Source organism: Oryctolagus cuniculus, chromosome 18 (assembly GCF_964237555.1).
Source record: "Oryctolagus cuniculus chromosome 18, mOryCun1.1, whole genome shotgun sequence".
Classification (NCBI taxonomy): domain Eukaryota; kingdom Metazoa; phylum Chordata; class Mammalia; order Lagomorpha; family Leporidae; genus Oryctolagus; species Oryctolagus cuniculus.
In genome coordinates, this window is record NC_091449.1 from 13,178,220 (window position 1) to 13,297,466 (window position 119,247).

The 119,247-nt window shown below is 57.1% G+C and overlaps 7 protein-coding genes across 13 annotated transcripts; 3 read left to right on the forward strand and 4 right to left on the reverse strand.

Moving 5' to 3' along the window:
• Nucleotides 1–3,310: 3,310 nt before the first annotated feature.
• Nucleotides 3,311–12,319, reverse strand: LOC138846441 (transforming growth factor beta-1 proprotein-like). Of its 2 annotated transcripts, none has more exons than XM_070062155.1 (6): nt 11,515–12,319; nt 9,994–10,154; nt 7,921–8,035; nt 5,603–5,680; nt 5,279–5,425; nt 3,311–3,435 (listed from the first exon to the last, which is right to left on the reverse strand). In XM_070062155.1, the coding sequence occupies exons 1-5, from the start codon at nt 11,855–11,857 to the stop codon at nt 5,304–5,306; spliced, it is 819 nt and encodes a 272-aa protein (XP_069918256.1). In that variant the 5' UTR covers nt 11,858–12,319; the 3' UTR covers nt 3,311–3,435; nt 5,279–5,303. The 2 variants fall into 2 exon arrangements, with proteins under 2 accessions (XP_069918256.1, XP_069918255.1); XM_070062154.1 differs by lacking the exon at nt 3,311–3,435 and adding an exon at nt 3,708–3,932 and having other exon boundaries at nt 11,515–12,318.
• A 6,832-nt stretch (nt 12,320–19,151) lies between these two features.
• LOC138843186 (transforming growth factor beta-1 proprotein-like) lies at nt 19,152–52,814 on the forward strand. Of its 4 annotated transcripts, XM_070062153.1 has the most exons (7): nt 19,155–19,335; nt 19,695–20,762; nt 22,746–22,906; nt 24,100–24,217; nt 26,855–26,932; nt 27,071–27,218; nt 28,552–28,779. In XM_070062153.1, the coding sequence occupies exons 2-6, from the start codon at nt 20,450–20,452 to the stop codon at nt 27,190–27,192; spliced, it is 792 nt and encodes a 263-aa protein (XP_069918254.1). In that variant the 5' UTR covers nt 19,155–19,335; nt 19,695–20,449; the 3' UTR covers nt 27,193–27,218; nt 28,552–28,779. The 4 variants fall into 4 exon arrangements, with proteins under 4 accessions (XP_069918252.1, XP_069918251.1, XP_069918254.1 ...); XM_070062152.1 differs by having other exon boundaries at nt 19,164–20,762; XM_070062151.1 differs by lacking the exons at nt 26,855–26,932; nt 27,071–27,218; nt 28,552–28,779 and adding an exon at nt 52,480–52,814 and having other exon boundaries at nt 19,152–19,335.
• Nucleotides 34,632–43,289, reverse strand: LOC103345448 (transforming growth factor beta-1 proprotein). 2 transcript variants are annotated; one of them, XM_017338255.3, is made up of 7 exons: nt 43,202–43,289; nt 42,430–42,770; nt 40,719–40,879; nt 37,119–37,236; nt 35,530–35,607; nt 35,225–35,372; nt 34,632–34,845 (listed from the first exon to the last, which is right to left on the reverse strand). In XM_017338255.3, exons 2-6 carry the CDS (start codon nt 42,743–42,745, stop codon nt 35,251–35,253), a joined length of 795 nt encoding a protein of 264 aa, XP_017193744.2. In that variant the 5' UTR covers nt 42,746–42,770; nt 43,202–43,289; the 3' UTR covers nt 34,632–34,845; nt 35,225–35,250. The 2 variants fall into 2 exon arrangements, with proteins under 2 accessions (XP_017193744.2, XP_017193743.2); XM_017338254.3 differs by having other exon boundaries at nt 37,110–37,236.
• A 4,334-nt stretch (nt 52,815–57,148) lies between the features above and the next one.
• Nucleotides 57,149–75,047, reverse strand: LOC138843154 (transforming growth factor beta-1 proprotein-like). Its single transcript, XM_070062165.1, has 6 exons — nt 64,152–75,047; nt 63,025–63,185; nt 60,870–60,987; nt 58,939–59,016; nt 58,649–58,795; nt 57,149–57,352 (listed from the first exon to the last, which is right to left on the reverse strand). Exons 1-5 carry the CDS (start codon nt 64,495–64,497, stop codon nt 58,674–58,676), a joined length of 825 nt encoding a protein of 274 aa, XP_069918266.1. The 5' UTR covers nt 64,498–75,047; the 3' UTR covers nt 57,149–57,352; nt 58,649–58,673.
• A 492-nt stretch (nt 75,048–75,539) lies between these two features.
• LOC138846445 (transforming growth factor beta-1 proprotein-like) lies at nt 75,540–82,635 on the reverse strand. The gene is made up of 7 exons (XM_070062178.1): nt 82,427–82,635; nt 81,645–82,014; nt 80,546–80,706; nt 78,894–79,011; nt 77,343–77,420; nt 77,053–77,199; nt 75,540–75,750 (listed from the first exon to the last, which is right to left on the reverse strand). Exons 2-6 carry the CDS (start codon nt 81,988–81,990, stop codon nt 77,078–77,080), a joined length of 825 nt encoding a protein of 274 aa, XP_069918279.1. The 5' UTR covers nt 81,991–82,014; nt 82,427–82,635; the 3' UTR covers nt 75,540–75,750; nt 77,053–77,077.
• Nucleotides 82,636–91,903: 9,268 nt separating this feature from the next.
• On the forward strand, nt 91,904–100,143 carry B9D2 (B9 domain containing 2). Of its 2 annotated transcripts, none has more exons than XM_008249703.4 (4): nt 91,904–92,131; nt 92,501–92,592; nt 95,553–95,678; nt 99,548–100,143. In XM_008249703.4, the coding sequence occupies exons 2-4, from the start codon at nt 92,505–92,507 to the stop codon at nt 99,859–99,861; spliced, it is 528 nt and encodes a 175-aa protein (XP_008247925.1). In that variant the 5' UTR covers nt 91,904–92,131; nt 92,501–92,504; the 3' UTR covers nt 99,862–100,143. The 2 variants fall into 2 exon arrangements, with proteins under 2 accessions (XP_008247925.1, XP_002722357.1); XM_002722311.5 differs by lacking the exon at nt 91,904–92,131 and adding an exon at nt 92,206–92,427.
• A 387-nt stretch (nt 100,144–100,530) lies between these two features.
• Nucleotides 100,531–118,694, forward strand: TGFB1 (transforming growth factor beta-1 proprotein). Its single transcript, XM_070062176.1, has 7 exons — nt 100,531–101,818; nt 104,901–105,061; nt 107,817–107,934; nt 110,256–110,333; nt 110,467–110,614; nt 117,821–117,974; nt 118,388–118,694. Exons 1-7 carry the CDS (start codon nt 101,458–101,460, stop codon nt 118,544–118,546), a joined length of 1,179 nt encoding a protein of 392 aa, XP_069918277.1. The 5' UTR covers nt 100,531–101,457; the 3' UTR covers nt 118,547–118,694.
• Nucleotides 118,695–119,247: the final 553 nt, after the last annotated feature.

Genomic DNA, 119,247 nt, shown 5'->3' on the forward strand with positions numbered 1-119,247 from the left:
TGTAAACATTAACTTTAGATTATACATTAAACACACAGATGTTATATGTAGTTATACATACACACACGTTACATAGAAACATACATACCACATACACAGATGCTATATAGAAACATACGCACACACTACACACACACGTCACAAACACACACACTACATACACGTTACATAGGAACACGCACATACCACACACGTTACATAGAACACACGTACATACTACACACGTTACATAGAACACACGTACATACTACACACGTTACATAGAACACACGCACACTACACACGCGTTACATAGAAACGCACACACTACACACACGTTACATAGAAACATACTACATACACACATGTTACATAGAAACACACGCACACACTACACACATGTTACATAGAACACACACACACACTACACACACACATGTTACCCGTGAGCGGGTGTCTCACAGACGGAGAAGCGGCGGCTCCGGGAACTCTAGGAGGAGCCCAGGAGAGGCACCGCCCCTCTCAAGGCCTAGCCCGCGGCCGGCTCTTTCTCCGTCCAAACGTCCAAGCAGAGGACGGAGGAGCCCGCCGGGGACGCCTGGACGCCGACGGGACCCCGCAGAGCCCCTCTCGCGGCTCCGGCCGGGCTCCGCAGCCCCCGCTCCCCCAGCCCAGCCCGCGCGGGCGCCCCGGGCTCTGGAACCTTCCGCGGGGCAGGAAGTGGGCGGGCACAGGGTCACGTGGGCGGCGGCGCCTGCGCAGAGCGCCCGCACCCCAGCGTCGCCAAGCGAAGCTCTGGGAGGCCTGCGGGGAGCTCCAGGACTCCCGGGTGTCGGAGGTTGGCTTGGGCCAGACTGGGAGCGTCTGTGCCAGCGTCCGCACCCGAAACCCGGCGTTCAGCTCAGAGCTGCTGTCGGCCTGTGTGTCGTGAGCCTGCGTGGGCTGAGGTTTTCACGCTCGCTCAGCTGCCCACGGGCTCCGCGGGTCTGTTGACCCTGTCTGCTAGTGGAGTGACTCAGGGGCCCTGGAGGCCACAGGCCTGGCCTCGTCCTGGACGGGTTCCGGGAGCACTTCCGGGTCAGCTGGGGCGGGGTCACGGTGGCCGCTGCTGAGGGTCTCCCGCCAGCTGTCCGCGCCTGGCTGCTGCTGCCCAGGGACCCCGTGGAGGACCCCGGACGTGGAGAGGGGTCACGGACGGTCCAGGGCTCAGGCCGTCAGAGCCGTGGTCGCCCCGCCCTGGACAGGAAAACCGTCTAAAGAAATGGCCGTCTGTTTATGTGAGAGGCAGAGTGAGAGACGGGGAGACTCAGAGATGATCCGTCCTCTGGTTCACTCCCCCAAGTGCGGCGATGGCCAGACCTGAGGCAGGCTGAAGCCCCGGCGAGAGCCCCTTCTGTCTCCCAACTGCTTTCGCCGTGGGCCGCTGCCTCCCAGGATGCGCATTAGCAGGACGCTGAATCAGAACTTGAACCTCAGCCCACTGAAACGGGAGCGGACGTGCCACACATGCCTGAACCACCTGCCCAGTGCCCTCCCCTGGAGAATTCTTGCTCTGTGGTTGGTTGAGGCCACGGGTGCAGACCCCGTGAATGGGAGTGGGGGAGGGGTCGCACCATCCCTGCACATGGACCAGGGCCAGTGAGGCCACTCAGAGGCCGTCTTCACTTGGGTCCGGGCTGTGTCCTCTTTCACAGCGTCGCAGGACACTCATGCCTGTCACCGTGTTTTTCTGTTTTGCTCACATGTAGCCTTTTGTTTGTTTGTTTTGACCAGTGGGAAAGTCTGCATTTTCTTTTTAAGTTTTATTCATTCATTTGAAAATCAGAGTTAGAAATATCTTCCACCAGCTGGTTCACTCCCCCAGATGGCCACACCATTAATGGCAGGAGCTGGGCCCATCAGAAGGGAGGAGCCAGGAGCTTCATCCCAGTCTCCCACATGAGTGGAGGGGCCCAAGCACCTGGGCCATACTCTGCTGCCTCCCCAGGCACATCAACAGGGAGCTGGATGGGAAATGGAGCAGCCAGGACACGAACTGGCACCCATATGGGATGCCGGCACTGCAGGCAGAGGCTTAACCTACTATACCACAGTGCTGGCCCCATAGTCACCCTGTCACCCAGGCGCTCTGGCCCCTTCAGCTCTGAATGCCTGTGCTGGCACATAAAGCAGCCGGTGGCTCTGGGCAGTGAGAGCTGGCCCTGGGCGGAGCCTGGCACAAAAACCTCTGAGTGCTTAAGGGTAGGCTCTGTTCTTTTATTCTTTTAAGATTGATTGATTGGTGCAGGCACTGAGGCCCAGGAGGTTAAGCTGCTGACTTCGGTGTAGGCCTCCGAAATGGGTGCTGGGTGGAGTCCTGGCTGCTCCACTTCAGATCCAGCTGCCTCCTTGTGAGCCTGGGAGGGCAGCAGAGAACTGTCCCTGGGAGCCCCGGATGAAGCTCCTGGCTCCTGGCTTGGACCTGGACCAGTGCCGGCTGTTGCACCGTTTTGGGATCTCTCCCTCTCCTCTCTTTCAAATAAATAAATAAATACAAGCTTTTTTTTTTTTTTTTTTTTTTTTGATAGGCTAGTGGACAGTGAGAGAGAGAGACAGAGAAAAGGTCTTCCTTTGCCGTTGGTTCACCCTCCAATGGCCGCCGCGGCCAGCGCGCTGCGGCCGGCGCACCGTGCTATTCCAATGGCAGGAGCCAGGTACTTATCCTGGTCTCCCATGCGGTGCAGGGCCCTAGCACTTGGGCCATCCTCCACTGCACTCCCTGGCCACAGCAGAGAGCTGGCCTGGAAGAGGGGCAACCGGGACAGAATCCGGCGCCCCAACCGGGACTAGAACCCGGTGTGCCGGCGCCACTAGGTGGAGGATTAGCCTAGTGAGCCGCGGCTCCGGCTCATAAATACAAGCTTTTTTAAAAAAATTTATTCATTTATTTGAGAGGTACAGTTACAGAAAGAGAGAAAGAGAGAGGTCTTCCTTTGCCGTTGGTTCACTCCCCAAATGGCTGCACGGCCAGGCCTGGTAAGGCTGAAGCCAGGAGCCAGGAGCTTTTTCCAAGTCTCCTACATGGGTGCAGGGGCCCAAGAACTTGGGCTATCCTCTGCCGCTTTCTCTGGCCATTAGCAGGAAGCTGGATCAGAAGTATAGCAGCCAGGACTTGAAGTGGCACTCATATGGGATTTCAGCATCCCAGGTGGCTTAACCGGCTATGCCACAGTGCAGGGACCCATTTTTATGGTTTAATTTTTTTTTTATTTTGAAGGTTAGAGTTACACAGAGCGAGGAGAGGCAGAGAGAGGGAGAGTTCTTCCATCTGCTTGTTCACTCCTCAATTGCCTGCAACAGTTGGAGATGTGCCGATACAAGTCCAGGAGGCAGGAGCTTCTCCCAGGTCTCCCATGTGGGTGCAGGGCCCCAAGCACTTGGCCATCTTTTACTGCTTTCCCAGGCCATAGCAGAGAGCTGGGTTGGAAGAGGAGCAGCGGGGAATAGAACCAGTACCCATATGGGATGCCGGCGCTTCAGGTCAGGGCCTTAACCTGCTGCGCCACAGTGCCGGCCCCCCATCCATTTTTATATACTCAATGTTTATATAAAGTCTAAATACATACATAAACATTACTTATATGTATTATAATCTATAATATATATTACCCATTTATATGATATACAAATATCTATTTGTATATTTATATATGATTTATATAAATAAATGCATATTTATAACTACTGTATAACAGATTATTTGCTTATTTATTTCTTTATTTTATTTGAAAAGCAGAGTTACAGAGATACAGGAAGACTGAGAAAGCTCATCCATCCGTTTCATTGACCAAAAGAGGGCAACGGCTGGAGCTGGGCCAGGCCTGAGCCAGGTGCTTCATCTGGGACTCCACGTGGGTGCTGGGGACCAGGCATTGAGCCCTCTTCTCTTGCTTTCCTAGGCCCATTAGCAGGAGCTGGATCAGAAGTGGAGCAGCCAGGAATCAGACTGGAGCCCATAGGGGATGCCGGAGGTGCAGGCAGCAGGTTTACCTGCTATACCACAACGCCCACCCAGGGGTACTTACTTATGTATACTTACGATTGGGCAAAGTAATTTTTGATGGAAAATTATTTTCAAAACAAGTGAAAAATACACATTACAAAAAAACAAAACTCTGCAGAGATATCATAAATCTTTTTGCACCAAAATAATTACAGGTTTTTAATTCCAATTCCAAATTAACTTTCTGGATTCCCTGGTACGTGTGTGTGTGTGGGGGGGTGTCCCCTGGATCGGGCTCCCAGGTCTAGATTCCGCAGCCTGCGTCCCCGTGGCCCAGAGCCCTGAGCAGGGCCAGGTCTGACTCCGGGCAGCGCCCTCGCCGCTGAGCTCCTGTTTTGCCTCCCAGAGTCCAGGGCGCTCAGGACCGCAGCCCCTCACTCCCTGGGGGTCCTAGCCCAGGTGTGATTTCTGGTGCTGGAAGAGCCCTGGAGAAGGGGCGAGGTCCAGCCGGGGATGCCATGATAGAAAGCCCGGACAGCACCACAGATTCTCCCGGGGGAGGGGTGGGCTGCGACTCCCCGCTCGGCCCTCACATTCTAAGTGAACTCCAGGGACCTGGGCCCCAGCTGACTGGGCTGTGAGGTCCCCGCGCTCCAGCTCCAAGACGCCCTTCCCGTGTCCCAGCTCGCCAGGCGCCAGGCCTTCCAGGACCCCACGTTCCACCCTCCCATGCAGCCTCCCGCCACACGCAGCCAGCACACGAGGCCCAGCCTGCCGCCTGCCAGGCCCTGCACTCCCTGGCTGAGCCCGCACCCTGTCCTGGGCAGTCAGCATCCCCACTTCCTCCACACCCAGCCAGGGCTCCCATTTCAGCCCAGGTCCCAGCCCTGGGAGCCTAATGTCCCAACGGGGCCAGCACTGGGGGCCAGCACTGGGGGCTCCGATCTGCCCGGGGTGTGGGAACCCAAAACGCACAGTCTCCTCCCTCTAGGCTCCCAGCAGGCAGCCTCCTCGACTCCAGCGGCCTTGCTCCCAGTCACAGACGCTCACCCAGCATTCTAGAACTCCAGCCCCAGACACTCAGAAGCCCCCAGCAAGGCAGCCTTGCCACACCCAATTCCAGTTCCTGTGCCCACATCCTGACAGCCTCCGACTGCTGCACTGCACCAGGAAGGGGCCCGGGCCCCACGTTCTAGGCCTCCCAGGTCCCAACCCAGCTGCCAGGTCCCTACCCTCAGGCTAAAGAGAATCCCAGCTGAGTGTGGCTCAGCCAGGGGCACAGCCCAGAGGGCCACAGTCAGAGATTGCCATATTCACCTGAAGCAGTAGTTGGTGTCCAGGCTCAGCTGTGCTGGGCGCTGTGGAGCTGCTGGGCCTCCTCCGGCAAAGTGGCGATGAAATACAAGTAGGGCCGGTGCATGTTCTCAATGGTGATTTGCTCACCTTGGCGGCTGGAAGTGATCCCTGTTTGGGTAGGGACTCTCAGATGGATGGAACATGGCATGACGTAGTTTGAGGGGTTGGGGGTACACACACACGAGCACACGCAGGCACACACACGAGCACACGCAGGCACACACACGAGCACACTCAGGCACACAATCACAGCCGGGGATGGGCTGGGCCAGGCTGGGGACTCACCGTTGATGTCCACTTGGAGGACATTATTTTTGTTGTCACAGGAGCAGTGGGTGCTGAGGCGGAAACCCACTATTTCCTCTGTGGGAGTGGGGAGAGGGAAGGCAGTCTGAGTGGGAGGCTCAGCCAGACCCTGGAGGAAGGGGAAGGAAGGAGCAAACTCCAGGGGCTCCTCCTGCCTGGGACAGCCCTCTTGTACCCTTGCCCCCACCACCACCTTGGGCATCTTCCACTGCTTTCCCAGGGTGGGAGGGGTTCAGTTGCTTTCTCAGGAATATGAGCAGGGAGCTGGATTGGAAGTGGAGCAGCCAGGATTAAACTTGTTACCATGTGGGATGGTGGCTTTGCAGGTGGAAGGTTCACCCCCTATACCATAATACTGACCCACCATGTACTCCACTTCAGATGTGGCTCCCTGTTACTGTGCCTAGGAAAGCAGCAGACATGGCCCATGTACCTGGAGCGCTGTCACCCATGTAGACTCTGCTGGGGTTCAGACACCTGGCTCAGCCTGGCAAGCCCAAGCCGCTGCAGCCATTGGAGTAAAAAGCCAATGGAAGTTCTCTTTTTCTCTCCCCCACCCTCACCCCCTTCTTTCTTTCTGTGTCTCTCCCCTTCCCTCTCTCCATCTCTGTCTGTCTGTCTCTCTAACTCGACTTTTTTTTTTTTTTTTTTGACAGGTAGAGATATATAGAAAGAAAGAGAGAAAGGTCTTCCTTCCGTTTGTTCACCCCCAAATGGCTGCTACGACCGGCACTGTGCCAAACTGAGCATGGAGCCAGGTGTTTATTCCTACTCTCCCATGTGGGTGCAGGGGCCCAAGCACCTGGGCCATCCTCCACTGCCCTCCCAGGCCACAGCAGAGAGCTGGACTGGAAGAGAAGAAACCAGGACTAGATCCCGGTACCCATATGGGATGCCGGCACCACAGTCGGAGGATTAACCTAATGAGCCACGGCGCTGGCCCCTCTAACTCGACTTTCAAATAAATTTTTAAACAAACACATGTCTGGAGGAAGCATTTAGAGACCCAGCAGACAGACCGTCTTCCATCCCCACCAGCTGCCTTAAAAATCAAGGTCCACGTGTACTGGTGTACCGCTCTGCCTTCCAAGTAATAAATAGTGTCCTAAACACCTCCCTGTGTGCTGTCCCTGTAATCCCCCCACTATCCATATGACAGGCCTAGCAGCTGACATACAAAAAGGAAGTGACCTGTCCTTGGTCACACAGGGGGTCAAGGCTGGGAGCCAAAGCTCAGCCTGGGGCTTTCCCGAGGGCACATGTGGGATAAAGGCAACTGGAATGAGTGAGTGATGGTTTCTAAGCTCCTCCTGCCTGCGGGCCCTGGGCTGTGTGCTTGGACAGAGAGCGACACAGACACGGGAGATCCTGTCAGGCACAGTCTCTGGCCCAGGGCGCCCTCGCTGCACCTGGCCTAAGGAATTCTCCTGTGAGTCTCCACACAATCGCCCTCCTCCAGGGAGCCCTCCTGGCCCCCAGATGAGTTTGGGTGCCTGCTCTGGGCCCACACAGCAATGGGGGCTTCCCCACCCTCATCCCAACCCCTCTGCCTTTGCTTCCCCATTCACAGCCTTGGTCCTTCCAGGTCACTGCTGCCTGCCAGAGCTTTGGCAGGAACTGCTAAGTGCAGAGGGAAGTGGACCCCAGGAGGGCAGGACCCAGGGCTGTCCTGCTCCCCACTGTGTCCCCCACGCCTCCCACACAGGGCGGGGCCCAGGACAGGAGCCTGAGGGGAGTCCTGGGATGCGTGCATGACTAGGAGGGACCCCTGGGCACTGTGGACTCAGCGAGGGAGAGGAATGGCCCAGTCCTTTCCTGGGCAGATGCACTGTGCCCGGCTCTGCCTGCTCTCAGGGCCTTTGCACAGGCTGCTCCCTGCCCAGAACACGCGGCCCCTCACTGCTTCCTTCCAGATTTTACTCAGCCCTCCAACATCAGCTCAGAAACGTCCTCCTCCAGGAAGCCCTCCCCGAACCTAGGCTGGGCCAGGCACTCCCTTTGGGCTCCTCATCCCAGCATGGCCACTCTGGGTCATCACTGCACAGCTAACCACCCACCCACCCACCCACCCAGATGATGATGAGCTCAGTGCAGGCCAGGACTGGGCTGTCCTGGTCAGGCTGTGTCTGTCCCCTGCATCACCTGTCACAGGGCAGGGCAGAAGGCAGGTGCTCAGGAAATGGATGAACCATGAACAGATCCCTCACTCATCTCCCAGCTCTGAGTGCCTCTGACAGCAAAAGGGGGTGGGGGCAGAACCCAGGAGAAGCAGGGGTGGGGCAGACCTGGGTCCTTACCTCCACCTCTCAGCCACTGCCGCACAATCCTGGTGACTTCGAAGGACAACCACTCATCTGTGTCACTGGGTGTCAGCTTCCGGCTCCTGAGGTAGCGCCAGGAATTGTTGTCTTTCTGGAAGACAGAGCATGGAGAAGTGAGAAGGCAGGAGATGCTGCCAGTGCCTCCCACACAAGGACCACACCCTACACTCCACATGCTGCCTGGGGAGATTCTAGACCCCGCCCACAGTACCACATGTGGGCCTGTGGGTTCCACCTCCAACAGCACCCCAGAGAGGAGAGGCCAGTGTCCCTTGGGGCTGCTTGTACCGAGCCGACTCCCTGAGGGGCTGGGAGAGTGCACTTCCCTTTGGAGGCCTGGGGCACTGACCAAAGGCTGGGCCCCTCTCCACCTGCACAGCCCACAAGGCCAAGACTGTGGTGCCAGCACCTGGGCTGTGCTGAGCGTTCAGTTGGCAGATGTGACAGCCTGTTCTGAGCTGAAGGCTTAGGTAGAAGTCATTCTGTACTCCAGTGTTTGCTAAAGTCCAGGAAGGCCAGCTGTGGGCCTGAGCAGTCCCAGGAGATCATGTCTACAAATCCAGGAGTTCAGGGCTGGCTACGGCACAGCCTTGGACACCTGCATCCCAGATGAGCATCAGTTGGAGTCCAGGCTGCTCCACTTCTAAACCAGCTCCCTCTCTGCGGCTGGGAAGGCAGCCTTGGACGGTCCTAGTGGGGCCCCTGCCACGGCCGTGGGAGACTTGGATGCAGTTCCAGGCTCCTGGTTTCTGCTTGGCCCAGCCCTTGCCACTGTGTCCATTTGTGGAGTGAACCAGCACAGGGAGGATCTATCAGTCTGCTTTCTAATGAGTAAATCTCTTTTTGAAAAATAGTTTAACAAAAGAAAATGGGCATGTGACCTTCAGCACAGTGGGAAGCAACCTCCCGGGGTGGACAGCACCCTCCAGCAGCCACGGCAAGAAGCTGAGGTCTTCAGACTCAAAGAAATGAGCGCTCAGCCAAGTTCTCTCATGTGAGGCTCTAAGCTTGATGGTCCTGCGAGTCTAACATTCCCAATGACAGGGATTCTAGATCAGTGACTTCTAGGAACTCCAGCCCTTCTAGAGGGCAAAGAACTCTCCCGAGGCTCCACCTTGTAGAGCAGTGCTGTCCAAAGAATTTTCTGGAAATCTTCACAATTGTTGTGCAGACAGCAGCTGCTGGGGCAGTTACTTAGCTTCTAGAGGTTAAGGGGCCTGCTTTCCCATAGCGGGGTGCCTGGGTTGGATACCTAGCTCTATGTCCTGACTCCAGCTTCCTGCTCATGCTGACCTGGGGAGGTGGAGGGTGATGGCTCAAGTACCTGGGCCCCTGCCTCCCACGTGGGAGACCTGGACTGAGTTTTCTGCTGCCTGCTTTGTCCTGGCACAGCCCTGGCCATGGTAGGCATTTGGGGCGTGAACCAGCAGGTGGGAACGCTAAACATATACCTGTGTCTCTGTCTCTGAAAATTAAATAATGAATACAAAAGAAACTTGGGGGCTGGAATTGTAGTGCAGTGGATTAATCCATGGCCTGTGATGCCGGCATCCCATCTGAGCACTGGTCAAGGTCTGGCACTTCCACTTCTGATTCAGCTTCCTGCTAAAATGTCTGGGAAATCAGCGGAAGATGGCCCAACGCCAGGGCCTCTGCCTCCCACATGTGAAACCAGGATGGAGTTCATGCTGCTTGTTGGGCCTGCATAGCCCTGGTAATTTTGGACATGTAGGGTATGAAATCTCTCTCTGTCTGTACCTGGATCTCTCGCACTATTTCTGTAACTGTTCCTGTAAAATAAATAAAATTAAAAAAAAAAACTCTCAAACAAAACTTCTAACTTTTCCAGAAATTTCAGCTTTCAACAGTCCCACCTTCTTCAGGTGTCCAACTCCTAAGACCCCAGTCTTCCAAGCATTTAAAAGTCCGAGTTCCCCAGAGCCCCAGGAGTCCCCGGTCTGTGCTCCTCCCCCTCCCAGGGCCGTCTATGAGGACCTGCGGCCAGCAGCCTTCCACCCCACCTGGCCACAGCTCAGGCTCCCTCCTCACCTGGTACAGCTCCACGTGCTGCTCCTGCTGTAACTTGAGCACTTGCAGGCGCAGCTCTGCCCGGTACAGCATCACGGGCTCGGGCACTGCTTGCCGGAGCTCTGATGTGTTGAAGAACATATAGACGCTGTGCCGGCTTTCTTTGTATTTTTTGTAGATTTCTAGTTGGGAGGAGCAGACAGAGGAGTTGGGGTTTGGCAGTGGTAGAAGGAGCAGGGTCACCCCCAGTCTAAGGGCGAGGGCCCAGAGCTGGCAGCCCAGGTTGGAGTTGGACTCTGATACGTTTTTTTCCTTTTCCTTTTTTTTTTTTTTTTTTTTGACAGGCAGAGTTAGACAGTGAGAGAGAGACAGAAAGAAAGGTCTTATTTTCTGATGGTTCACCCTCAAAATGGCTGCTCAGGCCCGCGTGCTGCACCAATCCAAAGCCAGAAGCCAGGAGCCAGGTGCTTCCTCCTGGTCTCCCATGCGGGTGCATGGCCCAAGCACTTAGGCCATCCTTCACAGCAGAGGATGCTGGACTGGAAGAGAGCCTTCCTGTTCCACAGCAGAGAGCTTGACTGGAAGTGGAACAACTGGGACAGAACTGGCGCCCCAACCGGGACTAGAACCCGGAGTACCAGCACTACAGGCAGAGGATTATACTAGCGAGCCTGGAGCCAGACTGGACTCTGACACTTTTCAGCTGTGTGACCTTGGGGCCCAGGGTCCCTTTGGGTGGGCTTCCTGCCCTGCACCATGGGTCCTGACCACTCTGTCTACCTGAGGCCTCCATCTGCCCACCCAGGGAGTGGCTGTGTGGCTCCCTTGTCCCAGGCCCCCAGCTCAGATGTGGATTGCACTGCAAGAGGAGGGGTCATGGGGAGAGCCTGGGGTCAGGAAGAGCCCCTGCTGCCTCTGCGCTGTGTGACCTGGGGCACTCACTCCCCTCTGTGAGGAGGCTGGCTGCCCCTTCCCACCCCCTGTCTCATCCCATGCCCACACCCATCACACAGACCTCCGCCTCTCTCACCACGACCCCTGCAGTCCCGCATGTTCTGTGCGCCCTGGAATCAGGTCCACGCTCCTGGCACTTTGCTGCGGTTTGCCTCACCTCGCTTTTGCCTCTTTCTGACTTTCGGTTTCATGACCCCCAACTCTGCCCAGCTTTCTCATTGGCTCCCTTACCCACAAACTAGGGGCTCAGCCTCTACCCACAGAGCACCCTCTCTGCAGCTCCCACCCCGCGACCCCCGCATTCCATGTGCCCTGCGGAGGGAACGGCCTTCTACCCCATAGCCTTTCCCCCCGGGACCTCCCTCGACCCCGCGGGTCCCGTGCACTTGGCGCACTGTTCCAGGACCAGTCCCTGAGGGTCGGAGAGCTCAGCGCCCCCGTCTTTAGGACACGCCCTCCCCCATGTTCCCTGTGCACCCAGGGGTCCCCTTCCTCCTGCTGTGTCCTCTGCAGGTAATTTCCTCCCTGACCCCTGCCCTCTGGCGCCCCCTGCAGCCCCTTCCCGGGTCCCTGCCCCTCGGAGCTCACCGTGGTTGCTGTCCACCATTAGCATGTGGAAGAACTTAGCTAAGAAGTCCAATACCGGCTGGGGCTGGGGCTTCTGCTCGGTGCTCTTCCTGCCCACCTGGTCGCGTCTTCTGTTGTACTGGACGAGCGTGTCCTCTGGCACTGGACCGGGTGGCACCTCCCTCTTATTCAGGGTGCGGGACAGCCCCACCTTGGGCAGGACTGGGGCACGGACCGCCTCGATTTGCTGTTTGGGCAGCTCCATGTCGGTGGCGCTGCAGCTGGGCATTCCCGCGGCCAGCCGGCCGGGCATCAACACTGCGAGCCACAGCAGCAGCAGCCATTGCATGGGGGAGGGCGACATGGGGGAGGCGATGCACCCCAGCACTGCCGAGAACGTCAACAGGGCTAGGGCAGGATGGGGAGGCCTCGACCAGGCAGGGGCTGAGGGTCTCAGGAAGACAGAAGCGGGGTGGAGGGGAGGCTGTGGCTGAGGGTTCTCAGTAGCCCACGGAAGAAAAGGAAATGGGCGAGCTTGCCACCGGAAGGCGGGTGGTCTTCAGCAGGAGAGCTGGAGCAGGGCTGAGACCCGTCCCGGGAGGAGGGAAAGTCCTGGATGAGCCGGGGCTCCGGAGACGGCAGGGGGCAACCGAGTCCGAGCAAAGCTTCTGCAGGAGACAGGGTCTGGGGCTCGGAGGACTGGCCCAGAACTGGGTCGCCGGGGTCGCCGAGGTCGCCGTGGAGGTGGTAGCCTGGAGTCCCCAAGTCCTGCCTCGGACTGGGCCACCGCCTGGCCAAGTGGTCCCTGCACCTGTAGCTCCCAGCTGTGGTGGAAAAGCCTCAGAAAGCCTCTCCTTTTATGCCAACAGCTCCTCCCTCCTCCAGCTCCTCCCCAGTTGGGGGGGGGGGAGAGGCTCTGCTCAGACTCTGTGGCCTCAGGCAGCTCCTTCCTCTACTTCCTGTCCAGGCTCTGCCTGCAGGTGCCTCCTAGCTGGGGCTGTCCCAGAAGGGGCGTCCTCCCTGCACTGCTGGCCAGAGGATCCACCTGGGATCCCTCATCCCGTATCAGAGTACCAGCTGGGGTTCTGTCTGCTCTGCTTCTGGTCCAGTGGCCTGCTGGTGGAGAAGGCAGATGGCAGTAGCTCAGGAGCTAGGCTTCTTGCCATTGCTGGGAGGCCAGGCTGCAGTTCCAGGTTTCTGTGATCACAGTCATCTGGGAGGCAACAAGTGGGTGGCCGCTCACGCCCATTTCCTGCACCCCCACCAGACACTCTGCCTTTTAAACAAATAAATAAATCTTTAAAAAAAAAAAAACACAACAAAATGTACCCTAGAATCTTGGGGAGCCACCTTTTAGGAGGTGGATCCTAAGGCCTCCCCTTGAGAGAGGCTGGTCTTGCACTTGCAGGGCTGCAGGGCTGAGATGTGACTCCCAAGGCTGGGTGCTCGGAGGTGCTGAGGCCCCCTCCCTGCTCCCTCTGGGGGTGCCTCACTCTGAGGGGGTCAGTGTGAGGACAGAGAAGCAGCCAACAGAGGGGCACAAGCAGTGCAGAGCTGAGGTCTGTGGCCAGCACCAGCGCCATGTGAGCGCCCATGCAGGGGGCAGGCAGGTCTCTCAGCCCTAAGCAAGTCTCCTGTGACTGCAGCGGGGCCAACACCCTCACTGCTAATTCAGGAGAGACCTGGGCCACAGGCACAGAGCTCAGCTATTGCTAGATTCCAGACTTACAGAAACTAAGTAATGAAACAAATCTGGGACTGGTGCTGTAGCACAGGAGGGGAAACCTCCCGTTTGTGGTACTGATATCCCATATGGGGTCTGGTTCGAGTCCCGGCTGCTCCACTTCCAATCCAGCTCCTTGCTGATGCTTTCTGAAAGATGCAGACAGGCCGAGGGCTTGGGCTCCTGCACCCATGTGGGCGACCTCAAAGAACCTCCTGGCTTCTGGCTTCAGGCTTCAGATCGGCCCAGTTCTATCTGTTGTGGCCATCTGGGCAGTGAACCAGAAGATGGAAGGTCTTCTCTCTGTCTCTCTCTAACTCTGCCTTTCAGATAAATAATCTTTGTAAATAAATAAATAAAAAGAAGATACATGTTTGTTGTTGCTTTTTAAAATATTAATTTATTTAAAAGGCAGAGCAACCAATATAGATGGAGGGACAGAGACACAGAGAGATCCATTCACCGGTTCACACCCCAAATGCCTGGGAACTGGGAACTCAACCCGGGTCTCCCACTCAGTGGCACATTCCCAATTATTGAATGCTAACATCCCACCCAACATCTATTTTTACAAATAATTTCTATTTTTTCCTTTCCAGAGGTAGAGAGAAAGAGATGCATAGTTTTCTCTGACACTTATGGCAATAATTTGAATACATGAGTTTCAAATACTTTTGCATCAAAACTAATACCATTATATTTTGCTATTATTCTTATGATTGATTGATTCATTTATTTGAAAGACTAAGGGAGAGACAGACACACAGGGATCTTCCAGGTGCTGGTTTACTCCCCAAATGACCACCACAGCTGGGCTGGGCCAGGCCAAAGCCAGAAGCCAAGAACTCCATCCTGGCCTACTCCATGGGGGCAGGGGCCCACTGGAGCCATCAATGCTGCCTTCCAGTGCATTAGCAGGAAGTTGTAAAGGAAGGTGAGTGGCTGAGGTCTGAGTCAGGCACTCAAATGTGGGATACAGTGTCTAAATATTGGTGGACCCCTCCTCCATCCGGGTATTGGGGAGCACGTGGGGGTTGCAGAGGCCGTGGCCCCTTCTCCCAAATCCAAGGCCCTGCTGCTTCAGCTAGAGTAGCCCTGCCAGTCTCCTAGGCCTGCTCCATGTAATCTCGCCACCCAATAATAAGTAGTAACAGTATCAGCCATGTAGCTGTGTGCCGGTGGCTCTGCATGGACTTGTGTGTTTTTCCTACTCATGCCTTAGAGCAACCCTAAGGCGCACCATCACTCACATCCTATGATGGGAAACAGGACATGAGGGAGAGATAACTTTGCTAAGAGCCCACTGCCAGCTCACCAGTGCCCCAGGCCCTGTCGAGAGCACGTTCCAGCCTTCCTAGCATTCCTGCCTGTTTACGGCTCTCCTTTTATCCCTATTTTGCACAAGAAACTGAGGTGCTTCCTTGGGGACAGGGAACAACATGTCCTAGGCCAGCAGAGGTAACCCAGGCCTGTGTTCCTTGAGACACAAGGAGGGCAGGAAGCAGAGGCAGGAGGTGGGCTGGGGGCATCCAGGCAAGGAGGCTGAGAGAGGGTGTGTGTGTGTGTGTGGGGGGGGGTGATGTGCTGATTCTCAAGTGTCCTGGGTCAGTCTGGATCCGCACAGCCCTGGGTTCCTCAAGGCCCTTGCTGTGTGGGCCCTGGACAACGGCTTCAGCTCCCTGAACCCCCATCTTTATCTGCAAAAGGGAGCAATGCTGCCCGCCTCCCAGGTGTGACAGCACACATGAAGCCTGGATCCGGCGCAGTGACCATCCCAGCGTCTCCCCAGCCTGCAGAGTAAGCGTCTGAGTGGTTGTCGACGTTATCATCCAGACCCTTCCCCAGCAGTCTGATGACAGGACTCTCTACCCTGCACGCCTCTGCCTCTCTCAGGGAGCCCACCCAGCTTGCACTGGCCTTGCTTCCCAGAAGCCCCCCACCCTGCCAGACCAGAGGACTCCCAGCCTATGTGGGGCCCGGCTGGCGTTCCCTCCCTCCAGGCTCCGGGGCCCCATGCCAAGAGTGCAGAGCTGGAGCTGGCACGGGCCCACTCCTGGGGAGAGGAGAAGGGAAGGCATCTGGGAGTGCGCTGGGCGCAGCCTGAGTTTCTGACTGATGAGGAGACAGGGAGACCCATGGAGGGGAGAGGAGAGGGACAGGGGCAGGATGTGTCACCCCGAGGATGCCCTGTTACCATCTCCTTAACCTCGCTCTGGTGTCTTAATGAAACCGTGTCAGCTCCACAAGGGCCGGGCTTTGACCTCTTTTGCACCTGCCATGCCTCTGGGGCTCTAACGGAATGCACTGCAAACCAGGGTGACCGTGGGATTTAGGAAGCAGTCATTAGGCCTGGGTTGAGAAAGCCGTGTCCCACACCGCAGCACCTGGGTTTCATTCCTGGGTGAATCCCCTGACTCCGGTCCTCCCAGTGCAGAGCTGGGAGACTGAGGGGATGGCGCAAGTAATGGGGGTCTCGCCTCCCTCGGGGGAGACCTGGATTGACTTCCTGGCTCCTGGTTTCCTCTCCCACCCAGTACTGGTTGGTGCAGGCACTGGGGAGGGAAGAGAGGATGAGAGTTCTTTCTCTGTCTCTCAAATAATAAATAATAATTTTTATGGATCGTTAGGGGAGGGGATTGTGGTCAGCTGGGTTAAGCCACCATTGGAGACTTCTGCATCCCATATTAAGTGCCTGCTTTGACTCGGCTTCCCATCAGCTTCCTGCTCACGCACCTGGGAGGCAGCAGGTGATGGCTCATGCACTGAGCCCCATGCCTTCTTGTCATAGACCAGGATGGAGTTCCTGGCTTCTGGCTTTGGCTTCTTGTCCAGTTCATCTTGTGGGCATTTGGGGAGTGAATCAGCAGATGGAAGATCTCTCTCTTTGTCTCTCTCTGTGTCTCTGTCTCTCCCTTTGTCACTCTGATATTCAAGTAAATAACTAAATCATTAAAAATAATAATCATAAAATAACACCATGTTAATTTTGATGGAAAAATGTAGAACTCATGCATACAAATAACTTCCAAACATTTCTTGGAAGGGTCTATGTGGGCTGAACAGGTGTCAGCAACAGGGCACTTGTGCTTGGGCTACACCTGAGAACAGGTAATGGCATGAGCTTGGGGCAAGAGCACTGCCTCTGCTTCCAGCCCTCCTTGGGTCAGCAAGGAACACAGGCCTGGGTTAGCTCTGCTGCTGCAAGGACCTATTGTTTACTGTCACCAAGGGATTGCCTTGGTTTCTTTATCTGCAAAATGCGGATAAAAACAAAGCCATGGAAATGCTAGGAGAGATAGCACATGCTTTCGACAGGGCCTGGGGCACTCAGTGAGCTGCTGGTGTGCTCACCTCCCTGTCCTGTGTCCCATCATGGGACTGTGAGTGATGGTGTGCCTTAGGGTCGCTCTAGGGCATGAGCAGGAAGCGCACAAGTCCATGCAGAGCCACTGCATGCAACTGCCATGACTGTTATTGTTATTGTCATTGTTGGGCTGTGAGATTAAGTGGAGAAAGTCTAGGAGACTGGGGGGAGGGGAGGCCCTCGACCTGCAGCAGTAGGGCCAGGGATTTGGGAGAAGCAGCCACAGCCTCTGGCCATTGCAGCCATTTGGGGAGTGAACTAGCAAATGGAAGACCTTTCTCTGTCTCTCCCTCTCACTGCCTGTAACTCTACCTCGCAAATAAAAATAAAATAGATGCTAGTTGGGATATTGGCATCCCATAGTTGGGAACCTGACACTTAAGTGGGAGACATGAATGCGGCCTCAGTACTCAGGCATTGGGGAGTGAACCAGTGAATGAGATTTCTCTGTCTCTCTGTCCCTCCATCCCTCAGGTACCCTGCCTTTAAATACATAAATTATTTAATACATATCGTAAAGCCACAACAAACACTGATCTTTTGACACATTTCTGTAAGTCTGGAATCTGACAACAGCTGAGCTGTGGGGCTGTGTCCCAGTTCTCTCCTGAGTTAGCAGTGAGGGTGTTCGCTTGCTTAGGGCTGGGAGACCTGCCTGCCCCCTGCATGAAGGCTCACATGGTGCTGGTGCTGGCCACAGACCTCAGCTCTGCCCTGCTTTTGCCCCTCTGTTGGCTGCTTCTCTGTCCTCACACTGACCCCCTTAGAGTGAGGTACCCCCAGAGGGAGCAGGGAGGGGTTTCAGTGCCTTCGAGGACTCTGCCTCGGGAGTCACATCACAGCCCTGCAGCCCGGAAAGTGCAAGATCAAGGGGAGGCCTTAGGCTTCAGCTCCTGAAACCAGGGGTCCCCACACTCTATGGTTGTATTTTGTTTGATTTTTTTGGAAAAGTTTATTTTTATTTATTTGAAAGAGTTACAGAGAGAGGTAGAGACAGAGAGGTAGGTCTTCCATCTGCTGGTTCACTCCCCAAGTGGCTGCAATGCCTGGATCCTGGTGGATCTAAAGCAAGCCAGGAACTTCTTCAGAGTCTCCCACATAGGGGCAGGGGCCCAAGCACTTGGGCCATCTTCTACTGCTTTCCTAGGCCATAGCAGAGAGCTAGATGGGAAGAGGAACAGCCAGGACACAAACCGGCGCCTATATGGGATGCCGGTGCTGCAGGCCGTGGCTTAGCCTACCACGCCACAGCACTGGCCCCTGATGCATGGGCTCAGCTATGGACGTTGCGGCCATGTAGGGAATGAACCAGCAGATGGAAGACTTCTCTCTCTCTCTGCTTCTGCTTCTCTGTAACTCTGACTTTCAAATAAATAAATACATCTTTTTTCTCAAAGATTTATTTAAAAGGCTGAGTGCCACACTGAGCAAGCAAAGAGAATGGACATCTGCCATCTGCTGGTCATCTCCCCAAACGAGGGCAGCAATTCAAAGCCAGGAGCACGTGCTCCATTCCGCCCTCCAGGCTCCTGAGTCCACTGCCTGCTGCCTGCTCAGGCGCACCCCAGGAATCTGGGACTTGGCGGGCGCTCTGAGGTGCAGGCGCCACCAAGCCGGCCCCTGCGGGCCTATTGAAGACATCCATAGACGGTGACTCCTTCAGTCTGGAACAATCCCACAAGCTGGACGCTGTCATTCACCTTGATCGGGGAGAAACAGGAATAGATGCAAATGACGCTGGCCTCAAGTCTTCATGAAGCAGAAGCCCTGTGTACCCCACCCTGGGGTGTCCGCGAGGACCAGGACTGACGCCCTGCAGTCCTCGTTACCAGGGCTGCACGGAGCAGGCACGCACGACCGTGGCGTTCCCAGCTGTCTGTCAGGAACCTTCTCTCTGGGATGTGTGCATGCTGTCCTGTGCACCTTGCTGCCTCCCTGGTCCTCCACGTGTGCAGCCCCCGCGGTAGGGGAGGCGCGGCTGGGCGGGACTCCCGGTCCTGAGGACCAGGCTGCCCTGGACGCGGAGGCGGGGAGAGGCGCTCAGGACCTCAGGCGCCCGCGTGCACCCGCCCCACAGCCCGGACCGCTGGGCCCGGGGACGCCGCTCGCTCACAGCACTGGCGGCGAACGTGCAGTCGCTGGGAGGGCCCGGACCGCTGGGCCTTGAGCAGCCTGGGGAACTCCGCAGAGGGAAGGGAAGCCCCGCCCCAGCCTCTGAGTGTCTGAGGAGAGGTTGTTCCGATGCCGAGGCCGGGGGATGCACAGAATGACCCGAGGGAATTCCCCCGTGCTCAGGCTCAAGTCTCGCATGTGGGGTTCAGGACGGGAGACAGGTGTTCTTTGGGGGGAGGAGGCGGGCCGCGAAGCTTAGTTTGGCACATTTTCTCGAGAGGCTCTGCGGCACAAACAGATTGCAACTGCCCGACCATGCTCTCAACGGCGGATCCCTGGGCCGGGGCTTGGGAGACGCTACGGAGAGATGTCCATCACGGCATCGCCCCGCCCCCGAGGACAGCGAGCACCAATCGGCCGCGTGCAGGGCGGGGGCAAGGCCAGGGGAGGAGCCTGCTGTTGTCCCAGCAACGGCCAGGGAGCCCGAGGCGAGGGCGGCTGCGGAGGGGTCAGAGGGGTCGCGCTGTCAGGGAGGTCCCACGGGAGGCGCCAGGCCGGCGTCGCTGGCGCCCGCGAAGAGGACGGAGTCGGCCCAGAACCAGCATCCGGCTGCCGCATTCGCTCCCACTAGCCGTTAAGCGCTGTAGGTAGAGAGACGCAAGCGCTCCGGGTAGGGGCGGGGCCGAGGAGGCCCTGGACTCAAGACGCATGCGCGCTGGAGCTGGGCGGGCGCCGATCGACGGGAGGCGGGGTTTCCATCCCTGTGGGTGGAGCTATCGGCCCCTGGGGCGGGACTGTCTGCGGGTGTTACCTGGATCAGGAAGAGAGTTGTTATCACCTGTTCCCCATCTTCTGGGGACACTGAGTCTGCGGACTCAGGGGGTTGACCAAACTAGGTTGGCGACCTACTTCTGCCCCTTAACCTGGATCACTTTTGGTTTATATTTTAAGGATTTATTTATTTATTTAAAAGGCAGAGAGAGAGAGATCTTTCATCCGCAGGTTCACTACTCAAATGGTCGCATGAAAGGGGCCCGGGCCAGGCTGAAGCCAGGAGACGGACTCCATCCTGGTCTTCCCTGTGAATGGTTTCAAGCTCAAGTGCTTGAAACACCTGCCGTTCGTTATCAGGAAGCTGGATCCGAAGCAGAGCAGATGCACCGCAATGGCACACTGCTGTGGGATGCGGGAGTCCCAGGGGGATCCCTTGGACAGCGAGGCTCTGGCTGGTACAGAGTGGGAGGGCACCTGCGGACAGCCCTGGGGTAGGAGCCTCAGGCTGTTGGGCCTGGGCGTGATCAGAGGATGCAGCTCCAGGAGCAGCCAAGTGATGCCAGCACTGGGGGCGGAACGGGAGGAGGAGCTGGAGGAGGGATAAAAAGCAAGGGTTTCTGAGACTTTTCCAGCATACCTGGGAGGGCTTGGCGCTGCGCTGGTCTGAGAGGACGCCACCCTCCTCACGGCCTCTGCGGCTTGCTCCATCCCCGCCTGCCTCCTGCACAGCGACCCCGGTGCTGACCAGCCGTCCGAGCCACAGACCCTGCCTCCCGGCTCCGGACCCCGCGCAGCCTAGCACCTTCCCTCCTCTGGGGAACGGGTCTCCCAGCCCTGCTGCGGCCCCCTATTCAAGACCGCCCACTCTTCCGTCGCATACCGAGACAGCCCTGCTTCTGCCTTCCTGAGGGCCGCGGCTTTCCCCTGAGACCCTCAGCCTCCCTATCCCACCCTAGCCCTGTACGGAGTGCGTCGCCTCCCCCATGGCGCCCTCCGGGATGCGACTGCTGCTGCCGCTGCTGTGGCTCTCAGTGTTGGGGCCCGGCCGCCCGGCCGCGGAAATGCCCGACCGCAACGCCACCGACCTGGAGCTGCAGCAAAGGCAGCACCTGGAGGCCTTCCGTGCCCTGCTCCTGTCCAAGCTGAAGACCCCCAGCCCGGAGGAGGAACCAACCATTCCGGAGCCTGACGACGTGGACCACAGCACCCGCGAACAGAACGAGGAGGGCCTTGAGCTGTTGCCCCGCTACTTCCGCAAGGAGGTCACCCGCGTGCCAATGCTGGACAGCAACCACGGTGAGCTCCGAGGGACAGGGACCCGGGAAGGAGCCGCCAGGGGGCGCCGGAGGGCTGGGGTCGGGGAGGAAATTACCTGCAGAGGACACAGCGGGAGGAAGGGGACCCCTGGGTCACAGGAAACGTGGGGGAGGGCGTGTCCTAAAGACGGGGGCGCTGAGCTCCCCGACCCTCAGGGACTGGTCCTGGAACAGTGCGCCAGCTGCACGGGACCCGCGGGGTCGAGGGAGGTCCCGGGGGACACAGGCAATGGGGTAGAAGCCGTTCCCTCCGCAGGGCACGTGGAATGCGGGGGTCGCGGGGTGGGAGCTGCAGAGAGGGGTGCTCTGTGGGGAGAGGCTGAGCCCCTAGTCTGTGGGAAAGGGAGCCAGTGAGAAAGCTGGGCAGAGTTTGGGGGTCACGAAACGGAAAGACAGAAGGAGCAAAAGGTGAGGCGAACCGCCGCAAAGTGCCAGGAGCGTGGATCCGCTTCCAGGGCGCACGGGACAGGCAGGACTGCAGCGGTCGTGGCAAAGAGGCGGAGGTCTGCGTGATGGGTGCGGGCATGGGACGCGAGGCCGGCGGTGGGATGAGGAGGCTGGCAGGAGAGAAGCAGAGACCTGGAGCGCGTGCCCAGGGTGCATGCAGAGGGTCGCGCGTGCTTGCAGCCGGAGTGAAGGCACAGAGCAGGGAATCCCAGGAACCAGGACTCCTGGGTCGGGGAAGGGGCTTCCGGAGAGGGGAGGGGCGTGGGAAAGGTGTGTTGGGATGGGGCAGGGGGGGCAGTGGTGCCAGGGCGCTGATTGGAAAGACCCTACTCACCGCGGGACGGGAGGGGCCGGACCTGGTGTGGAGCATTGGGGAGAGGTCTGGGCGGGGGCTCCTGTGCGAGTCCCAGGTGAGAAAAGTGTGCAGGTAGGGGTGAGGTCCCCCCCTGGGTGCCACGCGCAGCAGGAGGAACACGAACATCCCGAAGAGGCAGGAGGACCCCGCAGGGCTGAAGGCCGGCAGTGTGGACCCCAGAGTGGCAGTGGCTCCCGCGGAGCCCCGCCTTCACGTTCGCCTGTGGTGTAGACGGTTGTGTCACTGTGCGCCTCCTCTGCAGCTGTGTCCACTTCTCCCCCAAACACGCGTGTCTCTGCGCGGGTCCATCGTGCCATCTCCTGGCACCGCGCTGGTCTCCCTGCTCACCCGAGAGCCCCCGCCCCATTTCCTGCCGGCCTCCCTCCCCCGCTTCCTGTTTCTCTCCCCTCGCAGCCGGATCTCCTGGAGCCTCAGTGTCTCCCTCTGCCAGGTGATGTAATCAGGTGCCTTCCTCAGAGCTTGTTGTGAGGGGCAGATGTCTTCACCCTCGCAAAGCTCTGGGCACAGCCTCTGGGAACAGTGCTCTTCAGCAGGCTGGTGACTGGGTGGCCGGTGTAGCCCATGTGCCCGCCCTCCCCAATCCTGATTGGCTGTGCACCCGCTCTGTCAGGGCTTCCTCTGCGTGGTCTCTGTCTCCCACCTGGTCCTGCAGTTGTTTCTCTTACAGATGAGGATCTGGCTCAGCGGGAGGACTCCTCCCCTCCAGGGTTCCCCAGGGCCGCAGTCAGGAGCCCCTGAGTGGAAGGCACAGAGGTGGACGCTGCTGTTGAGGTTCAGAGGGACAGAGCCTCAGGGTCAGGGGGGAGTGAGTGCCCCAGGTCACACAGCACAGAGGCAGCAGGGGCTCTTCCTGACCCCAGGCTCTCCCCATGACCCTTCCTCTTGCAGTGCAATCCCCATCTGAGCTGGGGGCCTGGGACAAGGGAGCCACACGGCCACTCCCTGGGGGGGCAGATGGAGGCCTCAGGTAGACAGAGTGGTCAGGACCCATGGTGCAGGGCAGGGAGCCCACCCAAAGGGACCCTGGGCCTCAAGGTCACTCAGCTGAAAAGTGTCAGAGTCCAACTCCAACCTGGGGGTGCCTCTGCTTCTTTTACCCCTGCCAAAGCTCTGACTCCTCTGTCTGCTCCTCCCAACTAGAAATCTACAAAAAATACAAAGATTGCGGGCACAGCGTCTATATGCTCTTCAACATGTCAGAGCTCCGGCAAGCAGTGCCCGAGCCGGTGTTGCTGTCCCGGGTGGAGCTGCGCATGCAAGTGCTCAAGTTACAGCAGGAGCAGCACGTGGAGCTGTACCAGGTGAGGAGGGAGCCTGAGCTGTGGCCAGGTGGGGGTGGAAGGCTGCTGGCTGCAGGTCCTCATAGATGGCCCCGGGAGGGGGAGGAGCACAGACCGGGGACTCCTGGGGCTCTGGGGAACTTCGCACTCTGCCAGGGTTTTCAAATGCTTGGAAGGCTGGTGTCTTAGGAGTTGGGTCCTGAAGAAGTCAGGACTGTAGAAAGTTGGAATCTCTGGACAGGATGAGGCTCCAGATGTGTTCTGTCCAGTGTTGGTCATTAGCAGGGAGGTGAATGAGAAGTGGAGCAACCAGGGCTTCATCCACTGCTCAGTGGGATGCTGGCATCACAGGCCGTGGCTTAACCTGCCCACCACACCTCCAGCCCGAGAGTCCTTTTCATTTCTTATTGATTTCTTTGAGAGACAGGGACACAGGTGTGTGTGAGTGTGCGTGTGTGTATATACACACCCAGCTGGGAGGGAGCTGAGAACCCGCCCAGGTCTCCCATGTGGGTGACAGGGACCCAACTACTTGAGCCATCACCCTCCACCTCCCAGGTCTGGACCCAAAGGTCAGGGCTGAGTCAGGCTGAAACCTGGAGCCTGTAACTCCACTCGGATCTCCCGCGTGAAGGAGGGGCCCAACTCAGATCAGCCTGTGCTGCCCTCTGTGGTGCGCTGGCAGGAAGTAGGATTGGAAGTGGAGCAGCCTGGACTCCAATGATGCTCCTATGGGATGCCAGCCCCGCAGGCTGTGGCACAGCACACTGTGTCCCTACCGGCCCCAGACTCCTGGATTTGTAGACATGAGTCTCCTGGGACTGCTCAGGCCCATAGCTGGCCTTCCTGGGCTTTATCAAACACTGGAGCACAGAATGACACCTGACTAAGCCTTCAGCTCAGAACCAGCCTGTCACATCTGCCGACTGAACGCTCAGCACAGCCCAGGTGCTGGCACCACAGGCTTGGCCTTGGGGCCCCTGCAGGTGGGGAAGTGCCTTGACTTTCATCATTCTCGGCCTCCAGAGGGAAGAGCAGTTCCTCAGAGAGTGGGGTAGCTGAGCAGCCCCAAGGAGCCTCTCGGGTGCTGTGGGGGAGTGAGTCTGGGGGCCGCTGAGTGGTGCCTGGAATTCAGCTGGAGTTGGGAGCGTGGTCTGTGTGGTGAGGGTTGGTAGCATCTCTGGCCTTCTCTCTCCCCGTGCTTTGTCCTCCAGAAAGACAGCAGTGATTCCTGGCAATACATCAAGAGCCGGAATCTGGCACCCAGTGACACAGATGAGTGGTTTTCCATTGTTGTCACCAGAGTTGTGCGGACGTGGCTGAGCCGTGGAGGTAAGGATCGCAGGTCTACCCCACCGCTGCTTCTCCTGGGTCTGCCCCCACCCCCTGTTGGTGTCAGAGGCACTCAGAGCTGGGAGATGAGTGAGGGATCTGTTCTTGGATCATCCATGTCCTGATCACCTGCCTTCTGCCCTGCCCTGTGACAGGTGATGCAGGGGACAACAAGCCTGACCAGGACAGCCCAGTCCTGGCCTGCACAGAGCTCATCATCATCTGGGTGGGTGGGTGGGTGGGGGTGGTTAGCTGTGCAGTGATGACCCAGAGTGGCCATGCTGGGTTGAGGAGCCCAAAGGGAGTGCCTGGCCCAGCCTAGGTTCGGGGAGGGCTTCCTGGAGGAGGACGTTTCTGAGCTGATGTTGGAGGGCTGAGTAAAATCTGGAAGGAAGCAGTGAGGGGCCGCGTGTTCTGGGCAGGGAGCAGCCGTGCAAAGGCCCTGAGAGCAGGCAGAGCGGGGCACAGTGCATCTGCCCAGGAAAGGACTGGGCCATTCCTCTCCCTCGCTGAGTCCACAGTGCCCAGGGGTCCCTCCTAGTCATGCACGCATCCCAGGACTCCCCTCAGGCTCCTGTCCTGGGCCCCGCCCTGTGTGGGAGGCGTGGGGGACACAGTGGGAGCAGGACAGCCCTGGGTCCTGCCCTCCTGGGTCCACTTCCCTCTGCACTTAGCAGTTCCTGCCAAAGCCCCGGAGGGCAGCAGTGACCTGGAAGGACCAAGGCTGTGAATGGGGAGGCAAAGGCAGAGGGGTTGGGATGAGGGTGGGGAAGCCCCCATTGCTGTGTGGGCCCAGAGCAGGCACCCAAACTCATCTGGGGGCCAGGAGGGCTTCCTGGAGGAGGGCAATTGTGTGGAGACTCACAGGAGAATTCGTTAGGCCAGGTGCAGTGAGGGCGCCCTGGGCCAGAGAGGGTGCCTGACAGGATCTCCCGTGTCTGGGTCGCTGTCTGTGCAAGCACACAGCCCAGGGCCCGCAGGCAGGAGGAGCTTAGAAACCATCACTCACTCATTCCAGTCGCCTTTATCCCACATGTGCCCTCGGGAAAGCCCCAGGCTGAGCTTTGTCTCCCAGCCTCGGCCCCCTGTGTGACCGAGGGCAGGTCTTGTCCTTTCTGTATGTCAGCTGCTAGGCCTGTCAGATGGACAGTGGGGGGATTACAGGGACAGCACACAGGGAGGGGTTAGGTCAGGGCACCCAGTACCTGTGAGCTGATTGGCCTCTGCTGGTCCATCCCTCAGTGTTTCCTCCAGATGTTTGTTTCTGTGCTTAAAGATTTATTTATTTAAAAAAGGATTTCTTTATTTATTGAAAGGCAGATTTAGAGAGAAATAGAGATCTTCCATTGACCTGTTCACTGGCTGGGACGTGCCAGGATGAAGCCAGGAGTCTGGAACTATCAGGGTCTCCACGGTGGTGCCAGGGCCCAGAGCACTTGGGCCATTTCTGCTGTTTTCCCAGGGAGCTCTCTGAGGTCGTGCAGCCAGTGGACTATCTTATGGTCCAGCTTCAAAGCTGCCCACTGGGACGTCAGCATCCCACATGGGTGCCTGTTCAATTTCCGGTTGCTCCACTTCTGATCCAGCTCCCAAATATTTGCCAGGGAAAGGAGCAGAACTGCACCCACATGGCAGAGCACTATGAAGCTCCTGGATTTGGCCGGGCCTAATCCTGTCGATTGCCGCCATTTTGGTAGTGAACCAGCAGATGGAAGCGCTCTCTCTCCAACTTTTTTTTTTTTTTAACATTTATTTATTTATTTGAAAGTCTGTGTTACACACACACACACACACACACAGAGAAAGAGAGAGAGAGAGAGAGACACTTCCATCTTAAATCCGCTGGTTCCCTCCCCAATTGGCGGCAACGGCTGGAGCTGCACTGATCTGAAGTGAGGAGCCAGGAGCTTCTTCCGGGTTTCCCACGTGGATGCAGGGGCCCAAGGACTTGGGCCATCTTCTCCTGCTTTCCCAGGCCATAGCTGAGAGCGGGATTGAAGTGCAGAATCTGGGACTCGAACCGGCGCCCATATGGGATGCCAGCACTGCTTGCGGCGGTTTCACCCACTATGCAACAGCACTGGCCCGCAACTTTTTTTTCTTCTAACTGTGTTTCAGTTGAATAAATAGTTTTTTTGTTTGGTTGGTTGGTTTTTGGTTACTAAGTCAATCTGCCAGAACTCTAACTGCTGCTATGGAATGCCAGCGTCTCAGTTGGTGGCTTAAACTGTTGTACAACTACGCCAGCTCTGAGATCTTTTTTTTAAAAGGTTGTGAGTCAGGCCCAGCTGAAAACAAAAAAAACTGAGATTCTCTCTCTGGGTGCACCCTGCTTCTACTGAGAACAGTGAGGAAATAAATAGCCAAACACCAGAGGTCACATGCTATGGAGAACAAGGTGATGTCATGGTCTGGGAGGGTGTGCATCCTGCAGGGCTCACTGAGGAGGTGATGTGAGCTGAGACCTGAAGGGGACGCTGCTGGCAAAGCAAAGAGCTGAGCCCCATGGTGGGGGCGGGGGGAGGGGAGGGCTGTCCAGGCAGGAGGAGCCCCTGGAGTTTGCTCTTTCCTTCCACTTCCTCCAGGGTCTGGCTGGGCCTCCCACTCAGACTGCCTTCCCTCTCCCCACTCCCACAGAGGAAACAGAGGGCTTCCGCCTCAGCACCCACTGCTCCTGTGACAGCACAGATGATGTCCTCCAACTGGACATCAACGGTGAGTCCCAACCTGGCCCAGCCCATCCCCGGCTGTGATCTGTGTGTGCCTGCATGTGCTCATGTGTGTGTGTGTGTGTACCCCCAACCCCACAAATCAGCCCTGGACCACTGATCTAGAGAGCCTTCACCCTAACAGGGATCAGTTCCGGCCGCCGAGGTAACCATGCCGCCGCTCATAGCATGAACCGGCCCTTCCTGCTCCTTGTGGCTACCCCCCTAAAGAGGGCACTGAAACTATATGGCACCTGGGACCACTGAGCCCTGGACACCAACTACTGCTTCAGGTGAACATGGTGGTCTCTGACTGTGGCCTTCCGGGCTGTGCCCCTGGCTGAGCCACACTCGGCTGGGCTTCTCTTTAGCCTGAGGGTCGGGACCTGGCAGCTGGGTTGGGACCTGGGAGGCCTAGAACGTGGGTCCCGGGCCCCTTCCTGGTGCAGTGCAGCAGTCGGAGGCTGTCAGGATGTGGGCACGGGAACTGGAATGCGGTGTGGCAAGGCTGCCTTGCTGGGGGCTTCTGAGTGTCTGGGGCTGGAGTTCTAGAATGCTGGGTGAGCGTCTGTGACTGGGAGCAAGGCCGCTGGAGTCGAGGAGGCTGCCTGCTGGGAGCCTAGAGGGAGGAGACTGTGCGTTTTGGGTTCCCACACCCCGGGCAGATCGGAGCCCCCAGTGCTGGCCCCTGGCGTTGGGACATTAGGCTCCCAGGGCTGGGACCTGGGCTGAAATGGGAGCCCTGGCTGGGTGTGGAGGAAGTGGGGATGCTGACTGCCCAGGACAGGGTGCGGGCTCAGCCAGGGAGTGCAGGGCCTGGCAGGCGGCAGGCTGGGCCTCGTGTGCTGGCTGCGTGTGGCGGGAGGCTGCATGGGAGGGTGGAACGTGGGGTCCTGGAAGGCCTGGCGCCTGGCGAGCTGGGACGCGGGAAGGGCGTCTTGGAGCTGGAGCGCCGGGTCCTCACAGCCCAGTCAGCTGGGGCCCAGGTCCCTGGAGTTCACTTAGAATGTGAGGGCCGAGCGGGGAGTCGCAGCCCACCCCTCCCCCAGGAGAATCTGTGGTGCTGTCCGGGCTTTCTTTCATGGCGTCCCCGGCTGGACGTCACCCCTTCCCCAGGGCTCTTCCAGCACCAGATCTCACACCTGGGCTAGGACCCCCAGGGAGTGAGGGGCTGCGGTCCTGAGCACCCTGGACTCTGGGAGGCAAAACAGGAGCTCAGCGGCGAGGGCGCTGCCCGGAGTCAGACCTGGACCTGCTCAGGGCTCTGGGCCACGGGGACGCAGGCTGCGGAATCCAGACCTGGGAGCCCGATCCAGGGGGCACCCCCTCCACACACACACGTACCAGGGAATCCAGAAAGTTAATTTGGAATTGGAATTAAAAACCTGTAATTTTTTTGGTGCAAAAAGATTTTGTGATATCTCTGTGGAATTTTTTTTGCAATGTGTATTTTCCACTACTTTTGAAAATAATTTTCCATCAAAAATTACTTTGCCCAATCATAAGTATACATAAGTAAGTACCCCTGGGTGGGCGTTGTGGTATAGCAGGTAAACCTGCTGCCTGCACCGGCGGCATCCCATATGGGCTCCAGTCTGATTCCTGGCTGCTCCACTTCTGATCCAGCTCCTGCTAATGGGCCTAGGAAAGCAAGAGAAGAGGGCTCAATGCCTGGGCCCCAGCACCCACGTGGAGACCTAGATGAAGCACCTGGCTCAGGCCTGGCCCAGCTCCAGCGGTTGCCTCCTTTTGGCCAATGAACCAGCGGATGGATGAGCTTTCTCAGTCTTCCTGTATTTCTGTAACTCTGCCTTTCAAATAAAATAAAGAAATAAATAAGCAAATAATCTGTTATACGGTAGTTATACATATGTATATACTTATATAAATCATATATAAATATACATACAAATATATATTTGTATATTATATAAATGGGTAATATATATTATAGATTATAATACATATAAGTAATGTTTATGTATGTATTTAGACTTTATATAAACATTGAGTATATAAAAATGGATGGGCGGCTGGCACTGTGGCGCAGCAGGTTAAGGCCCTGGCCTGAAGCGCCGGCATCCCATATGGGTATTGGTTCTATTCCCAGCTGCTCCTCTTCCTTTTTTTTTTTCTTTTTTTTTTTTTTTGACAGGCAGAGTGGACAGTGAGAGAGAGAGACAGAGAGAAAGGTCTTCCATTATCCTTGGTTTACCCTCCAATGGCCGCTGGATCCGGTGCACTTTGGCCTGTGCACTGCGCTGATCTGAAGTCAGGAGCCAAGTGCCTCTGCTGGTCTCCATGTGAGTGCAGGGCCCAAGGACTTGGGCCATCCTCCACTGCCTTCACAGGTCACAGCAGAGAGCTGGACTGGAACACGGGCAACCGGGTCAGAATCCGGCACCCCGACCGAGACTAGAACCCGATGTGCCGGCGCCGTAGGCAGAGGATTAGCCTATTTAGCTGTGGCGCTGGCCACAGCCAGCTGCTCCTCTTCCAACCTAGCTCTCTGCTATGGCCTGGGAAAGCAGTAAAAGATGGCCCAAGTGCTTGGGGCCCTGCACCCACATGGGAGACCTGGAAGAAGCTCCTGCCTCCTGGACTTGTATCCGCACAGCTCCATTTGTTGCAGGCAGGTGAGGAGTGAACCAGCAGATGGAAGACCTCTCCCTCTCTCTGCCTCTCCTTGCTCTGTGTAAATCTAACTTTCAAAATAAAAAAAAAAATTAAACCATAAAAATGGGTCCCTGCACTGTGGCATAGCTGGTTAAGCCACCTGGGATGCTGAAATCCCATATGAGTGCCACTTCAAGTCCTGGCTGCTATACTTCTGATCCAGCTTCCTGCTAATGGCCAGAGAGAGCGGCAGAGGATGGCCCAAGTTCTTGGGCCCCTGCACCCATGTAGGAGACTTGGAAAAAGCTCCTGGCTCCTGGCTTCAGCCTGACCAGGCCTGGCCATGCAGCCATTTGGGGAGTGAACCAACGGCAAAGGAAGACCTCTCTCTCTCTCTTTCTGTAACTGTACCTCTCAAACAAATGAATAATTTTTTTTAAAAAAAGCTTGTATTTATTTATTTATTTGAAAGAGAGGAGAGGGAGAGATCCCAAAACGGTGCAACAGCTGGCACTGGTCCAGGACCAAGCCAGGAGCCAGGAGCTTCATCCAGGGCTCCCAGGGACAGTTCTCTGCTGCCCTCCCAGGCTCACAAGGAGGCAGCTGGATCTGAAGTGGAGCAGCCAGGACTCCACCCAGCACCCATTTCGGAGGCCTACACCGAAGTCAGCAGCTTAACCTCCTGGGCCTCAGTGCCTGCACCAATCAATCAGTCTCAAAAGAATAAAAGAACAGAGCCTACCCTTAAGCACTCAGAGGTTTCTGTGCCAGGCTCCGCCCAGGGCCAGGTCTCACTGCCCAGAGCCACCGGCTGCTTTATGTGCCAGCACAGGCATTCAGAGCTGAAGGGGCCAGAGCGCCTGGGTGACAGGGTGACTATGGGGCCAGCACTGTGGTATAGTAGGTTAAGCCTCTGCCTGCAGTGCCGGCATCCCATATGGGTGCCAGTTCATGTCCTGGCTGCTCCATTTCCCATCCAGCTCCCTGCTGATGTGCCTGGGGAGGCAGCAGAGTATGGCCCAGGTGCTTGGGCCCCTCCACTCATGTGGGAGACTGGGATGAAGCTCCTGGCTCCTCCCTTCTGATGGGCCCAGCTCCTGCCATTAATGGTGTGGCCATCTGGGGGAGTGAACCAGCTGGTGGAAGATATCTCTAACTCTGATTTTCAAATGAATGAATAAAACTTAAAAAGAAAATGCAGACTTTCCCACTGGTCAAAACAAACAAACAAAAGGCTACATGTGAGCAAAACAGAAAAACACGGTGACAGGCATGAGTGTCCTGCGACGCTGTGAAAGAAGACACAGCCCGGACCCAAGTGAAGACGGCCTCTGAGTGGCCTCACTGGCCCTGGTCCATGTGCAGGGATGGTGCGACCCCTCCCCCACTCCCATTCACGGGGTCTGCACCCGTGGCCTCAACCAACCACAGAGCAAGAATTCTCCAGGGGAGGGCACTGGGCAGGTGGTTCAGGCATGTGTGGCATGTCCGCTCCCGTATCAGTGGGCTGAGGTTCAAGTTCTGATTCAGCGTCCTGCTAATGCGCATCCTGGGAGGCAGCGGCCCACGGCGAAAGCAGTTGGGAGACAGAAGGGGCTCTCGCCGGGGCTTCAGCCTGCCTCAGGTCTGGCCATTGCCGCACTTGGGGGAGTGAACCAGAGGACGGAAGGTGTGTCTCGCCCCCCTCTGTCACTCTGCCTTTTACATAAACAGACATTGTCGTGAGTGCCTGCTGTCATGCAGCTGGACAATAGCAAGTGCGACGTACGACTTGTCAGTCACGGGGAAGAAAGGAACAGCAGGACACAAGGCTGTCTTTCCAATGAGAGACTTTATTGCTTATACACCAGGGATTTTTTTATCACACTACTCATCAACATGCTCATTGAGGTCAATACGTTTATCAGTATCAATATACTTATCAATCTATACTATTGAATACACATCAAGAAACTTAACACCACTACTTAATCATGACTTAATTTAGCTACTTAGCTTAACGTAACTACTTAGCTTAATCACCTAGCTTAACATAATTACTTAACACACTTATCAATATCATTAATATCACTACCAAAATGTCAATATCACCACAGCTTATAGTTAACACACTTAATCACTTAGCTTAACATAACTACTTATCATCTACTTAACTTACTATAATAATTAACTATCAGAGTAACACTCTTTCCTTTAATGACTAGTGGGCTACTGGAATCAACACCATTAATATCAATATCAATACTACTACTTGAACTTATTCATTAATCCATAGATCACAGTATACAGTGTTAAAGTAATTTTGAGGGCTATCTAATTATAATAGTATATGTACATCAAGGTCTCCAGCATCATTTACAGATACCTTGCATAGGGTCAAAGCATAGTTATATTACACATGACTAACACTGTTTGTAAAAGCTACGTTTTCAAGGCTCGTATCACGGACACGAAAAAGATTGTCAGTGTTCAAGGTCCTGAGCTCCATGTCTTGGCAGAGACGGATCTCAGATCAGCCCCTTACAGGCAGGAAGTCATGGAAAGGCTGTCACTCTGGGCAGTAGGCTCAAAGTTCCCAGGCGGACGGCCAGGCGAGAAGTTGGAGAGGTCCCCTGCTGAGAGGCCTGGTCCGGCTCTGCGGTCAGGTCTGGCAGCAGGCGGATAAGGACTCCAGGCCAGGCGGTGAGGCGGCATCTCAGTTGGAGTTTTGATTCCGTAGTCACTTTGTGTCGCTTAGCAAGGGGGCTAGCGAGCTGGCGCTTCAGCTCCAAGTGCGAGGAGATCCAGAGGTTGGCTCGCACTGGGCCACACACAGACAGTGGGGTATTACAGCTCAGGGACAGCTCTGCAGGTCGGTTGTGCCACTCCTGCTCCGTGCAGAGTAGCAGGTTGCCGGTTCAGCTGCGCATGTGTGGAGATCCAGAGGTTCACACACACCGGGTCATGATCCCCGAGAGGATGGAGAGTGGAGCAAGGGCTCCCTTTTTATCCTCATTTCGGGCAGTCCTCCAGCTTGCCATCCTCCAACTTGTCCAATCAGTGCTAGTTCCTCCTTGCTTATAGTTGAACAGTCCAGTCAATACTGCTCCCGCCTTACTTATGTTGGAACTGTCCAGTCAGCGCGGGTTGGGGGGCATTGTCCATAGCACACTGTTATCTGACTGACCAGAGATGTCTCTTGGTATGATTAGGAGTGTCTCCCTAACAGCCATTAGGCATTGCCTCAGCTCCTGACTTACAACTCCACTTTACTTTTATTTTGTGGCTCGTGGTAACTTCTTAACTCAATGTTTTGCTGTGTTTCCACAGTTTATCTCCTTTTCAGGTAAGCGGTGATCCGTGACTCTTTTTTAGATTCCTGTGGAATTCTCCACAGACGGACATTTCTTTAGACGGTTTTCCTGTCCAGGGCGGGGCGGCCACGGCTCTGACGGCCTGAGCCCTGGACCGTCCGTGACCCCTCTCCACGTCCGGGGTCCTCCACGGGGTCCCTGGGCAGCAGCAGCCAGGCGCGGACAGCTGGCGGGAGACCCTCAGCAGCGGCCGCCGTGACACCGCCCCAGCTGACCCGGAAGTGCTCCCGGCACCCGTCCAGGACGTGGACAGGCCTGTGGCCTCCGGGGCCCGTGATTCACTCCACTTCGTCCTTGCTTGCAAGGCCCCTTCCCTCAGTCTGGCAGCCCCAGGGCACGCGCAGAGGCCTCCCGGGGCCCTCGGGCGTCGGAGACAGGGTCAGCAGACCCGCGGAGCCCGTGGGAAGCTGAGCGAGCGTGAAAACCTCAGCCCACGCAGGCTCACGACACACAGGCCGACAGCAGCTCTGAGCTGAACGCCGGGTTCCGGGTGCGGACGCTGGCACAGACGCTCCCAGTCTGGCCCAAGCCAACCTCCGACACCCGGGAGTCCTGGAGCTCCCCGCAGGCCTCCCAGAGCTTCGCTTGGCGACGCTGGGGTGCGGGCGCTCTGCGCAGGCGCCGCCGCCCACGTGACCCTGTGCCCGCCCACTTCCTGCCCCGCGGAAGGTTCCAGAGCCCGGGGCGCCCGCGCGGGCTGGGCTGGGGGAGCGGGGGCTGCGGAGCCCGGCCAGAGCCGCGAGAGGGGCTCTGCGGGGTCCCGTCGGCGTCCAGGCGTCCCCGGCGGGCTCCTCCGTCCTCTGCTGGGACGTTTGGACGGAGAAAGAGCCGGCCGCGGGCTAGGCCTTGAGAGGGGCGGTGCCTCTCCTGGGCTCCTCCTAGAGTTCCCGGAGCCGCGCTTCTCCGTGTGAGACACCCGCTCACGGGTAACATGTGTGTGCAGTGTGTGCGTGTGTTCTATGTAACATGTGTGTAGTGTGTGCATGTGTTTCTATGTAACGTGTGTGTAGTATGTTTCTGTGTAACGCGTGTATGTAGTATGTGTATGTTTCTATGTAACATGTGTATGTAGTGTGCGCGTGTGTTTATGTAACGTGTGTGGTATGTGTCTGTGTTTCTATATAACATGTGTGTAGTATGTGCGTATGTTTCTATATAGCATGTGTGTGCAGTATGTGCGTATGTTTCTATGTAACGTGTGTGTATGTAGTATGTGTGTATGTTTCTGTATAACATCTGTGTACGTTGTATGTGTGTGTTTCTATATAACGTGTGTGTAGCATGTATGTTTCTATGTAACATGTGTATGTAGTATTGTGTATGTAGTGTGTGTTTGTTTCTATGTAACATCTGTGTATGTAGTATGTGTATAGTGTTTCCACATGTGTGTGATGTAGTGTCTATATGTAAGTCGTGTATGTCTATTTCTAATGTATCTATTATATGTATCTATGTATATGTATAGTTATATGTTCATAATATATTTATAATATCTATTGTAAATAATAGCTATATAACATGTATGTCATGATACATAAGTATGTAGGCTTAATATGTTTATATAATGTATATGTGTCAATAGAAATATCAATTTATATATTTATGTTAGCTATAAGATAGCATCCATTTATATAATACACATTTTAGTTGTATTACCTATGTATACTTAAAATGATTGATATATTTATATACTATATATACACATTTATATATCTATGTATTTATAACTATATATAATAGTATTTGCTTATTCATTTATTTAAAGTTTTATTTTATTTGAAAGGGTTACATAGATAAGAGAGGGAGAGACAAACAGAGAAAGGTCTTCTATTCACTGGTTCACAGGCCAAATGACAGCAATGGTCAGAGCTGGGCAAAGCCTGAGCCAGGAGCTTCCTCCGGGTCTCCCTTGGGCCATCTGCTGCTGCTTCCCTAGCCCATCAGCAGGGAGCTGGAGAAGAAGTAGAGCGGTCAGTAGTCAGAGGGTGCGTGTGGGGTGCTGGCATCGCAGGCAGCGGGTTTACCTGCTCGAGTACCTGTTTCTGTATGATTTGTTTAGGGTCAAGTAATTTCTGGGTACAAACTTGTTTTCATACTACACAGAAAATTCATATTCTAAAAAAACTATGCATAGATATCAGAAACCATTTGCGCCAGAATACACTCGGGCTGTTAATTCCAGTTTTCAGTTAACTTTCTGGATTCCCTGGTACGTGTGTGTGGGGGGATGTCCCCTGGATCGGGCTCCCAGGTCTGAATTTTGTAGCTGCACGTTTTTGGAAAAGAGGAAGTTGGTCCATAGGGCTGCAGTCAAGGGCCACTGTGTTCACCTGAAGCAGAAGTTGCTGTCCAAGTATCAGATCAGCTCCGAGGGGTCTGGGGGCACAATGCGGTCCAGTGGGTTGACGATGAGGAGCAGATAGGGCCGGTAGGATTTCTGAACGTTGGCATTGTCACCCTGGCCACTGGAACTGATCCCTGTTTGGTGGAAGACTCTCAGGCGGATGGATCAGTGGCACAGGATGGTTTATGGGGCTGGGGGGTACACACACGAGCACACACACACACACACGAGCACAATCAGGCACACACACTGATGACAACCTGGGCTGGGCTGGGCCAGGTGGGGACTCACCATTGATTTTCACATGGAGGACATCATCTGTGTTGTCACTGGACCTCCGGGCGCTGAGGCGGAAGCCCTCTATTTCCTCTGTGGGAGTGGGGAGAGGGAAGGCAGTCTGAGTGGGAGGCTCAGCCAGACCCTGGAGGAAGGGGAAGGAAGGAGCAAACTCCAGGGGCTCCTCCTGCCTGGGACAGCCCTCCCCCCGCCCCCCCCCACCATGGTGCTCAGTGCTTTGCCTTGCCTGCAGCTTCCTCTTAGGTCTCAGCTCACATGTCACCTCCTCAGGAGGCCCTCCGGGATGCACACCCTCCTGGACCATTACATCGCCTTGTTTTCTCCATAGCATGTGACCTCTGACATTGGAGTTTGGCTATTTATTTCTCTCATTGCTCTCAGTACAAAGCAGGATGCATCCAGATAGAAATCCTTATTTTTCTTGTTCCCAGCTGGGCATAGCCCACAGGCCTAGCAGCTGACACACTAAATGGGCGTGACCTGTCCTCGGTCACACAGGGGGTCAAGGCTGGGAGGCAAAGCTAAGCTTGGGGCTTTCCCGAGGGCAGATGTGGGATAAAGGCTACTGGAATGAGTGAGTGATGGTTTCTAAGCTCCTCCTGCCTGTGGGCCCTGGGCTGTGTGCTTGGACAGAGAGCGACACAGACACTGGAGATCCTGTCAGGCGCCCTCTCTGGCCCAGGGCGCCCTCGCTGCACCTGGTCTAACGAATTCTCCTGTGAGTCTCCACACAATCGCCCTCCTCCAGGGAGCCCTCCTGGCCCCCAGATGAGTTTGGGTGCCTGCTCTGGGCCCACACAGCAATGGGGGCTTCCCCACCCTTACCCCAACCCCTCTGCCTTTGCTTCCCCATTCACAGCCTTGGTCCTTCCAGGTCACTGCTGCCCTCCGGGGCTTTGGCAGGAACTGCTAAGTGCAGAGGGAAGTGGACCCAGGAGGGCAGGACCCAGGGCTGTCCTGCTCCCCACTGTGTCCCCCACGCCTCCCACACAGGGCGGGGCCCAGGACAGGAGCCTGAGGGGAGTCCTGGGATGCGTGCATGACTAGGAGGGACCCCTGGGCACTGTGGACTCAGCGAGGGAGAGGAGTGGCCCAGTCCTTTCCTGGGCAGATGCACTGTGCCCCGCTCTGCCTGCTCTCAGGGCCTTTGCACAGGCTGCTCCCTGCCCAGAACACGCGGCCCCTCACTGCTTCCTTCCAGATTTTACTCAGCCCTCCAACATCAGCTCAGAAACGTCCTCCTCCAGGAAGCCCTCCCCGAACCTAGGCTGGGCCAGGCACTCCCTTTGGGCTCCTCATCCCAGCATGGCCACTCTGGGTCATCACTGCACAGCTAACCACCCCCACCCACCACCCACCCAGATGATGATGAGCTCAGTGCAGGCAAGGACCGGGCTGTCCTGGTCAGGCTTGTTGTCCCCTGCATCAGCTGTCACAGGCAGGGCAGAAGGCAGGTGCTCAGGACATGGGTGAACCACGAGCAGATCCCTCACTCATCTCCCAGCTCTGAGTGCCTCTGACAGCAACAGGGGGTGGGGGCAGACCCAGGAGAAGCCGGGGTGGGGCAGACCCACCATCTTCACCTCCGTGGCTCAGCCACTGCTGCACAACTCCAGTGACATCGAAGGACAACCACTCTGCTGTGTTGCTTGGGGCCAGCAGCCGGTTGCTGAGGTAGCGCCAGGAATCATTGCTGTCTTTCTGGAGGACAAAGCACACGGGAGAGAGAAGCTGGAGATGCTGCCAGCGCCTCCCACACAAGGACCACACTGCCACCCCTGCTCCCCAGGTGGCTTCCAGACCTGGCCCCTTAGACACCCACTGGGACCTGTGGGCTCCACCTCTAACAGCACCCTGGAGAGGAGTGGCCAAGGCTCCTAGAGGCTGCCTGTCCCAGTGTGATTCCCTGAGGGTTTGGGGGAGGGGTGCTATTCCCCTTGGAGGCCTGAGGTCTGACCAGAGGCTGGGCCCCTCCCCACCTGCACAGCCCGCAAGGCCAAGCCTGTGGTGCCAGCACCTGGGCTGTGCTGAGCGTTCAGTCGGCAGATGTGACAGCCTGGTTCTGAGCTGAAGGCTTAAGTAGAAGTCGTTCTGTGCTCCAGTGTTTGATAAAGCCCAGGAAGGCCAGCTATGGGCCTGAGCAGTCCCAGGAGATCATGTCTACAAATCCAGACGTCTGGGGCCAGCATGGAAGCAAGTGCACTACGCCACAGCCTGTGATGCCACATCCTATATTGGCATCAGTTTGAGTCCTGCTCCACTTCTGATCCAGCTCCCTACTAATGCCCCTTGGAAGGCAGCAGAGGGAGGTCCTGGTTGCGCCCGTGCCATTCACATGGGAGACCTGATGCAGTGCAAGCTCCTGGCTTCCACCTGACCCTGCCTGGCCATTATGTCCATTTGGAGAATTAACCAGCGCATGGACGATCTATCACTCTGCCTTTCGAGTGAATACATCTCTTTTAGGAAAATCATTTAGCAAAAGAAAACCAGGCCTGTGGCCTGTGGCCTGTGGCCTGGTGGGAAACAACCTCCTGGGGCTGGACAGCACCCCCAGGGGTTCAGCAAGAAGCTGAGGTCTTCAGATTCCAAGAAGGAACCCTTGCTCAGTTCTCTCATTGGGAGGCTCTAACGTCTGTGGTCCTGTGAGTCTAACATCCAGAAGACGAGGACTCCAGGTCACGGATCTCTAGGACTGCAGCCCTTCCAGAAGTGCCAAGAACTGCCTGGACAGTCCACCTTGTAGAGCAGTGCTGTCCAAAGAACTTTCTGGAAGTCTGCACAATCAGTGATGTGCTCTCTCTCTCTCTCTCCTTCTGTCTCTGTCTCTGTCTTTTGATCTCTCTCTTGCTCTCTGTCTTGATCTCTCTCTTACACTCTTCTCCCTCTTGTCCTCTTCGGCCCTTCCTTCTGGTCTGTCAGGTTTCCCCCAATAAACCCTTTCCCTTACTCTGGAGTTTGGTGTGTTTTGTGGTGGCCTTACATTGGTGCTGTGACTCGGATCCAGGCTCCCCCAGTGACTCTGCTCTCCCTTCAGGGATCTCCGAGCTGCCTTGGGACCCTGGATTTTTGCCAGTCACAAAACACACCCCCACATCTCCTTCCAGGCCTCCAAACGCTTTGTGATCTCCATCCACACACTGGCCTTCCAAATTCTGTGTTTACAGGAGGTGATAATGGAATGAACCAAGGCCTTCATCCACCAGGCAGTCAACCAAATGTATGCTCGGCTCCCCACCCAGGAGACAGCGGCTTGAGACATCGTCCCATGCCAGCAGAGTTGCTTGTCACCCCATGGCAGCAGGAAGTAGCTCTAAAGACATCATCATCCCTCTACCCTTCCTGGACTTTTGAGGCTAATGTAATCCCATACAACTCTTGCTTTATAAAAAAACAAAAGGGGAGAATGTTAGTAAAATAGCACAGTCTTATCTATGGCGCGATCTACATGATGGACACCATCCTAGGCTCTAGGCCCTGCTGCCGTAGCTGGAAGCCAGGAGACCCCATGTTCCAACCACTGATGTCAGCTTCACCTCCCATCCTAATGGGATTCACTGCTCCTACTTCCCTGCCCACCCCGGCAGTGTTTTAAGAGTACTTGTTCCTGAACACGTGTCTTTCTCTTTTTCTCTCCGTCTCTGATCTCTCTGTCTCTTGATCTCTGTCTCTCGCTCGCTCTCTCTTTTGATCTCTCTTCTTATGCTCTTCTTCCTCTTTTCCCTCTTCACCCCTTCCCTCCGGTCTGTTGGGTTTCCTCCAATAAACCCTTTCCCTTAAAAAAAAAGTCAGTGATGTACGGATAGCAGCTGCTGGGACAGTTATTTAGCTTAGAGAGTAAGGTGCCTGGGTTGGCTACCTGGCTCTGCTCCTGACTCCCGCTTCCTGCTAATGCAGACCCGGGAGGTGGAAGCTGATGGCTCACGTAGTTGGGTCCCTGTCACCCACATGGGAGACCTGGGCGGAGTTCTCAGCTCCCTCTTTGGCCTGGCCCAGCTGTGGACATTGTAGGCATCTGGGGAGTGAGCCAGCAGACAGGATCTCTCTCTCTCTCTCTCTCTCTCTCTCTCTCTCTATATATATATATATATATATATATAAACATATATATACACACACCTGTGTCTTTATATATAAATAAATAATAAATGAAAAAGGACTCTAAGGGGCTGGAGTTGTGGTGCAGCTGGTTAAGCCACAGCCTGAAATGCTGGTAACCCACTGAGGAGTGGTTGAAGCCCTGGTTGCTACACTTCCTTTTTTTTTTTTTAATTATTTTTAAAAGATTTATTTATTTAATAGAGAGAAAGAGAAAGAGAGGTCTTTCATCTGCTGGTTCACTCCCTAAGTGGCCGCAATGGCCGGAGCAGGGCCAAGAGCTAGGAGTTTCTTCCGGGTTTCCCACATGGATATAGGGGCCCAAGGACTTGGGCCATCTTTTACTGCTTTTCTAGGCCATAGCAGAGAGCTGGATCAGAAGTGGAGAAGCCAGGACTGGAACCGGTGCCTATATGGGATGCTGGCACTGCAGGCGGCGGCTTTACCCGCTCCACCAAAGTGCTGGCCCCTGCTCCACTTCTGATTCAGCCTCCTGCTAATGTGCATAGGGAAGCAGTGGAAGATGACAGAAGTCCCTGTGTCCCTGACTCCCCTGGAGGAAGCCAGTTGGAGTTCCCTGCTTTGGGTTGGGCCAAGTCCACCCTGGTTGGTTGTGCCCATCTGGGGCGTGAACCAGCAGATGGAAGATCTCTATCTTTGTCTCTATCTGTATCTCTCCCCTCTTTCTGTAAGTCTGCTTTCAAGTGGATAATCTTAAAAAAATGTCAAAAAAATGAATTAGGAAATAGCAGCTAGTGGTGCACTGGAAATATGTAAGATTAATCAATTTCAGTTTTAGTCAATTTAAACGCAATGGGGGCCACCACACTGGACAGAACAACTGGTGTCAACGACTGCAGCCTCATCCTGTCCAGAGATTCCAACTTTCTACAGTCCTGACTTCAGGGACCCAACTGCCAAGACACCAGCCTTCCAAGCATTTGAAAACCCTGGCAGAGTGCGAAGTTCCCCAGAGCCCCAGGAGTCCCCGGTCTGTGCTCCTCCCCCTCCCGGGGCCATCTATGAGGACCTGCGGCCAGCAGCCTTCCACCCCCACCTGGCCACAGCTCAGGCTCCCTCCTCACCTGGTACAGCTCCACGTGCTGCTCCTGCTGTAACTTGAGCACTTGCAGGTGCAGCTCTGCCCCAGACAGCAACCATGGCTCTGGCATTACTTCCCGGAGCTCTGACATGTTGAAGAGCATATAGACGCTGTGCCGGCTTACGTTGAATTTTTGATAGCTTTCTAGTTGGGAGGAGCAGAGAGAAGAGTCAGGGTCTGGCAGGGATAGAAGGAGCAGGGGCACCCCCAGTCTGAGGGACAGGGCCCAGAGCTACAGCCCAGGTTGGAGTTGGACTCTGACACTTCTCAGCTGTGTGACCTTGGGGCCCAGGGTCCCTTTGGGTGGGCTCCCTGCCCTGCACCATGGGTCCTGACCACTCTGTCTACCTGAGGCCTCCATCTGCCCCCCCAGGGAGTGGCCGTGTGGCTCCCTTGTCCCAGGCCCCCAGCTCAGATGTGGATTGCACTGCAGGAGGAGGGGTCATGGGGAGAGCCTGGGGTCAGGAAGAGCCCCTGCTGCCTCTGCGCTGTGTGACCTGGGGCACTCACTCCCCCTGACCCTGAGGCTCTGTCCCTCTGAACCTCAACAGCAGCGTCCAGCTCTGTGCCTTCCACTCAGGGGCTCCTGACTGCGGCCCTAGGGAACCCTGGAGGGGAGGGCGCAGAGACACACGCATCTGGGGGAGAAGCAGACAGAGCTTCAGAGGAGGCTCACAGTGAAAGAACCGTCTACACCACAGGCGAACGTGAAGGTGTAGCTCCGTGGGGGGCACTGCCGCTTTGAGGTGCACAGTGCTGGCCTTCCGTCCTGCGGGGTCCTCCTTCCCACTTCGGGGAGCACGAGCTCCTGACGACGCGTGGCATCCACATGGGGTGGCCTCAACCCTACCTGCTCGCTTTTCTCACCTGGACTTCACGCAGCCAACCCGCCCAGCCCTCCCTCCAGTGCAACCCACGTCGTCCGGCTCCTCCTGTACCAGGGTGAGCGGATCAGTGTTCAGGGCTCTCCATCTCCCCCAGCCCACCCCACCCCATCCCACGCTCATCCCCTTTCCCACGCTCATCCCATTCAGGAAGCCTCAGCCCCGGACTAGTAGTTCAGGTTATTGGGATTCCCCGCTCTGACTTCAGGCACCTTGTGCTCTCTGCACCTCCCGCTAGTCTCCTCCCACCGCCGGCCTCTGCCTGCACTCATCACGCAGACCACCGCCTCTCTCACCATGACCCCTGCAGTCCCACGTGTCCCGTGAACCCTGGAAGCAGGTCCACGCTCCTGGCACTTTGCGGCGGTTCGCCTCACCTTACTTTTGCCTCTTCTGTCTTTCTGTTTCGTGACCCCCAAACTCTGCCCAGCTTTCTCACCAACTCCCTTGCCCACAGACTAGGGGCTCAGCCTCTCCCCGCAGATCACCCCTCTCTGCAGCTCCCACCACGTGACCCCTGCATTCCACGTGCCCTGCGGAGGGAACGGCTTCTACCCCATTGCCTGTGTCCCCTGGGACCTCCCTCGACCCCGCGGGTCCCGTGCACTTGGCGCACTGTTCCAGGACCAGTCCCTGAGGGTCGGGGAGCTCAGCGCCCCCGTCTTTAGGACACGCCCTCCCCCACGTTTCCTGTGCACCCAGGGGTCCCCTTCCTCCCGCTGTGTCCTCTGCGGGTGATTTCCTCCCTGACCCCTGCCCTCTGGCGTCCCCTGGGGGCCCCCTCCCGGGTCCCTGCCTCTCAGTGCTCACCGTGGTCGCTCTCCAGCATTGGCACGCCGGTGAGCTCCTTGCCTGCAGAGAAGTTTAACTTGGGTTTGGGCTCTTGCTTATTGCTCTCTCCAGACCCCTGGTCATGGGTTCTGCTGTTCAGGGTGAGCACGTCTTCGGGCACTTCCTCCTCGCTCGGGGGGCTCTGGATCGTGGAGTGAACGGCCTTGATGTGCTGTTGTCTGAGCAGCTCCACCTCGGTGGTGTTGCGGCTGGGCATTCCTGCGGCTGGGCGGGCGGATGACAACACCAGGAGCCACAGCAGAGGCAGCAGCAGTTGCATCCCGCAGGGCAGCATGGTGGAGGCAGAAACCACGGCAGCACTGCGGAGAACACCAACAGGGCTAGGGTGGGATGGGGAGGCCTCGACCAGGCAGGGGCTGAGGGTCTCAGGGGGCAGCTGAGGCCTTCAGGAAGGCAGAAACAGGGGTGGAGGCAAGACTGTGGTCGGAGTTGTCTCAGTGTCCCACGGAAAAAACAGATGGGCGAGCTCTGGTACCAGAAGCTGGGTGGTCCTGAATAGGGGAGCTGGGCAGGGGTGGGCAACTCGTTCCCTGGAGGAGGGAAGGTCCTAGGACGCACGAGGTTTGGGAGATGGGCGGGGGTGGGAGTGAGGTCTGAGCAAAGCCTTCCTGGGAGACAGTGTCTGGGGCTCAGAGGGCTGGTCTGGCACCACGTGCTGTGTAGGAGGCAGGCAGGGAGGCAGAAGCCTCTGGAGTGGTGAGTGTGATGTCCTGGGATCCCCGAGTCTTACCTCCTCCTGGGCTAGCGTTGTTCGAAGTGGTCGCTGTGCATGTAGCTCCCAGTCGCATTGGAAAACCCTTAGAAATTCTTTCCTTTTATCCCAACCAGTTGTCCCTCCCCCAGCTCCTCCTCCCGCTCCTCCCCCAGTGGTGGCATCATGGGCAGGGGCAGCTTTCTGACTGTGGCCTTGGGTTGTTCCTTCAAGTCTCCTTCCTCTGCTCTGGGCCCAGGCCCTGCCTGAAGTAGCTCCTAGCCAGGGGTGTCCCCAAGGGGATGTCACTCTGCCAGAGCCCGACCCTGCTGTCCAGGGATCCACTAGAGACTCCCGCACCCCACATCACAGTGCCAGTAGGAGCCCCATCTGCTCTGCTTCCCATCCAGCATCCTGCTGGTGCACTGGAGATGGCAGAAGATCATGGCTCCAGCTAGGGTTCCTGCCACTCTCATGGGAGACCAGGAGGGAGGTTCCCTCTCCTGGCTTCAGCCTGGCCCAGGCCCTTCTGCTGGGGCCATGTAGGGAGTGAACGAGGGGATGGAAGAACTCCCTGTCTCTGGCATTGTGCACTTTAAATAAATAAATAAATCTATAAAAAATCAAGAAAATGCACCCACAGAGTCTTGGGACCTCTCTTTTCAGGAGCTGGATCCTGAGGCCTCCCCTTGAGAGAGGCTGGTCTTGCACTTGCAGGGCTGCAGGGCTGAGATGTGACTCCCAAGGCTGGGTGCTCGGAGGTGCTGAGGCCCCCTCCCTGCTCCCTCTGGGGGTGCCTCACTCTGAGGGGGTCAGTGTGAGGACAGAGAAGCAGCCAACAGAGACACAAGCAGGGCAGACACAAGCAGGTCTGTGGCCGACAGCAGCGCCATGTGAGCGCCCATGCAGGGGCAGGCAGAGATCTCATTCACTGGGTCACTCCCCAGTGCCTGGGTCCTGGGAACTCGGTCCATGTCTCCCACCTGAGTGGCAGTTTTCCCACTGAGTGATGCTAACATCCCACCCAGCGTCTATAATTTCTATTTATTGTTTTCTTCACAGAAACTGAGGTGGGGGGGTGGAGAGAGAGAGAGAGAGAGAGCGAGCGAGAGAGAGAGACATGCATTACTCTCACGTTTTCCATGAAATTTATGGCAATCACAAGTGTATCGGGTTTCCACAATTTTTGCATCAGAATTAACATCTTATTTTTATTTTTATGATGTATGTATTTATTTGAAAGACAAATGAGGGAAAGACAGAGATGCACAGAGAATCTTCCATCTGGTGGTTCACTTCCCAAATGCCACAGCAGCTGCACTGGGCCAGGCAAAGCCAGACCAGGAGCTCCCTCTTGGTCTAGTGCATGGTGACAGGGTCCAAGCTCTTGAGCTGCATCCACTGCCTCCCAGGGCACTAGCAAGTAGCTGGGTAGGAAAGTGAGGCTCTGAGGTTCCTAACACTTTTTTTTTTTTTTTAAAGATGCTTGCTTGCTTGCCTTGCTTGCTTTCTCTCTTTCTTTTCTTCTCTCCCTCCCTTCCTCCCTTCCTTCCTTCCTTCCTTCCTTCCTTCCTTCCTTCCTTCCTTCCTTCCTTCCTTCCTTCCTCCCTCCCTCCCTCCCTCTCTTCCTTCCTCCCTCCCTCCCTCCCTTCCTTCCTTCCTTCCTTCCTTCCTTCCTTCCTTCCTTCCTTCCTTCCTTCCTTCCTTCCTTCCTAAGGCAGAGTCGCAGAGAGAGAAAGGGGTCTTTCATCTGCTGGTTCACTCCCCACATGGCTACAACAGCTGGAACTGCACTGATCTGAAGCCACAAGCTTCTTCCAGGCCTCCCACATGATCTTCCAGTGCCGTGGTACAGCAGGTTAAACTGCTGCATATGGTGCTGTTATCCCATTTGGACACTGGTTGGAGTCCTGGCTGCTCCACTTCCCATCCAGCTCTCTGCTATGGCCTGTGGGAGACTCGGTAGAGCTCATGGCTCCTGACCCAGCTCCAGCTATTGTGGCAATTTGGGGAGTGAACCAGTGAATGGAAGACCTCTCACTTCTCTCTGTCTCTCTATAACTCTGCCTTTTGAGTAAATATATATATACATATATTTATATTTATTATATAAATATATATTAATAAATATAAGTTATATAAAAATAAATATAAATATTAAATATATATATAAATATAAAGTGGAGCATCCGGGACTCCCACCAGCACACACATGGGGTGCTGGCACTGTAGGTGGTGGCTTTACCCGGTCACCACAGCACAAGCCCTAACAGGCACTCTTAATATGGGATGCAAGTATCTAAAATGGTGGTGGACCCCTACTCCGGCCCAGTGTGGGGAGCACATGGGGGTCTTGGAGGCCTTGGCTGCTTCTCCCAAATCCCAGGCCCTGAGCTCGGGATCATGTGCCTCCTCCCACCCCAGTCTCCTAGGCCTGCTCCACGTAATCTCGCTGCCCAATAATAAGTCGTTACCGGCCAGTGCTGCGGCTCACTAGGCTAATCCTCCCTCTGCGGCGCCGGCACCCTGGGTTATAGTCCCATTTGGGCGCTGGATTGTGTTCCGGGTGCCCCTCTTCCAGGCCAGCTCTCTGCTGTGGCCCGGGAAGGCAGTGGAGGATGGCCCAAGTACTTCGGCCCTGCACTGGCATGGGAGACCAGGAGGAAGCCCCTGGTTCCTGGGTTTGGATTGGCGCAGTGCGCTGGCTGTAGCGGCCATTTATGGGGGTGAACCAACGGAATAGGAAGACCTTTCTCTCTCTCTCTAACTCTGTCAAAAAAAAAAAAAAAGTCATTACTGTAACAGCCACACAGCTGTGTGCCGGCGGCTCTGCATGACTCCTGCAATTTCCTACTCATGCCTTGGAGCAACCCTAAGGCGCACCATCACTCACAGTCCCATGATGGGAAACAGGACATGAGGGAGAGATAACTTTGCTAAGAGCCCACTGCCAGCTCACCAGTGCCCCAGGCCCTGTCGAGAGCACGTTCCAGCCTTCCCAGTGTTCCTGCCTGTCCACGGCTCTCCTTTTACCCCATTTTGCACATGAAGAAACTGAGGTGCTTCCTTGGGGACAGGGAACAACATGTCCTAGGCCAGCAGAGCTAACCCAGGCCTGTGTTCTTTGCTGATGCATGGAGGGCAGGAAGCAGAGGCAGGAGGTGGGCTGGGGGCATCCAGGCAAGGAGGCTGAGAGAAGGTATGTGTGTGGGGGGGAGTGATGTGCTGATTCTCAGGCGTCCTGGGTCAGTCTGGATCCGCACAGCCCTGGGTTCCTCAAGGCCCTTGCTGTGTGGGCCCTGGACAACGGCTTCAGCTCCCTGAACCCCAATCTCTTCATCTGTAAAAGGGAGGAAGGACAGCTGGTTGGGATTAAAGGAAAGAATTTCTGAGACCTTCCCACTGCAGGTGGAGCTACAGAAGTGGGGACCACTTGGCGAGGTGCTGGCCCAGGAGGAGGTAGGAACGGGGGACCCCAGACCACCCCCTTTCTCACCGCCTCACATGCTTAGGGCTCTCTCCCTGCCTGCCTCCTACACAGCGACCCTCGTTTTGGACCAGTCCTCTGAGCCCCAGACCCTGTCTCCCTGGAAGGCTTTGCCGTGGACCTGTGTCGCACCCCCGCCCATCTCCGGAACCCTGCGCGTCCTAGGACTTCCCGTCTACAGGGGCCGGGGCTCTCCCAGCCCTGCTCCAGCTCTCCTACTCAAGACCACCCACCTTCTGCCAGCAGAGCTCGCCTACCTCTGTTTCTGCCACGGGACACCGAGGCAGTGGTCTGCATGAGAGGCACGACCAAGGGATGCGAGGCCGGCAGTGGGAGAGGGGGCTAGCAGGAGTGGAGTGGAGACCCGGAGCGTGGGGCGAGGGCACGGGCTTCGCAGCGGAGGTGAAGGCTCAGAGCAGGGGACCCCAGGAACCAGACTCGTGGGTGCAGGGAAGGGGCTTCTGGAAGGGGACGGGCATGGAAACGTGTGTTAGGAGGAGGCTAAGGGGAGGGGGCAGTGCCCTGGGCGCTGGGCGGTGAACCCTGCTCGCTGAGGGAAGGGAGAGGCCAGACGAGCAATGGAGCGCAGCGGGGGGAGCGGGGCAGGGTCGCCTGTGCAAGACTCAAGTGAGAAAACCCAGCAGGTAGGGGTGAGGCCGCCCCACGTCCAAGAGGAGGAGGAGGACCCCGCAGAGCTAAAGGCCGTCACTACAGAACCCAAAGTCCCAGTTCCTCCCACAGAGCTGCGCCTTAGTCAGGAGCCCCTGAGTGGAAGGCACAGAGCTGGACGCTGCTGTTGAGGTTCAGAGGGACAGAGCCTCAGGGTCAGGGGGAGTGAGTGCCCCAGGTCACACAGCGCAGAGGCAGCAGGGGCTCTTCCTGACCCCAGGCTCTCCCCATGACCCTTCCTCTTGCAGTGCAATCCGCATCTGAGCTGGGGGCCTGGGACAAGGGAGCCACAGGGCCACTCCCTGGGTGGGCAGATGGAGGCCTCAGGTAGACAGAGTGGTCAGGACCCATGGTGCAGGTCAGGAAGCCCACCCAAAGAGGACTCATGCCACCAAGGTCACACAGCTGAAAAGTGTCAGAGTCCAACTCCAACCCGGGCTGCAGCTCTGGGCCCTGGCCCTCAAACTGGGGGTGCCCCTGCTCCTTCTACCCCTGCCAAAGCCCTGACTCCTCTGTCTGCTCCTCCCAACTAGAAATCTACCAAAAATACAAAGAAAGCCGGCACAGCGTCTGTATGTTCTTCAACACGTCAGAGCTCCGGCAAGCAGTGCCCGAGCCCGTGTTGCTGTCCCGGGTGGAGCTGCACCTGCAAGTGCTCAAGTTACAGCAGGAGCAGCACGTGGAGCTGTACCAGGTGAGGAGGGAGCCTGAGCTGTGGCCAGGTGGGGGTGGAAGGCTGCTGGCCGCAGGTCCTCATAGACGGCCCCGGGAGGGGGAGGAGCACAGACCGGGGACTCCTGGGGCTCTGGGGAACTTCCCACTCTGCCAGGATTTTCAAATGCTTGGAAGGCTGGTGTCTTAGGAGCTGGGTCCTGAAGAAGTCAGGACTGTAGAAAGTCGAAAACTCTGGACAGGATGAGGCTCCAGTACTGTTCTGTCCAGTATGGTGGCTGCCAGTCACATTTCAGTTGATTAAGATAGACATTGATTAACATTAAATATTTCCAGTGTTCCGCAGTCATGTGGGTAGCAGCTGCTTTTTGTAATTCATTTTTTCAGTGTTTTGTGTTTAGATTAATTTATTTACTTGAAAGCCAGAGTTACAGAAAGAGTGGGATAGATACAGATAGAGACAGAGAGCTAGCTTCCATCTGCTAGTTCACTCTCAAATGACCACCATCACCAGGGGCTGGTCAGGCCAAAGCCAGGAACATGGAACTCCATCTAGTTTTCCATCTCGGGGCAGGGGACCAGATAGAGGCATCATCCACTGTTTCTGAGCCCCATTAGCGCGGAGCTGGATCAGAAGTGGAGCTGCCAGGGCTTGGAGCAGTGTTCAGATTCGATGCCTGCGTCACAGGCCATGTCTTAACCCACTACCCCACAACTCCAGCCCCTGAGGTTATTTTTTGTACTTATTGTTTATTAATTTGAGAGACAAAGAGGCCAATATATATAAAGTTCCCATCTGCTGGTTCACTCCCAAATTGCCTACATTGGCCAGGGTTAAGACTGGCCAAAGCAGGGAGGTGTGACTTCCACCCAGGTCTCCCTCGTAGGTGACAGGGACCCTACTACTTGAGCTACACCTTCCACCTTCCAGGGTCTGCATTAGCAGGAAGTAGGAGTCAGGAGACAGAGCTAGGTATCCAGCCCAGGCACCCCTCTATGGGATGTGGGCATAGTAACTAAGCCGCATACCTGCCCGAGCGGCTGCTGTGTTAGATGTCACTGATTGTGAAGATTTCCAGAAAGTTCTTGGACAGCATTTCTAGAGGAGGAAGTCTCCAGGCAGTTATTTGCCCTTCTACAGAGGCTGGAGTCCTAGAAGATCACTGACCTAGAATCTTTGCTATCTGCAGCATTAGACACACAGGACCATCGATGTGAGAGCCTCACAACGAGAGGACGTGGCCGAGTGTTCAGTTCTTGCAGTCTGAACTTCAGCTTCTTGCTGAAGCCCTGAGGTTGCTGTCCTACTGTCTGCAGGTCACACAGCTGGTTTCTCTTCTTTTGCTTTTTTTTTTTCTTTTCTTTAAGGAAACATTAACTTTTGGAAGGCAGAGTGATAGATCCTCCATATTCTGCTTTACTCCCCAAATAGTCACAAAGGCCTTGCTGGGCCAGGCAGCAACCAGAAGCCTGGAAATACATCCAGGTCTCCCATGTGAGTGGTAGGGGCCCAACTAGGACCATCATCTGCTGCCTTCCCAGGCACATTAGCAGGGAGCTGGATCAGAAGTGGAGCAGCCTGGACTCGATGCTCCTATGGGATGCCAGCACCGCGGGCTGTAGCGCAGCACACTGTGCCCCTACAAGCCCCAGACTCCTGGATTTGTAGACATGAGTCTCCTGGGACTGCTCAGGCCCATGGCTGGCCTTCCTGGGCTTTATCAAACACTGGAGCACAGAATGACACCTGACTAAGCCTTCAGCTCAGAACCAGGCTGTCACATCTGCCGACTGAACCCTCAGCACAGCCCAGGTGCTGGCACCCCAGTCTTGGCTGTGTGGGCCGTGCAGGTGCCTTGGGCCACAAGAGGGAGAGCACCCCCCAGTGCCTCAGGGAGTCGGGTCAGGCCCAGCACCCCATGGAGGCTTGGCTTTTCCTCTCTGGGGTGCTGTTGGAGACTGGAGCCTGCAGACACCCTGTAGGCGCCTGGGAGGCAGGGTCTGCAAGCTGCACCTGGAGTAGGTGGAAGGGCTGAGCAGCCCTGGTGTGGGACCCATTAGCAACATTGCTGGCCTTCCTGTCACCTTTGTTTTATCCTCAGAAATATAGCAACAACTCCTGGTGACACAACAGAGTGGTCATCATTTGCTTTCACCAAAGTTGTGCAGCAGTGGCTAAGTGACAGAAGTGAGATCAGGGTGTGCCCCACCCCCTGATTCTCTGGGGGTCGTGCTGCCTCCCGCCCCACACATTTTGGTATAAACTCAGAGGTGTGTGATGAGGTGTGTGGTTCACCCATGTCCTGAGCACCTGCTTTCTGCCCTGCCCGTGACAGGTGATGCAGGGGCAACAAGCCTGACCAGGACAGCCTGGTCCTGGCCTGCACTGAGCTCATCATCATCTGGGTGGTGGGTGGGTGGGGGTGGTTAGCTGTGCAGTGATGACCCAGAGTGGCCATGCTGGGATGAGGAGCCCAAAGGGAGTGCCTGGCCCAGCCTAGGTTCGGGGAGGGCTTCCTGGAGGAGGACGTTTCTGAGCTGATGTTGGAGGGCTGAGTAAAATCTGGAAGGAAGCAGTGAGGGGCCGCGTGTTCTGGGCAGGGAGCAGCCTGTGCAAAGGCCCTGAGAGCAGGCAGAGCCGGGCACAGTGCATCTGCCCAGGAAAGGACTGGGCCACTCCTCTCCCTCGCTGAGTCCACAGTGCCCAGGGGTCCCTCCTAGTCATGCACGCATCCCAGGACTCCCCTCAGGCTCCTGGCCTGGGCCCCGCCCTGTGTGGGAGGCGTGGGGGACACAGTGGGAGCAGGACAGCCCTGGGTCCTGCCCTCCTGGGTCCACTTCCCTCTGCACTTAGCAGTTCCTGCCAAAGCCCCGGAGGGCAGCAGTGACCTGGAAGGACCAAGGCTGTGAATGGGGAGGCAAAGGCAGAGGGGTTGGGGTCAGTGTGGGGAAGCCCCCATTGCTGTGTGGGCCCAGAGCAGGCACCCAAACTCATCTGAGGGCCAGGAGGGCTCCCTGGAGGAGGGCGATTGTGTGGAGACTCACAGGAGAATTCCTTAGACCAGGTGCAGTGAGGGCGCCCTGGGCCAGAGAGGGTGCCTGACAGGATCTCCCGGGTCTGGGTCGCTCTCTGTGCAAGCACACAGCCCAGGGACCACAGGCAGGAGGAGCTTAGAAACCATCACTCAGTCATTCCAGTCGCCTTTATCCCACATGTGCCCTCGGGAAAGCCCCAGGCTGAGCTTTGCCTCCCAGCCTTGGCCGCCTGTGTGACCGAGGGCAAGTCAGGTCCTTTCTGTATGTCAGCTGCTAGGCCTGTCAGATGGACAGTGGGGGGATTACAGGGACAGCACACAGGGAGGGGTTAGGTCAGGGCACCCAGTACCTGTGGACCTTGATTTTTAAAGGTGAGTGCTGGGGATGGAGAGATGTCCATCTGCTGGGCCTCTCTCAAATTCTTCCTAAGCCGTTTGTTTCTTTGCTTAAAGATTTGTTTATCTGAAAGGCAGAGTTCAAGAGAGAATCTCCCATAGGCTTGTTTACTCCCCAAATGGCTGAACCAAGCAGAGGCTGGGATCCTGGAAGTCCATCAGTGGCTCCATGTGGATGGAGGGGCTCAAGCACTTGGGCCATCTTCTGCTGCTTTCCCAGGCACATTATCAGGAAGCTGGATCAGAATTGGAGCAGCCCGCCAGTCCTCACTATGGCACAGTGTGTGAAGTTGCCACCTGTGACGCCTGCATTCCAGCCTACATTCCTCACGGGGGGGCTGTGTCATTCCCAGATGCTCCACTTGCCATCCAGCTCGAGCTGTGAGCCTGGGAAAAGAGCAGGACTGTGGCCACATGGGAGACTCCAGAGAAGTTCCTGGCTTCGGCCTGGACCAGTCCGGGCCATTATGTCCATTCGGGGAGAGACCAAGCAGATGGAAAATCTCTCTGTCTCTCCTTTATTTTCTGTAACTCTGCCTTTCAGATAAACAGTTAAAAAAAAAAAAAAAAAAAAAAAAGTCGATCAGCTGGGACTGGGACTGCTGCTATAGGATACCAGCTGCAGTGAGGGATTTCCCGCCACACCACAACGCCAGCTCCTGAGTGTTATTTACTCCTGGGAGCCAGGCCCAGTGGGAACCAGAAAAATAGGGGTTTCTATCCAGGTGCATCCTGCTTTCTACGGACAACAATGAGAGAAATAAACAGCCAAACAGCAATGTCAGAGGTCACATGTTATGGAGAAAATAAAGTGATGTCATGTCTAGGAGGGTGTGCATCCCAGAGGGCCTCTCTGAGGAGGTGACATGTGAGCCTCATGAGGCCTGAAGACAAAGCTGCAGGCAAGGCAAAGCGCTGAGCACCATGGTGGGGGGGGGGGCGGGGGGAGGGCTGTCCCAGGCAGGAGGAGCCCCTGGAGTTTGCTCCTTCCTTCCCCTTCCTCCAGGGTCTGGCTGGGCCTCCCACTCAGACTGCCTTCCCTCTCCCCACTCCCACAGAGGAAATAGAGGGCTTCCGCCTCAGCACCCGGAGGTCCAGTGACAACACAGATGATGTCCTCCAAGTGGACATCAACGGGGAGTCCATGGCCCTGGTTCAGGCCAGCCCCAACTGTGATCTGTGTGTGCTTGTGTGTGTGTGTGTGTGTGTGTGTGTATACCCCCAGCCCCACAAACCACACCATGCCATGTTCCATCCATCTGAGAGTCCCCACCCAAACAGGGATCAATTCGGCAGCCAAACTGGACATGCAACCATTCAGAACCCATTCTGGCACTTCCTGCTTGTCATCTACAACACACTGGACCGTATCATGTAGTCAGACATCTCCCAGCTGTGCTGAGATTTGGACAGCAACTTCTGCTACAGGTGAACACAGTGGTCCTTGACTGTGGCCCTCCGGGCTGTGCCCCTGGCTGAGCCACACTCGGCTGGGCTTCTCTTTAGCCTGAGGGTCGGGACCTGGCAGCTGGGTTGGGACCTGGGAGGCCTAGAACGTGGGGCCCGGGCCCCTTCCTGGTGCAGTGCAGCAGTCGGAGGCTGTCAGGATGTGGGCACGGGAACTGGAATGCGGTGTGGCAAGGCTGCCTTGCTGGGGGCTTCTGAGTGTCTGGGGCTGGAGTTCTAGAATGCTGGGTGAGCGTCTGTGACTGGGAGCAAGGCCGCTGGAGTCGAGGAGGCTGCCTGCTGGGAGCCTAGAGGGAGGAGACTGTGCGTTTTGGGTTCCCACACCCCGGGCAGATCGGAGCCCCCAGTGCTGGCCCCTGGCGTTGGGACATTAGGCTCCCAGGGCTGGGACCTGGGCTGAAATGGGAGCCCTGGCTGGGTGTGGAGGAAGTGGGGATGCTGACTGCCCAGGACAGGGTGCGGGCTCAGCCAGGGAGTGCGGGGCCCGGCAGGCGGCAGGCTGGGCCTCGTGTGCTGGCTGCGCGTGGCGGGAGGCTGCATGGGAGGGTGGAACGTGGGGTCCTGGAAGGCCTGGCGCCTGGCGAGCTGGGACGCGGGAAGGGCGTCTTGGAGCTGGAGCGCGGGGACCTCACAGCCCAGTCAGCTGGGGCCCAGGTCCCTGGAGTTCACTTAGAATGTGAGGGCCGAGCGGGGAGTCGCAGCCCACCCCTCCCCCGGGAGAATCTGTGGTGCTGTCCGGGCTTTCTTTCATGGCGTCCCCGGCTGGACCTCGCCCCTTGTCCAGGGCTCTTCCAGCACCAGATCTCACACCTGGGCTAGGACCCCCAGGGAGTGAGGGGCTGCGGTCCTGAGCGCCCTGGACTCTGGGAGGCAAAACAGGAGCTCAGCGGCGAGGGCGCTGCCCGGAGTCAGACCTGGCCCTGCTCAGGGCTCTGGGCCACGGGGACGCAGGCTGCGGAATCCAGACCTGGGAGCCCGATCCAGGGGACACCCCCCACACACACATGTACCAGGGAATCCAGAAAGTTGAGGGCAAAAAAATCTGAATTTATTTCGGTATAAAACATTCTCTGAAATCTATGTAGTTTTTTTCCTATATGCATTTTTCCATGTATTCTGAAAAAAATTTTGCATCAAAACATTACTTTGCCTCGAATTGATTCTAGAGATACAGATACTCCTGGCCAGTATTGTGGTATCGCAGGTGAAGCACCACCTGCAGTGCCAGCATCCCCTGGGGGTGCCACTTCGAGTCCGGCTGCACCCATGGTGTTGCCTAGCGGTGGAAGATGCCCCCGTGTTTGGTCCCCTGTGTCGACATGGGAGACCTGTAGGAAGTTCCTGTCTCAGGCCTGGCACAGCGAGGATGTTGCGGCCTTTAGGAGAGTGAACCAGCACAAGGAAGATCTTTTTCTCTCTCTCCTTTTCTTTGTCTCTATAACTCAGCCTTTCATATAAAATAAAATTGTTAAAATAACTAGAAAGCAAACAAATACTATTATATAGAGATTTGCAAATCATATATAATTATGCCATATAAGCATTAATGATATACATTTATATATTATATAGATACTATATATTATGTAGTAAATATTATATGTGTGTATTTATAAATGTATATTTCCACATATAAATATAAATAAAGATTTACATAAACAAGGGAGGGGGAGAGAGAGACATAACTGGCTGGTTCACAAATGGCAGTGATGGTGTATGAGTGGCTATGAAGATATTTGTTACATATAATATAGATAAAATACATATTTAAAGTTCATATTTAGGGGCCGGCGCCATGGCTCTCTTGGGTAATCCTCTGCCTGCAGCTCTGGCACCCCATATGGGCGCTGTCTAGTCCAGGTTGCTCCTCTTCCAGTCCAGCTCTCTGCTGTGGCCCAGGAAGGCAGTGGAGGATGGCCCAAGTGTTTGGGCCCTGCACCTGCATGGGAGACCAGGAGGAGGCGCCTGGCTTCTGGCTTTGGATCGGCACAGTGCGCCGGCCGTAGCGGCCATTTGGGGAGTGAACCAACAGAAGAAAGACCTGCCTCTGTCTCTCTGTAATTCTACCTGTCAAATAAAAAAAAGTTCATATTTATAATTACATAGGTATAACCAATCATATAAGCATATTAGCTATATAGAGACATACATTAAAAAGATATAGACATATTATATACAGGTACTAATACACACACGTTACATAGAAACATAGACACATACTACATACACACCTGTCACATAGAAACATACACACACTACATACACACGTTACATAGAAACATACACACCACACACAAACGTTACATAGAAACACACATACCACATACACACATGTTACATAGAAACATACGCACATACTACACACGTTACATAGAACACACGCACATACTACATACACACATGTTACATAGAACACACGCACACACTACACACATGTTACATAGAACACGCACACACTACACACACATGTTACCCGTGAGCGGGTGTCTCACACGGAGAAGCGCGGCTCCGGGAACTCTAGGAGGAGCCCAGGAGAGGCACCGCCCCTCTCAAGGCCTAGCCCGCGGCCGGCTCTTTCTCCGTCCAAACGTCCAAGCAGAGGATGGAGGAGCCCGCCGGGGACGCCTGGACGCCCACGGGACCCCACAGAGGCCCTCTCGCGGCTCCGGCCGGGCTCCGCAGCCCCCGCTCCCCCAGCCCAGCCCGCGCGGGAGCCCCGGGCTCTGGAACCTTCCGCGGGGGATCCTGACACCCACGTGGGAGACAGATGGCGCTCTGGCCCCGGCTTCAGCCTGCCTCAGGTCTGGCCATCGCCGCATCTGGGCAGTGGACCAGAGGACGGACGATCTCCGAGTCTCCCCGTCTCTCACTCTGCCTCTCACATAAACAGACGGCCATTTCTTTAGACGGCTTTCCTGTCCAGGGCGGGGCGGCCACGGCTCTGACGGCCTGAGCCCTGGACCGTCCGTGACCCCTCTCCACGTCCGGGGTCCTCCACGGGGTCCCTGGGCAGCAGCAGCCAGGCGCGGACAGCTGGCGGGAGACCCTCAGCAGCGGCCGCCGTGACCCCGCCCCAGCTGACCCGGAAGTGCTCCCGGCACCCGTCAATGACGAGGCCAGGCCTGTGGCCTCCAGGGCCCCTGAGTCACTCCACTTCGTCCTTGCTTGCAAGGCCCCTTCCCTCAGTCTGGCAGCCCCAGAGCACGCGCAGAGGCCTCCCGGGGCCCTCGGGCGTCGGAGACAGGGTCAGCACACCCGCGGAGCCCGTGGGCATCTGCGCGAGCGTGAAAACCTCAGCCCACGCAGGCTCACGACACACAGGCCGACAGCAGCTCTGAGCTGAACGCCGGGTTCCGGGTGCGGATGCTGGCACAGACACTCCCAGTCTGGCCCAAGCCAACCTCCGACACCCGGGAGTCCTGGAGCTCCCCGCAGGCCTCCCAGAGCTTTGCTTGGCGACGCTGGGGTGCGGGCGCTCTGCGCAGGCGCCGCCGCCCACGTGACCCTGTGCCCGCCCACTTCCTGCCCCGCGGAAGGTTCCAGAGCCCGGGGCGCCCGCGCGGGCTGGGCTGGGGGAGCGGGGGCTGCGGAGCCCGGCCGGAGCCGCGAGAGGGGCTCTGCGGGGTCCCGTGGGCGTCCAGGCGTCCCCGGCGGGCTCCTCCGTCCTCTGCTGGGACGTTTGGACGGAGAAAGAGCCGGCCGCGGGCTAGGCCTTGAGAGGGGCGGTGCCTCTCCTGGGCTCCTCCTAGAGTTCCCGGAGCCGCGCTTCTCCGTGTGAGACACCCGCTCACGGGTAACATGTGTGTGTGTAGTGTGTGCGTGTGTTCTATGTAACGTGTTTGTGTAGTATGTGCGTGTGTTCTATGTAACATGTGTGTAGTATGTGTGTTTCTATGTAACGTGTGTGTAGTATGTGTATAGTGTTTCCACATGTGTGTATGTAGGGTCTGTATGTAAGTCGTGTATGTCTATTTCTAATATATCTATTATGTATCCATATGTTTATAGTTATATGTTCATGTTATAATGATAATATATATAGTAAATAATTTCTATATATTTCGTAATACATAAGTATGTAGGCTTAATTTGTTTATACAATGTATATGTGTCAATAGAAATATCGATTTCTATATTTATATTAGCTATTAGATATAGTGTCTATGTATACACAAAATTTGTATTTATGTATAGTCAGATGATTAATATATTTATATATATATATACATTTATATATCTATATAATTATATAATAGAGAATTTCCTTAGTCATTTATTTATTTTTAAGTTTTTTTTGAGAGATTTACATAAACAAGGGAGTGGGAGAGAGACAGAGAAGGGTCTTCCATTCGCTGGTTCACAAGTGGCGGTGACGGTCAGAGCTGGGCAAGACTTGAGCCAGGAGCTTCATCCGGGTCTCCGTTGGGCCATCTGCTGCTGCTTCCCTAGCCCATCAGCAGGGAGCTGGAGAAGTAGAGCGGTCAGTAGTGAGAGGGTGCGTGTGGGGTGCTGGCATCGCAGGCAGCGGGTTTACCTGCTCCAGTACCTATTTCTGTATGATTTGTTTAGGGTCAAGTAATTTCTGGGTACAAACTGTTTTTCATACTACACAGAAAATTCATATTCTAAAAAAACTATGCATAGATTTCAGAAACCATTTGCACCAAAATAATTACAGGTTTTTAATTCCAATTCCCACTGACTTTCTGGATTCCCTGGTACGTGTGTGTGGGGGGGTGTCCCCTGGATCGGGCTCCCAGGTCTAGATTCCGCAGCCTGCGTCCCCGTGGCCCAGAGCCCTGAGCAGGGCCAGGTCTGACTCCGGGCAGCGCCCTCGCCGCTGAGCTCCTGTTTTGCCTCCCAGAGTCCAGGGCGCTCAGGACCGCAGCCCCTCACTCCCTGGGGGTCCTAGCCCAGGTGTGAGATCTGGTGCTGGAAGAGCCCTGGAGAAGGGGCGACGTCCAGCCGGGGACGCCATGAAAGAAAGCCCGGACAGCACCACAGATTCTCCTGGGGGAGGGGTGGGCTGCGACTCCCCGCTCGGCCCTCACATTCTAAGTGAACTCCAGGGACCTGGGCCCCAGCTGACTGGGCTGTGAGGTCCCCGCGCTCCAGCTCCAAGACGCCCTTCCCGCGTCCCAGCTCGCCAGGCGCCAGGCCTTCCAGGACCCCACGTTCCACCCTCCCATGCAGCCTCCCGCCACGCGCAGCCAGCACACGAGGCCCAGCCTGCCGCCTGCCAGGCCCCGCACTCCCTGGCTGAGCCCGCATCCTGTCCTGGGCAGTCAGCATCCCCACTTCCTCCACACCCAGCCAGGGCTCCCATTTCAGCCCAGGTCCCAGCCCTGGGAGCCTAATGTCCCAACGCCAGGGGCCAGCACTGGGGGCTCCGATCTGCCCGGGGTGTGGGAACCCAAAACGCACAGTCTCCTCCCTCTAGGCTCCCAGCAGGCAGCCTCCTCGACTCCAGCGGCCTTGCTCCCAGTCACAGATGCTCACCCAGCATTCTAGAACTCCAGCCCCAGACACTCAGAAGCCCCCAGCAAGGCAGCCTACCGCATTCCAGTTCCCGTGCCCACATCCTGACAGCCTCCGACTGCTGCAGTGCACCAGGAAGGGGCCCGGGCCCCATGTTCTAGGCCTCCTAGGTCCCAACCCAGCTGCCAGGTCCCGACCCTCAGGCTAAAGAGAAGCCCAGCCGAGTGTGGCTCAGCCAGGGGCGCAGCCCAGAGGGCCACAGTCAGAGACCGCCATGTTCACCTGAAGCAGTAGTTGGTGTCCAGGCTCAGCCGAGCTGGGCGCTGTGTAGCAGCTGCTCCCGTTCCAGGGGGGTGGCCCAGAGGAGCAAGAAGGGCCGGGTCATTCTCTCAGTGTTGGCATCGTCCCCTTGGCGGCCAGAACTGATCCCTGTGTGGTTGAAGACTCTCAGGCGGATGGATCAGTGCCATAGGGTAGTTTGTGGGGTTGGAGGGGACACAGACACACAAGCACACGCAGTCACACACGCAGATGACAAGCTGGGCTGGGCCGGGCCAGGGCCGTGGACTCACCGTTGATGTCCACTTGGAGGACATCATCTGTGTTGTCACTGGACCTCCGGGCGCTGAGGCGGAAGCCCTCTATTTCCTCTGTGGGAGTGGGGAGAGGGAAGGCAGTCTGAGTGGGAGGCCCAGCCAGACCCTGGAGGAAGGGGAAGGAAGGAGCAAACCCCAGGGGCTCCTCCTGCCTGGGACAGCCCTCCCCCCGCCCCCCACCATGGTGCTCAGTGCTTTGCCTTGCCTGCAGCGTCCCCTTCAGGTCAGCTCACATGTCACCTCCTCAGAGAGGCCCTCCGGGATGCACACCCTCCTGGACCCTGACATCGCCTTGTTTTCTCCATCGCATGTGACCTCTGACACTGGTGTTTGGCTATTTATTCCTCTCAGTGTTCTCAGTAGAAAGCAGTGTGCACCCAGTAGAAACCCCTATTTTTCTGGTTCCTCTCTGAGCCTCGCCACAGTCTTGACAATATCTGGGAGCAGGTGTTGTGGTGCAGCAGGTGAAGCCCCGACTGCAGCCCTTGACCCCACATCAGCAGTTCCTGTCCTGCCTCATTAACCCTGCTGCTGCTTGTTCTTCTAAAGTATGTGTGTATTTGAAAGGCAGAGCTACACAAAAGCAGGGAGACATAAAGGGATGTCCAACCTGCTGGTTCATTGCTCAGCCCCCAGGACTAGTCCAGGCCACAGCCAGGAAGGGCATTGGAGCACACAGTGTGGGAGCAGCTGCACTGCTCTCCCAGGCCCGGTAGATGATTTCCCTGGGAAGGGGGCAGATGGGAATTGGAGAGGCCCGCATGTGAGGGAGGTCATGGGTGGCAGCTTGACAAGCTCTGCCGTGATGCTGATCACTGGGCTGCTCCACTTCCGACCCCCCTCCCTGCTGATGTGCCTGGGAAGGCAGCAGACGATGGCTCCAGTGCTGGGCCCTGCCAGCCACGTGGAGACTCGCCACCCACACAGGGCGGGGCCCAGGACAGGAGCCTGAGGGGAGTCCTGGGATGCGTGCATGACTAGGAGGGACCCCTGGGCACTGTGGACTCAGCGAGGGAGAGGAGTGGCCCAGTCCTTTCCTGGGCAGATGCACTGTGCCCGGCTCTGCCTGCTCTCAGGGCCTTTGCACAGGCTGCTCCCTGCCCAGAACACGCGGCCCCTCACTGCTTCCTTCCAGATTTTTTTAATTTATTTTTTATTTTTATTTATTTATTTTTTTTTGACAGGCAGAGTGGACAGTGAGAGAGAGAGAGACAGAGAGAAAGGTCTTCCTTTTGCCGTTGGTTCACCCTCCAATGGCCGCCGCGGCCGGCGCACCGCGCTGATCCAATGGCAGGAGCCCGGAGCCAGGTGCTTTTCCTGGTCTCCCATGGGGTGCAGGGCCCAAGCACCCGGGCCATCCTCCACTGCACTCCCTGGCCACAGCAGACAGCTGGTGTGGAAGAGGGCAACCGGGACAGAATCCGGTGCCCCGAGCGGGACTAGAACCCGGTGTGCTGGCGCCGCTAGGCGGAGGATTAGCCTAGTGAGCCGCGGCGCCGGCCTCCTTCCAGATTTTACTCAGCCCTCCAACATCAGTTCAGAAACGTCCTCCTCCAGGAAGCCCTCCCCAAACCTAGGCTGGGCCAGGCACTCCCTTTGGGCTCCTCATCCCAGCATGGCCACTCTGGGTCATCACTGCACAGCTAACCACCCCCACCCACCCACCCACCCACCCACCCAGATGATGATGAGCTCAGTGCAGGCCAAGACTGGGCTGTCCTGGTCAGGCTGTGTCTGTCCCCTGCATCAGCTGTCACAGGGCAGGGCAGAAAGCAGGTGCTCAGGACATGGGTGATCCATGAACCAGATCCCTCACTCACCTCCCAGTTCTGAGTGCCTTTGACACCAACAGGGGGTGGGGGCAGAACTCAGGAGAAGCAGGGGTGGGGCAGACCTGGGATCCTTACCTCCACCTCTCAGCCACTGCCGCACAATCCAGGTGACAGTAAATGACAACCACACATCTGTGTCACTGGGTGTCAGCTTACGCCTCCTGTAGTAGCGCCAGGAATCGTTGCTGCATTTCTGGAGGACAAAGCACGGGGGAGAGAGAAGCGGGAGATGCTGCCAGCGCCTCCCACACGGCGTGTTCGATTCCTCCTCCTCCTGGGCAGATCCAGGCTTGCGCAGTAACACCACACGCAAGCCTGCAGGCTCCAAGTGCCATGCGCCCAGAAAGGAGAGGCCATGCCTCTTTGGGGTGCTCAGAGCCCAGACCCTCCAAGAGGCTGCGGGGAGCTCTTTCTCCTGGAGGCCTGAGGTCTGACCAGAGGCTGGCCCCTCCCCACCTGCACAGCCCGCAAGGCCAAGCCTGTGGTGCCAGCACCTGGGCTGTGCTGAGCGTTCAGTCGGCAGATGTGACAGCCTGGTTCTGAGCTGAAGGCTTAGTCAGGTGTCATTCTGTGCTCCAGTGTTTGATAAAGCCCAGGAAGGCCAGCTATGGGCCTGAGCAGTCCCAGGAGACTCATGTCTACAAATCCAGGAGTCTGGGGCTGGTAGGGACACAGTGTGCTGTGCCACAGCCTGCGGTGCTGGCATCTCATAGGAGCATCGTTGGAGTCCAGGCTGCTCCACTTCCAATCCTGCTTCCTGCCAGCGCACCACGGAGGGCAGCACAGGCTGATCTGAGTTGGGCCCCTCCTTCACGCGGGAGACCCGGGTGGAGTTCCAGGCTCCAGGTTTCAGCCTGACCCAGCCCTGACCATTGGGTCCATTCGGGATTGAACCAACACAGGCAGGATCTCCCTATCACTCTGCCTTTTCAATAAATAACTTAAAAAACTAATGTAACAAAAAGCAGGTGTGTGACCCGTGGCACGGTGGGACAGTGGAAACATCCTCCTGGGGCTGGACACACCCTCAGCAGCTACAGCCAAAGCCAAGGTCTTCAGACACTGCCCGATAGGAGCACTCAGCCCCGTGCTCTCGTGGGAGGCCCTCACGTCTCGGAGCCTGTGAGTCCAACACTCCCGACGACAAGGCTTCTAGGTCAGTGATCTGGGAACTCCAGCCTTCTGGAAGGGCAGATATCGGCCTGGAGACTCCACCTGGAGAGCAGCACTGCCCACAGGCTTTCTGGAAGTCTTCACATCAGTGATTTCCAAGGCAGCAGAAGCTGGGACAGGTATTTAGCTCCGTTGCTCCTGTGCCTGTGTCCCATAGCAGGGAGCCTGGTTGGCTACCTGGCTCTGCTCCTGACTCCAACTTCCTACTAATGCAGACCCGGGAGGTGGAGGGTGATGGCTCAAGTAGTTGGGTCCCTGTCACCCACATGGGAGACCTGGGCGGGTTCTCAGCTCCCTCCCAGCTGTGTGTGTATATAACCACACCCCGCCACACACACACCTGTGTCCCTGTCTCTCAAGGAAATCAGTAAGAAATGAAAAGGACTCTCGGGCTGGAGTTGTGGTGGCCAGGTTAAGCCACGGCCTGTGATGCCAGCGTCCCACTGAGCAGTGGATGAAGCCCTGGTTGCTCCACTTCCCATTCAGCTCCTGCTGATGTACATGAGAAAGAAGCAGAAGGTGGCCCCCTGCCTCCCACGGAGGAACCCAGGATGGAGTTCCATACTCCTGGCTTGGGCAGGTCCAGCCTGGGTGGTGGTTGCCATATGGGGAGTGAACCAGCAGATGAAATCTCTCTCTATTGCTGTCTCTGTCTGTATCCTCCTCTTTCTGCAACTCTGCCTTTCAAATAAATAATCTTCTTAAAAAACTTTAACAAAATGAATTATAAAACCGCAGCCAATTCATATGACTGTGGTGCACTCCAAATAGTTAATGTTAATCAGTTTCCATTTTAATCAAGTTAAATTTGACTGGGGCCACGACAGTTTAACAGTTCTGAAGCCTCAGCCTATCCAGAGATTTCGACTTTCTACAGTCCTGACTTCTTCAAGGGCCTAATTCTAAGACCCCCGTCTTCCAAGCATTTAAAAGCCCAAGTTCCCCAGAGCCCCAGGAGTCCCCGGTCTGTGCTCCTCCCCCTCCCAGGGCCATCTATGAGGACCTGCAGCCAGCAGCCTTCCACCTCCACTGGCCACAGCTCAGGCTCCCTCCTCACCTGGTACAGCTCCACGTGCTGCTCCTGCTGTAACTTGAGCACTTGCAGGCGCAGCTCTGCATGGGACAGCAACACCGGCTTGGGCACTGCATGCCGGAGCTCTGACGTGTTGAAGAACATATAGACGCTGTGCCAACTTTCTTTGTATTTTTGGTAGATTTCTAGTTGGGAGGAGCAGACAGAGGAGTCAGGGTCTGGAAGGGGTACAAGGAGCAGGGGCACCCCCAGGACAAAAGCCCAGAGCTGCAGCCCGGGTTGGAGTTGGACTCTGACACTTTTCAGCTGTGTGACCTTGGGGCCCAGGGTCCCTTTGGGTGGGCTCCCTGCCCTGCACCATGGGTCCTGACCACTCTGTCTACCTGAGGCCTCCATCTGCCCCCCCAGGGAGTGGCCGTGTGGCTCCCTTGTCCCAGGCACCCAGCTCAGATGCGGATTGCACTGCAAGAGGAAGGGTCATGGGGAGAGCCTGGGGTCAGGAAGAGCCCCTGCTGCCTCTGTGCTGTGTGACCTGGGGCACTCACTCCCCTCCCTGTGGCCATAACTAGCTGCCTCCTCCCACCTGTTGCCATTGATCCCATGGGCGAAACCATCATGCAGACCAGTGCCTCTTTCGCCATGACCCGTTCAATCCTGCGTGTTCTGTGAACCCTGGAAGTGGATCCATGCTCCTGGCACTTTGCTGTGGTTCGACTCTCCTCGCTTTTGCTCCTCCCATCTTTCCATTTCGTGACACCCCACTCTGCCCAGCTTTCTCACTGGCTCCTTGCCCACAAACTACGGGCTCAGCCTCTCCGCACAGAGCACCCCTCTCTGCAGCTCCTACCCCACGAGCCCCAAATTCCACAGGCCCTGTGGAGGGAACGGCCTTCTACCCCATTGCCTGTGTCCCCCGGGACCTTCCTCGACCCCGCGGGTCCCATACACTTGGCGCACTGTTCCAGGAGCAGTCCCTGAGGGTCGGGGACCTCAGCGCCCCCATATTTAGGACACACCCTCCCCCACATTCCCTGTGTACCCAGTGGTCCCCTTCCTCCCACTGTGTCCTCTGCAGGTAATTTCCTCCCTGAACCCTGCCCTCTGGCGCCCCCTGGTGGCCCCTTCCCGGATCCCCAACCCTCGGAGCTCACCGTGGTTGCTGTCCAGCATTGGCACACTGGTGATCTCCTTGCCAAAGAAGCCTGAGTCGGGTTGGGGCTTCTGTTTAGCTCTCTCCCCGGACACCTGATCGCGGGTTCTGTTGTACAGGGCGAGTATGTCCTCGGGCACCGGACCCGTCGGCACCTCATCATCACTTGGGGGGCTGGAGAGCCCCAGCTTGGCCAGGATCAGGGCGCCGACGGCCTGGATGTGCTGTTGTCTGAGCAGCTCCATGTGGGTGTTGTTGCGGCTGAGCGTTCCCACGGCTGGGCGGGCGGGTGACAGCACCAGGAGCCACAGCAGCGGCAGCAGCAGTCGCATCCCGGAGGGCAGCATGGTGGAGGCAGACACTAAGCAGCACTGCGGAGAACACCAACAGGGCTAGGGTGGCATGGGGAGGCCTCGACCAGGCAGGGGCTGAGGGCCTCAGGGGGCAGCTGAGGCCTTCAGGAAGGCAGAAGCAGGGGTGGAGGGGAGGCTGGTGGCCGGGGTCGTCTCAGTAGCCCCTGGAGCAAATGCAGAGGGGCGAGCTCTGCTGCTAGGGGAGCCGGGGCAGGGCTGAGCCGCAGTCCTGGAGGAGGGAAGGTCCGAGGGTGCGCGAGGTTCTGGAGGAGCCTGCAGTGCGGGCGAGGTCAGGGCAAGGCCTTCAGGGCAGTCAGGGTCTGTGGCTCCGAGGGCTGGGCAGGTAGGGGTTTGCTCTAAGGAGACAGGCAGGGAGCAGAAGCGGGAGAGGCTGTGAGGAGGGTGGCGGCCTGTGTTTCCCGAGTCTTACCTCTGCCTGGGCCAGCGCTGTGCGAAGTGGTTCCCACACCTGTAGCTCCTAGCCACAGTGGAAAAGGTTCCGAAATTCTTTCCTTTTATCCCAACCAGCTGCCCCTCCTCCAGCTCCTCCTCTCTCTCCTCCCCCAGTGGTGGCATCATGGATGGGGCCTCTTCTCAGGCTCCTGGGCCTGGGGTTGTTGCTTCAAGTCTCCTTCCTCTGCCCTGGGCCCAGGCCCTGCCTGAGGCCAGCTCCCATCCGGGGGTGTCCAAGAGGGGATGTGCCCCCCACACAGACCCGACCCTGCTGTCCAGGGATCCACTAGAGACTCCCGCACCCCGCATCACAGTGCCAGTAGGAGCCCCATCTGCTCTGCTTCCCATCCAGCATCCTGCTGGTGCGCGGGAGATGGCAGAAGATCACGGCTCCAGCTGGGTTTCCTGCCACTCTCATGGGAGACCAGGAGGGAGGTTCGCTCTCCTGGCTTCAGCCTGGCCCAGGCCCTTCTGCTGGGGCCATGTAGGGAGTGAACGAGAGATGGAAGAACTCCCTGTCTCTGGCATTGTGCACTTTAAATAAATAAATAAATCTATAGAAAAAGTTAAACAAAATGCACCCACAGAGTCTTGGGGACCCCTCTTTTCAGGAGCTGGATCCTAAGGCCTCCCCTTGAGAGAGGCTGGTCTTGCACTTGCAGGGCTGCAGGGCTGAGATGTGACTCCCAAGGCTGGCTGCTCGGAGGTGCTGAGGTGAGATGAGATAACTTTCCTAGAACCTACTGCCAGCTCACCAGTGCCCCAGGCCCTGTCGAAAGCACGTTCCAGGGGGCCAGCGTCATGGCACACTTGGGTAATCCTCCCCTGTGGCGCCGGGATCCCATATGTGTGCCGGCTTCTAGTCCCGGCTGCTGTTCTGCCAGTCCATCTCTCTGCTGTGGCCTGGGAGGACAGTGGAGGATGGCCCAGGTGCTTGGGCGCCTGCACCCGGGTGGGAGAGCAGGAAGAATCACCTGGTTCCTGGCTTTTGGATAGGCACGCGTCGGCCGTGGCGGCCATTTGGGGAGTGAACCAACGGAAGGAAGACTGACTCTCTCTCTCTCTCTCTCTCTCTCTCTCTCTCTCTCTCTCTCACTGTCTATAACTCTCCCTGTAAAATAAAAGAAGGGAGGAAGGGCAAGCAAGCACGTTCCAGCCTTCCTAGCATTCCTGCCTGTCCACGGCTCTCCTTTACCCCCATGTTGCACATGAAGAAACTGAGGGGCTTCCTCGGGGACAGGGAACAACAGGTCCTAGGCCAGCAGAGCTAACCCAGGCCTGTGTTCTTTGAGACGCACGGAGGGCAGGAAGCAGAGGCAGGAGGTGGGCTGGGGGCATCCAGGCAAGGAGGCTGAGAGAAGGTGTGTGTGTGTGTGGGGGGGGGGTGATGTGCTGATTCTCAGGTGTCCTGGGTCAGTCTGGATCCGCACAGCCCTGGGTTCCTCAAGGCCCTTGCTGTGTGGGCCCTGTACAACGGCTTCAGCTCCCTGAACCCCAATCTCTTCATCTGTAAAAGGGAGCAATGCTGCCCGCCTCCCAGGTGTGACAGCACACATGAAGCCTGGAATGGCGCAGTGACCATCCCAGCGTCTCCCGCAGCCTGCAGAGTAAGCGTCTGAGTGGTCGTCGACGTTATCAACCAGACCCTTCCCCAGCAGTCTGATGAGAGGACTCTCTACCCTGCACGCCTCTGCCTCCCTCCGGGAGCCCACCCAGCTTGCACTGGCCTTGCTTCCCAGAAGCCCTCCACCCTGCCAGACCAGAGGACTCCCAGCCTATGTGGGGCCCGGCTGGCGTTCCCTCCCTCCAGGCTCCGGGGCCCCATGCCAAGAGTGCAGAGCTGGAGCTGGCACGTGCCCACTCCTGGGGAGAGGAGAAGGGACTGGGGAGAGGAGAAGGGAAGGCGTCTGGGAGTGTGCTGGGCGTAGCCTGTTTTTGACTGATGAGGAGACAGGGAGACCCATGGAGGGGAGAGGGGAGGGACAGGGGCAGGATGTGTCACCCCGAGGATGCCCTGTTACCATCTCCTTAACCTCGCTCTGGTGTCTTAATGAAACCGTGTCAGCACCACGAGGGCCGGGCTTTGACCTCCTAACGGAATGCACTGCAAACCAGGGTGACCGTGGGATTTAGGAAGCAGTCGTTTAGCCTGGGTTGAGACAGCCGTGTCCCTCACCGCAGCACCTGGGTTTCATTCCTGGGTGCAGCCCCTGACTCCGGTCCTCCCAGTGCAGAGCTGAGAGACTGAGGGGATGGCGCAAGTAATGGGGGTCTTGCCTCCCTCGTGGGAGACCTGGATTGACTTCCTGGCTCCTGGTTTCCACTCCCACCCAGTACTGGTTTGTGCAGGCACTGACTGGGGAGGGAACCAGAGGGTGAGAATTCTTTCTCTCTCAAATAAATAAATAAATAATCATTTTTATGGATAAGTCAGGGGAGGGGATTGTGGTCAGCTGGGTTAAGCCACCGTTGGAGACTTCTGCATCCCATATCAAGTGCCTGCTTTGACTCGGATTCCCATCAGCTTCCTGCTCACACACCTGGGAGGCAGCAGGTGACGGCTCATGCACTGAGCCCCATGCCTGCACGTCACAGACCAGGATGGAGTTCCTGGCTTCTGGCTTGGGCTTCTTGTCCAGCCCGGCTGTTGTGGGCTTTTGGGGAGTGAATCAGCTGAAGGAAGATCTCTTCCTTTCTCTGTGTCTCTGTTTCCTTCCGTCACTCTTTTAAATAATGCAATAAATCATTAAAAATAAAATAAGACTGAATTGACGCAAAACTTTTAAAAATATTTTATTCATTTATTTATCTGAGAGGTACAGCTACAGATAGAGAGAGGGAGACAGAGAGAGAAGTCTTCCATCTGCTGGTTCACTCCCCTAATAGTTGCAACAGCAAGAGCTGAGCTGAGCTGAAGCCAGGAGCAGGGAGCTTCTTCCGGGTCTCCCAAGTGGGTGCAGGGGCCCAAGCACTTGTGCCATCTCCCACCTCTTCCACTGCTTTCTCAAGCCATAGCAGAGAGCAGGATTGGAAGAGGAGCAGCCAGAAACAGAACTGGTGCCCATATGGGGATGCCAGTGCCCAGGCAGAGGCTTAGCTTACTCCTCCACACCTTTGGTCACGGGTGCAAAAATTTCTGAAACCCATGCATACAAATAATTTCCACAAACTCAGGGAGGGGCCAAGGGGCCAAACTGGTTTCAGGCAAAGAGTCACACGTGCCTGGGCGCAGGGAGAATAAAGAACAGCATGAGCTCGGGGCAAGAACCCTGAAAGCAGATGCTGCAGCCCTGACAAAGTTACGGCTGAGATCTCGCAGTTCAGACAAACAATGAAGGCGGCCACTGTGCTCTGAAAAGGTTCCACACACACCACACAGCAATGCACTCCCTTTTTTCTCCTAGTTACTGCTTCTTGGCACATAATTTCTTTAATGAAACGCTGTGGGTTTTGGGTGACTTCATTCATACTGACGAAATCCTGAGACTCAGGCCGGCGTTGTGGCGCAGTGGGTTAACACCCTGGCCTGCAGAGCCGCCATCCCATCTGGGTGCCGGTTCTAGTCCCAGCTGCCCTACTTCTGATCCAGCACTCTGCTGTGGCCTGGGAAAGCAGTAGACGATGGCCCAAGTCATTGGACCCCTACATCCATGTGGGAGAGCCAGAAGAAGCTCCTGGCTTTGGATCAGCAAAGCTCTGGCCGTTGTGGCAATCTGAGGAGTGAACCAGCAGATGGAAGACTCTCTCTCTCTCTCTCTCTCTCTCTCTCTCTCTCTCTCTCTGCCTCTCCTCTTGCTGTGTAACTCTGCCTTTCAAATAAATAAATAAATCTTAAAAAAAAAAAAAGGAATCCTGAGACCCTGCTTTAATCCCGTGTCGCTCCCCGTCTTCGTGGAGGAACGACACAGGAGCCTGCACTGTTCTTTTGTCTGCTCGGTCCTTCCCGGGTTTGCTGCTGGTTCTTCCCGGGTTGGCTACCGTCCCTTCCACCTCCGTGGAAGGGCGGTTCCCCCTAGCCACTTTCCCCACTTCCGCGGGGGAGCGGCACACCGCTGGCCGGCTCTCTCGGGGGCTGCACAGGTGTTCCTTCAGATAGATGTTCCCCTTAGATGTTCCTGGTGCATGTTGTCTCTCTCCTCCTTTATAGTCCTCTTCCGCCAATCCCATCTCTGCTACCCACACGCTGAGTACGCTGCTCTCCTCCAATCAGGAGCAGGTCCTACAGTTTATTGGTTGAACTGGAGGCAGCTGTGTAGAAGCTGTTACTCCCTTCTCAGCGCCATATTGTGGGAGAGCAGATGCATAGAATAAGTCTTAATTCCAGTAACTTAGTCTAGTCCGAGTTGCTCCATTGCTCCCCACAGATCCCCCTTTCTTTTTATTTTTTGGCGTTGATACGCGCCTGTCTTCGGTGCCCCGCAGCACACACTCTGCTCTGCTTGCTGGAGTTGCCCACAGGTGCTTACAAGCCCTACGAATCAGGCAAACCGAATCCGGGTCCTCTCTTTGCCATGTTGTGAGGAGGTTTTTAGGCGCTGATGCGTGCCTGTGTTCGGTGCCCTGCAGCGCATGCTCTGCTCTGCTAGAACTGCCTGCAGGTGCTTACAAGCCCTACCAATCAGGCAAACCGAATCCAAGCCCTCTCATTGCCGTCTTGTGGGGAGACTTATTGGTGTTGATAACGTGCCTGTCTTTGGTGACCTGCAGCGGGTAAGCTGCTAGCCGCCAGCAGGTGCTTATCGTCTTACTAATCAGGCAGACCGAATCCAAGCTCTCTCATTGCCATGTGTATTGTGGGGAGGCCTTATTTTTCTCTATTTCTCTACCTCCGGGCATTCCTCTCTCTCCTATTTTACTTCTATCTGCCAGCATTCCTATTTCTCTCATTTTACTTCTAAACTTCTGTTTCTCTTGTCCCCGCAGCTTCCCGGCGCCTCGCCCTATGGCGGCTTCCTGGCTCTGCGCCGTTTCCCGGCGCCCGCCCTGCGGCGGCTCCGCGCGCTCCGCGGTCTCCACTCCCTTCACGCCCGCACCACGGCCTTCGCGCTAGCCCCACGTTCCCTATCTATTCGCGCCCCGGCTTCCGCGAGTCACACAGCCCAGCTCATGTTTCCGCCACCGGCATTCAGTCTAAGTTCCCCGGGCTAACCTGACGAATTCAACCTAGCTCACGCGTCTCCACCTTATGGTTTGGCTTCCCGTCCTCTGCTCCCCGGGCTAATCTGACGGATTCCAACCTAGCTCACGCGTCTCCGCCTCTGGTTTTAGATTTTCGCCCCTTGTTCCCCGGGCTGACTCAACGAATCCCAAGGCTAGCTTTCGTCTCCGCGTTGGCCTGCCCCCGCGGCTTCATCCTCCCTAGCATTTTTTTCTCTACCTGGTATGTTTCCTAACTTTTCTTCCAACAACATTCCCCTCTCATTTCTCCTGGCTTCTCCCCACAGTCCCTATCCAAGTTTCTTCTAGGTTTCACTTTCACTTTCAACCTGCAGTCCGTATCTGAGTCTAAGTTTCTTCTTGCTTTCACTTTAAATCCTAGCTTTCAATCCTAACTTCTTTCCCACAGTCCGTATCCGAGTCTATGCCTAGGCTTTCGATAGCTTCTTCTGGCACCTTTTCCGTCCGGCTTTTCCCTAGGCTCTTTGCTAGTCTCTCTCTCCGGTATTTTCCCACTTCTTCCCGTTTCTTCCCTCCTAAGTTTCCTATCCGAGTCACGGCACCATTATGTCGCTCTCCCTCTTCGTGGAGGAGCGACACTAGACCCTGCCTAGGTTTCCTATCCGAGTCACGGCACCATTATGTCGCTCCCCGTCTTCGTGGAGGAACGACACAGGACCCTGCACTGTTCTTTTGTCTGCTCGGCCCTCCCCGGGTTTGCTGCTGGTTCTTCCCAGGTTGGTTACCGTCCCTTCCACCTCCGTGGAAGGGCAGTTCCCCCTAGCCACTTTCCCCACTTCCGCGGGGGAGCGGCACACCGCCGGCCGGCTCTCTCGGGGGCTGCTCAGATGTTCCTTCAGATAGATGTTCCTGGTGCATGTTGTCTCTCTCCTCCTTTATAGTCCTCTTCCACCAATCCCAACTCTGCTACCCACACACTGAGTACGCTGCTCTCCTCCAATCAGGAGCAGGTCCTACAGTTTATTGGTTGAACTGGAGGCAGCTGTGTAGAAGCTGTTACCTCCTCTCCCAGCGCCATATTGTGGGAGAGCAGATACATAGAATAAGTCTTAATTCCAGTAACTTAGTCTAGTCCGAGTTGCTCCCAGTTGCTCCCCACAATCCCGCACCTGGTTTCTGTCTTCATCCCTCTGGGAGGCTGCATCTGGACTTTGTGGTGTCTCTGGTGAAGCCGCCCCTGCAATCCCAGCACCACACGAACACTGGTTGGTTTTCCTGCTGCTTCACATCCGATCGAGATCCCTGCTAATGCATCTGGGAAAGGCAGAAGAAGATGGCCCGAGTACTTGGGCCCTTCCACTCGTGTGGGAGACCTGGAAGAAGCTCCTGGCTCCAGGCTTGGGCCTGACCCAGATCTGAACGTTACGGCCATCTAGGGAGTGAACCCGCATATGAAAGATACTCTGTCCCTCTCCCTCCGGTAACTCAGACTTTCGAATAAATAGATCTTTAAGAAAAATGTCATGTCAAATGTGGGGAAACTTTGCAATCTCTCTTTTTCTACCTGTGAAACAATATTCGTTTACCAAAGTGATGCTTGTCGATGTTTGCATCCCATAACTGAACCTGCCACGTAGGTGGGGGACATGCATTGCATCCCCAGCTCCCAGGCATCTGGGGAGTGAACCACTGAATGAGCTCTGTGCGTGTATCTCACTTCTCTGTGTCTCACTCTCTCTCTCCCTCTCCCTGGCCCTCCACTATCTTGTGTGCTCTACCTTTTAAATAAAAAAATATGTCAAATGCAACAGCAGACATTGACCTTCTGACACATTGTGTAAGTCTGGAATCTGGCATCGGCTGAGCTGTGGGGCTGTGGCCCAGGTCTCTCCTGAATTAGCAGTGGGGGCTGGCCCCGCTGCAGTCACAGGGACACTTGCTCAGGGCTGGGAGACCTGCCTGCCCCCTGCATGGGCGCTCACATGGCGCTGGCTTTCTTAATGCATGTCTTAATCTTTCTCTCTGTCTCTCCCCCCTCCCACTGGTATCTGTGGAAAGAAACAATTAATGGAAATTATTTTTAGTAAACAGGTGCTGGGTGGGATGTTAGCGAATGAGATCTCTCTCTGTCCCTCCATCTCTCAGGTGCTCTGCCCTTTAAATAAATGAGTATCTTAAAGCCACAGCAAACAGCAGCTCCGCCCTGCTTGGGCCCCTCTGTGGGCTGCTTCTCTCCTCACACTGACCCCTCAGAGTGAGGCACCCCCAGAGGGAGCAGGGAGGGGGCCTCAGTGCCTTCGAGGACCCAGTCTCAGGAGTCACATCTCAGCCCTGCAGCCCTGTTGTATGGTGGAGAAGGAAGTGCAGGACCAGCCTCTCTCGAGGGGAGGCCTTAGGCTCCACCTCCTGAGACGAGGGGTTACCCAGACTCTGTGGGTGTATATTGTCGCTCCCCCTCTTCCTGGAGGAGCGACACTAAACTCTGCCTAGGCTTCATATTCGAGTCACGGCACCATTATGTCGCTCCCCGTCTTCGTGGAGGAACGACACAGGACCCTGCGTTGTTCTTTTGTCTGCTCGGCCTTTCCCGGGTTTGCTGCTGGTTCTTCCCGGGTTGGCTACCGTCCCTTCCACCTCCGTGGAAGGGCGGTTCCCCCTGCCACTTTCCCCACTTCCGCGGGGGAGCGGCACACCGCCGGCCGGCTCTCTCGGGGGCTGCTCAGGTGTTCCTCAGGTGTTCCTGGTGCATGTTGTCTCTCTCCTCCTTTATAGTCCTCTTCCACCAATCCCAACTCTGCTACCCACACGCTGAGTACGCTGCTCTCCTCCAATCAGGAGCAGGTCCTACAGTTTACTGGTTGAACTGGAGGCAGCTGTGTAGAAGCTGTTTCCTCCTCTCCCAGCGCCATATTGTGGGAGAGCAGATGCATAGAATAAGTCTTAATTCCAGTAACTTAGTCTAGTCCGAGTTGCTCCCAGTTGCTCCCCATAGTATATGATGACTTTTAAAAAAGATTTATTTAAAAGGCAGGGTTCCAGAGTGGGAGAAGAGAGAAAGAGAAGGGAGATCTGCCATTTTCTGGTCCCCTCCGCAGGCTAGGGCAGCAGCGGAGCCTGGGCCAGTTGAAAGCCAGCAGCCGGGTACTCCGTTCTGCTCTCCCACGGGGCTGTCAGACTCTGCGGGCTGCGCAGGCGCATCGCAGGAATCTGGGACTCCAGCGTCGTCATGGCGGCCATTAGGGGAGTGAACTAACAGAAGGAAGACCTTTCTTTCTGTCTCTCTCTCACCGTCTCTCTCTCCCTGCCCGCCTCCTACACAGCGACCCTCGTTTTGGACCAGCCCGCTGAACCCCAGACCCTGTCTCCCGTGAAGGCTTTTCTCTCTGTCTCTCACCGTCTAACTCTGCATGGCAAAAAAAAAAAAAACCTTACATACACAGATGTTACATAGAAACATACGCACATGCTACATACGCAGTGCTACATAGAAACACATACTACATACACAGATGTTACATAGAAACACGCACATACTATATACACGTTACATAAACATACACAATACTACATACACACGTTACATAGAACACACGCACACACAACATAAACAGATGTTACATAGAACACACGCACACACTACACACATGTTACCCGTGAGCGGGTCTCTCTCAGACGGAGAAGCGCGGCTCCGGGAACTCTAGGAGGAGCCCAGGAGAGGCACCGCCCCTCTCAAGGCCTAGCCCGCGGCCGGCTCTTTCTCCGTCCAAACGTCCCAGCAGAGGACGGAGGAGCCCGCCGGGGACGCCTGGACGCCCACGGGACCCCACAGAGCCCCTCTCGCGGCTCCGGCCGGGCTCCGCAGCCCCCGCTCCCCCAGCCCAGCCCAGCCCAGCCCGCGCGGGAGCCCCGGGCTCTGGAACCTTCCGCGGGGGATCCTGACACCCACGTGGGAGACAGATGGCGCTCTGGCCCCGGCTTCAGCCTGCCTCAGGTCTGGCCATCGCCGCATCTGGGCAGTGGACCAGAGGACGGACGATCTCCGAGTCTCCCCGTCTCTCACTCTGCTCTCACATAAACAGACGGCCATTTCTTTAGACGGCTTTCCTGTCCAGGGCGGGGCGGCCACGGCTCTGACGGCCTGAGCCCTGGACCGTCCGTGACCCCTCTCCACGACCGGGGTCCTTCACAGGGTCCCTGGGCAGCAGCAGCCAGGCGCGGACAGCTGGCGGGAGACCCTCAGCAGCGGCCGCCGTGACCCCGCCCCAGCTGACCCGGAAGTGCTCCCGGAACCCGTCCAGGACGTGGCCAGGCCTGTGGCCTCCAGGGCCCCTGAGTCACTCCACTTCGTCCTTGCTTGCAAGGCCTCTTCCCTCAGTCTGGCAGCCCCAGGGCACGCGCAGAGGCCTCCCGGGGCCCTCGGGCGTCGGAGACAGGGTCAGCAGACCCGCGGAGCCCGTGGGAAGCTGAGCGAGCGTGAAAACCTCAGCCCACGCAGGCTCACGACACACAGGCCGACAGCAGCTCTGAGATGAACGCCGGCTTTCGGGTGCGGACGCTGGCACAGACGCTCCCAGTCTGGCCCAAGCCAACCTCCGACATCCGGGAGGCCTGGAGCTCCCCGCAGGCCTCCCAGAGCTTTGCTTGGCGACGCTGGGGTGCGGGCGCTCTGCGCAGGCGCCGCCGCCCACGTGACCCTGTGCCCGCCCACTTCCTGCCCCGCGGAAGGTTCCAGAGCCCGGGGCGCCCGCGCGGGCTGGGCTGGGGGAGCGGGGGCTGCGGAGCCCGGCCGGAGCCGCGAGAGGGGCTCTGCGGGGTCCCGTGGGCGTCCAGGCGTCCCCGGCGGGCTCCTCCGTCCTCTGCTGGGACGTTTGGACGGAGAAAGAGCCGGCCGCGGGCTAGGCCTTGAGAGGGGCGGTGCCTCTCCTGGGCTCCTCCTAGAGTTCCCGGAGCCGCGCTTCTCCGTGTGAGACACCCGCTCACGGGTAACATGTGTGTGCAGTGTGTGCGTGTTCTATGTAACATGTGTGTAGTGTGTGCATGTGTTCTATGTAACGTGTGTGGTGTGTGTGTGTGTTCTATGTAACGTGTGTAGTATGTGCGTGTGTTTCTATGTAACATCTGTGTGTGTAGCATGTGTATAGTGTTTCCACATATGTGTGTGTATAGTTTCTGTAAGTCGTGTATGTCTATTTCTAATACATCTATTATATGTATCCATATGTTTCTAGTTATATGTTCATTTATATTTATAATATCTAAGTAAATAATATCTATATATTTCATAATACATAAGTATGAAGACTTTATGTTTATACAATGTGTCAGTGTCGATAGAAATATCAATTTCTATATATTAGCTATTAGATATAGTGTCTATGTAATACACAAAATTTGTATTTATGTATAGTCAGATGATTAATATATTTATAATATACATACATTTATATATCTATATAACTATAATAGAGAATTTGCTTAGTCATTTATTAATTTTTAAGTTTTTTTTTTGAGAGATTTACATAAACAAGGGAGGGGGAGAGAGACAGAGAAAGGTCCTCCATTCGCTGGTTCACAAGTGGCGGTGACGGTCAGAGCTAGGCAAAGCCTGAGCCAGGAGCTTCATCCGGGTCTCCGTTGGGCCATCTGCTGCTGCTTCCCTAGCCCATCAGCAGGGAGCTGGAGAAGAAGTAGAGCGGTCAGTAGTCAGAGGGTGCGTGTGGGATGTTGGCATCGCAGGCAGCGGGTTTACCTGCTCCAGTACCTATTTCTGTATGATTTGTTTAGGGTCAAGTAATTTCTGGGTACAAACTTGTTTTCATACTACACAGAAAATTCATATTCTAAAAATACTATGCATAGATATCAGAAACCATTTGCACCAAAATAATTACAGGTTTTTAATTCCAATTCCCTTTGACTTTCTGGATTCCCTGGTACGTGTGTGTTGGGGGTGTCCCCTGGATCGGGCTCCCAGGTCTGGATTCCGCAGCCTGCGTCCCCGTGGCCCAGAGCCCTGAGCAGGGCCAGGTCTGACTCCGGGCAGCGCCCTCGCCGCTGAGCTCCTGTTTTGCCTCCCAGAGTCCAGGGCGCTCAGGACCGCAGCCCCTCACTCCCTGGGGGTCCTAGCCCAGGTGTGAGATCTGGTGCTGGAAGAGCCCTGGACAAGGGGCGAGGTCCAGCCGGGGACGCCATGAAAGAAAGCCCGGACAGCACCACAGATTCTCCTGGGGGAGGGGTGGGCTGCGACTCCCCGCTCGGCCCTCACATTCTAAGTGAACTCCAGGGACCTGGGCCCCAGCTGACTGGGCTGTGAGGTCCCCGCGCTCCAGCTCCAAGACGCCCTTCCCGCGTCCCAGCTCGCCAGGCGCCAGGCCTTCCAGGACCCCACGTTCCACCCTCCCATGCAGCCTCCCGCCACGCGCAGCCAGCACACGAGGCCCAGCCTGCCGCCTGCCAGGCCCCGCACTCCCTGGCTGAGCCCGCACCCTGTCCTGGGCAGTCAGCATCCCCACTTCCTCCACACCCAGCCAGGGCTCCCATTTCAGCCCAGGTCCCAGCCCTGGGAGCCTAATGTCCCAACGCCAGGGGCCAGCACTGGGGGCTCCGATCTGCCCGGGGTGTGGGAACCCAAAACGCAGTCTCCTCCCTCTAGGCTCCCAGCAGGCAGCCTCCTCGACTCCAGCGGCCTTGCTCCCAGTCACAGACGCTCACCCAGCATTCTAGAACTCCAGCCCCAGACACTCAGAAGCCCCCAGCAAGGCAGCCTTGCCACACCCAATTCCAGTTCCCGTGCCCACATCCTGACAGCCTCCAACTGCTGCACTGCACCAGGAAGGGGCCCGGGCCCCACGTTCTAGGCCTCCCAGGTCCCAACCCAGCTGCCAGGTCCCGACCCTCAGGCTAAAGAGAAGCCCAGCTGAGTGTGGCTCAGCCAGGGGCACAGCCCGGAGGGCCACAGTCAGAGACCGCCATGTTCACCTGAAGCAGTAGTTGGTGTCCAGGCTCAGCCGAGCTGGGCGCTGTGTAGCAGCTGCTCCCGTTCCAGGGGGGTGGCCCAGAGGAGCAAGAAGGGCCGGGTCATTCTCTCAGTGTTGGCATCGTCCCCTTGGCGGCCAGAACTGATCCCTGTGTGGTTGAAGACTCTCAGGCGGATGGATCAGTGCCATAGGGTAGTTTGTGGGGTTGGAGGGGACACAGACACACAAGCACACGCAGTCACACACGCAGATGACAAGCTGGGCTGGGCCGGGCCAGGGCCGTGGACTCACCGTTGATGTCCACTTGGAGGACATCATCTGTGCTGTCACTGGACCTCCGGGTGCTGAGGCGGAAGCCCTCTATTTCCTCTGTGGGAGTGGAGAGAGGGAAGGCAGTCTGAGTGGGAGGCCCAGCCAGACCCTGGAGGAAGGGGAAGGAAGGAGCAAACTCCAGGGGCTCCTCTTGCCTGGGACAGCCCTCCCCTCCCCCTCCCACCATGGTGCTCAGTGCTTTGCCTTGCCTGCAGCGTCCCCTTCAGGTCAGCTCACATGTCACCTCCTCAGAGAGGCTCTCCATGATGCACACCCTCCCGGACCCTGACATCGCCTTGTTTTCTCCATCGCATGTGACCTCTGACACTGGTGTTTGGCTGTTTATTCCTCTCAGTGTTCTCAGTAGAAAGCAGTGTGCACCCAGTAGAAACCCCTATTTTTCTGGTTCCTCTCTGAGCCTCGCCACAGTCTTGACAATATCTGGGAGCAGGTGTTGTGGTGCAGCAGGTGAAGCCCCGACTGCAGCCCTTGACCCCACAGCAGCAGTTCCTGTCCTGCCTCATTAACCGCTGCTGCTGTTTGTTCTTCTTCTAAGTATGTGTGTATTTGAAAGGCAGAACTACACAAAAACAGGGAGACATAAAGGGGGATGTTCAACCTGCTGGTTCATTGCTCAGCCCCCAGGACTAGTCCAGGCCACAGCCAGGAAGGGCATTGGAGCACGCAGTGTGGGAGCAGCTGCACTGCTCTCCCAGGCCCGGTAGATGATTTCCCTGGGAAGGGGGCAGATGGGAATTGGAGAGGCCCGCATGTGAGGGAGGTCATGGGTGGCAGCTTGACAAGCTCTGCCGTGATGCTGATCACTGGGCTGCTCCACTTCCGACCCCCCTCCCTGCTGATGTGCCTGGGAAGGCAGCAGACGATGGCTCCAGTGCTGGGCCCTGCCAGCCACGTGGAGACTCGCCACCCACACAGGGCGGGGCCCAGGACAGGAGCCTGAGGGGAGTCCTGGGATGCGTGCATGACTAGGAGGGACCCCTGGGCACTGTGGACTCAGCGAGGGAGAGGAGTGGCCCAGTCCTTTCCTGGGCAGATGCACTGTGCCCGGCTCTGCCTGCTCTCAGGGCCTTTGCACAGGCTGCTCCCTGCCCAGAACACGCGGCCCCTCACTGCTTCCTTCCAGATTTTACTCAGCCCTCCAACATCAGCTCAGAAACGTCCTCCTCCAGGAAGCCCTCCCCGAACCTAGGCTGGGCCAGGCACTCCCTTTGGGCTCCTCATCCCAGCATGGCCACTCTGGGTCATCACTGCACAGCTAACCACCCCCACCCACCCACCCACCCAGATGATGGTGAGCTCAGTGCAGGCCAGGACCGGGCTGTCCTGGTCAGGCTGTGTCTGTTCCCTGCATCACCTGTCACAGGGCAGGGCAGAAAGCAGGTGCTCAGGAGATGGATGAACCAAGAACAGATCCCTCACTCATCTCCCAGCTCTGAGTCCCTCTGACACCAACAGGGGTGGGGGCAGAACCCAGGAGAAGCAGGGGTGGGGCAGACCTGGGATCCTTACCTCCACCTCTCAGCCACTGCCGCACAATCCAGGTGACGGTAAATGACAACCACTCATCTGTGTCACTGGGTGTCAGCTTACGCCTCCTGTGGTAGCGCCAGGAATCGTTGCTGCATTTCTGGAGGACAAAGCACGGGGGAGAGAGAAGCGGGAGATGCTGCCAGCGCCTCCCACACGGCGTGTTCGATTCCTCCTCCTCCTGGACAGATGCAGGCTTGCCCAGTAACACCACACGCAAGCCTGCAGGCTCCAAGTGCCATGCGCCCAGAAAGGAGAGGCCATGCCTCTTTGGGGTGCTCAGAGCCCAGACCCTCCAAGAGGCTGCGGGGAGCTCTTTCTCCTGGAGGCCTGAGGTCTGACCAGAGGCTGGGCCCCTCCCCACCTGCACAGCCCGCAAGGCCAAGCCTGTGGTGCCAGCACCTGGGCTGTGCTGAGCGTTCAGTCGGCAGATGTGACAGCCTGGTTCTGAGCTGAAGGCTTAGTCAGGTGTCATTCTGTGCTCCAGTGTTTGATAAAGCCCAGGAAGGCCAGCTATGGGCCTGAGCAGTCCCAGGAGACTCATGTCTACAAATCCAGGAGTCTGGGGCCGGTAGGGACACAGTGTGCTGTGCCACAGCCTGCGGGGCTGGCATCCCATAGGAGCATCGTTGGAGTCCAGGCTGCTCCACTTCCAGTCCTACTTCCTGCCAGCGCACCACGGAGGGCAGCACAGGCTGAACTGTGTTGGGCCCCTCATTCACACGGAAGACCCGGGTGGAGTTCCAGGCTCCAGGTTTCAGCCTGACCCAGCCCTGACCATTGGGTCCAGACCTGGGAGGTGGAGGGTGATGGCTCAAGTAGTTGGGTCCCTGTCACCCACATGGGAGACCTGGGCGGGTTCTCAGCTCCCTCCCAGCTGTGTGTGTGTATACACACACGCACACACACACACCTGTGTCCCTGTCTCTCAAGGAAATCAGTAAGAAATGAAAAGGACTCTCGGGGGCTGGAGTTGCGGTGGGCAGGTTAAGCCACGGCCTGTGATGCCAGCGTCCCACTGAGCAGTGGATGAAGCCCTGGTTGCTCCACTTCCCATTCAGCTCCTGCTGATGTACATGAGAAAGAAGCAGAAGGTGGCCCCCTGCCTCCCACGGAGGAACCCAGGATGGAGTTCCATACTCCTGGCTTGGGCAGGTCCAGCCTGGGTGGTGGTTGCCATATGGGGAGTGAACAGCAGATGAAATCTCTCTCTGTTGCTGTCTCTGTCTGTATCCTCCTCTTTCTGCAACTCTGCCTTTCAAATAAATAATCTTCTTAAAAAACTTTAAAAAAAAATGAATTACAAAATCGCAGCCAATTCATGTGACTGTGGTGCACTCCAAATAGTTAATGTTAATCAGTTTCCATTTTAATCAAGTTAAATTTGACTGGGGCCACGACAATTTAACAGTTCTGAAGCCTCAGCCTATCCAGAGATTTCGACTTTCTACAGTCCTGACTTCTTCAAGGGCCTAATTCTAAGACCCCTGTCTTCCAAGCATTTAAAAGCCCAAGTTCCCCAGAGCCCCAGGAGTCCCTGGTCTGTGCTCCTCCCCCTCCCAGGGCCATCTATGAGGACCCTGCGGCCAGCAGCCTTCCACCTCCACTGGCCACAGCTCAGGCTCCCTCCTCACCTGGTACAGCTCCACCTGCTGCTCCTGCTGTAACTTGAGCACTTGCAGGCGCAGCTCTGCATGGGACAGCAACACCGGCTTGGGCACTGCTTGCCGGAGCTCTGACGTGTTGAAGAACATATAGACGCTGTGCCGACTTTCTTTGTATTTTTGGTAGATTTCTAGTTGGGAGGAGCAGACAGAGGAGTCAGGGCTTTGGCAGGGGTACAAGGAGCAGGGGCACCCCCAGGACAAAAGCCCAGAGCTGCAGCCCGGGTTGGAGTTGGTTTATGACACTTTTCAGCTGTGTGACCTTGGGGCCCAGGGTCCCTTTGGGTGGGCTTCCTGCCCTGCACCATGGGTCCTGACCAGTCTGTCTACCTGAGGCCTCCATCTGCCCCACCAGGGAGTGGCCGTGTGGCTCCCTTGTCCCAGGCCCCCAGCTCAGATGCGGATTGCACTGCAAGAGGAAGGGTCATGGGGAGAGCCTGGGGTCAGGAAGAGCCCCTGCTGCCTCTGTGCTGTGTGACCTGGGGCACTCACTCCCCTCCCTGAGGAGGCTGGCTGCCCCCTCCCACCCCCTGTCTCATCCCATGCCCGCACCCATCACACAGACCTCCGCCTCTCACCACGACCCCTGCAGTCCCGCCTGTCCCGTGAACCCTGGAAGCAGGTCCATGCTTCTGGCACTATGCTGCGGTTTGCTTCACCTCGCTTTTGCCTCTTCTTTCTGTTTCGTGACCCCCCAACTCTGGCCAGCTTTCTCACCCACTCCCTTTCCCATAAACTAGGGGCTCAGCCTCTCCCTGCAGAGCACCCCTCTCTGCAGCTCCCACCACGTGACCCCTGCATTCCACATGCCCTGCGGAGGGAACGGCCTTCTACCCCATTGCCTGTGTCCCCCGGGACCTCCCTCGACCCCGCGGGTCCCGTCCATTGGCGCACTGTTCCAGGACCAGTCCCTGAGGGTCTGGGAGCTCAGCGCCCTCCCCCACGTTCCCTGTGCACCCAGGGGTCCTCTTCCTCCTACTGTGTCCTCTGCAGGTAATTTCCTCCCTGACCCTGGCACTCCGGCGCCCCCTGGCGGCCCCTTTCCGGGTCCCAGTCCCTCGGAGCTCACCGTGGTTGCTGTCCAGCATTGGCACACTGGTGATCTCCTTGCCAAAGAAGCCTGAGTCGGGTTGGGGCTTCTGTTTAGCTCTCTCCCCGGACACCTGATCGCGGGTTCTGTTGTACAGGGCGAGTATGTCCTCGGGCACCGGACCCGTCGGCACCTCATCATCACTTGGGGGGCTGGAGAGCCCCAGCTTGGCCAGGATCAGGGCGCCGACGGCCTGGATGTGCTGTTGTCTGAGCAGCTCCATGTGGGTGTTGTTGCGGCTGAGCGTTCCCACGGCTGGGCGGGCGGGTGACAGCACCAGGAGCCACAGCAGAGGCAGCAGCAGTCGCATCCCGGAGGGCAGCATGGTGGAGGCAGACACTAAGCAGCACTGCGGAGAACACCAACAGGGCTAGGGTGGCATGGGGAGGCCTCGACCAGGCAGGGGCTGAGGGCCTCAGGGGGCAGCTGAGGCCTTCAGGAAGGCAGAAGCAGGGGTGGAGGGGAGGCTGGTGGCCGGGGTCGTCTCAGTAGCCCCTGGAGCAAATGCAGAGGGGCGAGCTCTGCTGCTAGGGGAGCCGGGGCAGGGCTGAGCCGCAGTCCTGGAGGAGGGAAGGTCCGAGGGTGCGCGAGGTTCTGGAGGAGCCTGCAGTGCGGGCGAGGTCAGGGCAAGGCCTTCAGGGCAGTCAGGGTCTGTGGCTCCGAGGGCTGGGCAGGTAGGGGTTTGCTCTAAGGAGACAGGCAGGGAGCAGAAGCGGGAGAGGCTGTGAGGAGGGTGGCGGCCTGTGTTTCCCGAGTCTTACCTCTGCCTGGGCCAGCGCTGTGCGAAGTGGTTCCCACACCTGTAGCTCCTAGCCACAGTGGAAAAGGTTCCGAAATTCTTTCCTTTTATCCCAACCAGCTGCCCCTCCTCCAGCTCCTCCTCTCTCTCCTCCCCCAGTGGTGGCATCATGGACGGGGCCTCTTCTCAGGCTCCTGGGCCTGGGGTTGTTGCTTCAAGTCTCCTTCCTCTGCCCTGGGCGCAGGCCCTGCCTGAGGCCCGCTCCCATCCGGGGGTGTCCAAGAGGGGATGTGCCCCCTGCACAGACCCGACCCTGCTGTCCAGGGATCCACTAGAGACTCCCGCACCCCACATCACAGTGCCAGTAGGAGCCCCATCTGCTCTGCTTCCCATCCAGCATCCTGCTGGTGCGCGGGAGATGGCAGAAGATCATGGCTCCAGCTAGGGTTCCTGCCACTCTCATGGGAGACCAGGAGGGAGGTTCCCTCTCCTGGCTTCAGCCTGGCCCAGGCCCTTCTGCTGGGGCCATGTAGGGAGTGAACGAGAGATGGAAGAACTCCCTGTCTCTGGCATTGTGCACTTTAAATAAATAAATAAATCTATAGAAAAAGTTAAACAAAATGCACCCACAGAGTCTTGGGGACCCCTCTTTTCAGGAGCTGGATCCTAAGGCCTCCCCTTGAGAGAGGCTGGTCTTGCACTTGCAGGGCTGCAGGGCTGAGATGTGACTCCCAAGGCTGGCTGCTCGGAGGTGTTGAGGCCCCCTCCCTGCTCCCTCTGGGGGTGCCTCACTCTGAGGGGGTCAGTGTGAGGACAGAGAAGCAGCCAACAGAGACACAAGCAGGGCAGAGCTGAGGTCTGTGGCCGACAGCAGCGCCATGTGAGCACCCATGCAGGGGCAGGCAGAGATCTCATTCACTGGGTCACTCCCCAGTGCCTGGGTCCTAGGAACTCGGTCCATGTCTCCCACCTGAGTGGCAGTTTTCCCACTGAGTGATGCTAACATCCCACCCAGCGTCTATAATTTCTATTTATTGTTTTCTTCACAGAAACTGAGGTGGAGGGGTGGAGAGAGAGAGAGAGAGAGAGAAAAAGACATGCATTACTCTCAGGTTTTCCATGAAATTTATGGCAATCGTAGGTGTACCTGGGTTTCCACAACTTTTGCATCAGAATTAACATTATCTTATTTTTATTTTTATGATGTATGTATTTATTTGAAAGAGAAATGAGGGAAAGACAGAGATGCACAGAGAATCTTCCATCTGGTGGTTCACTTCCCAAATGCCACAGCAGCTGCACTGGGCCAGGCAAAGCCAGACCAGGAGCTCCCTCTTGGTCTAGTGCATGGTGACAGGGTCCAAGCTCTTGAGCTGCATCCACTGCCTCCCAGGTCACTAGCAAGTAGCTGGGTAGGAAAGTGAGGCTCTGAGGTTAGAAAAACAAACACTCTGCATATGGGATGCAAGAATCTGAAATGGTGGGTGTGAGGGAGCAGGTGGGGGTCCTGGACGACTGGGCTGCTTCTCCCAGATCCCAGGACTTGCCCTTCAGGTAGTGGGTTCTCCTACCCCGCTCCCAGTCTCCTAGGCCTGCTCCATGTAATCCTGCTGACCAATAATAAGTCATTACCGTAACAGCCACACAGCTCTGTGCCGGCGGCTCTGCATGGACTCCTGCATTGCCTACTCATGCCTTAGAGCAACCTAAGGCGCACCATCACTGTCAGTCCCATGATGGGAACAGCACCAGGAGGTGAGATAATTTTGCTAAAAGCACACCTCCAGCTCACTAAGCGCCCCAGGCCCTGTCGAGAGCACATTCCAGCCTTCCTAGTGTTCCTGCCTGTCCACGGCTCTCCTTGACCCCCATTTTGCACATGAAGAAACTGAGGGGCTTCCTTGGGGACAGGGAACAACAGGTCCTAGGCCAGCAGAGCTAACCCAGGCCTGTGTTCCTTGCTGACACACGGAGGGCAGGAAGCAGAGGCAGGAGGTGGGCTGGGGGCATCCAGGCAAGGAGGCTGAGAGAGGGTATGTGTGTGTGGGGGGGGTGATGTGCTGATTCTCAGGCCACAGCTGCACAGCTCAGCTGTTGCCAGATTCCTGCCTTACAGAGACTATTTCAGAATAAATGTTTGCTGTTGCGTTTAAGATATTTATGTAAAAGTTTGAGCACACAAGATAGATGGAGGACAGAGAGAGAAATCTCATTCTATGGTTTACTCTCCAGATCCCGGGGAACTGGGAGGGCAATGCATGTCTCCACCTAAGTGACAGATTCCCAACCATGGGATGCACACATTAACCAGTGTCGATTTATAAAAATCATATTGTTTCACAGGTAGAAAGAGACATGCAAAATTTTCTTACACCGTCCATGAAATTTTTTGTAAAGATCTATTTGAACATCTGAGGTACAGAGAGTGGGGGGAGAGACACAGAAAATCTTTCACATGCTGGTTCCCTCCCCAGATGGCTTCAACAGTGAGATCTGGGCCAGACCCAAGGTAGGAGCCAGGAGCTTCTTCCAGGTCTCCCATATGGGGGCAGGGGCCCAAGCCCATGGACCATCTTCCTCTGCCTTTCCCAGACACATTAGCAGGGAGCTGGTTTGGAAGTGGAGCAGCCAGGACTCGAACCGGCACCCATGTGGGAGGCTGGCACTGCAGCCGGCGGCTTTACCCGCTATGGCACAGCGCAGGCCCGCTCATGGTGTTCTTTATTCTCCCTGCAGCCCAGGCATGTGTGACTCTGTGGCTGACACCTATTTGGCCCATTGGCCCTCCCTGAGTTTATGGAAATTGTTTGTATGCATGGGTTTCAGAAATTTTTGCACCCGTGACCAAAGGTGTGGAGGAGTAAGCTAAGCCTCTGCCTGGGCACTGGCATCCCCATATGGGCACCAGTTCTGTTTCTGGCTGCTCCTCTTCCAATCCTGCTCTCTGCTATGGCTTGAGAAAGCAGTGGAAGATGTGGGAGATGGCACAAATGCTTGGGCCCCTGCACCCACTTGGGAGACCCGGAAGAAGCTCCCTGCTCCTAGCTTCAGCTCAGCTCGGCTCTTGCTGTTGCAACTATTAGGGGAGTGAACCAGCAGATGGAAGACTTCTCTCTCTGTCTCCCTCTCTCTATCTGTAGCATGGTATATCTCACACGTAAGATCACTTACTGGGTTACCTGGCTTTATTAACCAAGGCAACAAAAAAGGTTGATCGTCTTATCTCCTGCAACACGGCTTCCATTGCACACCTAGAAGAAGCCTGTATTCTACACCAAAAATTTCATATGTCAGCAAGCAATATAAAATTGCTTTTCCCGGAGCTAACAATGAGCCAATGCAAACACCTAGTGCACTCTTGCAAGAATTGTGCACCCCTCGCCCCGTTAGGCCCACTGCACCAAGCAGGAGTGAACCTGTGAGGCCTTGCTCCTAATAAGCTCTGGCAAGTGGACGTCACCCACATGAACTCCTTTGGTAAACTTAAGTGTGTCCATGTGGTGGTAGATACCTAGTCAAAGGCTGTATTTGCAACAGCCAAATCCTGAGAAAAGGCTAGTAATGCGATAAAGGCGGTTAAGTCAGCCATGCTGGTCCTTGGTGTCCCCTGGACAATAAAGACTGATAACGGGCCAGCGTATACACCACAGGAATTTAATTCCTTCCTGAAATCTTGGAACATACAGTCTGCCACAGGTATCCCATACAAGCCACAGGGACAGGCCATCAGTGAAAGAACTCATAGTACAATTAAAGATCTCTTACAAAGACAGAAAAACCATCATATGCCCCCAGACCCACAGCTTGCTTTGACTGAGGTCCTTTTCACTATCGATTTTCTTAGTTTTGATTCCCAAGGGATCAGCCCAGCTTATAAACACTGGGGATCCTTTTCATCCCAGACCCCAGCCCCTATGGTTAGGTGGAAAGACCCCTGACAGGAGAATGGAAGGGACCACACCCTCTGCTAACCAAGGGTCGAGGATATGCTTGTGTCTTTCCAGAGAATGCAGGGCAGCCCATTTGGGTACCAGCCAGAAACATCAAGCCTGCAACTGACAGCCAACCAGAACTGGCTGAACAAGACTGAGAGTCCGCATTGTTAGCGGATGCACCTGCCTTATCATCCTACCCTGAGAAACTGCCCATAGCCACATCTTCTACTGTTTTATACCGCACTAGCTCTGGCAAGCTACTCAAATGGCCCACAGCCTGCATGCAGTCACGCCATTCCTGATTACCATTGTTCCTCATTCCTACCCCCACCTGAGCAAGCACTCCTGTGGTCTCTCGATTTGAGCACTGGTTAGTCAACGACAGGTAAGATCCCCTGGGGGACAACCTAAGACAGACACAGCCGCTTACAGAGACCACATGGAAATGGGGTCAACAATGGTATGGCCAAGAATCATGCCTCCCGTTGCTCAAAAATAAACGAAAAGAGGGAAATGTGGTGGAATGAGAAGGCCATGCCAAGATGGCTGCTGGCAACAGAAACTGCCTGGCAACAGGCTGTGATTGGATGGTTTCAGAAACCACATGACAGCAGAGTCTGCCTGGCAACAGGCTGTGATTGGATGGCTTCAGAAACTGCCTGGCAACAGGGTGTGATTGGTTAGGGCATAGACCGCCCCTTGACCGGATTGGCTGCCTTGGCTATAGAAGCTGCTGTAGCAACTGAAATAAACGAGTCTGCAGGCTGCTTGCCTCAGGCCTGCTTTTACCCGACTCCCCGGGTCTGTGTGGTGACTCTGTGCCTCTTTCCCCCAACACGATTCCCCTCACAGAAACGAATCCACAGCAACATCACCTCTCAAATAAATAAATAAAATATTTTTTAAAAGTTTTGCATCGATTCATTCTTATTTTATTTTTAATGATTTATTCCATTATTTAAAAGAGTGACAGAAGGAAACAGAGACACAGAGAAAGGAAGAGATCTTCCTTCAGCTGATTCACTCCCCAAAAGCCCACAACAGCCGAGCTGGACAAGAAACCCAAGCCAGAAGCCAGGAACTCCATCCTGGTCTATGACGAGAAGGCATGTGGCTCAGTGCATGAGCCGTCACCTGCTGCCTCCCAGGTGCGTGAGCAGGAAGCTGATGGGAATCCGAGTCAAAGCAGGCACTTAATATGGGATGCAGAAGTCTGCTTTTTTTTTTTCTTTTTGACAGGCAGAGTGGATAGTGAGAGAGAGAGAGAGAGAAAGGTCTTCCTTTTCCGTTGGTTCACCCCTCAAAGGCCCCCCTGGCCGGCGTGCTGCAGCCGGCACACTGAGCTAATCAGAAGCCAAGAGCCAGGAGCCAGGTGCCTCTCCCTGTCTCCCACACAGGTGCAAGGCACAAGGACTTGGGTCATCCTCCACTGCACTCCTGGCCCACAGCATAGAGCTGGGCAGGAAGAGGACCGACCAGGACAGAATCCAGCCCCCTGACCAGGACTAGTACTGGGTGTGCCAGCACCGCAGGCAGAGGATTAGCTTAGAGCCACGGCAATGGCCATGGGATGCAGAAGTCTTGAACAGTGGCATAAACCACCTGTACCACAATCCCCTCCCCTAACTTATCCATAAAAATTATTATTTATAATTTGAGAGACAGAGAAAGGACTCTGATCCTCTGGTTCCCTCCCCAGTCAGTGCCTGCACAAACCAGTACTGGGTGGGAGTGGAAACCAGGAGCCAGGAAGTCAATCCAGGTCTCCCACGAGGGAGGCAAGACCCCCATTACTTGCGCCATCCCCTCAGTCTCCCAGCTCTGCACTGGGAGGACCGGAGTCAGGGGCTGCACCCAGGAATGAAACCCAGGTGCTGAGATGAGGGACACGGCTGTCTCAACCCAGGCCTAACGACTGCTTCCTAAATCCCACGGTCACCCTGGTTTGCAGTGCATTCTGTTAGAGCCCCAGAGGCATGGCAGGTGCAAAGGAGGTCAAAGCCTGGCCCTCGTGAGGCTGACAGAGTTTCATTAAGAAACCAAAGCGAGGCCGGCGCTGCGGCTCACTAGGCTAATCCTGTACCTTGTAGCGCCCACACACCGGGTTCTAGTCCCGTTCGGGGCGCCGGATTCTGTCCCCGTTGCCCCTCTTCCAGGTCAGCTCTCTGCTGTGGCCAGGGAGGGCAGTGGAGGATGGCCCAAGTGCTTGGGCCCTGCACCCCATGGGAGACCAGGATAAGTACCTGGCTCCTGCCATCGGATCAGCGCCGTGTGCCGGCCGCAGTGGGAATTGGAGTGTGAACCAACGGCAAAGGAAGACCTTTCTCTCTCTCTCTCTCTCACTATCCACTCTGCCTGTCAAAAATTAAATTAAATTAAAAAAAGACTCCACAGCGAGGTTAAGGAGATGGTAACAGGACATCCTCTGGGTGACACATCCTGCCCCTGTCCCTCCCCTCTCCCCTCCATGGGTCTCCCTGTCTCCTCATCAGTCAGAAACTCAGGCTGCACCCAGCGCACTCCCAGACGCCTTCCCTTCTCCTCTCCCCAGGAGTGGGCCCGTGCCAGCTCCAGCTCTGCACTCTTGGCATGCGGCCCCGGAGCCTGGAGGGAGGGAACGCCAGCCGGGCCCCACATAGGCTGGGAGTCCTCTGGTCTGGCAGGGTGGGGGGCTTCTGGGAAGCAGGGCCAGTGCAAGCTGGGTGGGCTCCCGGAGGGAGGCAGAGGCGTGCAGGGTAGAGAGTCCTCTCATCAGACTGCTGGGGAAGGGTCTGGATGATAACGTCGACGACCACTCAGACGCTTACTCTGCAGGCTGGGGGAGACACTGGGATGGTCACTGGGCCGGATCCAGGCTTCATGTGTGCTGTCACACCTGGGAGGCGGGCAGCATTGCTCCCTTTTACAATTGAGGAGATTGGGGTTCAGGGAGCTGAAGCCATTGTCCAGGGCCCACACAGCAAGGGCCTTGAGAGGAACCCAGGGCTGTGTGGACCAGACTGACCCAGGACACCTGAGAATCAGCACATAACCCCCCCCCCCCACACACACACACACCTTCTCTCAGCCTCCTTGCCTGGATGCCCCCAGCCCACCTCCTGCCTCTGCTTCCTGCCCTCCATGCGTCTCAAAGAACACAGGCCTGGGTTAGCTCTGCTGGCCTAGAACTTGTTGTTCCCTGTCCCCAAGGAAGCCCCTCAGTTTCTTCATGTGCAAAATGGGGGTCAAGGAGAGCCGTGGACAGGCAGGAACACTAGGAAGGCTGGAACATGCTCTCGACAGGGCCTGGGGCGCTTAGTGAGCTGGAGGTGTGCTTTTAGCAAAATTATCTCACCTCCTGGTGCTGTTCCCATCATGGGACTGTGAGTGATGGTGCGCCTTAGGTTGCTCTAAGGCATGACTAGGCAATGCAGGAGTCCATGCAGAGACGCCGACACAGAGCTGTGTGGCTGTTACGGTAATGACTTATTATTGGTCAGCAAGATTACATACAGCAGGCCTAGGAGACTGGGTGGGAGGGGCGTAGGATCTGGAGCTCTGGGCCTGGGATTTGGGAGAAGCAGCCAAGGCCTCCAGGACCCCCTGTGCTCCTGCACACCCGGGATGGAGCAGGGGTCCACCACCATTGGAGACACGTGCATCCCATATTAAGAGTGCCTGTTAACCATCTCAGCAGATCACCTTCCTATCCAGCTTCTTGCCACTGCACCTGAGAGGCAGCAGATGACAGCTCCCCTGCCACCATGCACTGCACCAGGAGAGGGAGCTCCTGGCTTCCTGCTCTGGCCTGGCCCAGCGCAGCTGTTGTGGGCATTTGGGAAGGGAGCCACCAGATGGAAGATGTCTCTCTGTGTATCTCTATCTCCCTCTGTTTCTCTTTCAAGTAAAATAAATCATTAAAAACAGTAATAAAATAAGATGATGTTATTTTGATGCAAACATTTTTGAAACTCATGCACACAAATGAGTGCCATAAAATTCTTGGAAAACGTGAGAAATTAATGCGTGTCTTTTAAACAAAAAAAAAAGGTTTATTTATTTGAAAGTCAAATTACACAGAGAAAGAAGGAGTTGCAGAGAGAGAGGTCTTGCATGTGCTGGTTCACTCCCCAATTGGCTGCAACGACTGGGGCTGACCCGATCCTAAGCCAGGAGCCAGAAGCCTCTTCCGGGTTTCCCACGTGGGTGCAGGGGCCTAAGGACTTGGGCCATCTTCCACTGCTTTCCCAGGCCACAGCAGAGAGCTGGATCGGAAGTGGAGCAGCTGGCCTTGAACTGGCGCCCATATGGGATGCCGGCGCTGCAGGCCCTGGCTTTAACCCACTGCACCAAAGTGCCAGCAGGTAGTTTGATTTTTTTTTTATTAAGTATTAATTTAAAAGGCAGAGTGCCAGGTGAGAGAGAAGAGAATGAAAAAGGAAATCTGCCATTTGCTGGTTACCTCCTCAGAGGGGGCAACATCAGGGCCTGGACCAATTCAAAGCCAGGAGCGCGTGCTGCATTCCGCCCTCCAAGCTCCTGAGTCCACTGCCTGCTGTCTGCTCAGACGCACCCCAGGAATCTGGGACTCAGCGGGCGCTCTGAGGTGCAGGCGCCACCAAGCCGGCCCCTGCGGGCCTATTGAAGACATCCATAGACGGTGACTCCTTCAGTCTGGAACAATCCCACAAGCTGGGTGCTGTCATTCACCCTGATGGGGGACAAACGGGAATAGATGCAAATGACGCTGGCCTCAAGTCTTCATGAAGCAGAAGCCCTGTGTACCCCACCCCGTGTGTCCGCGAGGACCAGGACCTGACGCCCTGCAGTCCTCGTTACCAGGGCTGCACGGAGCAGGCACGCACGACCGTGGCGTTCCCAGCTGTCTGTCAGGAACCTTCTTTCTCGGATGGCGCTACCTGTGTGCATGCTGTCCTGTGCACCTTGCTGCCTCCCCGGTCCTCCACGTGTGCAGCCCCCGCGGTAGGAGGCGCGGCTGGGCGGGACTCCCGGTCCTGAGGACCAGGCTGCCCTGGACGCGGAGGCGGGGAGAGGCGCTCAGGACCTCAGGCGCCCGCGTGCACCCGCCCCACGGCCCGGACCGCTGGGCCCGGGGACGCCGCTCGCTCACAGCACTGGCGGCGAACGTGCAGTCGCTGGGAGGGCCCGGACCGCTGGGCCTTGAGCAGCCTGGGGAACTCCGCAAGGGAAGGGAAGCCCCGCCCCAGCCTCTGAGTGTCTGAGAAGAGGTTGTTTCCGAAGTCGAGGCCGGGGGATGCACAGAATGACCCGAGGGAATTCCCCCGAGCTCAGGCTCAAGTCTCTCATGTGGGGTTCAGGACGGGAGACAGGTGTTCTTTAGGGGGAGGAGGCGGGCCGCGAAGCTTATTTTGACACATTTCCTGGAGAGGCTCTGCAGCACAAACAGTCGGCGCTCAAACTTCCCGGCCACACTCAAGATGGCAACTGCCCGACCACGCCCCCAACGGCGGATCCCGGGGCCGGGGCTTGGGAGAGGCTACGGAGAGATGTCCATCACGGCATTGCCCCGCCCCCGAGGACAGCGAGCACCAATCGGCCGCGTGCAGGGCGGGGGCAAGGCCAGGGGAGGAGCCTGCTGTTGTCCCAGCAACGGCCAGGGAGCCTGAGGCGAGGGCGGTCGCGGAGGTTCGCGCCTTAGCGCCCTTGCTGTCAGGGAGGTCCCACGGGAGGCGCGAGGCCGGCGTCGCTGGCGCCCGCGAAGAGGACGGAGTCGGCCCAGAACCAGCATCCGGCTGCCGCATTCGCTCCCACTAGCCGTTAAGCTCTGTGAGGTAGGAGTGACGCATGCGCAACGAGTAGGGGCGGGGCCGAGGTGTTCGGAGGCGGGCCTCGATTCAATACGCATGCGTCGTCGAGCCTGTGGCGGGGCTATCAGCCGCGGGGAGGCGGAGCTTTGATGGCTGTGGGTGGAGCTCTCGGCCCCTTAGCGGGACTTAGCCAGGTCAGGAAGAGGTTTAAGGAGGGCATAGTTAGGCACCGGTTCCCAAGTCTAGGGCTACTCCCCCCATCTCCCGGGGAGACAGAGTCGGTGGATAACTCTGCATCCTCAGAGGGTTGACAAAACCAGGTTGGTGGCCTTCTGCCCCTTGCTTGGGCCTCAGTTTCCCTACTCAGAGCTGATTGTTTCTTTTCCCTCCCAGCGCCATGGCTGAGGTGCACGTGATCGGGCAGATCATGGGGGCCACCGGGTTCTCGGAAAGTAGCCTCTTCTGCAAGTGGGGCATCCACACAGGTATTCCCCCCAGGCCTGGTCACTGCCCACCAAGACCCCGCGCTCTCCCTGGACCCTCCGCCCCACCCCGGGTCCTCCTCTCCCCATGGGCTTTCAGCACTCCCGGCCCTGGCCAAGGCTGGCCGCGTGAGGCCCGCACTTCCTTCCTGCCCCGTCTCCGGGGACCCTGGCTCCCACCCTCGGCATGCATGGCCATTGACGATGATGGGCTAGGGGGAGACCCCATCCACACGCTTCATGTCAGAGCGCTCCTGTTAACTCCACTTGCTGCCTTGGGGGTGTGTCCTGGGATCCTCCCCAGCTTTCTCGTTCTTTGACTAGCAGCCTCCATTTATTGAGTTCTTACTGTAAAGTAGAAGTTTGCACCCCAGACTTACAGAGGAGAGGCCACATCCTGTCGTCAGAATGCCTTTCGCTCTGAGAAGGCAGCAATCATCCAAGTCCACACGGCCCAGCAGGGACTTGGAGACCCAGTGTTTCTGTAGGTCTGCATGGAGGCCAGACCTTGTAGAGGTGCAGTGTGATGGCCAGGGTCATAGGCAGCCACATCTGGGTTCAGATACTAAGTCCCCATGTATGTATCTGTGGCCTCTGGACTTGACCTCTCCAGCCCTCGGTCTCCTTGTCTGAGAGGAACGGCACGGTGTGGATAGCAGCTGAGAGGCGGTGTGGCGTCGAGGTTAGGAGCACAGACTGCCTGGGTCCTAACCAGGTGTTTATGTTTTTTAAGGTTTATTTATCTATTTGAAAGGCAGAGTTACAGAGGCTGAGGCAGAGAGAGAGAGAGAGAGAGAGAGAGAGTCTTCCATTCGCTGGTTCATCCCTCAAATGGCTGCAACGGCCAGAGCTGAGCGAATTTGGAACCAGGAGTTGTTGGGTCTCCCACGTGGGTGCAGGGGCCCAAGCACTTGGGCCATCTTCTCCTGCTTTCCCAGGCCATAGTAGAGAGCTGGATCGGAAGTGGAGCAGCTGGGGCTCAAATGGGGCCCATGTGGGAAGCTGGCACCGTAGACAGCCTCTTATTAATAGGTGACGTTAGGGCCTTGTTTGTGCGTCTGCTTCCTTGTGTGCACATGGGAGCAGTAACAACGTGTGCCTCGCGGATCTTTGCCAGGCCTAGGGGAGCATGCGCAGCACGCAGAGCAGGGCTGGCTGGTGCTGTGTGCCTGGCTCGCGGGTGACTCCGACAGGGTCCCATTAGTGAAGCCCAGGCACGTGGCTGCCCAGCCCCAGTAACAACCTATGAGGTAGACGTGGCTGCGTCTCGGGCTTGGGTCCCTTGGACCTGACTTGGATGGGTGAAGTCGCAGGATCAGAGTCGGGCTCAGGAGTCAGACTCCATGTCTACCCGGGACCCCAGCACTCACCTGCTCTGTGATCCCGGGCTGCTGTCCTTTTCTTGGGGCTGTTTAAGTAATCTTGTGTCTACGCAGCCTGACTCAGGGCTTCCCTCACCAAGGCCAGAGGGAGTCATGCTTGGCTTTTATTATCGCAGGTGGCTTTGGGGCATTGAATCCAGCAGGGAGCTCAGAGACAGTGGCCGAGGGGCCTGGTCGCTGCAGTTGGACATTTTACAGACTTCTGCGCTTGGGGATCTTTGGGTGCTGTGGTCACTGCTGTATCCCCAGAGTGGAGAACAGGCTTGGCATACCCTAGGTGCTCAATAAATGTTCATGGAATAATTAACCAAGTGACTTCCTTCTCAGAGCCTGTTTCTGTACTTGGAAAATGGTAATCATAGCACACATAGCTTCTAGGGTCACTTAATTGTCCCAAAAAATATGTATCGACCACCTTCTGTATACCACGCACTGGGGATCCCGCCATGTGCATGGGCCAAGCTCTCCTGAAGCTCATTCTACGAGCGTCAGACACTATATAAGCCGCTGAAGAAACTTAACTCAGTGATTTCCAGTGGCGACAGTGCTGGGGAGAGAGAGAGGCAATGGCTATAGAGGGCGGGTGTTTAGCTCGGGGTTAGGACCTGCACATCCCGCCGCACACCTGGCTGCTGGCTTAGCTCCCTGCTAATGCCAGCCCTGGCAGGCAGCAGGGATGGCCTAAGTGACTGGGTTCCTCCCGCTTACGTAGGAGACATGGGTTGTGTTCCCAGCTCCCAGCTTCAGGGTGGCCCGGTCCCGGCTGTTCCAGGCGTTTCAGGGAGTAAACCTGTGCGTGGGAGCTCTCTGTTTATCGCTCTACCTCTCAAATACTAGATACAAATATTTTTAAAAGGAAAAGAAATGGGTGCTGGGATAGTTTTGGATAGGACAGTCAGAGAGAGCCGCAATGAAAAGGAGGCGCCTCAGCTGAGCCCAGAAGATGAGCAAAAAGCCGGGAATGGGGCCTTCTGGGAGCAGAACTTTCCAAACAGGGAAGTCAGTGCAAAGGCCCTGAGGTAGGGGGACAGACATACAGAAATGGGACCAGTGAGGCCCACGGGTGGTGTGGGAGGGGACTGTGCGGGCAGTGAGTTCAGAAAGGGGGGCAGGTGCCAGGCCATGCGGTGCCCTGTGGGCCACGCAGGAGAGTCTGCCGTGGGGGAGGTAGGAGTCCTGCCGGGCAGCAGAAGGCACTGCCCAAGCACTTAGCCCAGTGTATCCCTTGGTGCATTTTCCCACGGTTATCTGGCCCCACAAGAGGGACTGGGTGCCCATGAGTCCATCTCAGTCCTCGGGGACCCCCAGGGGGGAGAGATGGTAGTAAAGTGAGATTGAACTGGCACCCACACTCACAGACTTCTGAGGAATGTGTCTTGTTTGCCCCTTTCACAGATGGGGAGATTGAGGCAGAGAATGGTAACTTGCCCCGGGTTGTACAAGTAGGAAGAGGTAGTGGCAGGATTTGAAGGTCAACATTTGCTCCAGAGTCCACACTTTGTAACCCCTACCCACAAACGCCAGGGAGAAGCCACAATGGCATCTCCTGCCCACTTGTCTCTGTCCTGGCTCTCACCACAGGGGCAGCATGGAAGCTCCTGTCAGGTGTGCGGGAGGGCCAAACGCAGGTGGACACCCCCCAGGTAGGGGACATGGCCTACTGGTCCCACCCCATCGACCTGCACTTCGCCACCAAAGGTCTCCAAGGTAGGTTCCAGGCCTTAGCCCGGGGTGTGCTGAGGGGAGGCGGCCAGTAGCCCCAAAGCTGCTGGGACTGGAACAAGCCTTGTGGGTCCCTTTCCTAGCCACGCCTGGCCCTGCAGAGGCTGAGCTGACCCTCCCCAGGCCGGCTCTGTTGGGGACCCCAGGCTGGGGGCCTGAGGTGGAGGCCAGGGAAGGTGGGTTCCCAGGAACAGGGAAGCAGCCTTCCTTAAAGAGAGAAACCAGGTCTTCAATAAGGGGGAAGCTGGGAGGGCCTCTGTGAATTAGAGACAGGGAGGCCAGGGCTGGCCGCTGTGCTTCAGCAAGGCTCCTCCCTTGAACGAGTGCTGCTCACGGGGAAACCAGCAGAGTGGAGGAGAGGAGTGGCATCAGAAAACCTGGTGGAAAGTGCGGGCCACAGGGTGGGCACCTGGCTCTGAGGTTTGGGTGCTGCTTGGGATACCTGCACCCCACATCCAGTCGTGGGTTTGAGTGCCAGTGCTACTTCTTTTTTTCTTTTCTTTCTTTTTTTTTTTTTTTTTAAGATTTATTTATTTAAAAGGCAGAGTTACAGAGAGGCAGAGGAAGAGAGAGAGAGAGAGAGGTCTTCCATCCACTGGTTCACTCCCCAGATGGCCACAACAGCCAGAGCTGCACCGATCCAAAGCCAGGAGCCAGGAGCTTCTTCCAGGTCTCCCACTCGGGTGCAAGGGCCCAAGCACTTGGGCCATCTTCCACTGCTTTCCCAGGCCACAGCAGAGAGCTGGATCGGAAGTGGTGCAGGACTCAACCAGCGCCCATATGGGATACTGGCACTGCAGGCAGCGGCTTTACCCACTGTGCCACTGCGCCAGCCCCCAGCTCTACTTCTGGTCCAGCTTCCTGCTGGTGTGCACCCTGGAGAGCACCAGGTAATGGCCACTCGCATGGGAGACCCCTATTGAGATCCAAGCTCCTGGTTTTGTTCTGGCCCAGCCCACGCTGTTGCTGGCATCTGAGGAGTGAACCCTTGGGTGGGCGATCCCTCTCTGTGTTTCCTTCTCTGTGTCAGGGGCCCTGGAGTGTGCCATTCCAGCACTATGTAACCGGCATCTCCTGAGAGCCCGCTCTGTGCCTGTTGCTGTCCTCAGACGGCTGACCATGCCATGTGGGTGGCACAGCCCAGGGTGGGCAAGGCAACCTGCAACCTCCTCCCACAGGAGGAGCCCCACCTTGTCAGTGCGATCAGAGAGGGCTTCCTGGAGGGGACATTGCAACTTTGCCGTGAAAAGCTGGTAGGCGCTAATAAGGCAGCAGGATGTAAGAGGGCTGGGTGTGGAAGGCTCAAAGGGCATTTTGTGGACTAAGGGAGAGTGAGAGGGTGGCGGGGTGGGGGTGGGGGGCGCGGGTGACAGCCCCAGGAGCTGAGGCACGTTTTACGTTTAAAGGATCTTTTTGGGGCTGGCATTTAACCTAGCAGCTAAGACGCCGGCATTCCATACAGCGCCGGGGCTTGATACCAGCTCCAGTTCCCGGCTCCGACTTCCTGCTAAGGCGCACTCTGGGAGGCTAGCAGGAGAGGCCCAGACTGCGTTCCCAGCCTTCTGTCCAGCCTAGGCAAGGCCCAGTCTGAGCCATTTTGTGGGCACTGGGGAGTGAAGGATGAGAGCACTCTGTGTGGTATCTTTGCTCAATAGTAAAGATTTTTTTTTTTTTTTTTTTTTTTGGACAGGCAGAGTTAGTGAGAGAGAGAGAGAGAGAGAAAGGTCTTCCTTCCATTGGTTCACCCCCCAAATGGCCACTATGGCTAGTGCGCCGATCCGAAGGCAGGAGCCAGGTGCTTCTCATGATCTCCCATGGGGTGCAGGGCCCAAGCACTTGGGCCATCCTCCACTGCCCTCCCGGGCCACAGCAGAGCAACCGGGACAGAATCCGGCGCCCCAACCGGGACTAGAACCCTGGGTGCCGGCGCCGCAGATGGAGGATTAGCCAAGTGAGCCATGGCACCGGCTGGTAGTAAAGACATTTAAAAAGGAGAGGGGGGGGGGGGGAGGGGAGAGCGCCTCCTGGCTGCCATGTGGGTGATGGAGGGTAAGGCAGGCAGCTGTCCTTTCAACTCTTTGGCTTCCAGTCCCCGGTGCTGGCATCATCTTTGTTTTCTTTCTTTTCAAAAAATATTTATTTTATTTGAAAGGCAGAGCAACAGAGAAGAGAAAGAGAAAGAGATCTTTCCTCTGCTGGTTCACTCCTCAAATGGCCCAACAGCCCAGGCTGGGCCAGCCAGAGGAGCCAGTAGCCCAGAACTCCCTCTGGGTCTCCCACGGGGGTGGCAGCACTTGGACCACTCTCGCTGTTTCCCCTGGCACAGGAGCCAGGCGCTGGATCAGACATGGAGTAGCTGAGACTTGAACTGGCACTCTTACATAGGATGCTCACATCCCAGGCGGTGGCTTAACCTGTCTGCCCCGGTGCCAGCCCCCTTGCCAGCCTTTCTTATCTGGACTAGCTCGGCAGCCGTTTCTCTGGTGCCTCCGTGGTCTGCGCCCACATGCAGCCAGAGGTACCCTGTGGAACCCGAGTCAGGTCATCATCCAGTATGGTTCCCATCCTGGGACAGAAGCCGGAACCCCACCCAGCATCACAGGCCCTGCACCACCCGCCTGTCACCTCCTCTCTCATCCAGCAACACCGGCCCCACCAGGCCCACTCCCGTCTCGGGGCCCTTACACTCACTGTGGCCTCGGGCTGTGGTCTTTCCTCCCTCATGGCCCACCTGGGCCGCTCCCCGCCCCCGCCAGCACTTGCACGGTCACCCTCTCCGTGAGGCCTCCTCCATCTCCTCCTCTCCAAACTGCCCCTCACCCCCACCCTGCCCAGCTCTGTTTCCCTGCAGAGCGGTTATCACCATCTGACATACCCTGCAATTTGCTTATTTACTGTGTTCCTCGTCTAGGATGTCAGCTTCACGAGGAGGAATTCTTGTCTGCTGTGCTCAGCTTCTAGAACTGGGCCCACACAGAGGAGGGGCTCCGAGTGGGGGGAAGAGGACAAGGGGCTGGGTCTCCAAGGGCCCGGACTGTCAGCCCGAGGAGGCGAGCGGTACTCGGAGGACACTGGCAGCCTATGGGATGGGAGAAATACGCTGCCAGGTGGCTCTGAGCTGCCCGTGGGCATTGCGGCACAGAGGGGATTGCGACTGCTTGGGACGCCCACAGCCCCTGTCGGAGTGCTTGGCTCCTGTGTGAGCTTCTCTGTGCCTCTCAGCTCCCTGCTAGTGTGTCTGGGAGGCAGTGGGCGGCAGCCCAAGTGCTCAGCTTCCTGTCACCCAAAAAGGACACTCAGCCCTGGCTGTTGTGGCCATTTGGGGAGTGAGTCAGCTGACAGAGGAGTTTTCTGTCTCCCCTGGCTCTGTCACTCTGCCTTTCAAGTGTGTGTGTGTGTGTGTGTGTCCCTAAGAAAGCAAAAAGAGGCTCTGAACCCAGTGAGGGTGTGGGGGCCATGGGGAGGGAAGGCAGCTGATGTCCAGGACGCGGCCCTAGGTGCTCACCTAGAACTGGAGGAGCAGTGGGCTGCCCCTCCACGGGGCACGTAGGAGGCAGCCACACAGAGGGAAGCCAGCCCGTGTCGGATCTGGAACGTTGAGGAGGTTGGACTTTATACCGTGGGCACCCCGGAACAGTGGAAGGGTTTTGAGCAGAGAAGTAAGAGATGTAGAAAGACCCCTTTAACTGCTGCATGGACATGGATCAGAGATGGGGTTCAGAGAGGGGGCTGAGGCAGAACCCCAGGGAGCAAAGTGTCTGGCCTACGGTCTCCAGTGGGTGTCCGGGAGGGGCGATCTAGAAGCAGGAGTCTGGGCCCAACGCACCTTCCTTTCCCCTCCTCCTTTCCTCCAGGTTGGCCCCGGCTCCATCTCCAGGTGTGGTCCCAGGATGGCTTTGGCCGCTGCCAGCTTGAAGGCTATGGCTTTTGCCATGTGCCCAGCAGCCCCGGGACCCACCAGCTGCAGTGCCCCACGTGGCGGCCCCTGGGCAGCTGGCGGGAGCAGCTGGCGCGGGTCTTTGTGGGCGGTGGGCCGCAGCTGCTGCACGGGGACACCATCTACAGCGGGGCTGACCGCTACCGCCTGCACACAGCCGCGGGTGGCACTGTGCACCTGGAGCTTGGCCTGCTGCTGCGCCACTTCGACCGCTACGGTGTTGAGTGCTGAGGCTCTGCCCGAGCTGTCACCGGCATCCACACCCCTGCGCGGCCAGCGAGGGTCAGGATGGCGCGGAGGTCAGCATCGGGGGCCCCAGAGACTTGTCTGCAGCCAAGGCATGGGACGACTTCGGTCCTTGCCAGGACCTCCAGGCCTGTAACTGCCCCTTGCTGCCCAGTTTCTGTCTCTGTAAAATGGGGCAGGAAGGATGCCAGCACCCGGGGGTTGGGTGAGAAGGGGCTACTTAGCACCCGGGCAGGGTTCAATAAAGGTGGGTGCAACTTATAGGTACCAGTGCCTTCGTGACCCCCTTCTTGTGCCCCCCTCACCTGCTGCCCTCTTTCCTCGGGCCCCCATCCTGTGCCCTAGCCCCTCACCCTTCCAGTTCTGAGACACCCCTCGCCCTAGTCCCCCCCTCCCAGTGTCCCCTCCCTGCCAGGTCTCTCACCGCGCATGGCCCCACTGTGATGGTGCATCTCAGGCACCGCTTTGGTAGCACTCAGCCGCCAGGAGGCAGCACCCCTTTCCCGTTCGCGGGGCGGAGCCGGGTGCCCGCCCCCCCAGGGCAGAAGGGACCCCCCTCGGAGCCCGCCCACTCGAGATCAGGACGGTGGCCCGCCCGTCCGCTCGCCCGCCCTGCCCCCTGGAGGCTTCCCCCGCCCCACGCGCTTCCTGGGTGGGGCCGGGGCGGCTTCAAAACCCCCCGCCGCCCTGGCCGGTCCCCGCCGACGCCGCCCTTCGCGCCCCGGTCCGTCCCCCTCCCTCCTCCCGCCGCGGATCCGCCAGACAGCGAGGCCCCCGACCGGGGGCAGGGGGGACGCCCCCTCCGGGGCACCCCCCCGGCTCGGAGCTGCCCGCGGGCAGAGCCTGGGCCCCGAGCGCAGCTGAGCGGAGGAAGGAGCCGCCGAGGAGCAGCCCGAGGCCACAGTCTGAGAAGAGCCGCCCCCGCCGCCGCCGCCGCCGCCGCCGCCGCCGCCGCCGCCGCCACTGCGGGGAGGAGGGGGAGGAGGAGCGGGAGGAGGGACGAGCTGGTTGGGAGAAGAGGAAAAAAGTTTTGAGACTTTTCCGCTGCGGCTGGGAGCCGGAGGCTCGGGGACCGCTTGGCGCGGCGCTGGCCCAGGGGGAGGCAGGACTTGGGGACCCCAGGCCGCCCCTTTCCTCACCGCCTCGGACGCTTGCTCCCTCGCTGCCTCCTACACAGCGACCCCCGTTCCGGACCAGCCCTCCGAGCCTCGGACCCTTTCTCCCGCGAAGGCTTTGCCCCAGCCTCAGGCTCACCTTCTGCCCGTCTCCTGAACCCCGAGCATCCTAGGACCTTCCCTCCTCTGGGGACGGGTCTCAGCCCTGCTCCAGCTCCCCTACTCAAGACCACCCACCTTCTGGTAGTAGAACTCGCCTGTCTCCGTTTCTTTCGTGGGATACCGAGACACCCTGGCCACAGCCTCCCCTCCACCCCTGCTTCTGTCTTCCTGAGGGCCTCAACTTTTCCCTGAGACCCTCCTCCCTTACCCCGGGAGACCCTCAGCCCCTTCAGGGGCGGGGCCTCCCCATCCCACCCCAGCCCTGTTCGCGCTCTCGGCAGTGCCGGGGTGCGCCGCCTCCCCCATGCCGCCCTCCGGGCTACGGCTGCTTCTGCCGCTGCTGCTGCTGCCGCTGCTGTGGCTCCTAGTGTTGACGCCCGGCCGGCCGGCCGCGGGACTGTCCACCTGCAAGACCATCGACATGGAGCTGGTGAAGCGGAAGCGCATCGAGGCCATCCGCGGCCAGATCCTGTCCAAACTGCGGCTCGCCAGTCCCCCGAGCCAGGGGGAGGTGCCGCCCGGTCCGCTTCCCGAGGCCGTGCTCGCCCTGTACAACAGCACCCGCGACCGGGTGGCCGGGGAGAGCGCCGAGCCGGAGCCGGAGCCCGAGGCCGACTACTACGCCAAGGAGGTCACCCGCGTGCTAATGGTGGACAGCAACAACAGTGAGCTCCGAGGGACGGGGACCCGGGAGGGGGCCCCCAGGGGGCGCCGGAGCGCAGGGGTCAGGGAGGAAATTACCCGCGGAGGACACAGCGGGAGGAAGGGGACCCCTGGGTGCACAGGGAACGTGGGGGAGGGCGTGTCCTAAAGACGAGGGCGCTGAGCTCCCCGACCCTCAGGGACTGGTCCTGGAACAGTGCGCCAAGTGCACGGGACCCGCGGGGGCGAGGGAGGTCCCGGGGGACACAGGCAATGGGGTAGAAGCCGTTCCCTCCGCAGGGCCCGTGGAATGCGGGGGTCGCGGGGTGGGAGCTGCAGAGAGGGGTGCTCTGTGGGTAGAGGCTGAGCCCCTAGTTTGTGGGTAAGGGAGCCAATGAGAAAGCTGGGCAGAATTGGGGGTCACGAAACAGAAAGACGGAAGGAGCAAAAGCGAACAGCAGCAAAGTGCCAGGAGCGTGGACCTGCTTCCAGGGCGCACAGGACACGCAGGACTGCAGGGGTCGTGGCAAAGAGGCGGTGGTCTGCGTGACGGGTGCGGGCATGGGACGCGAGGCCGGCGGTGGGAGGAGGAGGCTGACGGGAGAGGAGCGGAGACCCGGAGCGCGTGCCCAGGGTGCGTGCAGAGGGTCGCGCGTGCTTGCAGCCGGAGTGAAGGCACAGAGCAGGGAATCCCAGGAACCAGGACTCCTGAGTCGGGGAAGGGGCTTCCGGAGAGGGGAGGGGCGTGGGAAAGGTGTGTTGGGATGGGGCAGAGGGGAGGTGGCGGTGCTCTGGGCGCTGAGCCGCGAAACCCGCTCGCTGTGGGATGGGAGGGGCCGGACGAGGAGTGGAGCGGTTGGGGGGAGGTCTGGGCGGGGGCGCCCGTGCGAGGCCCAGGTGAAAAAAGTGAGCAGGTGGGGGTGAGGCTGCCCCACATGGGTGCCACGCGCGGCGGGGAGGAGCTCGCTTTTCCCGAAGAGGAAGGAGGACCCCGCAGGGCTGAAGGCCGGCACTGCGGACCCCGGAGTTGCAGTTCCTCCGGGGAGGCTGGGGAAACCCCAGCGTCCGGCCGCCACCCCTCCTCCCTTCCCTTTCCTTCCCGTGGCCCGGGGGCGGGGATCGCGCGCGGAGCCTGGGGCGAGACGAGGCAGGTCTGTCTCCGCCCTCGCGGCAGCGGCGCGTCCCGCCCCTCTCCCCCCAGCTGTGGGAGGGGTGCCTGTGGGCCCGCCCCGTCGGCGCCCACGCGGGGACCCAGGCTGCCTCGTGGCCTGGGGACTTGGGGTGAATCCCCAGGTTTCACTTTATGTCCTGTGCGGTGGGCTTGGGGGTCCCTGGCTCGCGCCCGCGCCTGATGTGCAGCTGTAGTCCAAAGGCGCCCCTTCCCCACCCACTGGTCCATCTGGCCTCGCTTCCGCTTTCTCCTTCGCCCGCGGTGTGAATTAGTTCACTGAGTTTCTCCTGAGGAGGCCACGTCCTCTTCCCTAAACTCGCGTGTCTCCGCGGGTGTGTCCATCGTGGCCCTCCTATTCCTGTGTGAGCCTCCTTCCCCGGTCTGTCTCTCTCCCTCAGCCCCCTCCCGGCACCCTCCAGCCCTGCCTGGACTTCTCACTTCCTATCCCTCACCCCAGCCTCGCTCTGCCCTTCTCCTGGGGTTTGCTGAGTAACAGCTGGCCAAGAGCAGGCTTATTTGGGGGTGGAGGGGGGAGCAAGGGAAGTGACTCCCTCTGTTTCACAAAATCACTCTAGGGGTCCCAGAGCAGGTGACCCACTGCATGGCCTGCCCCTTCACCTCCAATCCCAAATGATACCCAGACTAGGAATGCTCTTAGTGCCTTCTGCCCCTGTAGCCACTCAGACATAGAATGAACCTCACCTCTCACCAGGTAGGGGAGGAAGCAGTTCACAAGTTCACAAAACCACCAACAGCCTCCCCTTAGCAGGGAGGCCACACAGCTGAGGGGTTAAGGCGCTGCCCTCTCTGGGACCAGGCTGGCTGTTTGAACCCCACTCTGCAACTTCCTAGCTGTGTGACCTTGGGGCACATGGATCTCTGTGTGCCTGTTTCTCCATCTGTTAAATGGATAGAATTACGGTGCCTTCCTCAGGAGCTTGTTGTGAGGTGTAGATATCTTTTTTGTAAAGTACTTTGAACAGCCTCTGGCCTACAGTACATTTTTTTTTTTTTAAAGATTTATTTATTTGAAAGAGGAGAAAGAGAGAGAGAAAGAAATCTTCCATCTGCTAATTCACTCTCCAAATGGCCACAAGGGCTAGAGCTGGGACGGTTTCCCGCCAGGAGACTCGCATGTGGGTGCAGGGACCCAAGGACTTGAGTCACCTGCTACTGTTTTCCCAGGCTCCTCAGCAGGGAGCAAGATCTGAAGTGAAGCAGCGGGGACTTGAACCAGTGTGAGTGTCTTTACCCACTGTGCCACAATGCTGGCCCCAAAACAAGGCTCAGCAGGCTGGTGACTGAGTTGCAGGTGTAGCCCGTGTGCCCGCCCTCCGCAATCCTGATTGGCTGTGCGCCCGCTCTGTCAGGGCTTCCTCTGGGTGGTCTCTGTCTCCCACCTGGTCCTGCAGTAGTTTCTGCTCTTACAGATGAGGATCTGGCTCAGCGGGAGGACCCCTCCCCTCCAGGGTTCCCCAGGGCCGCAGTCAGGAGCCCCTGAGTGGAAGGCACAGAGCTGGACGCTGCTGTTGAGGTTCAGAGGGACAGAGCCTCAGGGTCAGGGGGAGTGAGTGCCCCAGGTCACACAGCACAGAGGCAGCAGGGGCTCTTCCTGACCCCAGGCTCTCCCCATGACCCCTCCTCTTGCAGTGCAATCCACATCTGAGCTGGGGGCCTGGGACAAGGGAGCCACACAGCCACTCCCTGGTGGGGCAGATGGAGGCCTCAGGTAGACAGAGTGGTCAGGACCCATGGTGCAGGGCAGGGAGCCCACCCAAAGGGACCCTGGGCCCCAAGGTCACACAGCTGACAAGTGTCAGAGTCCAACTCCAACCCGGGCTGCAGCTCTGGGCCCTGGCCCTCAGAGTAGGGGTGCCCCTGCTCCTTCCACCCCTGCCAAAGCCCTGACTCCTCTGTCTGCTCCTCCCAACTAGAAATCTACAAAAAATACAAAGAAAGCCGGCACAGCGTCTATATGCTGTTTAACACGTCAGAGCTCCGGGAAGCAGTGCCCGAGCCCGTGTTGCTGTCCAGGGCAGAGCTGCGCCTGCAGAGGCTCAAGTTACAGCAGGAGCAGCACGTGGAGCTGTACCAGGTGAGGAGGGAGCCTGAGCTGTGGCCAGGTGGGGTGGAAGGCTGCTGGCCGCAGGGTCCTCATAGACGGCCCTGGGAGGGGGAGGAGCACAGACCGGGGACTCCTGGGCCTCTGTTGAACTTCGCACTCTGCCAGGGTTTTCAAATGCTTGGAAGGCTGGGGTCTTAGGAGTTGGGTCCTGAAGAAGTCAGGACTCTGGGAAGTTGGAATCTCTGGACAGGATGAGGCTCCAGAAGTGTTCTGTCCAGTACGGTGGCTGCCAGTCACATTTAACTTGATTAAAATTGAAACTGATTAACATTAAATATTTCCAGTACTTATAGTAATGTGGGTAGTAGCTGCTACTTTGTCATTTTCTTTTTTTTTTAAAGATTTATTTATTTATTTGAAATTCAGAGTTATACATAGAGAGAAGGAGTGGCAGAGAGAGAGAGAGAGAGAGAGAGAGAGAGAGAGAATCTTCTATCTGCTAGTTCACTCCCCAGTTGACTACAACGGCCGGAACTGTGCCAATCAGGAATCAGGAGCTTCTTCTGGGTCTCCCAGAAGGAGAAGGGTGAAGGGGCCCAAGCACTTGGGCCATCTTCCACTGCTTTCCCAGGCCATAGCAGAGAGCTGGATCGGAAGTGCTGCAGCTGGGACTCAAACCAGCACCCATACGGGATGCTGGCACCACAGGCGGAGGCTTTACCTGCTACGCCACAGCGCCAGCCTCTGTCATTCATTTTCTTTGAGGGTTTTCTTTTTAAGATTAACTATATGAAAGGCAGAGTTACAGAAAGTGTGAGAGATATAGTCAGGATAGAGAGATCTTCCATCTGCTAGTTCCTGCCCCACATGGCCAAAACGACTAGGCTGGGGAGCGTGGAACTCCATCCCAGTTTCCTATGTGGGAGGCAGGGTCCAGATACTTGGGCCATCTTCTGATGCTTTCCCAGGCACATTAGCAGGGTGCTAGATCAGAAGTGGAGCAGCCAGGGTTTGAACAAGTCTCAGATGGGATACTGGCATTACAGGCTGTAGCTTAACCCACTGCACCACAACTCCAGCCTGAATTCCTCTTTTTATTTTTTATTTATGTATTTGAGAGACAGACAGGTTGAGTTCCCACCTGCTGGTTCACTCCCCAAATGCCTACCATGGCCAGGGCTGTGCCAGGACAAAAAAGGCAGCTGAAAACTCAGTCCAGGTCTCCCACGTGGGAGGCAGGGGCCCAGGTACTTGAGCCATCACCCTCCACCTCCCCAGGTCAGCATGAGCAGGAAGCTGGAGTCAGGACATAGAGCCAGGTATCCAACCCAGGCACCCCGCCATGGGAAAGCAGGCCCCTCAGCCTCTAAGCTAAGTAACTGCCCAGCAGCTGCTGTCTGCACAACGATTGTGAAGATTCCGAGGTCTTTGCACGGCACCGCTCTACACGGCGGAGTCTCCAGGCAGTTATCTGCCCTTCTGGAAGGGCTGCAGTTCCTAGATCACTGTCCCAGAGTCTTTGCCATCTGCAGTGTTACACTCGCAGGACCATGGGTGTTAGAGCCTTACAGTGAGACTTGGCCTTGTGTTTGCTTCTTGGAGTCTGAAGACTTCAGCTTCTTGCTATGGCCCCTGGAGGGTGCTGTCTGACACAGGAGGTTGTTTCTTTCCTTGCCATAGGTCACACACCTGGTTTTCTTATTTTAAACTGTTATATTAAAAAAAAAATTGATTCACTGGGGCTGGTGTCATGGTACAGAACTTAAAACCAATGCCTGTGACGCTGGCATCCCACATGGGCACCGATCCAGTCCTGAAGGGTCCACTTCCCATCCAGCTCCTTCCTGGTGTACTTGGAACAACACTGGAGGATGGCCCGAATACCTGGGAGAGTGGGAGGAGGCTCCTGGATTCAGACTGTCCCAGCTCTGGCGGTTGCAACCATTTCAGGAGTGAACCAGCAGATGGAGGATATCGCTGTATGTCTCTCTTGCTCTATGTAACTCTACCTTTTAAATAAACTAATTAAAAAAAAAAAAGCAGAATGATAGATCCATTGAACTGGTTTCCTCCTAAAATGGCCACAATGGCCACGGCTAGGCCAGACAGAATACAGGAGCCTGGAATTACATCCAGGTCTCCCATGTGAGTGGCAGGGGCCCAGCTAGGACCATCCTCTGCAGCCTTTCTAGGTGTAATAGCAGGGAGCTGGATCAGAAGTGGAGCAGCCTGGACTCAAAATGATGCTCCTATGGGATGCCAGAATCCCAGGTTGTGGCATAGCACATGGTGCCAACATGCCAGCCCCAGACTCCTGGATTTGTAGACTTGAGTCTCCTGGGACTGCTCAGGCCCATGGCTGGCCTTCCTGGGCTTTATCAAACACTGGAGCACACAATGACACCTGACTAAGCCTTCAGCTCAGAACCAGGCTGTCACATCTGCCGACTGAACACTCAGCACAGCCCAGGTGCTGGCACCACAGGCTTGGTCTTGCGGGCTGTGCAGGTGGGGAGGGGCCAGCCTCTGGTCAGACCTCAGGCCTCCAAGGGGAATAGCACCCCTCCCCCAACCCCTCAGGGAATCACACTGGGACAGGCAGCCTCTAGGAGCCTTGGCCACTCCTCTCCAGGGTGCTGTTAGAGGTGGAGCCCACAGGTCCCAGTGGGTGTCTAAGGGGCCAGGTCTGGAAGCCACCTGGGGAGCAGGGGTGGCGGTGTGGTCCTTGTGTGGGAGGCGCTGGCAGCATCTCCAGCTTCTCTCTCCCCCGTGCTTTGTCCTCCAGAAATACAGCAACGATTCCTGGCGCTACCTCAGCAACCGGCTGCTGGCCCCAAGCAACACAGCAGAGTGGTTGTCCTTCGATGTCACTGGAGTTGTGAGGCAGTGGCTGAGCCACGGAGGTGAAGATGGCGGGTCTGCCCCACCCCTGCTTCTCCTGGGTTCTGCCCCCACCCCCTGTTGCTGTCAGAGGCACTCAGAGCTGGGAGATGAGTGAGGGATCTGCTCGTGGTTCACCCATGTCCTGAGCACCTGCCTTCTGCCCTGCCCTGTGACAGGTGATGCAGGGGCAACAAGCCTGACCAGGACAGCCTGGTCCTGGCCTGCACTGAGCTCATCATCATCTGGGTGGGTGGTGGGTGGGGGTGGTTAGCTGTGCAGTGATGACCCAGAGTGGCCATGCTGGGATGAGGAGCCCAAAGGGAGTGGCTGGCCCAGCCTAGGTTCGGGGAGGGCTTCCTGGAGGAGGACGTTTCTGAGCTGATGTTGGAGGGCTGAGTAAAATCTGGAAGGAAGCAGTGAGGGGCCGCGTGTTCTGGGCAGGGAGCAGCCTGTGCAAAGGCCCTGAGAGCAGGCAGAGCCGGGCACAGTGCATCTGCCCAGGAAAGGACTGGGCCACTCCTCTCCCTCGCTGAGTCCACAGTGCCCAGGGGTCCCTCCTAGTCATGCACACATCCCAGGACTCCCCTCAGGCTCCTGTCCTGGGCCCCGCCCTGTGTGGGAGGCTGGGGGACACAGTGGGGAGCAGGACAGCCCTGGGTCCTGCCCTCCTGGGGTCCACTTCCCTCTGCACTTAGCAGTTCCTGCCAAAGCCCCGGCAGGCAGCAGTGACCTGGAAGGACCAAGGCTGTGAATGGGGAGGCAAAGGCAGAGGGGTTGGGGTGAGGGTGGGGAAGCCCCCATTGCTGTGTGGGCCCAGAGCAGGCACCCAAGCTCATCTGGGGGCCAGGAGGGCTCCCTGGAGGAGGGTGATTGTGTGGAGACTCACAGGAGAATTCGTTAGGCCAGGTGCAGTGAGGGCGCCCTGGGCCAGAGAGGGCACCTGGCAGGATCTCCCATTTCTGCGTCGCTCTCTGTGCAAGCACACAGCCCAGGGCCCGCAGGCAGGAGGAGCTTAGAAACCATCACTCACTCATTCCAGTCGCCTTTATCCCACATGTGCCCTCGGGAAAGCCCCAGGCTGAGCTTTGGCTCCCAGCCTTGGCCACCTGTGTGACCGAGGGCAGGTCTCGTCCTTTCTCTATGTCAGCTGCTAGGCCTGTCAGATGGACAGTGGGGGGGGGGATTACAGGGACAGCACACAGGGAGGGGTTAGGTCAGGGCACCCAGTACCTGTGGGCTTTGTTTTTTTACAGATGAGTACTGGGGATGGAGAGATGTCCATCTGCTGGGTCACTCCCAAATATTCCTAAGATGCTTGTTTCTTTGTTTAAAGATTTGTTTATAAAAGCCAGACTTACAGAGAGATTGGGAGAGAGAGACAAGAGCGAGGGAGAGAGATCTTCCACCTGCTTGTTCTCCCCTGAAATGGCTGCAATGACTGGCTGAGCCAAGTTAAGCCAGGACCTTGGAACTCCATCAGGGTCTCCACATGGGTGGCAGGGCCCCAAGCACTTAGGCCATCTTCTGCTGCTTTCCCAGGCAGATAACAGGGAGCTGGCCGGAGTGGAAGTACAGGTGGGTGGTACTATGGTGGAGTGGGTTAAGCTGCTGCCTGTCATGCTGGCTTCCCAGTTGGGCACCTGTTTCATTCCCGCTGCTCCACTTCTGATCCTGCTCCCTGCTTATGTGCCCCTGAAAGCAGGGACAATGCACCAACGGGGGAGAGCCCAGTGACGCTCCTCGCTTCAGCCTCGGTGCTGGCCACTGTGGCCATCTGAGGAAAGAACCAGCAGATGGAAGATCTGTGTATCTCCCCCTTTTCTTTTCTGTACCTCTGTCTTTCAAATAAATTAGTAAAACAAAAACAAGTCTAGTAGCTGGTACCGAAACTGGTGATTGGGATGCCAGCATTGCCGTCGGTAGCTTAACCTGCTGCACACCACCACCAGCTCCCAGGTATTTCTTTTTTTGAGTCTGTGGGCCAGGCCCAACTGGGAAAAAAAAAATAAGGGTCTCTATCTGAAGTATCCTTTCTACTGAGAGAAATAAATAGCCAAACACCAATGAAAGAGGTCACATGCTATGGAGAAAACAAGGTGATGTCATGGTCCGGGAGGGTGTGCATCCTGCAGGGCTCTCTGAGGAGGTGACGTAGGCTGAGACTCGAAGGGGACACTGCTGGCAAAGCAAAGAGCTGAGCACCATGGTGGGGGTGGTGGGAGGGGCAGGGGAGGGCTGTCCAGGCAGGAGGAGCCCCCTGGAGTTTGCTCCTCCTTCCCCTTCCTCCAGGGTCTGGCTGGGCCTCCCACTCAGACTGCCTTCCCTCTCCCCACTCCCACAGAGGAAATAGAGGGCTTCCGCCTCAGCGCCCACTGTTCCTGTGACAACAAAGATAATGTCCTCCAAGTGGACATCAACGGTGAGTTCTCAACCTTGGCCCAGTCCATCCCCGGATGTGATCTCTCTGTGCCTATGTGTGCTCGTGTGTGTGTCCCCCTCCCCAACCTGCCCAGTGCCACTAGGCATCCATCTAAGAGCCCCCATCCAAACAGGGATCAGTTCCGGCCGTCGAGGTGACCTGGCCACCATTCACAGCATGAACCGACCCTTCCTGCTCCTCATGGCCACCCCTCTGGAACGGGCTCAACATCTACACAGTTCCCGGCACCGCCGAGCCCTGGACACCAACTACTGCTTCAGGTGAACATGGCGGTCTCTGACTGTGGCCCTCCGGGCTGCGCCCCTGGCTGAGCCACACTCAGCTGGGCTTCTCTTTAGCCTGAGGGTCGGGACCTGGCAGCTGGGTTGGGACCTGGGAGGCCTAGAACGTGGGGCCCGGGCCCCTTCCTGGTGCAGTGCAGCAGTCGGAGGCTGTCAGGATGTGGGCACGGGAACTGGAATGCGGTGTGGCAAGGCTGCCTTGCTGGGGGCTTCTGAGTGTCTGGGGCTGGAGTTCTAGAATGCTGGGTGAGCGTCTGTGACTGGGAGCAAGGCCGCTGGAGTCGAGGAGGCTGCCTGCTGGGAGCCTAGAGGGAGGAGACTGTGCGTTTTGGGTTCCCACACCCTGGGCAGATCAGAGCCCCCAGTGCTGGCCCTGGCGTTGGGACATTAGGCTCCCAGGGCTGGCACCTGGGCTGAAATGGGAGCCCTGGCTGGGTGTGGAGGAAGTGGGGATGCTGACTGCCCAGGGCAGGATGCGGGCTCAGCCAGGGAGTGCGGGGCCTGGCAGGTGGCAGGCTGGGCCTCGTGTGCTGGCTGCGCGTGGCGGGAGGCTGCATGGGAGGGTGGAACGTGGGGTCCTGGAAGGCCTGGCGCCTGGCGAGCTGGGACGCGGGAAGGGCGTCTTGGAGCTGGAGCGCGGGGACCTCACAGCCCAGTCAGCTGGGGCCCAGGTCCCTGGAGTTCACTTAGAATGTGAGGGCCGAGCGGGGAGTCGCAGCCCACCCCTCCCCCAGGAGAATCTGTGGTGCTGTCCGGGCTTTCTTTCATGGCGTCCCCGGCTGGACGTCGCCCCTTGTCCAGGGCTCTTCCAGCACCAGATCTCACACCTGGGCTAGGACCCCCAGGGAGTGAGGGGCTGCGGTCCTGAGCGCCCTGGACTCTGGGAGGCAAAACAGGAGCTCAGCGGCGAGGGCGCTGCCCGGAGTCAGACCTGGACCTGCTCAGGGCTCTGGGCCACGGGGACGCAGGCTGCGGAATCTAGACCTGGGAGCCCGATCCAGGGGGCACCCACACACACACGTACCAGGGAATCCAGAAAGTTGATTTGGAATTGGAATTAAAAACCTGTAATTATTTTGGTGCAAAAAGATTTCATATCTAATCACAGTTTTTATAATATACATTTTCCCTGTATTATGAAAAAAGTTTGTATCAAAAATTACTTTGCCCCTAAATGAGTATATATAAATACTCTCAAGCTGGCATTGGGGTGTTGCAGGTAAAGCTGCCGCCTGCAATGCCTGCATCCCATATGGGTGCCTATTCAGTCCCAGCTGCTCCAGTTCCTGTGCAGCTCCCTGCTGAGTGTCTGGGAAAGCAGGGAAAGAGGCCTAAGTGTTTGGTCCCCAGCACCCACATGGCAATCCTGGTTGAAGCTCCTGTCTCTGGCCTGGCCCAGCCCTAGGCACTGTGGCCATTTGGGGAGTGACCAACCAGATGGAAGATCTCTTTCTCTGTCCTTCTCTGTCTCTGTAACTGCCTTCAAATAAAATAAAATAAACCTTTAAAATAAATGTAGTCATATGTAAGACATTATAACTATACAGAAATATTAATATTTGCATGTTGGCAATTTATATAAATATATAGAAAGATATATCCACTTACATTACTAAGTGGATATTATATATTATATATATAATACATAATTATAAAATATACTATAAGTATATAGACATTTTACATAATAGATATATAACGTATTGCGGCGCCGGCACCCCGGGTTCTAGTCCCGGTTGGGGCGCCGGATTCTGTCCCGGTTGCCCCTCTTCCAGGCCAGCTCTCTGCTGTGGCCAGGGAGTGCAGTGGAGGATGGCCCAAGTGCTTGGGCCCTGCACCCACATGGGAGACCAGGAGAAGCACCTGCCTCCTGGCTTCAGATCAGTGCAGTGCGCCGGCTGCGGCGGCCATTGGAGGGTGAACCAACGGCAAAGGAAGACCTTTCTGTCTCTCTCTCTCAGTGTCCACTCTGCCTGTCCAAAAAAAAAAAAAAAGATATATAACATAGATCATATGTATATATATGCATGTTATATAACAAATATATAGTCATGTTACATAACAATATACATATGCATGTTATATAACAAATATTAAATATAATATACATTATATAAACATGATTATGTATTCATAGATGCATATAATAGATGTAAATATATTATATGCATAAATACATACACAGACATTACCTACAAAATGGACATTATATACACATATCTGCTTTATATAAACAGACATATATATCTACACAAACTGCATACAGACAATACCGATGAGCGGGTGTCTCACAGACGGAGAAGCGCGGCTCCGGGAACTCTAGGAGGAGCCCAGGAGAGGCACCGCCCCTCTCAAGGCCTAGCCCGCGGCCGGCTCTTTCTCCGTCCAAACGTCCCAGCAGAGGACGGAGGAGCCCGCCGGGGACGCCTGGACGCCGACGGGACCCCGCAGAGCCCCTCTCGCGGCTCCGGCCGGGCTCCGCAGCCCCCGCTCCCCCAGCCCAGCCCGCGCGGGCGCCCCGGGCTCTGGAACCTTCCGCGGGGCAGGAAGTGGGCGGGCACAGGGTCACGTGGGCGGCGGCGCCTGCGCAGAGCGCCCGCACCCCAGCGTCGCCAAGCGAAGCTCTGGGAGGCCTGCGGGGAGCTCCAGGACTCCCGGGTGTCGGAGGTTGGCTTGGGCCAGACTGGGAGCGTCTGTGCCAGCATCCGCACCCGAAACCCGGCGTTCAGCTCAGAGCTGCTGTCGGCCTGTGTGTCGTGAGCCTGCGTGGGCTGAGGTTTTCACGCTCGCTCAGCTTCCCACGGGCTCCGCGGGTGTGCTGACCCTGTCTGCTAGTGGAGTGAATCACGGGCCCTGGAGGCCACAGGCCTGGCCACGTCCTGGACGGGTTCCGGGAGCACTTCCGGGTCAGCTGGGGCGGGGTCACGGCGGCCGCTGCTGAGGGTCTCCCGCCAGCTGTCCGCGCCTGGCTGCTGCTGCCCAGGGACCCCGTGGAGGACCCCGGACGTGGAGAGGGGTCACGGACGGTCCAGGGCTCAGGCCGTCAGAGCCGTGGCCGCCCCGCCCTGGACAGGAAAGCCATCTCTGGCAAACACGTGTGCGGCCCCCTCAGGCTGGAGGCCGACCGCCTGAACGTTTTCCCGGAGCATGCGCACCGCCGCCCCGTCCTGGACTCCCGAAGTCTCGGTCTCTGACCCCGCTCCTTGGACGGATGCAGAGTCCGGGCCTCCGGTCTCTTCCGCCTTCTGGGGTCGTGACTCTCAGGCCTCGTGTGGCCCTAGAAGTTCCCGTCGTGGCCGCCGCATCCTGCACATCCACGCTGGACAGACGGGGCCCCGGCTCCCAGGGGTAGCAGAGCCCGCGGAGAAGCCGGCCCGGCCGGGTGCGTGAGCAAACAGCAGCTTCCTTCGATCTGCAAAGGAAAGACAATAAGGCCTGGCTCGCGGGGTCTCGAAATTCAGGTCAGGCTCTTTGGGTAGTTTTTTCATTTCTTTGTTTTTAAGATTTTCCTTGAGTCCGCTGGGTCACTCCCCAGATGGCAACAAAAGCCAGAAGCTTCCTACAGGCCTCCTCGGATGCCTTCCCAGGCACACGAGCAGGGTGCTGGATTGGAAGTGGAGCAGCTGGGATTCGAACCGGCAGCCATATGGGATGCCTGAGCCAGAGACAGTGGCTTAACCTGCTAAGCGACGGCACCAGCCCCATGGGTGATTTTTTTTTTTTTTTTTAAGGTTTGTTTATAGTTCTGGCTGCTCTCCTTCCAATCTAACTCCCTGGTAGTGTGCTTAGGAAAGCCGCAGCAGATGACCCAGTGCCTGGGACCCTGCGCCCACGTGGGAGACCCTGAAGAAGCTCCTGGCCGTTGTGGCCATTTGAGGAGTGACCCAGTGGATGGAAAATCATTCTTTCTCTACTCCTCTGCCACCCTGCCTTTCAAATGAAGTGTTTATTTTCTTTGATAGCCTGACAGAGGGGGAGAGACAGACAGAGATGTTCCATCCCCAAATGGCTGCAATGGCTTGGGCTGGGCCAGACCGGAGCCGGGCGCTCCTTCTGAGTCTCCGAAGCATGCGGGAGCCTAAGTACTTGGTCCATCAGCCGCTGCCGCCCGGTATGTGCGGGAGCAGGAAGCTGGAATGAGAACTTGGATCTCAGCCCACTGATACCGGAAGTGGACAGTCTCCTCGGCGTCTTAACCACCGTGCCCAGTGCTGCCCCTGAGTGTTCTTGCTCTGTGGTTGGTTGAGTCCGTGGATGCAGACCCCGTGGGGGGCGGGGCACAGTCCCTGCACATGGACCAGGGCCAGTGAGGCCACCCAGAGGCCGTCTTCACTTGGGTCCGGGCTGTGTCCTCTTTCACAGAGTCTGCAGGACTCTCGTGCCTGTCACCGTGTTCTTTTCTGTTTTGCCCAAATGGAAGCCTTTTTGGTTTTGTTTTTTTCAGGAACATAGGAAGTCTATGTTTTCTTTTGTTTGTTCTTATTCTAAAAGCCAGGAACACCCACCACTGAGAATGTGGGAGATACAGAAGGATGTCGTCACACGGAAAATGTCACTGATGCCATTTTTAAAAAGGGTGTATATACTGCTTTATTTTAAAATCAGAGAGACAGATCTTCCATCTGCTGGTTCTCTCCTTCAGTGCCTTCAACAGGTGGGACTGCGCCAGGCTGAAGCCAGAACTCAGTCCGGGTCTCCCCCATGGGTGGCACGAGCCCGAGCACTGGAGCCTCCCAGGTGCATAGTAGGGCACTGTGTTGGAAGCGCAGTAGTGGGGACTTGAACCCAGGCACTGGGCTGTGGGACCTGGGCATCCCAAGCAGGGGCTTAACCCACTGTGCTTCAACGCCCACCCCTACTCACAGCAACTTAATAGTCTTCCTGCCGGTCCTGTGCATAGCAGATTTGGAGTGCCCTGTGCCTGCCCCTTTGCATGGTGTTCCCTGTGCAAGACACCGATGTGAAATATAAAATGCCGTCGGCTCCCCGTGAGCCCCCGTCACTGGGCTCCCGGGCCCTCTCGGCCCTGGCTGCCTGGGCTGGCACATAAAGCTCCCCAGGGGAGCTTGGAGCTTGTGCGGAGCCTGGCACAGAAACCCTGAGTCCAGAATGGTGGAGTCTCAGACTCCACTGTTCTCCAGCTGGTTTTTTTTTTTTTTTTTTTAATCATAATATAGTGGCAGACATTTGGTGCATTTGGTGTAGCGGTTAAGAGGCTGCTGTTAAGATGTCCCTTGGGACATGCCCATCCCATGTGAACGCCAGTTTGAGTCCCGGCCACTCTGCTTCCAATCTAGCTCACTGTTAATGTGCCTGGGAAAGCAGTAGAAGATACGATAGCCCACGTGTTTGGGACCCTGCCAGTCACCTGGGAGACCCAGATCGAGTTCCTGACTCCTGGCTTCTGCTTGGCCCAGACCACGCTGTGAGGACTGAACCAGAAGATGGGACCTCCCTCCCCCATTTTCTCTCTCTTTCCCTCCCTCCCTCCCTCCCTCTTTTTTATTTTTTAGAGATTTATTTACATATTTATTTAAAAGAGTTGCCGAGAGGCAGAGGGAGAGAGAAGATCTTCCATCCTCTGGTTCACTCCCCCAGTGACTATAGCAACCAGAGCTGGGACACAACAAAGCTAAGAGCCTGAAACTCCATCCGGGTCTCCCACATGGAAACAGGAGCCCAGGCACTTGGTTCATCTCCCACTGCTTTCCCAGGCACATCAGCAGGGAGCTGGTGGCGAAGTGGAACAGCCAGGGCTCAAACCAGCACCCCTATACTGAAGCCACTGCGCCACAGCGCTGGCCCGTGCCTGCCTTTCAGATAAGTAGGATGTAAAGCCCCATAGTACATCGGTCACCGAGTGCCTGCAGCGTTTGCTGAGCTGCCGTAGGACGTGGCACTGGAATACAGCAGTGGGCCAGACAGACTCCCATCCTCGCAGGAGACAGAAATCTGAAGGAGCAGCTGTGTCAGGCTCTAAGAAGGAGCTGCATCAGATGCACGTACGGGAGCTCTCTTCCTGTTCTGATTGAGGCAGGGTTTGCTTGTGCACAGAAGCAGTGAACACAAGCTCCAGAACTCTCCACCTTCAGCAAGGTGTGCCCGCCTCAGATTTGGGCAAGTGTTCTGTGCTTTGTTGCACTGGAGGGAAGCCCAACCGCAAGCGTGATAGTGCGGATGGGAGGGCCGTGCAGGGCTCTGGGAGAGCGGGACGTTCGTCCCTGTATCTGCGGCTTACTGAGCACCTGTGCATGCCACGCACTGTTGGTGGAGGTTAAGGGATCCGAGCGGTAGGACATTCGACCAAGGTTGGATGAATTGACGGAGCCAGGAGTGGGTGTGTGTGGGAAAAGCAAGCCAGGCAGCGGGAACAGCAAGTGCCGTGGCCTGGTGGCAGGTCTGTGCTGGGAGGACAGAGGTGCTGCTGCCGTGGCAATGTGGTGAGGGTGGCCGGAGAGGGAGCTGAGGCAGGCAGGCCCGGCAGCTCCTGTGGCATGGGGTGAGGGCTCGGCTGTTTGCCCTGAGCGAGGCAGAGCCATGTTTGGAGCACAGGCGTGACCTTACAGCTTACGGCAGGTGGCCCTGGAGGCAGGGATTCTCTGTGGTCTTGGTTGTACTCTGTCCCCAGCAGATCCCAGTCGGCACTTCTGGCACAAAGGGACACATCGGGAATGGGCAGCTGCATTTTTTAAAAGTAAGATGTGTTTATTTGAAAGGTGGAGCAGAAAGAAGTCTTCCATCACTCTCCAGATGGCCACAACGGCCACGGCTGGGCTAGATGGGAGCCAGGAGCTGCATCCGGGTCTCCCACGTGGGTGGCAGGGGTCCAAGTACTTGAGCCGCCTTCTGCTGGTCTTGCAGGTGCATCAGCAGGGAGCTGGATGGGAAGTGGAGCAGCCAGGATGCTTGTGCTGCAGGCGGCGGCTTAACCCGCTAAGCCACAGCACGGCTGCTTCCCCTCCCAGAGGGTGGCTTGTTTGGAATGCTGTGTGACATTGGCAGTGCTTGATTACTGGAAGTGCTTAGTAGGTGTTCGCGGTGTGTTACTGTTTGTCCTCGCTGCTGTCATCACGGAGCTTGCCAGGGAGAAGGGAGTGGGGGCAACTTCAGGCCGCACACAGCGGGGGAGGGGAGAGCCCCCGAGGGCAGCCCCTCTCAGCTCCTGATGTGTGCGCCTGCCCGCAGCTCCACAGAGAAGAACTGCTGTGTGCGGCAGCTGTACATTGACTTCCGCAAGGACCTGGGCTGGAAGTGGATCCACGAGCCCAAGGGCTACCACGCCAACTTCTGCCTGGGACCCTGCCCCTACATCTGGAGCCTGGACACCCAGTACAGCAAGGTGGGTCTGGCCCACTGGGTTGGGGGCTGGGGCCCCAGGAGAGGAGAGAGAGAAAGAGGTGAAAGCAGAGTGGGGAAGGGGAGACGGGGACGGAGGAGCAAGGGAGAGACACAGAGCCAGGGCCTGAGCAGAGGGGACAGAGGGACACCCAGAAAGCTGGAGGAACAGGGATGGGTGGAGGGGAGAGAGGCAGGGAGAAGTGGGGAGACAGAATGGGGGAGAAGGCGGCAGGACAAAGAAGCAGAGACCACACAGGCGAGAGTCAGCAGACACAGAGATGGAGGAAGAAAAGCCAGAAAGGTGGGGAGAGGCTGGCTGCGCTGGGGCATGGGGTGGGGAGGGGGCTGTGGGGGCGTCCCCCTCCCCACACTCCCTGAGGTCTGACCTTGGCCCTGACGCTGAGCCACCCGCAGGTCCTGGCCCTGTACAACCAGCACAACCCGGGCGCGTCGGCAGCGCCGTGCTGTGTGCCACAGGCGCTGGAGCCACTGCCCATCGTGTACTACGTGGGCCGCAAGCCCAAGGTGGAGCAGCTGTCCAACATGATCGTGCGCTCCTGCAAGTGCAGCTGAGGCTCCCCCCACCCCCTAACCCCTCCACCCCCCACCCCCGCCCCGGCAGGCCCGGCCCCACCCTACCCCGCCTCGCCCCCGGGCCGGGGCAGTATTTAAGGACACCTGTGCCCAAGCCCACCTGCGGGCTATTAAAGGTGAAAGAGGACTGGGGTCTCCGTGTCTTTGGGTGCCTAGCTGGGGTCTCTTCTGTCGCTTGTGTCCGCGTCACTCATTTGCATCCCGTAAACACCGAGCACATTCTGTTCCCAGTGCTCCTGTGGCCCTGTGCGATCCCTTTTAGATCTACTTGTCGAGCACCTCCGGCGCTGTTCTGAGTACACTCTCTGAATGAATGCAAGTTTTCAAAATTTATTTGAGTGACAGAGGGAGAGACAGAGATCGTCCAATCTTCTATCCATGGTTTACCCCCCAAATGGCGAAAATGGCCGAGTGTGGGCTTACCTGAAGCCAGGAGCCAGGAGCCAGGACCTCCATCCAGGTCTCCCACATGGGTGGCAGAGTCCCAAGCACTTAGACTATCATATACATCTACTGCTTTCCCAGTCGCAGTAACAGGGAGCTGGATAGGAAGTGGAGGAACTGGGACTTGAACTGGCACACATGGACTGCTGGGGTTGCAGGTGGCGGCTTAACCCTCTGCACCACGGTGCGGTCCCAATACCCGATTTAAAGGTCAGGAAGCTCTGTGCAGAGCTGAG

Coding starts and splice junctions, on each gene's coding strand:
- LOC138846445 (XM_070062178.1), bottom strand. CDS start 81,990: ATGCTGCCCTCCGGGATGCGACTGCTGCTGCCTCTGCTGTGGCTCCTG. Junction 80,707..81,644: donor AATGCTGGACAGCAACCACG/GTGAGCTCCGAG, acceptor CCTCCCAACTAG/AAATCTACCAAAAATACAAA. Junction 79,012..80,545: donor AGCAGGTGGAGCTGTACCAG/GTGAGGAGGGAG, acceptor TTTGTCCTCCAG/AAATGCAGCAACGATTCCTG.
- LOC103345448 (XM_017338254.3), bottom strand. CDS start 42,745: ATGCTGCCCTGCGGGATGCAACTGCTGCTGCCTCTGCTGTGGCTCCTG. Junction 40,880..42,429: donor AATGCTGGAGAGCGACCACG/GTGAGCACTGAG, acceptor CCTCCCAACTAG/AAAGCTATCAAAAATTCAAC. Junction 35,373..35,529: donor CCTCCATGTGAAAATCAATG/GTGAGTCCCCAC, acceptor TCCACCAAACAG/GGATCAGTTCCAGTGGCCAG.
- LOC138843154 (XM_070062165.1), bottom strand. CDS start 64,497: ATGCTGCCCTCCGGGATGCGACTGCTGCTGCCGCTGCTGTGGCTCCTG. Junction 60,988..63,024: donor AGCACGTGGAGCTGTACCAG/GTGAGGAGGGAG, acceptor TTTGTCCTCCAG/AAATGCAGCAACGATTCCTG. Junction 58,796..58,938: donor CCTCCAAGTGGACATCAACG/GTGAGTCCACGG, acceptor TCAACCACACAG/GGATCAGTTCTGGCCGCCAA.
- TGFB1 (XM_070062176.1), top strand. CDS start 101,458: ATGCCGCCCTCCGGGCTACGGCTGCTTCTGCCGCTGCTGCTGCTGCCG. Junction 105,062..107,816: donor AGCACGTGGAGCTGTACCAG/GTGAGGAGGGAG, acceptor TTTGTCCTCCAG/AAATACAGCAACGATTCCTG. Junction 117,975..118,387: donor TGGACACCCAGTACAGCAAG/GTGGGTCTGGCC, acceptor AGCCACCCGCAG/GTCCTGGCCCTGTACAACCA.
- LOC138843186 (XM_070062150.1), top strand. CDS start 20,450: ATGGCGCCCTCCGGGATGCGACTGCTGCTGCCGCTGCTGTGGCTCTCA. Junction 20,763..22,745: donor AATGCTGGACAGCAACCACG/GTGAGCTCCGAG, acceptor CCTCCCAACTAG/AAATCTACAAAAAATACAAA. Junction 24,218..52,479: donor GACGTGGCTGAGCCGTGGAG/GTAAGGATCGCA, acceptor CCACTCCCACAG/AGGAAATAGAGGGCTTCCGC.
- B9D2 (XM_008249703.4), top strand. CDS start 92,505: ATGGCTGAGGTGCACGTGATCGGGCAGATCATGGGGGCCACCGGGTTC. Junction 92,593..95,552: donor CAAGTGGGGCATCCACACAG/GTATTCCCCCCA, acceptor CTCTCACCACAG/GGGCAGCATGGAAGCTCCTG. Junction 95,679..99,547: donor CGCCACCAAAGGTCTCCAAG/GTAGGTTCCAGG, acceptor CCTTTCCTCCAG/GTTGGCCCCGGCTCCATCTC.
- LOC138846441 (XM_070062155.1), bottom strand. CDS start 11,857: ATGTCGCCCTCCCCCATGCAATGGCTGCTGCTGCTGTGGCTCGCAGTG. Junction 5,681..7,920: donor GCAGTGGCTGAGAGGTGGAG/GTAAGGACCCAG, acceptor CCACTCCCACAG/AGGAAATAGTGGGTTTCCGC. Junction 5,426..5,602: donor CCTCCAAGTGGACATCAACG/GTGAGTCCCCAG, acceptor CTACCCAAACAG/GGATCACTTCCAGCCGCCAA.